Source organism: Arctopsyche grandis, chromosome 10 (assembly GCF_051622035.1).
Source record: "Arctopsyche grandis isolate Sample6627 chromosome 10, ASM5162203v2, whole genome shotgun sequence".
NCBI classification, from domain to species: domain Eukaryota; kingdom Metazoa; phylum Arthropoda; class Insecta; order Trichoptera; family Hydropsychidae; genus Arctopsyche; species Arctopsyche grandis.
The window spans coordinates 16,992,480-17,136,331 of NC_135364.1; the positions used below are offsets into that span (position 1 = coordinate 16,992,480).

The window sequence follows — 143,852 nt, forward strand, 5'->3', positions numbered from 1 at the left end:
TACATTAGTTATATATAAAAATGAATGTGTCTGTGTGTCTTGAATAGGCTGCTAAACCACTGAACCGATTACGATGAAACTTTCAGGATTTGTTGTGTGCATGTCCAGGAAGATTATTGTGCAAAAAAACGGGAATGAGTGTCATTGCAATGCAATAATTTCAAATGTGTTCGTTACCTGCATTTTTCCAACAAATGGGAACGGGAACGAGAACGGGAATGGGAATTGCATGCGTTATTATGGCATTGCAACGCATGCCGGGGTTCAGCTAGTTAGTTATAAAATTGTCTTACGTAAAAAAACGGATTGGGTTTGTAGTTACACCAAGATTCTGAATTTTTTCTTGGCAGATTTGACAATACTAGTTATTTAGACATTGGTCTGATTAGTAAATTTAGGGCAAAAAACCGAGTACTTGGTACACAATCTTAAATCAATTTTATTAACAAATCCTAGGTTTATTTTTACTTGATGATGTTGTAGCGAAGCGTAATAATTAGTTTTTGACTGTGAAGTGTACATCATGAAACTAGACAAGTATTTTTATTTTACTTGAATCTCAAAATTCTATATATGGAATCATATATACCTACATATATACATATAATCATAATTTACTTGACTCAAATGTCTGGTTTTTTTATTTGTAAAATTACTTTCATTGTGCTTTAAAAGAAAAAAAAAAGAGTAAAGGGGTTATTTTGCACATTGCGAACGCGCACAAGACAGTGGTTGCCACAAAAATTGCAAATACAGAATACTTGGCACTCAAGTTCTCGTTAATATAATAGTTCGTAAGGGTTGCTCTCAATGAATGGAATTTTCGGGTGCCAGATGTTCCGTGATCGAGATTTTAGTGACGTGTGCGAGATTGCTTTGTGCGAAACAATCACGGAACCAAAAAAAAAAGATTTTGACACTGAAAAATAATGACAGAATACAAAAAAATAAATTTAAACGGGTTTGCTTACAAATGATTGAAAACCACCCAGCTGCATACTCATTTCGATTGAATTTCATAATGTACGAAAGACGAGATATTCATGGGGTTGCGCAAATGATATTTCGATGTATGTATGTACATTGGTGATTGGAAATTCTTAAAATTGAGTTGGATCTTTCTGGCAAGTTTAAAATGGCAAAAGCCGAGACAAAAGTATGAAATGAGCATGCGCCCGCTTGGTTTGCAATCGTTTGTAGCGCAGGAAATTTAAACATGGTCAATTTATTCGGGTCTACCTCACGGGCCCGAAAGTGAAACGCCCGAAAACGCAAATATCGGAAGGCAAAGATCGAAAATCGAAAGATCTTAAGTCGAAAGATAAAAAAAAGGGTACATGGTAAACGGTACTATGTATATATAATATATATGAGTGGCATGCGGTGAAATTATCTCTCTTTTTGTCATACAGCCTTGTTTAATGTGCGCGCGCAGAATACGGGAGGAAAAGCCTGTTCCTCTTGTTCCTGTTGTATCCTGCTCGCGCAAATTAAGTGAGTATGTACCGTTTACCATGCACCCTTTTTTATCTTTCGACTTAAGATCTTTCGATTTTTGATCTTTGCGTTTTCGGGCGTTTCATTTTCGGGCCCGTGAGCAGAGAAATGTAATATTAATAGAAGTGGCTTTATGTGTTCTTTTGTTGTCAAGTGACATTCTGTCCACGGACAGATCTAAATAATTTTAGCATCAGTCGTATTTGACGTTTGGTGTTCGACGTACATATGTCCGATAAAAACTTCTCTGTTTGTTTATATTACTCGCAAGATGGGCAAGCATCGGCAAAAATTGCACAATACATTCAAAAACACACAATAAACAACATGGGATACATTTTTATAAATAAATTGATCCGATTTATAGAGACGTACCGCATAAAGTTGACAACAATTATTTATTCGTAAGGGCCCCTCTATTCTTATCACATCTCTCTGCCCGTGAGGGAGACCGAATTTATTCATATGTGATTGAAACCGCATTTAGATCGGCTATGATCGAATGAAATTTAATCGCAATTTGAATTGAAACAAATCAAAATCTGCAATTTGCATGAAATAAAATGCACAAATGGATGAGATAATAAAAATAAGGGAAATGTCTAGTAGTAGGATTGAAAATAAAAAAAATAAAATAGCATGCGGAAGACAAGCAATGTGCGTGTGTGGCAGTGGTGTGAGTGAACGTGTAGACGCACGTGGTCGTCCTTTCGTGTGTGGCCGCGGACCGGAAAACACCTGGAAGGAAAGAAGGAAACCGTTTCTTCTCTTCACTCGCCCACTCTTCATTCGTTCAAATGGCTTTCACATTCGAGAACAACCCGAAGGGTCTGGAGAAGCTGAACGGCTTCTTGGCTGACAAAAGTTTCCTTTCTGGGTAACCTACGATTGCGCATTCCCATTCCCCCCCACCCCCACCCCCACACACACTTCTTTTGCAACTGTCATACCCGTTTCATTTTTATTCTATTTTAACCAATAGCCGTATCGGATGATCTCTATTTCATAATTCATTCAAAAGTCGATTTTTCTTTGCCATATCGCGTCCAACGCATCGCCATTTCGTATTTTGCTTGTAATAATAGAATTTGATCACGTCTGTACATGCATTTTCTTCTCGGAGACAGTATGTATAATATATTAAAAAAAAAACAAACACGAGTATATAATACACGCTAGTTTGGAATGAAATTCGCTATTAAAAATTTTAATACACAACTACTTCAATAAAAATTTCACGACTACTCAGCTATCTTGCCAGTTCAATTCAATGTCGTCTATTTCTAGATGTAAACAATATTATATATAAAAAATTGTAAATTATATTAAAGTTTGTTAAATTGGCTAAAAAGTAAATAGATAAAATCTAGTCTTTGATTTTATGTTTTACGTATCATTCTTAGTGAGCAATCCCTGGGAAACTTAGCATTGGTGCTGGAGGCATTAAAAAGTTATTTAAGAGGGCTGTACACCCGAAACCTTAATTTTGTTGCCGTTCCTTTCTTCTATATATATATTGAGTGAATGCGACAATATATATCAATATATATATTGAGTGAATGCGACAATTGCGCTTCGACCAGATAAAACGTATTTTAAATCGACAAAATCGAGGTTTCGTATTCCCCTATTTTCTCCTCCGAAACTGGACCAATTTAAAAAAAAATTTCATCATCGGTATGAGAAAGATATTTTCTGTGCAACTATGCGCGTATTTTTTTTTTAAATCGACCGTTAAATAAGCACGCTGGACTCTTTTCGTGGGTGTAAAAAAGAGGCGATTTTATAGATGTTTGGCGGCACCTAGCTCCTATAAAAAAATAACTAATCAAAAAAATAAAACGATAAATGCATCCCAATGGTGGATATCCATAGCATATTAAAAAATAATTTCTCTAGTGTCATAATTGAGGAAGGGAGAAGTGTAATACGTTTGTATGGACAAAGCGCTAGTGTCCAGCCCTCTTAATAGGCAATAATAATACATATACTAAATTTTTCATTATTAGTTCATAAAAATCAGCTCCCAAAATTAGTTTTCTGTAAGTTGATACCCAGCCAAATCACTCTTAGATTCACAAATTTATCAAACCTCATCAAAACTCTTTGGAAAATATAATTGCAAAATGAATAATGCTTGGTATCAAGTATCATTAAACATTTTTTTGAATTTTCAGTTATCAACCATCGAAAGCAGACACTAGTGTCTATGATAACCTAGGAAATGCTCCAGCCAAGACATTCATCAACATCTTGAGGTGGTACAACAATATCGCTTCTTACTCCCAGGCAGAGCGATCAAGCTTCACCGGACAACCTTGGTCGGTGAAGGGAGAAGCTAAGAAACCTGCCGCAGCTCCCGCTAAGGCAGCAGCACCAGCCGATGACGACGATGTAGACCTATTCGCTTCGGACGAAGATGAGGTTCGTACTGATACGTTTATATTTTTCAAATAAATGTCATTCGTAAAAATAGTTAATGTAATTTATTTTTTTCAATAGAATGCTGATGCGGCGGCAGTTAGGGAACAGAGATTAAAGGAATACGCAGAAAAGAAATCTAAAAAACCCGCCCTCATTGCAAAATCCTCGATCGTCCTAGATGTCAAACCTTGGGACGATGAAACCGACATGAAAGAAATGGAAAAAGTTGTTAGGGCTATTACCATGGACGGTCTCATTTGGGGCGCGTCAAAACTAGTACCAGTTGGATACGGAATCCACAAATTACAAGTTATGTGTGTCGTAGAAGACGACAAAGTATCCATAGATCTTCTCACCGATATTATCCAAGAACACGAAGAATTAGTTCAATCTGTTGATATTGCTGCTTTTAATAAGATTTAAGTTTAATTTATGATTTTTGGTCCACCGTTTTTAAATTCATATACAATTTAATTCATAAATAAATCTTTTATTAAACTTTTTGCGCCATCTCTTTTACATCCCTTGTTCCATATATTATATATGTACATATATATATTTTGAAAACTTAATAAATAATCCATGGTAACCGAATTTTCCAAAACAATTCACAGCAAGCTTGTAAATGCGTCTTATACGCAAGTCCTCAACTTTCGTACAAATGAGGTTTTTACAGAAAAAGGAAATTCAACTGATCTACAAAATATTAATAAGATGCAAATTGTAGAGAAGAAGCTTGTAATGAAACATTATTGTGGCTAACAGTCAAAAAAATCGATGAAACTTTCATGCGACTTGGAAATAGCAGAATTATATAATCCCCAATAAAGAGTATAACTCAAGCGCATGGGGAATTTGATGAGTTTATGAAAATAAATACCTCCAAGCACTGTTTTTCTTTTTGTGCGCATTTTCAGGAACTAATTACATATGTACGAAGGTCCAGGACTCGTTATATATGTATGTACATAAATATATAGATTGATAGGATACATGCGAATTAAAAATAACAACATAATTAACAAAATATTCCTTTTAATGGTACATATCTCCTTTAGTCTTAAGATCATTCTCACTACGCATTTTCTGCCTGCTATATTTCGAGTCTATACAGGTATGTACATAATTATAATTCGAATTAAAGTCTTCATTAAAAAACATAGAAACAGGCAGAAAACCATACAGTGAGATCGGTTACAATCTTAAGGTAACTGTGATTTGTTTTTGTCTCCAGTCACACTCAAGAACATGTTGGGTATGCTATTTCCGTAATATATCTTAGTATTATTTGCCAGATATTCATACTTCTTCAATTCCAAGTATTCCTTTGATAAAAGCAAGGAGTTAGCTTCGGCTTGCTTCGTCACATGGTAGTATGTTGAATCTGCTTTAGACTTCTCCTTGGCTGTATGGATAGAGTCATTAATGGTTTCTGTCTTTTGTTGCGCTTCCTTTTCCATCATTTTTTGATCAAACTGTATTTTGGCAATTTGAGCTACTTTTTCAGCTTCTATTACCGCTTTTCTACGATCAGTTTCGGCTTCTTTTTCTACTACCTAAAATTTGGATAAAAATATATTCCAATTTGCAAAAAATACAATATAACTAATTTATAAATAAAATAAGACTTTTTGATGTTGAATGGCGATGAGCAATTTAGATTTTTCTGCTTCCATGAGTTCATAATTTCTTCGTATAGTTTCAGGTATGATTGGTTTTGTTACGCGTACGGCTTGTATATAAAGTCCTGGTGCCATTTCGACCAAATCTAACTGTAAAGCCTATAAAAAAAATCATTGATTTTATAATTAAAACCCTAGGACATAATTCAAAGGTTGGTTCTCTGCTGGAAACCCCGTGATGATTCTATCAATCATCAACATTGTATATAAACAACAAATGTAGTTAAATTCCATTTCTAGTATTTATAATACACATACTGTCGACAGTTGATAACATGGTATCAAAAAGTAAATAAGATAAATTTGCACTTGCCTTTTTGAGATTATCATCTATCTTATCGAACAGATCAATATAGACTTCGTGTAATGTGTGAGCGCTGCAAAATTGATTTAACTCGTGATGAACTTTATTAAATATTAAAGTTCTATCATAGTCAGCAGTATAATTGCGGACTATATCCAATACTGAAACAGAAAAGTCTTCATAAAAGATGCACGGCATTGACAGAATGCATCAAATGAAAAATTAAATGTACCACTAGCGGAATCTAATTTATTGACTACTTCGATCCTTTCGAAGTATATCATGACACCGCCGCTTGTACCGCACGGCACGTTAATTACTTCATCAGTCTGCAAAGTTACCTAAAACAATAAATACATAGCTGTACGAAGACGAAGGTGTACAATTCCTATAAGTATAATTTATACCCACTTGAATTGATTTGAACGATGTTAAGAATGGTATTTTCATGTGAAATCCAGGCTCGCTTATTATTGGAAGTAACGCACCACCCTACATAATAAAATATATTAAAACATGTGCTATGTAATTAAGTGCATATGTAAGAGATAAAAAATCACCCTAAAGTATACGCCCACGTGCCCTTCTTCTAGTTTGTGTAGGGAAAAATTCAATATAAGACCACTAGCTAAGACGAAGACCGCTAAAACGGCCGATTGATCCACCATAGTTAAATATTTGGTAGTGAGCTAAAATGGTTTAACTTACTCAATACAATTACGTCAAATCTGTTAATATTAATTAAAGTATGATTTAATAAATAAGCATTAACTACCTATGTATAAAAGAGTAATAGTAGTATTATACTTCAGAAGAGTGACCGGCTATTTGTATTTGACATCTATGGCCGTAAGAAACATTTTGACGGCCACACAAAGTGTGCAAAAAATATAAGTTTTGACTAAATTGAATAGATTGTGCAAATGTCACTCTATCAACACTAAGATGAAGCTGAAAAAATCGCTTGACATTTTTTTAAGTATAAAATTACTTAATAGTATCCAATTTACGCCTTCAACAAAGTTTAAACCTTCCTTTTGATTTTGGTCCAGTCGCTACACAAGACGGCCATTCGTGTAGGTGTTGTATGAAGTATATGCGCGTAATGGCGCATGCTACACAATCAATACGGATCGTGATTCTAGTATCGTGGATTTCAAAAAAGTCCAGATGTACTACAGACTATCACGATACTAACCTATCCTTGATCTTCATACGTGTGAGTGTTAATAATATTGATAGTGTAGCATGCCCCAATGGGGGGAAAAAATCACAGAATAAATATAGAACCAAATAAAGATTTGAAGAATTATATTGTAATTTCGTCTTTAAAATACATCTATTCAACTGTTGAAAATATGACAATAAACTTGCATATATACAAATATATAAAACTCACGCAAACAACATATACACACAACTGTTAATAAATTATAGATAAAATTAAGAGTTAAAAAAGCACCAAATCAATGTTTTGGAATCCATTTAGCTTTCTCAATTATCTTTCTTTTAAATTTGTACGATAACAAATACGTTCTTATATTACAAACACAATTGTATTCATTTGCCTACTCTACTTACGATAATAAAATATGATAAAATTCTCTTATTAATAACGTCATCTTAATATAGGTATAATTCGTTGATATATTTTATTTATAATCAAATGCCACCCGAACCTCACGATATTGCTTTTTTAAATGACTATGCCATATTATAATCTTATATACAAATCGAATTGGTTTTTGGTATTTTGTAATTAATATAAATAAATATAATATACTTATTATTTACATGCACAATAACATGCAAGTCATTTTTAAATAAACACATATAAACGTTTTAAAACAAATTCCAATGAACATGCAAACAGTATCATTACTTTTATATAAACAATTAAATATTAAGTCTAATGTAAAATTATATTACATTATTTAAGGCAGAAGATCAATTATAAAGGCGATTCAACGTAAAAGACCAGAAGTTTTTTTTAAATAAAACATATTTTATGAATAAACATCGAAAATCTTATTTAATAACCATTCAAAAAGTTTATTTTCTTTAAAAAGTTAATCTACAAATTCCTAATCACCTGGAAGACAACATATGCATGAACTATAAATGCCAATAATCCATTGATATTACAACATTTTATCGAAAACTTTGACCTTTTATTAACTGCCTGTAAACGAGCTTTTGGTAGTCTTATGAATGACATTTTGTTCCATAGATTAAATATGACAAATCAGAAACAAAAAAGATTTTCGATGTTCACAAATAAAAAGTTTTTTTATTTAAGAAAAACTTCAAGCTCGTTGCCCTTTATAAATATTAATTTCAACATTCGTAATAACTATAAATAAATTATGATGACGATCCTCGTGTATCATCAGGTATAGATGAAGGGGCCACTATAGGTGTAAGACTGATAAGATCTTGCAAACAACGAGCAAATTCTTCAAGGACGTGACGAGTAGCGCCAGCTGAATTTGGACCTTCTATAGATTCAGCATCGGCAGCTTGGGCCATTAAACATACACACACAGCATCTATCACATCATTGGTCATGTAGGTGCTAGGCCGTCTAATGAATTTTAAAAACAATATTAACAATTCTTATATAATTTCTATTTATATTTTGAAATATACAAATTAAAGAATTACTTAGACTGAGGCGTTCCTGAAGCAGTTCTTGAAAAATAGCTATTTCTTTCACTGTCAGAAACATTATCTTTGAGGTCATCTAAGTCATCAACTCCCAGTCGCTTCATTACAACTTCCGACTTTGCTCTTCTTAATGATTTTTTATCGTAACTATCTTCAATATTACGGCATCCAATGCATTTGCAATTAGCTGAACATGCAATTTTCCCCTAAAAAAAGATAATCGGCATTATGAATCTTACCAAAAATAGTAAGATAATTTAAATTAAAATACTTACTTCATAACATTCACAATAATTTTTCAAGCAACCTGAACGTTTACAATTGCAACCTTTATTGTGACGTCTGATAACTTCCAAGCCGTACTTTCTAGCCTTTCCAATTTTTGGTCTGTAATAAAGAATTTTTGAAGATTAAATTGTACTATGGAGGGGAGTAAGTCTAACGCTGGTCGGAGTGCTCCCATTTGTGAAAATTGAGTAATGAACAGTGAGTTCGAAGCTAAGGCTGAAGAGCGTCGCGAAAGGGAGCGAGAGAATGTCTCAAGACAGAAACCTGTAGAGCTATTTTTTAATTTATAAACATTTTTATAAAAATACTCACCTAAAAGCATTAGGATTCCGCTCTAAGCAAGTTCTTATAGCTTTTTGGCGATACTCTTCGTTTTCCAGATTATTGTAGCAATTATTACAATTGCACTGATTACAGAATTCTCCATTTGCAAAACAATCACAGTACAATTTTAAGCATTGAGATTTCGTACAATTACAAGGTTTTCTAGGGCGCATACCAAATTCTAAGGCTACAAATTAAAAAAAAAATGGTTACAAATGATTTTTATAATCAAAGGAAGACAATAAAACTAAAGAAAAAAGTAACGTTGTAAATATTTACCTGGCCATGGTGACATGTACGGTTCTAAATTCTTTAAATCCGATGACTGCCTCATCTCTGACGTGAAAGACAATGATTTAGAATTAATCTGCAAATTATACAAAAATATATACAAGTAAATACACAACCCCGTTTTGATTTGATAAGCACAACACAAATAATTCATAAAATTTATATAATATCAGCAAAAGCAATACACACATCTTCATCCATAATTACATTTTGATCCCCCATTCCTGGAATCATATGTGGTGGTACAAGGACGACATGCTTCATGTCGGAAGCCATCGATAGCCTTGGCGACTTAATTAACTGATGACTTCCATCTAGATAAGATCCTTCGCCAATATCATCACTTTCCACAACCTATGTAAATATATGATAATTTAAGCTTTAATGTTTCAGTAAAAAAATTGGCAAGAAATATAAAAGCGGGAAATACAAATTGTACTCAACTAACATTATGTACATATAAATACATATGTATATGACAAAATTTTTCATAAATATAAAAACTGAAATAATGTAATATGTATGTATAAAATATAGAAAAATTCACATATACCTCTTCTTCGATAATTTCTGTCTTTTGTACTTGCATTTCAATGTTACTTTTCTTCATTTCTAAGTTATCTTCTTTGGTCGGAGTTTTCTGTGTTGCGGGAATAGTCGTTATGGTGAACTAACGAAAACAAATTCATACATGATTAATACCTTTGTCCAGGTAAAAAATGCACATGTTATAGATACAAAATTTTTTCTGACTAGAAATCGTAAGATCATTTCTTTGATGTAGTCATAATTCATGTGGTAGATATATCATTTTCCAAATATTTTTATACATACTATTATATAATAATTGGACCAGATATGTGCGGTGCCAGAACAAGAAAAGTGCACATCACCTTCAATTAAGTAGTGACAAATTGTTCTTTTGCAGATCCATAAAATGACATTTAACAATTTATAAAACAGTCGAGTGTAAAGGAATTCTTCAAGGTAAAACTTTTAATCACAAGAGGTCCATTGAAAATTATAAGTTTTAAACCACTTACCCTTTGGTTATATGTACGTGAAATCTCGCAATTTGAGACATTTATTTTCTATTTACATTTATTATGATACGTACCGATGGAGTTGTTGGTGGACAAATCCTTTGAATCGAAGAAGTCATACTCATCGAAACAGGAATTGATTTATTTATCACAGGTTTAGATATAACTACAAAAATTCGAATAAAAGACATTTTAAGTAATCAAGCATTACAAATAAATCCCATATATTTTCACTAAATACCTTTTTTGATCGTAGATATATTAACAGTACCGGTGGCAGTGGTTTGAGCACTGGACTGAGGCATTTGTACAACATTACCTATAAACATCCGATTAAATTTTATTATCACCGCAAGCTTTGATTAATTTAGGAATAAAGTTGGCAATATTTTTACCATGAATATCAATCATCAGCGTTTTCCCAACGATTGGCGATTTCGTTGAGACGAGTTTAGAGCTAGTTTGTAAAACGCGGGAAGTGGGAGTCGGAGCTATACGAATAGGTGAAGTTCCCAATTTTTGCTGCTGTGTTGCAGATGAAGTAGGCACCAATCGCACGAGTTGCAACTAGAAAGATTGAATGACACAATTAGACATAATTCAATATGAAACAATGTTTTAAGTAAAAGTACAGTACTAACGCCTTTCCCCGGCATGTTCAATTGGTGGATTTGTTGAGAGGTTATCTTTTGACCAGGCGGAAAATTAGCTAGTATTGTGTTAGCTGATCCAGATAAACCTTCCATTTTTAGTACCTGAGATTTTTTTTATTTGATTAGATTTAGTCTGTAGAAGAAATAATTACTAGACACAAAATCTTCTTAGTTTACCTGGCCAGGTTTGCTATTACCCGATGATTTAATGACAAAGTTTTGTGGGAGAGAAGCTACAATTACTTTTCCAGTATTAACTGCACCTGAAACCGCAATTATATGTATGAATATATATTTCCATTAATAAATAAATATTGATAAAACTAATAAAATAATGACTATTACGATCTTCATAATTATATATAGAACTCATTATGGAAATGAAAATAACTAAGTAAGATGGAGTCGAAGAAAAATTGTATTGAAAATAAATGAAAATTAAAAACAAAAGAACCTATTTGTTAAAAACTGATTTTTGTGTTTTATTTTTATATGAATATAAAATGGCTGTAAATTTGAAATTATTGTTATTATTTTGTGTAATTTTGTTTCTTTGTTTCGTTTCAATTTTATACCAATCAATCACTATTGACCCAAATTTAATTCAAGTATAAATGAACACCATATTATTAATTACTATTATACACATACTAGTATTGTGCCCGATGAAATATCATCGCTTGGGTTATGGCATATTAAGGTATTTATTAAAAAAAAACTTAAAGAAATGTGTCTGTCCTGTGTTCGATCTGCATGCGGTCGTATTTTTGTCAAATACCTTTTAAATATATTTAATTGTTTAATATGAAAACAAAACGGTAAAAACCACCTACCTACCTACATATAAACAATATAAAACACCAATAGAAAAATTAATTAATTAATCAAATAAATTGTCAATAGATGGCGCTAAATGCTCAGAGACTTGTCTAGAGGAAACATTGGTGGCAATAAATATTATTGAAGTTTTTTCTTTTTTCTTTCATAAATTTTGTTGGCAGTGTTTTAGCTGTGACATACATATGTATGTTGAATCGAAACGACTATTATGTATATGTAGTACGGCGAGAGTTATCTCACACAAAAACGCAGAATAGCGAAATTATATATATGATATGTATAATTCTAAAAAATATTAATTAAATAATTATTTGTTTCGATAGAATTAAAAATAGAAATAATTGAACTCTCAAAGATCATAATAATAATTATTGTATCATGCCCAATGAGCCACACTAACCACCTTGCAGCGGAGCTGGTAATATTTTAGTGGGAGATTTAATAGTCGGAATGATATGTCGAATTGTTGTCGGTCTCATAGTTGGAGACAGATTGGGATTTTGCTTGACAGGAGATACAACCAACTAAAAATAGTATGTAAATTAGCAATAGATTCAAAGTCATAATAGATACATAACAAAACATAAAACAGATCAATACCGGATTAAGTTTACCACACGGAACTAGGCCCATTTCTTGCGCCTGTTGCAAACTTATATAACGAGGCACCTGTTTTTGCACCGTACCAGTCTTAGATTCACCATCTGAAAATTTACTTTGTAAATGAAACATCGAACAAAATAAATCATATTTATTTCCTGAAATATTCACACCTTGAACTACAGTTAGTTTGGTAAGGGGCGGTATATTTGTTGTCTGTCTTAATTGTAGAACTTGTCCGCCGGACGGGCTTTGAACTGCAACTAATTGACCTATACTAGCCTGATTGCCGGTTCCAGTTTTAATTAGTTTCAACTGATTACTACCACCAGGTAAAACCACCATTTGACGACTAGAAATATCTGTACCACCTAAAAATTTGTATCGAATATTGAAACTCGTAAATTTTACTACATATTTACATAATGTTTAAAGGATTTTACTTACTAATAGTCTTCGGTCGGATGTTAGATAATGTTATTTTTTTAACCAAACTGACGGGTCTCGGAGCTATGGCTACTTGTTTTGTTATTGAGTTTGGATTTGAAACTCGACATGTCTACAAAATATAAGAGAATTTGATTTGAGTTACTTTTTGAAATACATACATATATGTATGTACGAACTTTTCGACAAATCTCTTACTTGAATGGTTCGGTATACTGCCTGTTGAACTGGGTTCATAGATATCTGATTTCCTTCTAATAATTCCGTAGTGCATTCAGGTAAAATTGTTACCAAAGATTCATCAATCTCACCTGAAATGTCTCCTTGTTCGATTTTAATATTGTTAAAAATCTAAAACATAAAAAATTACAATTGTACTATTTCTGAATTACATATATTTTACTAGGCATATCTATAATTGTAAAACATCAATTAAGCATACATTGATGGCATCATTTGCTGTAAAATCAGGTACTGCTGAAGTGCTTTGAGGAGATTCATTTTCTGAAAATGACAACAATCGCAAATTTAAACCAAATATAACTGAACCTGTAAAATAATTTTTGGAAAATATAATTAAAATCATTAATTCATATATTGAAAGTTAACAATTATTAATTCAATATTACTAACTATTAAAAAAAAAAGTGGACTATTTTACATATGTTGAATTATTTCATTCGAATAAATAAATTTTATTTGGAAGACAATTATTAAACATCAAAATGAAAAAAAAAAAAACACAATAAAAAAATAACTTGAATGAATTTCTGTGACATATAAATGAACTATAATAAATGGATTATTCAAAAATGAATTTGTGTGTTCAAGCACCATGTGTTTTATTTATATAGCGCAATACATGTAATCTTAAAGAGAAAAACTATTTTATTCCAAGATTGGTAACATAATATGTAGTGTCGAAATGGCGAAAGGTTGACAACCACTGACATAAACAACGGTTGGCAATCAATGCTATAAACTATAAACGTCACATTGTTAACCAATAGTAAAAATAACAAACGGTAAATAAGCAAAATGGCGCGAAAATGAGTTGTTTGATGAGAAATAGTTGTCTGCATTGCGAGGGAAAGTGCATGACCCAGTGACAATTGGGGTGACGTTTAGTTATTTTGAAAGAGTATCGATAAGTGTGTGACGTGTGGCGACATGCGACGTGTGGGGTCCTCGGGGGCGTCTCACCCGAGGGCGAAGCTGCGCCGGAGGCCTCCATGGGGGCGAATGGGGCTCCAGAGGTGTCCAGGGGGCGCAGGCGTCGGCGACGATCACTGTCTCCGTCCCCCGATTTGAACGTTCAAACGCGGCCGACGGCGCTGCAATCGCACACCACAAACGCGCGCCACCGCCATTCTCCACCACCGCTACTTCACGCTCATCACTTTTTTCCCGACAACACACAACACCTTCATTTTGTTTGTGTCTTTTTTTAACTTGCACTGAACCTACTCTCCAATGATTATGTTATCATTTTGAGATAGCTTCTCTTTCACTTTTTTTTTCATATTTTTAGATGGAAATTGACTGCTAATCCTAATATACTTCATCATGCTTTTACAATTTGAATCAATAATATTCGTATTCGTATACTTTTCACACGTGTCTAAACAAATTTGAGGTACGATATTGCTTCATGTGCATACATCATTTAACGAGAAAGATTAGGACCATAGTGAAGAAGATTCTTTCGATTGGAAGTATCTGTGCCTTTAAAACTGCTTACAGGAGTATGCATCCGTCATTCATAGTCCGAGTATTCACTATTTCAGTCATAAATAAACTGCATATTACAAATTTAAATTCAAATAGTATGTACATATTCAATCAGAAAAGATAATCTTCGTTTCAGAAAAGATAATCTTCGTTTCAGAGAGGATAATCTTCGTTTCAGAAAAGATAATTTTCGTTTTAGAGAAGATAATCTTCGGTGCTAAGATCAGTAATACCAATATCCATCAATTTATCTACCAATCTATAAAGATAATGTATCTTATAATCAGAGATCGGCGGCCGAGGATACCGCCATAAAATAGCAATAGACCTCTCATTACCCTACAAAGCAAGAGAGCAAAAAAAAAGATTTACAAAAGTGAATAATTTTTGTGTATAAAAGTATCCTCGGGCGCTGATCTTTGCTTATAACAACACAATTGCCTGGATTTGTTGCCTTCACAACAGTATTCAAGAGAACCCTGATCCTTTCTCCAATAGTGAATCTACTTTTAGGGTTAAATTGATGAAACAATTTATAATAATAAGAAATAGTTTAACAATGTTTTGATTTTTGATTTCTTTTTTTCTGATGATTTTGTTTCTTTTATTTGTTGTGTAATTGTACATGTACAATACGTACGCATACATACACGTACAGTCTTTTTCAAAATTTAATGAGGTTTGTTAGTAGTATGCGTACGCGCTGCTACAGTACTAAGCGAACGCACACATGTACAGATACTGAGCGTACGTACGCTACAGATGCGTAGGACGACCGAGCGTGCGTACGCGCACGAATACATCCGAAAAACCACATCAAAGCTTGAACAATACTGTACATATGTACATACTATATGTATAATATATTGGAAGACAAGCAATCACGTTTAAATTTTTTTTTGTTTTATTGTTATTTATTATCTTTTTTGTCCTTCTGTCTGTATGGCTACGTTTACACTACCGATATCTACACCCGATATTCTCGAATTTTCCATATCCAGTTCCCATATTGCAACCTGTGGTTGCTATTTAGGAACTGGTTATGGAAAAATTCGCAAATATCGGGTGTAGATATCGGTAGTGTGGACGTAGCCTATGTCAATTAAATAAATAAAAAGTTACAGTGTAGGTAAATTTTAAATAATCTCTCTCTGGTCGAAATAACGAAAGTTCGTTAGTTTAATTTGTATACCTATAATCATAGTTCATTCTTTAATATAATATGTTTTTCTTTTAATGTCTAATCCAACTTCATATTGGTATAAACTGAAATAAATATAGTTTGAATGGTCATCTGAGTTGTATGTGCATATAGACACATATTGGTTATTGTTGAGTAAAAATTATTTATTTATGTAGAAGTTTACTTGGTGAAAAAGAGTAGAGATAGTAAGTACTTCCTATTAATATTTCCAGCTGGGAGGGCTGCTATTTATAAAGTCGCATCTTACCACTCCTCGCTACAGAATATTTTTTTTATTTATATTGTTATTTCTAGGCCGTCGGTTTCTTGAAAGCGAAATTGAATTAAAAAAGTCGTCAAAAACTTCTCCGTCTGCATTCTGTCGAATGAAATGTAAAGTTGCGTGACGTTTTTAGTATATTTGGAAACGGGCGGTGAGATGGAGACGATCGTCGATTGGCAGCACTGAATGTGAGTGAAGTAGAGAAGCAGCGGAGGGCGGTCGTCGTGTTTTGCGTGTTGCGCATTTTGCATCAGGTTTTCGCGAGTCTCGCAGAGATGCCGATCTCATGTGCGGGAATTCGCGCTCACCTCGCCGAACTGGGCGGCGCCTGTGCCTCCCACAAGGAACAAGCAGACAAGTCAGTACTTTCCGTCAGCCTCACTCTCCCCTCGCTTGTCACACACTTGTCAAATCATCTTTAGTTTACACAGTTACTGCTATTGCGATTCCACCGACGATCGCATTTCGCATTTCCGCACAAATCGATCAAATTCTATCTTCTTTTATTCCATACAATTGGCAGTATTATTGAATTGTTTAGAAACAGTCCAACCACAAAAAAAAAATCATACAACGTACATCCTCTTGAGAATAATAACCTAAAAATTCATTTGTATATAATCAAGTATAGAAAAATATTGCATCAAAACTAAATTCAACTTCCTTCTTTTATAAGAAAGATTCATACTTATATGTTTTATATGTTTTTTCAGATATCGAAATATACTCATAGATCTATTAGGAAATCCTTGTGAAGAACTGACCGAAACGCTCAAAATATTCATCGAAGCCAGTGAGTGTAAAGTTGCAATGTGAAAGGTCTCGTCAATTTTTTCTTGCTTTATGGTTGATATTTTAACGTTTCGTTTCAGTTGTAAATGAAAATGTGAGCCTCGTCATATCGAGACAACTCTTGACCGATGTCAGCACTCACCTCACCTTGCTTCCTGATGATGTGTCGCGAGAAGTCTCTCACTATACGCTAGACAAAGTTCAACCGCGCGTCATCTCCTTCGAAGAGCAGGTGGCTAGTATTAGACAGCATCTCGCCGATATATATGAGAGAAATCACAATTGGAAAGAAGCTGCCAACGTTTTAGTCGGCATTCCGCTCGAAACCGGTCAAAAGTAAACACTCGTACGATGCTTCGTTTATCCTTGGCAAATGAGCCCGAGTTGTAATTTTTTATTTTTATTTTCAGGCAATATTCTGTCGATTATAAATTGGAGACGTATCTGAGAATCGCTCGGCTCTATTTGGAAGACGACGATCCGATTCAGGCGGAGGCGTTTGTAAATCGTGCTTCCTTATTACAGTCAGAAACGAATGATGAACAGTTGCAAATATATTATAAAGTTTGTTACGCTCGCGTTTTAGATTACAGAAGGTATTTATTAAAAGGGTGGCTTTGAATTTATAAATGGAATTCAGAAAGCTCTCCTGTTCATGAAATTTTATTTTTGAATTCTAGTCAAATTGATTATCAAAAGTACTCATTTACTTATCATGTTTAATTCATATCACAATAGAACCTTGATTATTTAGATTATATAAAACAAATACAGTACACTCTCGATTATCCGGGCTAATGCTGGGGAGGAAGGGGCAAGGATAATTGAAAAATACGGATAATCTGAATCGTCAAATTTTGATTTGGTTTCGAATATATCATATTTACAACACAAATTTTTGATTCATATTTTTAATACTCATTATTTCTTAATAAAAACGCTCATAGTTAAGCAGATAAGTGGCCGTTAGTACTAGTGTTGTACCGTTTTATGACTAATGTAACCACTGGTATCTTCTCCACTTGTAGTGTCACTCTCATTTTCTTCGTCTTGAGAAATAAAAGTAACGATATCTGCATCATCCATGCGTTTAAAACCTGGATCACTTAAATCATGATTGACTCACTCCTCGATGTTGTCCTTATCCACGTTTTCAAAACATTTTAAATTTTCCAATAATCCACATATTTCAGATATATCATTTGCTTCATTATCTTCAGAATCTACTAAATCTGTTTCCATGTCAGGAAGAATCTTTCTCCATGATCGTGCAAGTGTTACTGGCTTTACTTTTGACCAATAGTGTGTTATTCCGTGTATAGCATCCAATATCGGATTTTTCTCATTGAAGCCAGCGTTTTTGTCGGCAAGCATTTCCAGTACAGGCTTGTTTCATCTGCATTATAGATTTGATCGGGTTGCAAATATTCTCGAAATTCGATGCAGAATTCATCAGCAATTGAAAATAATTAAACATACGTACATATGTTACGAAAAAATCTGCTCTGAATACACGCACTTGTTACTTCTTCGCTGATCAAAAGCGACAGAAAGAATTAACGCAATAGTAAAAGACATTTAAAAAGGGAACGAAAAACATTTTTGTGTGACATCATTTGTTTCAAATAATACACGTGTTTATGGTCGCAATCAATAGGTGCGTCTCATAATCATCAGCACGGGTAATCCGCGAACCGGATAATCGAGAGTAGTTTGATATAATATGTATACGAATTACTTGTTCACCTTGGAGCATAAATTATGAAAAATCACAAAATGAAGAAGTCCAAAATGGGTATATGTTAGTGTAATTGGGGTTCGAAATGGAAATTTTGACGAATGGGAGCCCTCGATAATTTTCTTCATCTGTAAATATGTATTCTTAATATCTTTGCGTGTGATGAGTCAGGGTTTCTCATCATTACTGATTTATTTAAATACGTTTGCTAAATTCTAGTTTTCTCATCAGAGAGATGCAAGATCGAACAATTTTTTTAATTTTTGGTCTCTTAGTAATTTTGTTCAAATAAGAAAGCTGAGGCTTGTTGCAAGTTCATAGAAATGACGATTGTCTGCCTCAAAACTGAAACTTTTTGCTCAAAGCCGACATATTTATACAAGGAATCATAAAACCCTCGAATTGAATAGAATTTGGAATCGATTGATTCAAGTAAAATTAATGCACCTATGTAGCTTGTTAAAAATACAACAATAGTTGAAATGGTTTTCGAGACTAGCTGTCAACAATTCAATATTGCAATATTGGCATGTTATTTTCAGCAATAATTATTGAATTTAAATTTTTTTTTCAAAACTTGCGAAAGGGTACGGAAATTTTGGATTTTTCATGAGTGGGAGCGGCACTCCCTTCCATTTTGAACCGTGAGTGTAATTTTAATTTCACTAATCAGGGCCTGTGGATATATGATTTCTGTAGAAAAATATAGCTATACCTGATGATATGAATTCTTTGAAACATCACTAACATATTGATGTATGTATGTGGTTCATACAAAAAGATCATCTCAGCATATATCTGTTGCGTTATTATATTAAAAGACGATATTTTATTATTTCTCATCTCCCTTTGACTGTGAAGCATCTTTTTTTTCCTATTCAATCCAGATATAAAGGTTTTAACTGCATATTATAAAGGTAGACAAATATCATGAATGGAAGAGCGTTTTGAAGTATCCCAGGAATTTCAATGCCTGTATTACAATCTAAATAATCACATACTAATCAAAAGCGTGCAATTCTTTTTAAGAAAATTCATAGAAGCTGCCCAAAGATATAATGAACTATCCTATCGACCTATTATTCACGAAGATGAGAGAATAACGTGTTTGCGTAACGCACTCATATGTACTGTGCTTGCCTCAGCAGGTAATTTATACATAACTTAAAGTTCAATAAAAATATGATTCGCCACATAACGAATACAATCGTTTCAGGTCAGCAAAGATCACGAATGCTCGCAACACTGTTCAAAGACGAGAGATGTCAACAACTGCCTGCATATTCAATCCTCGAAAAAATGTACCTAGATAGAATTATCAGAAGATCCGAATTACAAGAGTTTGAAGCCCTCATGCAGACGCATCAAAAAGTATGCACAAATAGAATTTAATCTACGACATATTCAACGGAATACGCTGTGAAAGATTATTACTTTTTTAGGCCAGCACTGTAGACGGATCTTCGATTTTGGACCGCGCCGTATTCGAACACAATCTACTATCAGCTAGCAAATTGTATAATAATATTACCTTCGAAGAATTAGGCGCTCTCTTGGAAATTCCACCGTCTAAAGCCGAACGGATAGCCAGCCAAATGATAACTGAAGGTAGAATGAACGGATATATAGATCAAATTGATTCCATTGTTCATTTCGAAAGTAAGTATCAGTGTTGATAATGTTTGTAAGATTAAAGTAGGGAAAGTAATTCAATCTAATGTAATTTTGTAGCGCGTGAAGTGTTGCCGCAGTGGGATCGTCAAATCCAAAGCCTGTGCTATCAAGTCAATAGTATAATCGAAAAAATTGCCGCTAAAGAACCTGATTGGATGGCCGGCGTCATGGAGGAACAAATGATACAATAGGTTTAGAAATATATGAAAGTGCTACAAGTTTACATTTAAGCTGAATATGTTTTCTCAACTTTTTATATATATCATTTTTTCGTCAATAGTAAAAAAAAAACAGCTTGTATACAAATATAAAATTCATTTCTGTAATTTTTTGTTTCACTGATCTTTACTTGGTGTGGGAAGTATGAATATGAAAACTAACGCAGTCATATGTAGTAGAGATAAATTTTATTTAAAAAGTAAATTAATAAAAATAAAATATTTTAAACCATAATCAAAAAACAAAACACCAAAATGAAGAAAAAACACGTAATTTGCAAATACAGCCTTAAAAGAACTTATAAGCTAGATCAGTTGAATCGACCGAGTGCAAACATCACACTCCGACGGTATCTCATTGGTCAATGTTGAAGTTGATATTCGACTCGGTCGGTTCACATCAAGTAGTCTTAGGGAAGAGAATGGCAAGGGATCTTTGGGATTATGGTTTAAAGCAGCGGAACTATAGAACGCGAAGTCGTCGGAGAAAGCAGGTCAAAATTTCAACCCACCTTCAAACGACTAGTGCAAACGCGTGCCAAGAACTAATTATAAAAATAATATCAAAATGAAATTAATGAACCGCTGGTTTAAAGCATCGGTGGCAAATCAATCATGTTTCATAAGCCTATGCGTAGTTTTTTTTCATACATTTATTTCGATTTGAGGACATTGTTACAGTAATAATATTCTATGAATCTCAACAATTCAAAACCTAATATATTTTTTAATTAGCTCAAGAGGTGCCTCCCCCTTTCCGGGTAACAAAGCAATATATATATGCATCAATAAGTCTAGCATACCGAAATCAAATATTATTTGTATTTATTACACCGGTAAGTCGACCTCCAACAGTTTCATATGTGCTAATTTAACAATGACATGACTTAAATGTATAACTAATACAGTATTTGAATTAAAACTGATGTCTCTCATTTAAGCTTCAATTTCGAATCCGACTCCAAGCTTGTGGCTGCCACCATTGAAGTTCTTGCCGTCGATTAAAGCTGACAATGTTAATGTAATACCTGAAACAATCAATGTTAATTTATAATACACGTATAAGTCATCCTGCGGCTAATTAGCGTAATGGGTCTCAAAATACTTTCGTTATCAAACAACTTTATCTCAACAATGTGGTGTATCTATATTTACATGTTTTATTGATGCAATCATAATCGTTCGGTAAACTTGTGTCCGATAGTATGTTGACAGATTACTTCTCATATCTAATGTATATTATATTTGAACTTACCGTCACGCAATTTCTGTTGGTAACCTAAACCGATTTGGCAAGCGTTATTGATCTTGGTGCGAACACTAGCGTCTTCATCCAAAGCGTACTTGCAGCCGACTCCGTAGAGAGTGTTGTTGGATCCGGCGTTCCATTTAAACGAAATACCGTAGTCCAACTTGGGCGATACCTTTTGGAATATTGAGGTGTCGAATACTTGACCGCCATCCCTATTAACAGACTCAAATTAATCAACTGAAAATATTCATAAATATAAACATAATAGTGAAATACTTACACACTAGCGTGAAGTACAAAGTCGCTTCCAGAGAATCCGATAGCCAGATTGTTCTTAGTGACGCTATATTTTTGGGTATCAAAGTGCAATTGGTAACCTGCTAGCCAATTTTGATATTTAAAGACAGCTGCGGCATTGATTAATGGCCTTGGCCTATCGATGTCCATATCGCAATTTAAAGAGCAAACATTGTTGATGAAAGCAGTCTTCAATTTGCTGCTTTTCGATCTGTAATAATAAAAAAATTAATAATAAATACATAAAAATATGTTTAATTTATATTCAGAATTGATCAGACTGTATGTATACCCGGTTTGGGGAGCGTACGAAGCATCAATGGTGAGCTTCAACCCCTTGATGAGTTGGTCCTGTACGGATACGTTGGAAGAGAACACATTGTCAGTGTTGATCTTTTCCGACAGGGTAAGTCCATATTCTTTGATTTTGTGTTTGGTTTCAGTGGTTCCGAAAACCTGTCGATTATAAAATTGAAACGTTAAATAACGATTATATATAAAATTTTAATTAGAAAATATAGTAACAAAATTACCTTTCCAGATTCTTGGTTGAAGTTAACTTCATTTCCAAATTCGACTCCGGATTCAGTCTTGGTCTTGATGTCCAACTTCAGGAAACCGAAATGGTATCCCTTTCCAAAGACGTCGCGGGACTGTTTTCCGAGATCACTGTACGACGGTGGGGCCATTTTTTACTATAAAACAAAAACGATTGTATAACTCTTTCACTTAAAATCAATACTAGTTGAATAATTTTATCGATATTTCTATTCTCGAATATAATTGTACTGTGTATCTGCATTGTGAAATTATTACATAATTTGCATCTATAAATATCGCCAAAACTAGTAAGTAATGAATAGATAGTAATATAATATTTAATTTATTTTAAAATTATCAAGAAAATCAATACAAGAACTTGACTTTGTACTTTCGCTTTAATATGTATTATATAATAGATTCATTTCTATGGAATATCTTTCATATGTGAATTGCACATGTAATTGAGAAAGATATGTGCAAATTGACAAGGCCAATAGTCGAAGTCTGAAGTGGTAACATTTACATACCATATAAGAAGCTTCTATATAATTTGAGATTTTATTTTTACCAAGGCAAATAAATTATAAAGTATATTTATGTACAGGTAAAATTTATATAAAATCATATAAAGTTCTTCGAAGTATATATAATTTTGATACTATAACATGATCAAATTATAGTGTCTATTTGCACCCGTTGCACTCACCTATATAATCGTGACCGAGTCGATAGCCATGCAATATATAGAATGCAACATTGAACTACTTTCTCAACCCCGATTAACATTGAGACTCTAATGCGATACAAACAAGAGAAGCCCTGCCAACTCTACAATGCCAAGTTGATGTTTAGACATCAACACGTGAATCATTGTAATACTAAATCATCGTAGACAAGTCTAACGATAAATCGGAATGCAATCGAAACGCATTAATAATTCGGGACATATATGAGGTTTTCAACCCAATTACATCATCAAAATACAAGCATCAATTTTAAAATATGTACATGTCGAACGAGAGAGCGATCGAGATTGAACAAATAAAAGAACGTTCGTTTTAAATGAAAAATGAAAAATCGGCAGGAAAAATTAATCATGGTCATGTTTAAGGGTGTTAGGAGGCGGGGAGTGCGAGAGCGAGACGGAACACGAGTCTTGGGACAGAGAGGGGGTGGAAGCGGAGGAGTGCGGAGGTGGTGCGACGTTACGTAACGGGCGGGGGTGGCGGGGTAGGGGCGAGGCATACAGCGATCGATTCGGAAACGGGAAAACTACAGGCTGGAAGGATCGACCGGTCCAGGCGAACGCCGGGTGTCGGGTGTCGACTGTCGACTGTCGACTGTCGAGTGTCGAATGTCGGGTCAGCAGACGCCGGTCACGTGGAACGGCGGCTTTTCCACGATCCGAAACTGAGAGCGGGCTGAGCGTCAGCTCACCTCACCTCTTCGGCTCTGACCTGTCAGAAAGTGGGGGGAGGGGGTGGAGTGGGGTGAAGAGCGGGGCGGGGGTCCTACCTGTGAGGGGAGGCGGAGTACGAGCGGGATGAATACGACGAGACGGGGTCGCGAACTGGCGCAGACTGGCCGCACTGGCGCCGAAACCCGCCGCCACGGCGCCACTATCTATGTCACGCGTTCGCTTGTACACTCGCTCTACACCGCACACTCAACACTCGACACTGCATTGCCAACTTGACGATCCTCTAATTGTATTATAGTCGATGACTAAGTTCAAGTTCTACAGCATGCGCCCTTGTCTTCTCGCTTGTTAGAAGTAAGCTAGAGTATAATGCGATTGTGTGGAATCCGCATGAAGCAAACTACTCTCTTATTATCGAAAAAGTGCAAAAAGCATTTCTTCGTTTTCTTTATAAGAAAGAATATGGGTACTACCCATATCTCTATCCTACTCCTTTCGTTTTGGGCATGCTTGGGTATAATTCCCTTGAACTTCGGAGAAACTTCTCGTTAATTATTTTCGTTCTCCAGCTACTGCGTGGTAATACGTCATGCCCGTTGTTGCTGGAACAGTTGGGACTTTATGTCCCTAATAATTATGTGCGTGGTAGACATCATCATTTGGTGGTTGTGCCTCCTGCTCGCACAGTTATTTTTCGAATGGCTCCTATACCAAGAGCTATTCGACTTCTCAATGAAATCGTTGCTGCCGTCCCCGAATGTGATATTTTCCACCTTGGTGAGCGTAGATTATCGGATTTTATTTTAACATATTTATCTGGTAAACTGCGCTAATCATTATTTTCTTAATTTGAATGTGATCTATGAGTGGAATCTTGATCTACTCTCTTCCATTTGGGCCTCGCTATGATTTTATTTTTATTTATATATTGTTTTATTTTATGTTACTTTTTCTTTTTATTTCTCCTTATGTACATTTTTATGTACCATATTTCTTTTGTTTAATATGAAACTAAGAATGTGATTTTTGGATTTCATTTTTGATCTTTACACTTTTGTACATTTATTATTTTTCTTATGTATTATTTTTCTTTTGTTTTCTGTTTTTTTTTTATTTTTATTTTTTCATTTTATCATGTTTTTCTGCTTTTGCATTTTTGCTTTTTATTTTATGTATTTTTTTTTTCTGTTTTTCATAATCAAATGTAGGCAATTGTGATGCATTAGGTTCTTCCTGTAAAGCCACAATGGTCCAAAACTACTATAAATAAATTGTGGCGGCTCGCTTATACGACATGGTCGAGTTTGGTTGCCTTCCTGCGAGTGGGAACCAACTCGGCTGGGTTCGGAGAGCCACTACTCACTCTGTCTTCATCTGTCATATAATAAACACGTGCATTAACATGCCAGTCGTCTCATTCGTTCATCCTCCATAAAATAATAAATTGAAGAATTCCTCTGCTCTCTTTGAATATTGTCGATAGACTATAGCTGATTTTAAATAAGTTTAGGGAATCACTTGGCCCTTACTACGACAGTCGATCGATAAAGAAACCTTTCTGGCATGTTGAATCATCCCTTTCCGAATGCCGAAAACACGTCAACATTATAAATATGAGAATAAGAACACTTTGATATAATATAAATGATTTTAGCTTTGACATATCTAAACTTACAATGTGAATTTCAGACTGAATATATGTATACTCTTTACATTTGAGCGTAGATTTTGCTCGTCGTCCTCGCACTACATAAAAAAGGTTCACACATCAAAAGAGTATTAGGTGCTTGTTTCGTAGTAAGGCTTCTTCATATATCTTCAATGTGAACTAAACTTTGTCTAGATATGATAAACATGGAGCGACGGTTTATCATATATTGAAAATAAGCGCGCACTTGGCGCCCCAAAAATGGGTCTTTTCTACCAAAATTTACAACTTACAAATTATTATCATTGCCCAAAATGCGTTCATAAGTGAAGAATAAATGAAATTAATACCTATTTTACATAGAACTTATATATAAACATTACCTATTTTATTCCAAAAACTGTTAGTGTTTTAAATACATATAATAAATAAAAAAAATATATATGGTTGTGTAAAATCCTAATGAAAAACCATATACTGAAAATCGTGGTAAAAAACGATGGTGGCATTTTTTTTACTGAAGTGGGGGCCTCAAAATTCAAATGCGCCTAGTGCCCCCCATTTACTTAATCCGCCACTGTATAGATGTATGTACACATGTATACATATACATATATAGTATATAATAATTGCTTAAAGTGTGCGCACCACGCGCGCACGCACTGCGTTTGAATGTCGTTAACATGCTTCGTCTCTCTTTCTCCCCTTAGAATCGTATATCGTGGAAAGAGACGCGGCCGACAAAAACAAAAGATTTTTTTTAAAGAAAATTAATTAAATTTTAAATCATTAATAAATTATCAATTCCGTTTTGCGACATTTTACCGAGTGCACAATTATGTGCACACGTCAACTAGTATAAAATATGTAGGTACTACGTGCGTCACTTGCACCCTTCCTCAACCCTGAAGTAAACGTGACGTCATATAGTGACGCACTAAATGCATAATATAAACGAAATAATTGTGATGGGGTAAAAATAAATATTTGTCGACGAAGTAGAGGTTATTTCAACGTTACAGCCTTGAGATTTCGCACTCGGATATTTTTGGCAACTTAGCGAAGTTAACCCGGCCGGTCCCGGCTTTCGAAATAAAACAATACTTCAAAAGCCGAAAAATGTGGCAACGTTCATCCTGTGACGTCAACCAAATCGATATGGGAACGTTTTGAAACGAATCCAAGCGCATATACTACCGATTTGAAATCTTGTACAGGTTCTTCGGATTTCTGAATAAGAAACAAATAATAAGATTTCAAATGAAGTACACTATTATTACAATTAAGCCAATTATGTACATATTACACAATTAAAATAACCAATTACACTATTACGATTACTATTAAACCAGCAGCATAGACTAGTGGTTAGAATATAATGCTTTCGAACAAAATGGTAACGGGTTCAATACCACCGGTTGCTACTGACCAGACCTTGGATAGACTCCAGGTCGATCGTTCCCTACGATGAAACGGTCCCAACAAATTGGCAACCTATACCTATTTCTCGCAATTTTCGAGCTTTCAGCATCTCGAATTTCGCTGATTTTGAATAAAATGCTGAAAATTTTACAATAGATGTCTCTATTGATGTTAATTGATATTTGTATTTGCCATTAATAATATGTACTTACAATACTTCTGTACAATGTTTGACCATAGCTGTCGTGTTTAATATAAAACTACGTACATAGATTAAGAAAAAATATATGGGCGCATATCTGTAAAATAAATAAATAAACATGTTTCAAAAACCTAGAAAGATATTATTATGAATAGGTTACTTATTTTTCAAATGTTCTAGATACTTACATACATAGTAACACTCAAGAACTTGAAAATTCAAATCACGTGAAAAACCATAAAAAATGCTCATTTTAGAAAAATTAACGAAAATAATATATTATCTAGTTTGGAAAAATAATAATACATATTTTTAATTTGGTAATTCTGGTGTAGAAAGGTTAAAATTTTAAGCAAATATTGCAAAATTTGTTGCACAGATAAAATATAAAAACTCATACTCATGTTAAAATATAATATTATGCAATTTAGCTCACTTTCAGTTTATTGTAGGCTGTCAAGGGCTAGATATTTAGCAACAAAGCCAGACATTTTATATATTGAGATACATTATTGTATTAAAAAAAATTATATCCTATCGATTATGATTTTTTTATATTAAAATAGTACTTAGTACATGTATTTTAGTTCATATTTGAATTCCAATGCACTTGTGTTTTTGTTTGTTGGTATTTTTTATAGGTATCATTTGAAATGAAAAAAAAATGTTCGAATCGAAGTTTTCAATGTGTATTTAAATATAAAATTAAATGTAAGGACCAATCACAGTGGGATATTTCCTGAAAAACTCCCGTGAACTTTTTTCCAAGCAAAGCAAACCGACAGTATCAATCGGCTACTTGCTTAATGAATATAGTGGAAATTTTCAAACACACAAGTGTTTAAAATAATTATTAGTATTTAATTTCATTATAATTCCTATCATGGAATCAGATTTGAAGTACAAAATATTAAATGATAAAAAACTCGGAAGATACCTAGTTGCAAATCAACCATTACAGAAAGGGTCTTTAATTTTTAATGATGTTCCATTTGCAATTGGACCAAAACAAGGTAAAACAATATTGAAAATGTTTATATAGAAAAATAATTTAATATTAATAAATTTTTATTGAAATAAGATTCACCACCTGTTTGTTTGGGCTGTCATGGTTTCTGGAAAAAATCTTATTATTGTTCCAAATGTGGATGGCCGTGTTGTAATCAATCCTGTGAAAATAACTCAATACATAGGGAATATGAATGTGATGTGTTTGTAAAATCGCAAGCAAAATTTCAACACGTGTCCGACAGTACAAAACCATGTCTTCAATTTGATTGCATTACACCTTTAAGGTATTTATATATTTTCTGATAAGAAAATTGTACATGTTTGTAATATTCATCCACAAATATATTACTATTTTTTTATTTACTGTAATAAAGGATGTTACTCTCTAAAGAGAAAAATCCAGTTAGATGGGAAAAAGAAGTCGCAGTCATGGAAGACCATGAAACGGAACGTAGACAAAAACCGACATGGGACGTTGACAACGTTAACATTGTCGGTTATTTGAGAGAACCATGTAAACTTCGAGACCGTTTTCCAGAAGAGATCATACAAAAAGTGTGTGGAATACTCGAGGTGAACTAAAGTGTATTTTAAAATTAACCACTATATTTTAAGTCAATTAATATATAAAATTGAATAATTTAGGTTAATTCCGTCGAAATTCCATCATACGGCGGTCCTAACATACGAGGCATTTATCCCAATTTAGCTATTATGTCTCACAGTTGCGTGCCAACGGTAGTACATACCATTATATCAGGTGGCGAAGAAGGAATTCCGCAAAACCTGTATTTTAATTTTAATTCGTAATGTATTAACCGAGTGCTTATTTTTGTGCTATTTTGGAATATCCTCAATGTGTCTTTCCCTGGATTAATCTGGTTCCTCTATATCAGTGCTTCCTAAATTGGGGGCCGTAGGATTTCTCGCGGGGGCCGCGAAAATATTCAGTATAAATTTCAAATATTCATTTATGAATATTTTTCCACTTACATATTTGGGGAATGTATATATTTAAGTCTGTTAAATAATAACACATTATATGAAAACTTTCCAACAAAAGTTTTCTTTGTGGTCAAAAGGTATTAGTCAAGAATGCACGGAGATGTTTTTGTGTTCGAATGATTTTCTCACGAATTATAAAAGATCACTGTCGACTTCAGTGAAAAATGTTCAGATATTATTTTTCAAAAAATATTTCCCAAATTTGAATTAGGATGAAAGGAACAATTGGATAAGAACATCATTTGCAAAGTCCTTAAAATATGATCATATTACGTAGACAGCCCAAGAAGAGTTGATCGATATCAGATCAGATAATTTGCTTGAAGTGGAATTTAATGAAAAAAGTATTTCAGAATTTTGGTTAAGGTGACAGCAAGAATATCCTGCTATTGGAAAAGAAGCCCTGGTAACTCTTATTCCTTTCGCGACTACTTACCTATGCGAAACAGCATTTTCGTCATTACTTATATTAAAAAATAAGCAAAGGTCATGCCTTTCCACGGAGACTTTGGAAGATGCTTTGTGAGTTAGCATTTCTGACATTGAACCCGATATCGATTTGTTATGTAAAAACATGCGACCTCATCTATTGCATTAAATTTTTTCATGTGTGAATAATTTTGTGCTATAAAATTCCTATAATTTTGTGCTGAATATAAATATGTGTATTATAATTGTAATAATTACTGCCAAATAAACCTTTTAACTAGAAAAAAATTTTTTTAGAGGTCGGGAATTAATTCTTTCAGATTTAGGGGGTCGTGACATGAAAGTAATTGGGAAGCACTGCTCTATATGAACTCATCTTTTTTCTTCCTCTAGAATTCCATCCTTTCACAGATTGAGAGCTTATTTGTTTTTTTTTTCAAATCCTTTCCCCCACAGGTATTCGACCCACCAGTATTACTGAGGGACTATTTTTCAGCAATATTTCCAAACATACATATGTATGTACATACATGTCCATTATATTTTATGAATTAGTACTGAGGATATTCCAAGTTTATAATTTATGTGTGTGCTAGTGCCGTAGTTCCAAAATTGAGTAACTCGGCATTTGTAGTTAGAAAAACCTATCATACTTCAGGTATTGTTATAATTCCGCATTATAATAAAATTCACTAGCAAGTGAGTAAAATGTGTGTACGCTACTATTTCTTAGTTTATAACATAGAATATAGTGCATTGTTAATTTTACATATAGAACATCAAATTGTGCAGAAGCAATTTTGCATGTAATCGGTTTCACAGCAGAGAGGGAATCAACAAATTTGACGCTAACCCTAACTGTACGTTCTGTTGTGAAGACAATCTAAGTGCAACGAGTTGTATTTTATGCTATAGTAAGAGTACCGAGTATCTGTTAAACCACATTACAGATGTTTTTTTGGTTTTAGAGCTCAAATTTGGGCAGCACACGATATCAGTAAAGGCGATAAGCTGGAATTATGCTACACGCACGTCCTTTATTGCACACTTCAGAGAAGATATCACTTGAAGCAATCTAAATTCTTCGATTGCGATTGTAAAAGATGCGCTGATCCCACCGAATTGAATACAAACATGAGTTCATTGAAGTGTAATGGCTGTGAGAATGGCATTATTTTACCTGTTGACCCTTTAGGTATGCTTACCTTACATTCAAATTAAAATTAATAATTCTAAAATATTTTATACTAGTGGTTTTACCCGGCTTCGCTCGGTATTTGTAATATAAACCGCTTAGCCCTTTGAATGCTGACCAACGCCGATCAGCGTTTTGCCAACAAGTCCGTGAGCCTGAAATACGTCGATAGGCGTTGTATTTTGAGTATGTAAAAAATAAACAAGAACACTATCCGGCAAGCCTTTCCAGGTAGCATTGAACATGGTTCGTGTAATCCGTGTCAATGTTTATAAAGACTACTTTACACCGAAATTTCTGAATTTGTAACCATAGCAGAATTTCGCGATGGATATCCCTAAATGCTGAGTATTTTAGATTGTGGCTTGGCATTTAGATTGTGAGCATTACATTTTAACAACAATGAAGAAGATCAAACTAGTTTAGGAAAAATACATTTATTAATATACGTCTTTTATTTATTTTATATTTTTGCAAGATATATTAGAGAGTCTAAACACACCTTTACAAAACTCGAAATCCTCGGCAGTAGTTATCTAGGGTTTGTCTGGATTAGCTTCAATTTTTATACCTGCTTTCTATTGGATTTCTAAATAATTCTAGTTGGAAATTTTGGCGAAATTTTCAGCGTGGTGAGATTTCAACAGAAAAGACGTAAGCACTCAAAGAGTTAAACATGGCTAATTTAATAGTAAACATTTTATTAAATTAATTTGAATAGTTTTATTTTATTTAAAATCATTTGAATATTTATTAAATTTAACGTCACGGATTCTACCACCCAAAACTTACATAGTTACATACGAAGTTTCTTTCGAAATTATATATTAGATTACCGGGTTAATTTAGGTAATTCAATTTTAAACAGACGCAGAATCAACTTGGAATTGTTCTAATTGTAAATATTACACTACATCTGATGTCGTTCATCGCGTGGTTAATACTATACAGAAAGAGATTGATAGATTAGAAGAATCAATTTATGGCGAAGTTGATGATAGAGAGGAGGAATTGAAATGGGTATGTTTTATTTAATATATCAAAATATACAAAACGTATTTCTTATAATATTTATTTGTTTAAATAACAGTACCAGAACATTTTACATCCTAAACATTCAATATTGCTGGGTTTGAAATACACTTTATCTCAAGCATACGGACAAGTAAAAGGATACAGAATTGAAGAGCTTACTGTTTCCAAGTTAAAATACAAAATTGACATGTGTAACGAGCTGCTTCAAATTTTGAACATAATTTCGCCAGGACAAACTCGGATGCGAGGTATGATTTATTTATTTAACCACAATCTTAGCTCTTGCCGTTGATGCTAATCGATTACTTTGCACTGCCTCAAATTACTTTTGAATATGCTGATTTTGTTAAATTAAATTTTAATTCCAGGAGTATTGCTATATGAATTATACGGATCATTGTTGAAGTTGGATAAAATGGAGTTGAAACTAGGTAATATAACGATGGATCAGTTTTCTTCAAGGACTGAAGAAGTGTTGAAGATTTTGAAAGAATCCAGTGAAATACTAGTAAGAGAAGACAAAAAAAGTAGCAAAGGTGCTTTAGGATTATTGGCTATAGAAAAATACAATGCTTTATCATTATCATTACAATGATGAAATTTATTAATGTATTAATAATTAATGAATACAGCGAAATGTAAATATTATACATACATATTTATATACAAATATATAAAATCTTATTATAGTTGTTTTATTGCTATTATAAAATCATTAAATTAGAATTTTATATGCTTGATAGATGGGTTTTTATTAGAAACTACTGTTGGTTTTTTAGAAACATCTTCAACATTTCCGGAATCCATCATATCTAATTTCATAGAATTATCTTCTCTCTCTTTCACGATCTGAAATTTTTAAAAGTAAATATTAATAATATATGAAATTAAAAAATATATAATATGTATATGAAATAAAAAAATGGTTATCACCTTAGGGCAGTCTTTCTTCAAATGCGTAACATCTCCACACTCTCGGCAACCTCCCCCTTTGGGATATAGGCCACGTGGATTATCAGGACATTGACGAGAAATGTGGCCCTATTAATTTTCATGAAAAAATTTACATAATTAATTGATTATATAATAATATACGTATGTGTATGTATGTATGTATGCGTAAAAAAAATTACCTGTTCTTTACATATAAAACACTGGGCAAATTTGTAGTCTTGGGTGCGTACAACTTTGCAAGCGAAATGAGTATGTTCAGTTGAGCCACATTTGAAGCATATTCCCGAGGAAGGCATACCGGTGTCATCAGTTTTCTTGTTCAACTCGGGACACTCTGAAAGATTATGTCCACCTTTCCTACAATGAAAGCAAAGTTTCTTCTTCATCCTCGCTAGAGATTTTTCAGCTTTTCTTCTCTCTAGTTTCATGGTACGGTTGACTTCACTTCTAGGAATACCTTTGGAGATCAAATTTTTACGAAGGTCCTGTAATCGCTCAGCATCTTTTGATAGTATTGGAAATCCGTCATAAATGCTCACTACTAATTCTTCACCGTTTATAATCAATACTGATGTTTCCAAGGATGGTTTTCTTCTTTTGAATTCTTCGTTACTAGCCTTTTTTTCACTTTTTGTAAGGGGCTTTGAATTTTTATTTTGATTATCGGAATTCACAGGGTTGATTTCTTTTTTTTTCTTGTTTTTATTTTTCTTGGAATTAACATTCATTTCTTGTGTATCAGGTAATGTTTGTGATGAAGATTGATCTATCTTCTTATTTTTCTTTTTGATTTTTAGATCTGTGTCTGTGTTAGATTCAGATACATTATCTATAACTTCTTGAGATTTTTTGTTCTTCTTTTTAGTTTTAGTTTCTATTGAGACTTTTGCGTCTATTATATCATCATTTGCAGTAAATATTTCTGTTTCACACATCTTTTCAGCTGTTTTCTTTTTCTTCTTTTTATTCTTCTTTTCAGTCAAAATATCAATTGTATCAGCATTTGAGGGTTCAGATACTTTGCGTTTTTTAGATTCTGGCACATTACAATTTTCACTTTCATTGTTTTCAATATCGTTTGTACAAATTTCTTCTTTCTGTTTTCTTTTTTTATTTTTTGTTTTTGTAATGGAATCGGGAATTTTATCTACTTCCATTTCATCAGTTTTAGGAATAGTTTCCGAAACAGTAAATTCGGAAGATTTGTTATTAGATTTAGTTTTCTTCTTATTAGATTCACCAACCTCGTTTAAGTCTGACTTGTCTTTTTTACTTTTTTTCAACATTTTCTCTATTTGAGACGTAAGATTCACAAATTTGTTATCTATTTCTTGATCCTCGTATTCAGCAAGCCAATTGGAAATGTCTTCATCGTTTTCGCTTTCAGTAGAATCAAGTGTTGCATCTTTGTTTTTGTTTTTTTTACTTATGATATTTTTCGTTTTTTCACAATTTTCTTCAACATTAAAAGATCCATTTTTGTCTCCAGTTTTTACTTGTTTGATTTCACCGCTGACTTCTAAAGCCTTTTTCATTTTTTTCAGCTTATTTTTTGAAACACGTTTTGAATCTTCTTCAATCGCAGCTTCCGCATTTTTAACAGCAATTTGCTTAGTTTCACCGGACTTTATATCATCATCAAAAGTACACCAAGATTTTTTGATTTTAGAATCGGATTGTTCTTTCAAAAACTTTTCATAATTTTCTTTTCTTTGGGCTTCACACTAGATAAGTATGTAAAAAAATAAATAAATGAAAATTGACAAAATTATACATAAAATGATATATTTAATAGACTAAAACTACCTTGGCTCGTTCAGCTGCATTTTTGTCTTGATCTTGGCTCTGCTGCAGTTGTGTTCGCATGATAGACCACGGTGTAGCCGCTTCAGGCATTCTTTCATTAGAGGCTTTGGAGCCGTGGGCTCGTGCGAAACGAGTCATTTTGGGCCAAAGATTTTGACACAATTAGAAACTAACAGGTTATGTTGCCACCGCGAACGAGCAGAAGCACACAGCCCACGTGCTGATGACAGTTCTTACAACCGGCCATTATCCCAGCCATAAAAGTAGAAAATTCTACCATTAGTTGGACATCATATTTTAAAATTCATCCTATTTTTTACAAGGCTTTTCTATGTTTGTTTATGTATGTAGGTTGCACTTAAAATATTTTATAGTTTTTTATGTATGCACTTAAAATATTTTCACGAGCTGTCGATAAGAAAATCATGGACGCACATTTATGAAAATAATGTTACATTTTTTTGCAAGGATTATATTAGTTTAATATTTAACTTTAGGGAAAAATTGAATTTATTTTTTTGAGTATTTTAATAAAATTATATACAATAATACTTGGTGATTTGCAAACATTTTAAAGTTTCAACATTCAATTAATTTTTGTTCATCAAAGGAAAAGTTATTCGACAGGAGCATTTGATCTCGGTAAAAAGAAAAAATATTCGACTAATTTGCCAAAATTTTTGTGGGGACATCACTTTCGCTTTGTGACGTATTTGAATATATCAATTTCAATCTCACGACTTACCAGAACAGATACAAAAAAAAAAAAACTAGTATGAATAATCATCTTAGTTTAGTAAGCCCGATTTTGTCGTTTCGGGATTTCGATATTTCGTCCGTCATCCTCTAGACAAATTTGAATCGCAACGTTTTCGAAGAACTTAATATTCCCAATTGCATACATGACACAGTATTCTAAAAAGGTAATTGGATTATTAGTCACATTGTGATCGCAATAGAAGTAGAATGCATAGAATGGTCATTGTTAACAAAAGTATCGGCTAAAAGCGAACCATCGAAGAGAGAGACGGAAAGTCAGAAGAGAGACAAGAGAGAGAGAGAGACGAAGTTTAGCAAACAATGAACAAACTCTGCCGCGCAGAGTTTTTGTAGCAACATTTTTGGAGGCTGAGAGCGATTGGCTACGTCCACACTACCGATATCTACACCCGATATTTTATAATTTTCCATATCCAGTTCCCATATTGCAACATGTAGTTGCTATTTAGAAACTGGTTATGGAAAAAATCGTAAATATCGGTAGTGTGGACGTATCCATTCAATGCATTCTAATTCTATGGTGATCGCCCAAAAGGCAATGTTTGCCATGAAAATCGCGAATACGGAATATTTGGCACTCGAGTTCTCGTTAGTATGATGGAGTTTTCGGAAGCCAGATGTTCCGTTATAGAGATTCTAGTAACTTTTGGGCGAGCGTTTTGTGATCAATAATCAGCGAACCTCTAAAAACGACGAGTGAAACAAATAGTAAAAAAGTAACGTAGGAGACGTTCACGCGGTAGACTCATAGAGGTGACAGATCGTGTGTGGCGGGCAGCATCGTCGCAAAGCATCACTCGTGCGCGTGCGCGTGCTTTCGCGTGAGCGCGGTGCGCAGTGTGTAGTGTGTAGTGTGCGTGACGCGTGTCTGGCAGCGACGTAGGATCCGCGATCTCCGATCTCCGATCTCCGATCTCCGATCTCCGTCTGCGGAGTGTGGCGTATGGCGTATGGCGCATCGAGCGATGCGATGGCTCCGTAGTGAGTGGTAGCGGAAGGTAGCGAAGGGCGATGTCTCTGGCGGCCGAGCTGGCGGGCGGGCTGCGGTCCCGATCGAGCGGGTGCCGAGCCCGAGCCGCGCGCCGCCTCGTGCAGTACGTGCGATCCGAACTCCGCGAGCTGCCGCCCGACCAGGTGGCGCGCTTCCTCGATGACTTCAACCACCACATCCTCGAGATGGTCTCCTCGCCCGACTTCAACGACAAGAAGGCCGGCGCGCTCGCCATCGGTGTGTATTCATTCACAATTCACCATTCACTATCGTACCATACATACCTTCGAGCGTATAGTACGCACATTACGCTTTGATCCTGTCGTGTCGTTCATTCATGCGTTGGGGTGGGTCGTAATGCGCCCGAGCACGCCCATGGCTGTTTGTTTTTACGGGATTTTTCCTTTTCGAATTGTTCGTATTTTGAGCGAGTTGAGTTGAATAGGTTATCAGTATACGTGTTTTTCATGACTTTCATAAACAAATCTGAAGTTATCTGATTTTTTTTTGTAAAGAGGGTTTGGTGATATATATAAAACAAGGTGGCCATTTTTTCAAAAAAAAAAAATTGAATATTTCAATTAAGTAAAATACGTCTATTAATAAATGTATTTTTCCTAAACTAGTTTGATCTTCTTCATGGTTGTTAAAATGTAATGCTCACAATCTAAATGCCAAGCCACAATCTAAAATACTCAGCATTTAGGGATTTCCATCGAGAAATTCTGCCATGGTTATAAATTCAGAAATTTCAGTTTAAAGCAGTCTTTATAAACATTGACACGGATTAAACGACCCAAATTCAATGCATTTTTTTTTAATGCTACCTGGAAAGGCTTAGCGGGTAGTGTTCTTTACTGTTATTTAAACAAATAAATATTATAGGGAATACGTTTTGTATATTTTGATATATTAAATAAAACATACCCATTTCAATTCCTCCTCTCTATCATCAACTTCGCCATAAATTGATTCTTCTAATCTATCAATCTCTTTCTGTATAGTATTAACCACGCGATGAACGACATCAGATGTAGTGTAATATTTACAATTAGAACAATTCCAAGTTGATTCTGCGTCTGTTTAAAATTGAATTACCTAAATTAACCCGGTAATCTAATATATAATTTCGAAAGAAACTTCGTATGTAACTATGTAAGTTTTGGGTGGTAGAATCCGTGACGTTAAATTTAATAAATATTCAAATGATTTTAAATAAAATAAAACTATTCAAATTAATTTAATAAAATGTTTACTATTAGATTAGCCATGTTTAACTCTTTGAGTGCTTACGTCTTTTCTGTTGAAATCTCACCACGCTGAAAATTTCGCCTAAATTTCCAACTAGAATTATTTAGAAATCCAATAGAAAGCAGGTATAAAAATTGAAGCTAATCCAGACAAACCCTAGATAACTACTGCCGAGGATTTCGAGTTTTGTAAAGGTGTGTTTAGACTCCCTAAAATATCTTGCAAAAATATAAAATAAATAAAAGACGTCTATTAATAAATGTATTTTTCCTAAACTAGTTTGATCTTCTTCATTGTTGTTAAAATGTAATGCTCACAATCTAAATGCCAAGCCACAATCTAAAATACTCAGCATTTAGGGATTTCCATCGAGAAATTCTGCCATGGTTATAAATTCAGAAATTTCAGTTTAAAGCAGTCTTTATAAACATTGACACGGATTACACGACCCAAATTCAATGCATTTTTTTTAAATGCTACCTGGAAAGGCTTAGCGGGCAGTGTTCTTGTTTATTTTTTACATATTCAAATTACAACGCCTATCGGCGTATTTCAGGCTCATGGACTTTGGATCGGCGTTGGTCAGCATTCAAAGGGCTAAGCGGTTTATATTACAAATACCGAGCGAAGCCGGGTAAAACCACTAGTATAAAATATTATTGATTGGTCTTAATTTGAATGAAAGGTAAGCATACCTAAAGGGTTAACAGATCCGTGTTGGTCAGCATTCAAAGGGTTAAAATTATATTTAGTGATTAGAAAACGTTGAAAAGTTTATTCAACTATGTTTTATCATATTGTTCATCAAATAAAAAAAGTCGTTCGACAGGAGTATTTTTTTACAAGGTTATTATTAGTTTCACTTCTCTAATCAGCCAGGCAATATTCCTACATTCTTCCGATCGGCTTGAAAACTTTACCATTCTGTGTGGTTTGGTCGATGACCGGAAAAATGCACTCGAGATAGTTGCACTCTCGAGACATCCAAACATTCAAAGATGCTCAAGTAGAACTAACGCAATAGAATTCCACAAAAAAGCGTCAAGGGGTATTTGTATGTTATCCGAGGGTGCTAACCTTTTTTTGCAAAATTCTATTACATAAGTTCTTTTTGAGCGCTTTTGAAAATTAGGACTTCTCGAAACTGCGCCACTATTCCGGGAACCGGTTTGGTCACTTCCTGATAAACAGACAATTTTCCACCATTTTTGTAGGAGACATTATTTTCACCGAAGGCTTTGATATTTCAATCTGTCTATTACATACTATCAATTATAAAATCGTACTGGTTTTATCTCACACCTCACTGAGATATAAAAAAAAAAAAAATACAGTAACAGTACAAATGGCCACCTTAAAATAAAATAATCAATTTTTTACAAGCTTTTATTAGTTTCACTATGTTAGTTATTTAGAGGGTCGAAATTTGTGAGCTAATTTTTGAACCACTTTCACTCTTCCAATCGCTTTGATACTTTACCGACATAGGAGGATTATATTGAATCTCTTTTGACATGTTAGTGGTATCTCATTATCTGTAGTTGTTTTTAAAAAAGTACTACTTCCAGTCGAGAAAATAATATCGTTGTCGGAAATTTATCATACCTTTCCATTTCTATCATCTGGAGTCCGGTGGACGATTCGCCTCCACTCCTCCTGGTCCTGTGTCAAATCGAAAGCAGCAAGTTTAGGTATGATCTTGTCAGTTCTTTGATTTGATCTTATGGGAGACCATCCTCTCGCTCGCCTTCCCCGTAGTGTTCCGGTGGCTATCGGCTTCTCTTGACTCTTCACATTCTTTCAGGAAATATGGCCATAATATGAAAGTATCATTTTTCTACGTGTTTTGGAGTCTCTGAAATCGCCAGCTCTTTGAGAATGGAGATTTTTTGGGTTTTGGGTCTATGGAATGCACAGCATCCGTCTCCAGCACCACATTTCGAAGGCATCTGACATGTCTCTTTCTGTTTTTTAGTGTCAATGTCTCGACTCCATACAATGCAATGCTTAGTGCTTAGGAGAAACATAAAAAATAAAAAAGTGGACATCTATAACGAAGGTGCCACTTCCAGTCAACTAAAAATTTTGGAAAAAATTTCCAACGTAACAAAACGCATTTCATTACCTGATTAAGTTTCAGTGTCATAGGATTAACGGTGTTTGAATTATCTCTGAAGTACACACATACACATACACACACACTCTTGATTTTGATTACAAATCATTCAAAATCTCGATGTTGAACGTTAACGTTTAATTTATATTCAATTAAAAATTAAACTATTTTCACACATATTTCATACATTTAGTAATTATAATTTAGATTCTAGAGGCCAGAAAAATTAATTTCGTCCAAGAGTGACTCATATACGTTGTATCCAAATTAGTTCTATTGCACATATATGATATCAAATGATGACACGTTATTCCCCGGTGACATTTGTAGTTGATCTTCACAAGCTTTCTATGCTTTGTGTGAATCAATGAAATTATAGCGATGTTTGATTTTAAAATGCTGAAATTGCACCAAAAACGTCAACAAATCTTCAAAACAGAAGATAAGAGGCAAAAGATTAAATAATTATTATAGCATATCTCGAGTGTAAATATAAATTAGGTCACATCCTTATTACATATTGATTTCTTAGTATTATGAAACTAAATTGTTAAAAAGAATATCTCGTCACATATATTAACAATTCAAGGTTAACGAGCATTTTGAAACGATAAAATACTAGCAACAGACACATATAATATTAAAGTTTTCTTTTAATTTAAAGAAAAGACAAAATATGATTGAAATATTGAAATGAATATTTCAATTCTTTTAAACAAGGAATGTAAATTTTTCATTTTAAATTTTATTTCAGTGTGCCTTATTAGCGGGGATTGCGATACAACGAAGACAAGAGTATCTCGCTATGCGAACTATCTACGTAACCTTTTCCCATCGTCGGATGTTAGCGTCATGGAATTGGCCGCCAAGACTGTCGGACGGTTGGCCGTAATATCCGGAGCAAAGAGAGCAGAGTATGTCGAATTTGAAGTTCGGCGTGCATTCGAATGGCTCTCCAGTGAGCGCAATGAAGGAAAGCGACATGCAGCTGTGTTAATTCTCAGAGAACTTGCTGTGGCTATGCCTACGTATTTCCATCAGCAGGTATCTGGTTTCTTTGATCAGATATTCATTGCTTTGAAAGATCCAAAACCTTTCATAAGGGAAGCCGGTAGTAAAGCGCTACAGGCTGGATTAGTCGTCACCGCTCAGAGAGAAAGCGCTCGGCAGACTCATAAACCACAGTGGTATAACCAATGCTATAAAGAAGCGAGGCATTGTTTCGACGATCAAAGCATCAAAGAAAAAGGTGTGAATAGAGATGATCGGTTGCATAGTGGACTTCTGATTTGGAATGAACTGTTGAGGTGTTCTCATGCAGCTTGGGAACGTAAATATACTCACCTCATGCAGACTTTGGACACGCAGCAGGAAATCAGTCTCACTGAAGATATTCTTCCAATTATGCCTCGAATCAAAAGTCACTTGAATTCGAGAGGAAGTCACATAGACCACATTAGTACGTCTTCTAGTGTGAATACTCAAACTACGATTATCTACGAGTCTGCTGTGTGCAGGCAACTAATCACAGAAAACTACGATACAATATGTCCAAGTATGGTTTTGATATTATTTTATGCTATATTGGAGTTTACCTTTTTAATGTTTAATATCAATTTATTTCTTTTCAGTTGTATTAAATTGTATGTTTTCTAAGTCGTCACATGTTCAACAAACGTTCATGATAATTCTACCGAGATTGGCAGCTTTCAACAAGGATGAATTCATCAAAAGTTATTTGAAGTTGTCACTGCAGCATTTATTGAGTATTTTAAGAGGACGAGAAAAGGATAGGAATATGGCATTTACAACAGTTGGTTTGATTGCTATAGCCGTTGAGTATGAAATAATGCCATGGCTCGGGCGTATAATGGATGTAATAAAAATGGCTTTACCTTCTAATGATACTCCGAGTAAAAAGAAAAGTGGGATGGATCCTGCTGTATTCATTTGTATTTCTCTATTGGCTAGAGCTTTAAAAGAGACTATTTTTCATGATGTTAAAGATATGTTAGAGCAAATGACGGTAACTGGATTGAGCCCAGCGTTGACAATTTGTTTAAGAGAACTGGCTCAAAATATTGTATTATTAAAAGAAGATATATCGGAGGCGCTGCTGAATATGTTATCAATTGTATTGATGAATAAGCCGCTTTTGCATCCGGGTCTACCCAAGAATATAGAGCAGCAGATGAGCAATTCGTCCAATACGTTCGAAACTCATGATGTAGCCAGTATCGTGTTAGCATTAAGGACGTTGGGTACTTTTGATTTTGAAGGCCATAGTTTGCTGCCATTTGTCAAATATTGCGCTAACAATTTCTTACAGAGCGAACACCAAGAAATAAGGTTGGAGGCTGTCCGCACTTGTAGCCGACTTTTGGCCATTCCAATACAATCGGACTTGACTGAACAATCCAACATGGTCAAGTGTACGGTGGCCAATGTTCTTAGTAAATTGTTAGTCGTCGGAATCACCGATACAGATTGTGATGTACGTTATTGGGTATTGGCATCTCTCGATGAAATATTTGATTCATATTTAGCTCAGATTGAAAATTTAAGTTCACTGTTCATCGCCATGAATGACGAAGTCTTGGAAATACGAGAAATAGCCATCTGTACCATCGGTCGATTGAGTACTGTAAATCCGGCGTATGTAATTCCTAGTCTGCGGAAAACTTTAATACAATTTTTAACCGAATTAGAACACTCGGGTATGAGTCGCAACAAGGAACAATCAGCACGTATGTTGGATCATTTAATTGTGAGCGCACCTCGTTTAATCAGGCCGTATATGGAGCCAATTTTGAATGTTCTCGTACCTAAGTTGAAAGAATCGGATTCAAATCCTGGAGTTATATTGAGTGTACTTCGAGCGATTGGAGATTTAGCTGAAGTCAATGGTGATAGTAACGGATTGAATAAATGGATGCCGGAGCTATTGTCAATTTTGTTAGAACTTTTAGCTGATCCGAGTTCGCCCGTGAAGAGGAATGTTGCCCTTTGGGCTTTTGGACAGTTGATAAGCGCTACGGGACAAGTTGTTACGCCATATTCTCAATTTCCAAATCTAATGGATGTTTTGATTAATTTCCTCAAAACAGAACAGCAAATCGTCATCAGAAGGGAGACTATTAGAGTTCTGGGCCTATTAGGTGCCCTTGATCCGTACAAACACAAAATTAGTCGTGGTCTAATCGATGGACAGGTTGACTCTAATCACTCATCAATGGCTGATAGTAAAGTCGACGAGACTAATTTCAATATGAATACCAGTGAGATGCTAGTCAATATGTCTTCATCTATGTTGGATGAGTACTATCCCGCTATTGCGATCTCAACATTGATGCGGATTATTCGCGATCCAAATCTTTCGCAACATCACACGAGCGTCGTTCAAGCAGTCACATTCATATTCCAATCGCTTGGAATTAAATGTGTCCCGTATATATCGCAAGTAATGCCCAGTTTATTGTATGTTGTACGTATGGCCGATAGTACCATACGAGATTTCCTATTCACACAACTAGCAACCCTTATTGCTATAGTAAAACAACATATACGGAACTATCTAGATAAGATATTTGAACTCATCAAAGAGTTTTGGACACCCAATAGTCCTTTACAAACCACTCTAATACTGCTCGTTGAACACATAGCTGTGGCGTTGGGGGCCGAATTCAAGATTTATCTACCTCAGCTGATACCCCAGATTATGAGAGTCTTATTGCACGATTCTAGCAAAGACCGTGCTGTTACCATAAAGTTATTACTGGCGCTTCAAAAGTTCGGCGATAATCTGGATGACTATTTGCATTTGATATTGCCTGCTATAGTGCGTTTGTTCGACGCTGACGATTGTCCTAACGCTGTTTGTAGAACAGCGATGGAAACGGTGGATCATTTGGCGTATAGTTTGGATTTTACGGATCTCACATCTCGCATTGTCCATCCTATTGTGCGTAGCTTGGAAACATGTCCAGAATTGCGTCCGACTGCCATGAAAACCCTGTGCGCTCTCGTTCTTCAATTGGGAAGAAAGTACAATCATTTCATTCCACTTGTTCAGAAAGTCATCATTAAACATAAAATACCGGCGCAAGATTACAATGTTCTAGTTTCCAAATTACAAACTAATACGACAATGGCTGTCGATGAAGATTTTCCTGTTACACGTCATTATCATAATCGAAATAATAATCAAGAGGTAAAATTAGCATTTTTATAGTTTGACAACAATATTGGTTCATTGTTTTATGATAATTAATTTTATTGCAGATAAGTTTGACATCGAGTGATAATACGACGATAAAAAAGTTGCTAGTTAATCCAGTAAATTTGCGCTTGGCGTGGACTGCTAGTCGACGAGTATCCAAAGAGGACTGGTTGGAGTGGTTAAGGAATTTGAGCATAGGACTATTAAAAGAGTCGCAGAGTCCTGCTTTGAGGTGCATTTATTTTTTTAACTATACATATTTTTAATAATCTTGACAAATTATAAACATTACTGCTTTATGGTGTGTGCAGACCAAATGAGCTATGTGCAGTAACATAGCTCACTGGTTATCGTGTAATGCTTTCAACTCAGTGGTCATGGGTTCATTCCCTGGCCTGGTGTTGTTAGCCAGATCTTCGATATATGTGACTCTAGGTCGCTCGTTTCTTATCAGAGTTTGCCAATTTTTCTGATTTCATTGAAATGGTTCCACCAACTTGACAAAAATCTTTCCTTTTTCTCGCAAATTCTAGTTTTTAGCATCTCGAATTTGAAGATTACCCGTTAGACCTTCCTGGTATATAAATGTATAAAAAAATATAGTTCGTTTAGCATTAAAAATAGATAAGGGATTTGGGTACATAATGTAAAATAAATTTGTCTTTTGCACACACTATCATTATAAAGTGAATTTACTTACCGTTTTAAATCACAATATAATTTTTTTTTTAGGTCATGTTTGGCATTAGCACAGAACTATTCTCAATTGCTTAGGGACTTATTCAATGCAGCATTTGTCTCTTGTTGGACTGAACTTAAGGAAGACATGCAGGCGGAATTAGTTCAAGCTTTAGAGCAAGCTCTAACCGCTCCTGACTTACCAGAAATAACTCAGACCATATTAAATTTAGCTGAGTTCATGGAACATTGCGATCGTGGTCCGTTGCCGATTCAGACTCAACTGCTCGGTGAACGAGCCATGCAGTGTCGAGCATATGCAAAAGCTTTACATTACAAAGAAGAAGAATTTCGACGTGATGTCAACTCGCACGCTGTAGAATCTCTCATACTGATTAATAACAAGTTACAACAGCGTGAAGCTGCGGAAGGACTATTGGAATTTGTAATGGCTCGCAAAGCTGCCGGCCACACTGATTTACAAGTGCAGGTTCGTTGGTATGAGAAGTTACATAGTTGGGAGAAAGCGTTGCATCTTTATGAGGATGAGTTGAAGGAATCAGACGACATCGAAGCTCGTCTTGGCCAAATGCGTTGTTTGGAAGCGTTGGGTGAATGGGGTGAACTGCACAGAGTCGCCGGAGAAAGTTGGGATACTTTCATGATGGAGGATAGAGGACGCGCCGGAAGGTTGGCTGCCGCCGCTGCTTGGGGTCTCGGCGATTGGGATTCCATGCAACATTATGTACAATGCATTCCGAGTGATTCACAAGATGGTGCATTCTATCGAGCAGTACTTGCTGTTCATGCCGGACAATTTTCACAAGCCCAACAATTAGTCGAGCAGACGAGGGATTTATTAGACACCGAATTAACAGCAATGGCAGGTGAATCTTATCAACGTGCTTATAGTGCGATGGTTTGGGTCCAAATGTTAGCAGAATTAGAAGAAGTCATGCAATATAAGCTTGTACCGGAGAGGAGATCGGCCATACGGTCAATGTGGTGGACTCGCTTACAAGGCGGGCAAAAACTAGTAGAAGATTGGCAAAGAATTATTCGTGTGCATCGTCTAGTTATAAATCCTAGAGATGACATGCATACGTGGCTTAAATATGCTTCATTATGTCGCAAGAGTGGCTCTACTAAGCTAGCTCACAAAACTTTGGTGATGCTATTAGGCATCGATCCATCTCAGCATCCCGATGAACCTCTACCATTCCAACATCCACAAGTTACTCTAGCTTATTGTAAACTGCTTTGGGTGGATGGAAAGCGCAACGAGGCGTTGACACAACTTCAAGGATTTGTCGATTCTTATCAGGAGGATTCTGTGGAAGATACTGAAAGGCGTCGTCTCATAGCTAGATGCTATCTCAAACTGGGAGGGTGGCGCGAATCCATGGAAGGTGTGCAAGAAACAAATATACCGATAGTCTTACAATGCTATTCTTCTGCTACTGACTATGCTCCTGATTGGTATAAGGCTTGGCATGCTTGGGCCTATATGAATTTCGAAACTGTCTTACTATACAAATTTAAATATGGCGATGGTGGTTCAAATATTCCAGGATCGACTGGCGAGAGTGCACAATATGTCTCTAAATTTACTGTACCAGCTGTAGAAGGATTTTTCAAATCTATAAACCTCTCCCATGGTAGTTCTTTGCAAGACACGTTGAGGCTGTTAACGCTGTGGTTCGATTATGGCCAATGGCCCGAAGTTCACGAAGCGATAACAGAAGGTATAAGAACTATCGAAATTAACACATGGTTGCAAGTTATTCCCCAGTTAATCGCACGAATTGATACACCTAGAGCGCTTGGCCGCCTCATACACACCCTATTGATCGATATTGGAAAGTCTCATCCCCAGGCTCTCGTGTATCCTTTGAGTGTTGCGTCAAAATCTTCATTTGTCGCACGACGTAATGCCGCCAATCAGATTTTAAAGTCTATGTGTACACATTCGGCAAATTTGGTCAGTCAAGCGATGATGGCATCAGAGGAGTTGATACGAGTGGCTATTCTGTGGCACGAGCAGTGGCATGAAGGCCTGGAGGAAGCGTCTCGGTTATACTTTGGTGAAGAAAACATCAGGGGAATGCTTGAAACGTTGGAACCGTTGCACGCTATGTTGGAACGTGGACCTCAAACTCTCAAAGAAACGTCGTTCAATCAGGCGTATGGTAGAGATTTAATGGAAGCTCAAGATTGGTGTAATCGTTATAAGGTATTGTATTTTTATATTGGGTTTAATTTGTCGATTTTATAAAGTTTACTAACATTTGTATCGATTTCTTCAGGTATCTAGAAAGGTTAGTGATTTGAATCAAGCGTGGGATCTTTACTACCACGTCTTTAGACGTATATCACGTCAATTGCCTCAACTGACTTCGCTCGAACTTCAATATGTTAGCCCTAAATTACTCAATTGTACTAATTTGGAACTTGCAGTTCCTGGAACTTATCGTCCAGGACAAGAAATCGTTAGGATAGGTCATATACAAAGTAGTCTTCAGGTAAATATAATGTGATATACATAATATGAAATAATATATATATATTTATATTGTTTTAATATATAATTGTTTGGTTGTGTTAGGTGATAACTTCTAAACAAAGACCGAGGCGTCTCTGCATACATGGATCGAACGGTAAAGATTATTTGTTCCTTCTGAAAGGACATGAAGATTTGCGACAAGATGAACGTGTGATGCAACTCTTCGGCCTTGCTAACACGCTTTTACAAAACGATCCGGACACATTCCGGAGAAACTTGACTATTCAAAGATATGCAGTTATACCGTTAAGCACAAATTCCGGCTTGATTGGATGGGTACCGCATTGTGATACGCTCCATTCATTAATCAGGGACTACCGAGAGCGGAAGAAGTGTTTGCTGAATATAGAGCATAGGCTCATGTTGAGGATGACGGTGGATTACGACAAATTGATGCTGATGCAGAAGGTAGAAGTATTTGAACATGCTTTAGAACACACAGCAGGTGATGATCTAGCTAGACTTTTATGGTTGAAGAGTCCGTCATCAGAAGTATGGTTTGAGCGCAGGACTAACTACACACGGTCCCTTGCCGTAATGTCAATGGTTGGATACATCCTTGGTCTCGGCGATCGACATCCTTCCAATCTAATGTTGGACAGAATCACAGGAAAGATTCTGCATATAGATTTCGGTGATTGTTTCGAAGTTGCCGTCACCCGTGACAAGTTTCCGGAAAAGATTCCATTTAGACTCACTCGAATGCTGATCAACGCCATGGAAGTGACTGGAATCGAAGGTACTTACAGGCGCACGTGTGAATCTGTCATGGCTGTCTTGCATAGAAACAAAGATAGTTTGATGGCAGTACTCGAAGCTTTCGTCCACGACCCGTTGCTGAATTGGCGTTTGATGGACACCACTCGGCGATCGAGAGATGCTTCGCTTGGAACTGGTAATTCTGTAGGTGAATCTGCTTCACTGTCGATTCCGGCTCCGCTGCCTCGTCGCGCTATTCCCGGTCCCGAAGGCCAACCCGAAGCGCTTAACAAGAAAGCTCTCGCAATCATCAACCGAGTACGAGACAAACTAACCGGCCGTGATTTTAATCCTGAAGAGAATTTAACGGTAGCTAAACAGGTGGAGCTGTTAATACAGCAAGCCACCAGCAATGAGAATTTATGCCAATGCTATATAGGTTGGTGTCCATTTTGGTAAACACTGTTATGTTGTTATGCTGTTTGTTAATCATGTTCCTTTTGTTTATATGTACCTATGTTATTTTGCATCATTGAATATTATGAAAATTTTGTTTTATTATTAATATCATTTGAATATTATGTAAGTTGTATGGTTTAGTTTAACTTTAGTGGTTCCCTATTAAGTCTGAGCGGGGTTGTCCCAATGGAGTAACAGTTTAAATCTAATACCAAGTCAATTCTTTATGAAAACAAGACTCAAACAACAAACGCTGATTAAAATGTGTGTGTGTGATTTTTTTGTATACTCTGATTCTGAAACTAGCATACATCACTTGTACTGTTTTCCATCTAGTAAGGTTTTCTTGTGGAAGATTATTTTCTCTAGAGGTTACTGGAGTAGTATGTGTTTACAATGTATGAGTGATAAATGTACCATGTTTTCTAATTAGGCCTAACTTAGCCAATACTTTTACTCTATTGTGACAGCACCGAACTTACGCTTCATAAGAGGCAATGTTGTTTTTGTTTCTATAAGTCTGCCATATAATTTTTTTGTAACTTGAAAGTTTCTGAACTGATTCTTTTCATTGGGTGTATGCTGTGTTATAATCGACTGAATTACACCATGAATCTAATTTTAGGTATGTACGCAGGTACCACATGTGAATATCCTCACCGTGCCGGTTTTTTTTTACGAATGTGAAGCAAATGTAATGTGACGCCGTCTATTGTTTAGATATATACATTTATAATATTAAATAATTTTAAATTTATTTAATTAATAGATGGTGATATACATACATATTTCATCATTTGGTTTGCAGGCATGCTGAATACTTATACGGGATTAATTCAGATTGGTATCTACATAATTTTGATAAATCTCTAATTAGATTCATTAACTATATAATAAAGTTCTTACCAATATTTTCGTGTGTGTTTAATAGTGTCGAATGGACAATGAATGTATGTATATTTGAATGATGTTTTTTTTATTATTTTATGCATCGTGATTGTTATTTTTTTGAGGATATTGTTTTGAAAGATGGAGTGCCTATTATTAATGCTCTTAGCAGATCTTGTATAAGGCCATCACAATATATCCAATAAGCTTACCAGGCCGAATAGTAGATAACAAGTATAATATATTATAAATCATTATACTCATTCCATCAGCCGATCATATGTTGACTGAAAATGCTTTGAGTCGGCGCAATTATACATACACTGGTCGCTTATTGTCATGCTACATCATGTGTTCTCTTTGAAGTTTTATCTTATAAAAAGTGTTGCTATTATAGATTTTTATTGTTAATATTGAATAATCTGTTAAAATCTTTTAATTGATTTATTAACGCAATGTCTCAAATGCGAATATAGCTCGTTTGTGACAAATTGAATTTTTTCTTAGTAGCAGCGTATGGGTTATATGCTGCGTGTTCTTATTTACCTCGCAAAAAAATTAAAATATCTTTATTCGTACAAATATCGTTTTCACTAAGACAAAAAGTCAAATTGGTGCAAAAGACGTGTAAGAATTGACTATTTTCGCAGACGCATTCATGCAATATAATATATTATTGCTTATTAACAAACTGAATATTTATGAAATGATGCTTTTATGGCCTTTTTATTATTTGTATATAATTTATGTATGTTTTAAAATATATAAGAATTGTATAGACATTGATTTTTTTGCTTTATCTGCATATAAAGTAATGTTTTTTTGTAAATTTTACGTTTGTATAATATATTGTTTACAGATCATTATAACACATTATTTGTCAATCTATTCGTTTTTTTAAAACCTTATCAAATACATTCTCATAACAGACTAATTGATCCCATAATACTTAATCAAATTAAAACATTTGATAACGTTTTATGTATAAATATAATACTCGTCTAAATGTTATATATGCAGAAAATACAATGAGCATTATATGACTATGAAGAAGAATCTTCATCTAAGAGCACTTAGTTTATCTGCATTATTGTGTATTATTCAATAGATACTCGTGCGAAAAAGCCAACGGTAACAGTTCTTCCAATGACACGCACAAAACGTCTGTCGACTCTGGCTTGGTCATGTAAATTTGAAGTTTACTCCCGCCAAATTCGCTCAGCACTTGTCTGCAGACTCCGCATGGTGATGTGAAAGCATCTCCTTGGTATGCTATGACGGCTACTGAGATTATTTTCCGTTGACCTTCGCTGACAGCTTTGCACACCGCAGTGCGTTCGGCACAAACAGACGGAGTGTACACACTACTCTCGACGTTGCAACCTCTATAGACAATATTGTCTGCTGTTCTTATAGCGGCTCCAACTGCAAATTTGGAATAGGGACAGTAGGCGAATTTTCTAGCTTCGACTGCCTCTTTTATCAAAAACTGCTCGTCCGGATCTGCAAATTGAATAATGTGATTCGATAAGAGATAAGTTAGTGCAGTTTTGTGTGCATTACATGTTGATAACATTGTTGTAAAACCACATTAATGTCTAAATCAGTGGTATTCTGCTTCACAAGATTATAAATGCTCTAATAGAAATAATATACATATGTATGCATAATGAAATGTTGGTTATAGCACTTAACAAATACTATGATTACTGTGCCTTTACCAGTAGTGGCTCGTGAGATTATTCAGGCTTTAGTAGCTCGTTAACCCAACCGTTGATCGAATGAAAACAAAAATAGCTTGAATATGTACTATACTGGGAGGTCTGCAGCCCCGCAGCGCATGTGGACGACAAAAATAGCATGCATTTGTACTGTATTGGGAGTCTGCAGCCCTGCAGCCCATATGGACGAGCCGCCACTGGCCTTTACTATTAAAATTTTAATCTGAAAATATTAGAAGTTTGAAATTATATTATATTGAAATAATGGTGACAAGTTGAGGGTAGGTGGCCAATTTGGCGAGGAACCATTTCAACAATGAAATCAGATAAAATTGGCAAACTCATAGGAAACGATTGACCTGGAGTAACGTATCCAAACGTCTGGCCAGCAACACTTTTGGGCCAAGTCTCAAACCTCTCAGTTGTAAGAAATTTTAAGTCACATCAATGATTTTCCCAAAAACACTTGTCGATTATCAGTGGGCACTAACTACATACACTAGAATCAATATTCTCAGTTAAGGAGAATTTTGGAAAATAATTATAAAAAAAAAAAACATTGAGCCGGTATATTTAAATATGGCGGAAGTCCAATTTTCAGTTCCAAAAACACTTTCTGTTTGACTTAATTCACAAATTGTTATCACTTATTTATTATTGTATGTCCAGAACCTCGGAAAAGCTGAAAAAACCTATTACAGGCCACCAGTATTTGAAAATATTGTAAAACGCAAAACATTTTTAATGTTTTGCGAGATATTTCTCGAAATGGCCGATTTATAACTACGTATATAGCGTAATAACATTGAGATATTTATGACTAAAAGACGGATACTACTTAGACCGATCCCAAATAAATAGCACACGATCCAATAATGCTGAAAGTGGGGGCGTCAGGGGGGGGGAGGGCAGTCGCCCCTCCTAGATTTGAATCCACTTGTTTAATATACTATTATGAATTAAAATACTAAACCAACAAACCAAATCTCTTAATAGATTTTTTAAAATTTATTTTAATATTAATTTTATTGATAAAAATATATAATTAAAAGAAATATGTAGTTAAAATTCATATATACTCATTTTTTTGTATAATACACCCCCGCCCCCTAGAAAGTCATTCCTTACAGGTCAAAAATTTTGCCCCCCCCCTGGGAAAAGCTGAAATGATGCCCCTGGCAGAAAGCAGTAAAAAAGGCTCAAAATCAAATTGCCCTAATGACCATCCAATGTCTATTTATGACTATATAATATCACGATTAAAATTACCGAATAACTTTTACGATTATAACCATTACCCCGTTTTTGATTGCAACTTTTGAACGACAATTTAGCTTATCAACGACTAATGCAATGATATTTTAACAATACATTTAAATCACATACATATTAAAGTAAAATAAAAACAATGGAGACAACGAACTTTCACGCGACGGAACCAATGGTGTCACCCCAATTTTGGAAGAACAATTTTTTTTCAATAAAATTATTTTGAAAATATATATATATTTTTTTTTGTCCAAGGCAGTATTACATGAAAGTTCATTGAATTTTCAAGATTTGTATGAATTTTTAGATTAAATAACAAGTTTCCGGAAACAATTAGGGTGACACCACTGGACAGAACAAACTGTTACTTTCATCGATAAATCTTTCGCCATTGCGTCGTCACGCACCATTCAAGGCCGAGTTGAGGAAGTGCATGGGTGCGCAAGAGTGCATCGCCAGAAGGTCAACGAATCGGGAGCAGAAATAGCGAGACACGAACCACCATCATTTGTCCATTATATTTCTATAACGTCGAAAATACTCACTCAGATCTCCGAAGTCGACGACACGTCCCGGACCTTTGTACTCCATGGTTTCGTCTGTTTTCCCTCTTCTCTTCTATGGATTAGCTTCCCTGGAGTCTGTGAGTTCGTCCACCGTCTCGTCCAGCCTACGTTCAATTAACACACTGATTGGCTATCGTAAGGCCTATATACACAGCTCTGTTATCTAATTTACCGTACCGAGGATAGACTGTCTATAACTGCCTACGTATCTACGGTTGTACTAGTACTTTTTCTCCTCTCGGATTTGCGCAATCGATTGCTAGTTGCTCAACGTTGGCTTGGACGACTTTGGTTTTTGCAAACGATCGTGTTTCTGTATGTGTGTGTGTGTAGGTTCAATTTTGTGAAATTTTATGATCCGTTGTTCACTATGTAAATTTGCGCAAGTTATGATCGAGCTATCTTATCGCTGGCTTACGTTTAGTTTCTACGTATGGTTGCGTATACTTCTGCGTCACTTTAGACTTAATTGAAGACAAATTATTATTTTTTTATTTTTCAAATTGTAGATATACGTTAAAACCAGCGAGCCCAAAATTGTAGGTTGCTTAAGTTAAATAATAAATACAAACTGACTTTGACTTGGGTAACGTTCATATATTTGCAAGTTGCTTCACGACAAGTAATTTTAATGTTTTTAATTAATTTTATTATTCTTTAAAGATTTTTTGAATCACTGAACCAAAAATCTTTATTAATATATGTAGATTAAAATTAGTTAATTAATCAAGATTAATGTAAACTAGTGTTGTACTTGATGAAATATGAAAAAAGGGTGTTGGCATATTAAGTTATTAACCCTTTGACTGCTACAACAACGATAAATCGTTGTTTTGAAATCGGCGAAGATTGCTACGACGATCGTTGTTGACGTCATTAATTGTCGTATTTCATTACTTTCTTTGCCAGCGCATCAGTGGCACGAAACATTTTTTTTATATACGTATTTATATTTATTTTTCAATCAAGCTTTATAAATATTTATCAATTTTTTAAAAGCTCTTCAATTTCGGGTTCATCATCAAAGTAAATTTCGGGTTCGTTGTCAAAGTCATATAAGGAGTTATTACTTGGGAATTGATTATTGTCGATAAATTCATTTTCAGAATCAGTAGAGCTGCTGATTTGTCGAGTTCCTCGGCGAGGAGCTATTATTTCGCTTTCGTCACTTTCACTGTCCGATATCATTTTGCAGAGTTAAAATAAATGGCAAAAAACAATAGAAATCCGCTTTCAATTATATAGGTCACGAGACGTCACGAATTCGTGCAATCAATCAAATGCAACTGAAATGCATACAAAATGTTTATGATACATGTTGAAAAATTATTTGATTATTAGAAACTTCGCATCCTTGTGTGTCTCGCTCACACATACACAATTAAAACCAAGAAAGAAAGAGAGAAAGACCGCTACCTGTTTCAAATGTATCGCATGTTTTAACAACGACAAATACGTCGATGTCTAAAAATAGATTTGTGGCGGCTCGCTTATACGACATGGTCGAGTTTGGTTGCCTTCCTGCGAGTGGGAACCAACTCGGCTGGGTTCGGAGAGCTACTACTCACTCTGTCTTCAGCTGTCATATAATAAACACGTGCATTAACATGCCAGTCGTCTCATTCGTTCATCCTCCATAGATTATTGAAAAAAATAATGCGTCGGAAACAATCGTCAAAGCTTATTTAGTGTATATATGTAGGTATCTCTTTCGCACGCACGCATGTAAAAGCAAGACAGAAAGAGAGAGCGCGAGTCCACAACTGCTTCTTAAAAATTTATATAAAGTATTAAAAAAATTACGCGCGTTCGGCGAAGCAAGTATGTAAAAAAATATATTATATTTATTTTTTTATAAAGTAATTACAAATGTTAGCATTTTTCGCTTGGACATTGAAAAACCTCGTAGCAGCCAAAGGATTAAATAAAAATAAATGTGTTCGATCCGTAAGCGGTCGAATTTTTTTTCAAATACCTTTTAAATATATTTAATTTAATATTTATATTTAATTGTTTAATATGAAAACAAAAATGGTAAAAACTACCTACCTACCTACATGTGAACAATATAAAACACCAATAGAAAAGTAATTAATTAAATACATTTTCAATAGATGGCGCTAATTGCTAATTGCGCCGTCTATTTGCCTAGAGGAAACATTGGTAGCAAACAGTATATATAGAAGTTTTTTCTTTTGTTATTATATTCGTATACGTTTTGTTGGCAGTGGTTTAGCTTTGACGTACTTCTGTATGTTGAATCGAAACAACTATTACAGTATGGCGAGCGTTATCTCAGATACACAGACAGACACACAGAACAGCGATATTATATACATGTATGATGTTGAAAAGTAGAAATTGAAAATTTTCCACATTAGGATATCAAACCAAAAAATATAATGATACCCGATAATGCCAACTGATTTCGTGTTGAAAGCACTGAATTCTCTTTACTTGAAATCAATTTTGGTATATACATACATCAGTAGCGTCGTGACACCAAATTGTTCAAATTAAAAATATTCGTTGTATGACGGCCTTCGAAAATATTCATTGTATTGACATATTCGTTGTATGACGGCCTTCGAGCGGCTACACGCCTCATTTCTGTATATATACAGCTTTCTGTTTGTATACAGCTACCGTGAAATCCGTCTGGTGCAGCTATATATATATATATATATATATATATATATATATATATATATATATATATATATATATATATATATATATATATATATATATATATATATATATATATATATATATATATATATATGTACCATCAAATATGAGCCGTAATTGGCTGTTGTTCGAATTCCTGAGAAATCAATGTATGTAGTGTACATATATATATACCTAAAGGTAAGAAGATTAACTGATTCAGTCAGGCGGAGACGCAATCCAGAAACAACGTGAGAACTCAGCTTCTCTTTTGGCGTTTCTCTCTCGTAAGTCATAACAATTAACAAATATTAATAATTAATGAAAAATATTTTTTAAGTGACCACCACCCCTTGTGAGGTCACTAACATACATACATATGTACGTATGCAGTTGCAAAATTAGCAGCTAGTTATTTAAATTATTACTAATTTATTTTTCTACAAATGCAATGATTCAACGATGTGTCGCAAACACTTTCGTGGACTAGACAGAATCAATATCTCATCTGCGTCTGACGTCACAGGCCTCGGATTTGAAAAACATACGAGTTTATATGAGGCGTTTCTATTATACATTGTTATCTTGTCTTTTTAAGAGTAGGACTGAAATACTCTGTATACGCGAGATAGCAGTATTTTCGTATTAACTTACATATTTAATAAAGTGTTATGAAAACACGATGCTATGCAAATTTGAGAAGATGATTTGACCTTTAACGTCCAATTGCTCAACACAATATGGCTCGTTAAATTAAACGTATTGTGCTCGAACATTTTGTTACGATTATTACGCTAAATATGACCGTAAATTAGATTCGTCGAATAGAATGTTATTTGCATCGATGTAAATAGATACATACTCAGAATTGGGATCGTTTCACGTAGAGAGCACGTTCAATGACTTCGTGTTTATGATGAGTGGTGATATTATTGCGAGTGTCTCTATTTAGTTAGATGGTTTTTGAACCGGTTGCATAATTGGCAGACACGCAAGTTCAAGATAACGACGAAAATAAGTAGACTATTTTTGCGTCGAAAATATTGTACACAAAGTGTTATTTTTGTAGGAAAACGCCTTGAAAATGTTCTGCGAAGGAAATTATCTGGTACGCCATTCCGGAACCTTGAGGAATAGTAATCAAATGAATGTTTTAAATCAAATGAACTGCGATTTTCAGTGAATATATGGATAAGCACTGAAAGATAAATGTTGTTTTCGAATAATAAAAAAAATCTAACAGAATACATATATGCGTTTATTATACATATATACATTGGAGTCACAATTCGTTGTGATGGTAGCAAAACTTCTTCAGTGATCATAAATTTGTCGTAAACAAAATGTAAGTTCATATGTACATACATATATTTATAGTTAAGATTTCGCAACGTTACTGTCATGGATATTGTGCAAGCGACGTTTGCATAAATTGAATTGCGAGTATTATTATAATTTTTGTACTTCATTTACGATAGTCGCGGGAGTGTATAAAATAACTTAATTTTTCATATTATTTTAAACTACATAAATATGTAGTGGTTTTACCCGGCTTCGCTCGGTATTTGTAATATAAACCGCTGAAACATGGCTAATTAAATAGTAAACATTTTATTAAATTTATTTGAATAGTTTTATTTTATTTCAATATATTTGAATATTTATTTTTTTTTTATTAAATTTACAAAACTTACATACATACATACAAAGTCTCTTTCGAAATTATATATTAGATTAATAATGACGTAGATGTTCAAATAATTATATTTCAAAAAATAAATATTTTAAGTATAAAGTGTGTATAATATTTTTTGCCTACACAAAATCATACTACACTAGTTGTTTTACCCGGCTTCGCTCAGTATTTGTATTATAAACAGCTTAAACATGGCGAATATTCATTTGTTTTTTTATTGAATTTATTTGAATCGAAAAAAAAATAATATCGAATCGTTGTCATAGAAACATCGATTTGTTTTTCGATTACCAACAAACCTTACATATGCACATACAAAGTTTATTTCGAAATTATATGTATACTAGATACATAATATGTATGTATATATTTCGCTCGTCATTGATGAAAAATGTTTTCATAAATTTTTAAACATGTTCAAAGCGAATTCCGAAATTCGGATAAACAAGCTTACTTTTATTTTTCTGCAAAAAAAATTTCCTCTTGTCAACAATGTATTCATGTGTCTGATAAAGACGCATAAAGATATTGAAAAAATGCTAAAGAGACACTCCTTTTCTGCTCTTTTCACCAGGTCATAGTGTGTTGTAGAATTGCTATCTGGTTGAACTCAAATATAAATTATTATGCTATAATTCGTTGCAAGCGCAAAGCTGTAATCAATAATGGCACCAACACGCTTACAAATTTGCACGATCGAATGCATATCTTCACACCAAACGTTATCTTAGTAGGTACATTTTCAGAATTATTTGAGTCTCTTATTAGACTTGTTTTATATGAAAGACTTTTTGTTGAATAAACAGGGTTCACACCACGCAATAGTATCGTTGTCAACTTTGATCGTATTCGAATAATATATCTAAATATTAAAACAAAAAAGTGTCGATTCAACAAGTATATTTATTCGACTTGGGCTTAGGCCTAGTAGGTACGCACTGGTCGTTTTGAAAACATGCGCTTTACAGGCGTTTGAATGTTTAGAATACATATCTAGAAAATCTAGTAAGTAACTTCTACAATTCTACAAACTGCGTACGATTTCTCCTCGATTAAGCTTTATTTAATCGCTACTTGTGGTCGACAAACAGTAGAGGGCTTGAAATCGTTTTAATATACATATGAGCCTTTATATTTGAAAGTAGCTAAAGTCCAATTTTCGGTTATATTTTGTGAGATATTTCAGTTATATTTAGTGATATTTCTAGAAATGAAGAAATGTGGACTTATGCCATTTTCAATTACAACGGCTCATATATTGTTGAAGATAAGCTAGTAATCAGCAATTTTTCTAATTCGTTGAAGAGCCTATCACTTACAGTTTTATTAAGAATTTACTTTATTGGTCTTCAAGCTATTGAATATATATAGAAGCATCATTTTCTATAGCTGATAGAGTTTTTGTAAAAACTTTATTTTTTGTTGTGTAGTAATGTGTTCGGAATCTAAATCAAAGGCCAAAATCGATTCACAACATTTTTTCTTCTGACTCGGAAGGTTCGCACAGAAAAGCCACTCGCTCGAAAGTATCTGACCTGATTGTGTTTGTGGATAACATTTCAATAATAAGCAAGTTCCCCCACCTATCTATTTATCGTATTCAGTGGTTTCTGGAAATCTGGTGTTAAAAATTAAATTCACATAAAGTAATTTAATTTGTACTTATGTCCGAATTCATAGCAGGTAGAACAGGGCGTAAGCGAAGTACATATATTTTAGGCGTAAGTGAAGTAAACTGAATTAATCCTGCTTCCGTTAAAAAGTCATATATTATCCTAATCATTAGCGAATCCAGAAAATGGTTAAGGGGGGGAGGGGAGGCATGGCACCCATGGCACCCCCGTGACAAATTCAGCAGCATGGCTGGGTGGTTGCGTTGATACTAAGCACCAAGACGCGCCGGATTCGATCCCGTGAGCTGACCTCGATTAAAAATAATTTATTCTGAGTATAATCTTTAATTCTGCTGGTCAGACTTGGATATTTGTGACTCCGGGTCGATCGTTTCCTATCAGAGTTTGCCAATTTATGTGACTTAATTGTTGAAGCGGTTCCTCCATCAAATTTCCAAAAACCATCCTACCTACTACATATGTCACCACATTTGAATATAATTTCAAAAATTTATTTTCTATATACATACATAGATGTCTCGCTATTTTTTTTTATAATATACATAGTATTTGTATTATGCTTATATGTCTGGTAACAGTGACTCGTTAGATTATTATGTAATGCCACTGTGGTTAATATGTGAATAAATAAATCATCGAAAGCAGCCTTTTACATAAAGTGAATTGATTGCTTTGACGGTGAGGTTGCAACGCTGAAACTTTGCACGAAGCTTACCTGAAACGATAGGATTAGGGGCCCCATCGTCGCCCTTCACCTTCCTCTCTCCACCTATATCTCCATTCTGGGTTTGGTGCAAACGATCGACAAGCGCCAGACAGACTGAACCACAGATTAACTGGATGGCTGCTTTAAACGCAATTCTCGACTTCACGAATGATAGATTGCACATCAGATGACGAGTAACCTTTCGATGTGCACAGATACAATTATTAAAATTTAGTTGGATCCATAGATGTATAATACATAGATACGCCCTCACGTTTTATGCCGGTCTCCCTGTTGGCGCATGCAAAATACATGGCGCATGCGCACTTTCTCTCAGTAACTATGTAGTTGGCTTCTAAGTCGGAAGGTCGATATTGCGGAGATCTTGTCGTCACTAACTGAGGGGTGCGGGGGGTTTAACTAGCGGGGAAGTGGTGAAAAAAACGACGACCGCTGCGTCGTAGGGAAAAAAATCTTTTTTTTCCCAACTTCCCCGCTAGTTAAACCTCCCGCCCCCCTCAGTTAGTGACGACAAGATCTCCGACCAAAAGCAGGCGTCAGGGCCCATCAATGTATTATATATGTATCTATGGTTGGATCTTTCTGGAGAGTTTAATAAGGCAAAATTCGGAACTAAAGTATCAGAAGCACATAATGTATACAGGATAGGTATGTCGGGACTTCGGGTAGATTTCGCTTAGTGTAAGTGCGAGTAGTGCGCACACATAAGGTACACGTGTCGTTAATCTGCGGTTCAGTCTGTCTGGCGCTTGTTGATCGTTTACACCGCATCGCTCCATTCCCATTAACATTTCATTTACGAAGCGACAAATAAAAAAACAGTCATGGCCGTATATATTATGCAGTTGGGGGGCGCGTGTTGACTACTATCCCCTCTCCCCGTCCCGTCCTCGGTTGTCGATAGTCAGGTGAGCGGGCGACGGGGTGAAGAGCGCGGAGGGGTTTCTACTTCCAGTCGGGTGCGGGCGGCGCGACCCCACGAACGTCACGAGCGCCCTCTCCGCTCTGCTCCTCTCATCGCTAGATCCCGTTCTACGACTCCACCACTTTTTCTTCTCGCATTGGAGGCCAACACGACGGACCGCCGAAGAGAAGAGACCAACCACCCCGAAACCAACATGAGCGAACTCAGCCAGGAGGAGGTGACACGACACTAACACATACACCCACACTACACCTATTCACATACACGCACACACTCACTCCCCACACTCTCACCCCCCACACCCACACCCACACTCAAACGCGCGCACAGCTGACGAGACTCGACTGGGGCGGAGCCCTCGCCGGGGACACGCCCTTGCAAGGGGCGGAGCTCCCCGTTTGGCGTTTGACAGTCGCTGACAGCTGCGCCACAAAGGAATCGCACATAACCTAAAAATCACAATGGCTCAGCAGTTTTGATCTTGTATAACTTTCACTTACATAATTCCCTTTATGTATTCTCTTTCGCCGAATGCAACAATACAACGAGTGCGAGTCGCAATTAGCGATTCGCAAGTCTCGTGCGAATTTTTCTTCAAATTATGATTTCAATTGTGTAAATATATACGTTGAACGCTCGCCTTTAATAAAACAGGTGTTGTATGCAGTGGTTCAAATTTCTTGCCAATATTGCAATTGATCGATGATGTGTCAAAAGTAAACAATGGCTTTGTCGTCCTGAGAATTTTCACAATGAAATTGTATAAATGGAATCATTTTCATCATCAGACAAAAACTCTTATCGTATGAACTAGTACGGTTGGAATATTCTTGATATTACATTCGTATATGCTTTTGATATATACATATATTGGTTTTGAAATGTTAATTTGACCAAAATCGAAATGATTTCTCATTTCCAATAGAATACTGTATGCTTTTTGAGCTCACGGTGAAGTAATTCTTTCGAGACGATTCTGGATGCTTAATATGAATTTATAATCTGAACGAATATCTAAGAAAAAAATTACACATCGCTGTTGTAATTATTTATTTATTTATTTGGAAAATTTACAGTTTATTAAGTTACATAGATTGATAGTAAAAAAACATAATTATGTTAAGTAAACCATTAATAATTTTCACATATAGGTACATTATAATAGATTAGTGTTTTTTTACTCGGCTTCGCTCAGTATTTGTAATATAAACAGCTAAACATGGCAAAACAATCTAATAGTAAACATTCATTTGTTTTTTTATTAAATTTATTTGTATCGAAGAAAAAAAATTTGACGATATCGATGTCGTTATCATAGAAAATTTGATTTGTTTTTGATTCCCAACAAACCTTACATACAAAATCTTTCGAAATTATATATTAGATTCTATCTAGATATCTCAAAAGTTATATGCAGTCAATTTCAATGAGGAAAATTGCGTATGTGCAGTCAATTTCAATGTGTTCAGTGTTACGGGTCTAGCTAAGCTGTTCTTTATATGGGTGAAAAATTTATATTCAAAATGGCATATCTCTCCAGACAGCTCTCTCTTTGTTTGCTCGCCACGATCTCTGCTTGTACAAAAAAAACGAATTCAACAGTGCATATGTGATGAAGGAATAATCTCGATTGTGCTCATTCAAATCGCCTGAATACGATTTATTTAAAACTAAGTGATTCAGACGTTGAAAAATCAGTTGTGGTAAAGGATTATGAAACAGTGCGAAAAAACAACAATGGTTGATCGTATTGCGTTTCTTTGTCCGGAAAGATTCTTTCATCCCTAACGTGCCTAATTTTAACCCTCCTAAACGCAAGTCATCGTGATAGCCGTTCAAATATACTAGAGGCGCAGTTTGTTGTTTTATAATAATTGCTATTTTGCTTTGTGCTTAAAATAAAAACACGTGTCTAATATCTAAAATCGATCACGATGATTCCATTGTGAATTTATTTTCTTATTTAATTTAACGGGAAGACATTTTGCAGTTACCCACAACAAACACACTACATGGTATAACAGGTTATATGAACGCCATTGGCATGGAATATTTTTCTTTCTTCGATGTAGTGAGAGGTGCTTTGAAATATAATACTCTAAATAGCTTATCTAATAACTTCATCTCAAATATTTTATATACATATGTATATGTATGTAAATACAACAATTTTTTTTATTTTTTTTCGACATTCCAGTTTTTATCCTTCTCTATTTTCTACAAAATTTTTCATGATGATTTTTATAGTTATATCTATATACATGCTATTGTTGATAAATGAATAAGCCAAAATTATACTCTTGTGTTTTAGATCGTTTTTTTCTTCTATAAATATTGAAAGCAAGAATGTTAAGTATATTTTTGTATGTACAGAAAGATATATGTATGTATGCTTGAAAAGTGAGAAGGCATTAAAAGAGGAACACATGGGTTAGAAGCATGATTGTATAGCATGTGAAAGTGACTTTTAGTTAGTATGGATGGTAGGTAAACAAAGGAATTCCTTTAGTTCTATACAGCAAGGACCACTATGTTTATGTATACTCAATCTGGTGTACAATAAATTCCTTTTTATCTGTATGTATTATTAACATTGGATGATTTTAATTTCAGATCCGTCGCCGTAGATTGGCAAAGCTCGCCAAAGGCATCAATAATGCGATATCTCCACCTTCTGCGACTTCGCCCATAACCCCCATGACTGCAATGGCTTCGTCAGAAGCGCCTGCCATGCAAATCATAAACCCGCTGACAAATCGCACCGCTCTCATTCCGTGTCCTGGTCTAGCTGGCCCCAACCCCTCTCAACCTATGGAAAGTAATACTCAGCTCGATCTGCAAAATCAGCACGCAGCGTCGTTCAACGCCACAGGAAAGACCGGCATAAAAACGGACAGTCTCATTGTCACGGACAAATCGAATAGCTCTAATATCATAGATGAAATACCCGATTCGAAGATGTCTGATCTGTCGCAGAGTGAGAGGTGCAATCGGGATGTCAACGTGTTGTCTTGCGATGCATCGCTCGCATGCCAGAATTTGCCGGACCCCATGTCAATGGTTTCCCAGAACGACGATAGTATTAGGAGTGTGGATGTTGACGCTGTTTCAACGAATGATTTCAGACTTCTCAATACGAGTGTGGATATGTCTAGTCCGGTGAAGACTAACGAGACTTTTATGCAACCGTCGGTCGCACACGACGGAAGCAATTCCTCGATAAACGGAAACAAATTCACCAGAGAGAGTTCTATTAGTATGGATATTGATGAGACATTGCAGTCCGAAAGATGTAGTCTTCGAGAAAGCGATTCAGGGACTGAAACAATGGAGGTGAATGCATATTAGTATTAATTTAGTTTAGTTTACATACAAAAAGAATCCGATCCACATGTGTAATACTTACACAAATTGTTATAAATAAGGTTATGGGGGGTATAGAATTTTTTTTAATATTACATATAATGTTGCAGGTTGAAGAAGGAGATAGTAGTAGTGGAGGAGGAAGAGGACCTCGCACGCGTACTATAAGCTCTACTGAAATGTCTGAAGAACAACTGAGAGCCATAGTTGCCCGAGTGCTTCAAGTTTCTTGGACTGAAAGTGGACAAGGTTTGTATATTATAACTGATTGAGAATGATTTTTAACACCACATCTACAGAACTTCCATATGACTTCCATTCATATTTTCTATGTTGATGCCATTGTGCCATTGATGAATATAAAATTTTTATAAGGTAGTTCTCTGAGATCTTCCAACATGATTGTACATGTGTGCAAGTGTTGTCAATATGTAGGGTGACCACATATGTTGGATCATGTCACAAAATATCTTACCGAATCTTGTGATTGCGCTTCTCTTTCTTATCTATATCTAAAATTCATTGTATTGGATTTAAATTGATTAAAATACATATATTTAATTTCTTTTAAATCAACGATTTGTTTTACTATTTTTTCCTTTATTTTATTAAATGGTTTTTTTTTTTTGTTAATTTCAGATGTTTGCTATCTTCCATCGATAGCAGAAACTCTTCACGAGAATCCGTCCGTAAGTTTGGATGAGATTACTTCTCAAATTATTATGGAAGTGTTATCATCCATTGCTGATGGAAGTGAAGTTTGGAAAATGAAACAAGATTCGGATTTTGCTACTGAAAGTAGCACATTATTAGAAGGCATAACAAAAACGAATCCCATGGAAGTAGTTGAACAAATAATGGAAATTAATGTTGGTAATACAGAAACAGAAGGATGTCCAATACCATCGTTGCCAACACCGTCTCAACCTTCTCTTCTCGAACAAGGTGTCACTTGCTTGCTACGATATTATTCAAACGTTGCTGTAGAGGAGAGACTGCAACCGAAGAAAAGCTCCGCGCCTCCATTGAATCAAGTGTTGGCCGATTTACGTTCGATAATAGTTCAGCATTTGGTACTAATATTACAGGGCAGATTACTGTCAAACATTCCTCAATTCATGTCGCCATTAACATCGTACATATTAGCCGGGACCGTTCCGAGAGGACTTCTCTCAGAATTAGCGTCCCAGACATATTTGGATGAGCCTCTTTTCTCAGCAGTATTTACACCAATGCTGCGAGGCATAATGGAAGCCATGCAGAACGCGTCTGTCGCAGATCAAGAACATATCCGGCCATTGGAAGCCTTAAGTGAGCTGTCTGAAGTTAGATGTGGACCCGTTCATTCAGTCAGGCCAGTCGCACGGCTGATTGCAACACTTGCCAATTTCAATCCCGATACTTGCTCTCCAGCACCCGGCAGAGAGATTGCAAAAACAAGTTTCCTTGGACCGTTCTTGTCAGTTTCGCTGTTTGCTGAAGAAAATCCTAAACTAGCATATAAAATGTTTAGTGGGACAAGTGGAGCAACTGCCGACAGATCGTTGGCTTTTGCTTTGCAACAAGATATTGAACATTCTAGAGTAGTACTTCATTCTGTTTGTCACGCTCTTCTTCTAAGTCCAGCTCGTACTCCTCTTTTGAAATATTTTGCCTCACTTTTAAAACATAATGAAAAACGGGCACAACTTCAATCTGAGGAAAAAACTCTCGCCGGTATGAAATTTTGAATGTGATTACTCAAATATTGTTTAAATAATTAAAATGATTAACTTTATGTATCCTTTTAGGTGATGGATTCATGTTGAATGTTTTGTCTGTGTTACAACTATTGTCTGTAAGAATCAAATTGGAAAGAGTTGACCCGCTGTATGCTTTTCATCCTGCCAGTCTCGTTTCAACAGGAAACGATACACGACTATGGTTCACCAATCAAGAGGCTAGTCAGTGGCTCGAAGAACTCAGTGAGTATGACGTTTCATTCGTTAATAGAGTGTGTGTTAACGTTTGTCGGAATTCTGTGTTCCATGCAGTATTAACAAAACTAAGCAAGCGATTGACCGGTGTTAATTTAACTTTTATAGATAACAATAAGGATCATCAATGGAATGAGCCGAAATTCCAAACTCAATGTTGGTTCTTAACATTGCATGCCCACCACGTTGCCTTGTTGCCTGCTTTACAAACGCATCAGAGACGGTTGAGGTGAGGGTTATTATATTTGTGTTCGACAATTGTATGTTTTACCCCGTCTGATGGTTTATGATTGTTTTTCTTCAGGACATTGCGAGATCTCCAGAAACTAGTGGATGAGATGACGGCGATGGAGCCACATTGGAGAAATTTAGATGTTGCTCATCGCAATCGTGAACTGATCAAAAGATGGAAACAGCAAGTGAAAAAACTGACTAGGTATTGATATAAGTCTATAATTCTAAATCTTGATAATCGTTGGTGCTAATCGCTAAGTCTGACTGTCTCAGTTGTATTTGCTCTATTACTTATTCAGCTTTCATCCACCTGAGCAACGTCAGCTGATACTAAATAAATATCATTGCTTTCAATAATAAATCAATGAATTAACTTGAGTTTTATAAATGTATAATATGTTAATTTCAGATCAAAGCATTGTGCCGTCACCGTTCTTCTTGAAGACAATCTCATGCGACGTTCGCTACAATTTTACGGTTCGGTTGCAAGTATGCTGTTAGACTTGCTGGATCCAGATGGGAAACTTCGATCAGGCAACGTACTGCCGAATAAAACCAACCATAACGTATGGAAGGATCCGTTTAGTTCTCTTCCTGAGTGGTACGTGGAGGATATCGCCGAGTTCTTGCTCTTTGCTTTACAGTGAGTGATCCCCATAACATTTTCTGGTTTCATTTTCATATCGATTTTTTAACAAATTTTAATCTGTTCTTAGATATGCATGGAAAGTCGTATTAGAGTTTATGGAAGAGTCGCTTCTCACTTGGCTGTTGGTTGCTGTATGCAATGGACACAGAATCAAAAATCCTTATTTAGTTGCGAAAATTGTTGAGGTATTGTTTGTCTTGGATCCGGCTATGTCTGCTCGTACTGAGAATATGTACACTCGGGTGATGGCTCATCCTGTATCGCAGAGAGTTCTTCCTAGTGCACTTATGAAATTTTATACAGAAATCGAAACCACCGGTCAAAGTACAGAGTTTTACGATAAATTCACTATAAGGTATGATTTCATTTTTTGTTTAAATGTTGTAAATTGTATAGCACGTGTATTTAATTGCATATGTTTTTTCAGATATCACATAAGCATTATATTAAAAGGAATGTGGGCGAGTCCCATACATAAACAGACTGTAGTAGATGAATCTCGTTCGGGCGATCAATTCGTTAGGTTTATTAATATGTTGATGAACGATACCACATTCCTGCTAGACGAATGTTTGCAATATTTAAAGAGGATCCACGATACCCAAGAGGCAGCTGCTGATACAGTGTCGTGGGCGAAATTAGGCGCCGAGCAGCAGCAGGCTCGGATGAGGGCGTTGGTGCAAGACGAGAGACAGTGTCGGTCATATTTGACACTCGCCAGGTATATTATATTAATATAGACAAGAGTGTATGTACATATGTTGGCTTTTTATAATTTTTTTACAAATATTATTTTCATTACCAACAGAGAGACAGTAGATATGTTTGACTATCTTACAGTAGAAATCAAAGAACCATTTTTGAGACCAGAATTGGTTGACCGTCTCAGTTCGATGCTTAATTTTAACCTACAACAGTTGTGTGGACCTAAGTGTAAAAATCTTAAGGTATGTAATTTTCCCATTTTTATTTACATATTCAAATGGTCAGAATTAGTCAAATAATTAATTAATTGTAATTTATCATAGGTTCGACGACCAGATAAATACGGTTGGGACCCTAGACGTCTTTTAAGTCAATTGGTCGATATATACCTTCATCTTGACTGTCAACAGTTTGCAGTTGCTCTCGCTGGAGATGAGGTATTGTTTTCGATAATGTTTAATAAAATATTTGATTGTGCCCTTTTGTTTAATCGTTTTGTTTTCATTTAGCGATCATTCCGTAAAGAATTATTCGAAGATGCCGCTCTGAGAATGGAGAAGTGTTGTATTAAAACAACTCTAGAAATAGAACAGTTTAGAGCATTAGCGGAGAAAGCATACCAAGTGGCAGGTTCGTATATAAATATTTGTCGAACGTCTGATTTGTTTATAACACCGTATATAAATTTTACCTCTGCATTTATAGTTGCCAATCAACAGAGTTGCGATGAGTACGCAGACGCGCCAGAGGAATTCCGCGATCCGCTCATGGACACGTTGATGGTCGATCCGGTCATGTTGCCATCGGGAAAAATCATGGACAAACCAGTCATATTGCGTCATTTACTCAATAGTAATACAGATCCGTTTAGCCGACAGCCTCTTAGAGAAGACCAATTAGTGCCAGGTTTATATTTGTATAATTATGTAGAGTTAATGTTATATTTAGTTTGTTATATTTGTTTTGTTTTATTTTCAGCGACGGAACTGAAAGAACGAATTGCGAATTGGAAGAAACAGAAAAAGGCGTCTACATCCCAATCTTCATAAAAAGACTGTATTATTGATATAATATGTATATCTTTAAATTATTATTTGTATATTTGATAACATTGTATTCAAACTAGAGTTCGACTTAGGCATGTGTAAATATTAATATGCATAAGGTGCTCCAAATGAAATTATATTACTCAAAAATTTTATACAGATGAAAATTGCGTAATATTGTATTACATTCCTTTGCTTTGAATAGTTTTATTATTTTCATTACACATTTACTTACATATAGTACATATATATATATATATATATATATATATATATATATATATATATATATATATATATATATATATATATATATATACATATATATATACATACATGTCATTTTAAGTAAATTGAAAATTTATATTTAATGTGTCAAACTTGTCCAATTTAAATTATATGGAGATTTTTTTTTATTATCTCTAGTCAAGGTAAATTTATGTTTAATGTTTAATGTTTGAAACAGCAAACTGTTCAATTTTGACACGTCCATTCGTTGTGGTGTATATTTAATGAAATTTAATCGAACAAGTTCATATTTCATATCATACCATGTATTTTTATTAATACATCGGTAATACGTTTTGTCCATTGTCCGATAATCAGGTAAAAATATTGCTTTTTGAACGTTTTAACCTTAGATACATTTTGATTCCGTTTGTGACAATATCGAAATGTTCGTTATTTATTAGTTACTAACAGAAAAGATACATTTGCGTCAATATTAAATGACAATTACTTTGATGATATTATTTTGACTTTACTGATTGTTCGTATGTGGTGGTTTTGGTTAATTTTGTATTAAGTATCAGTGCATTCATTGCAAGGGAATGTATTGTGCGTACCGATAGTTAATACTTAGTCTGTGTATGTCAGCGGGTGCACCTGTATCTTAATATAATATTTGCCATTTCTATTCGAAATCAAATGTGCGTGCGCTATTACATATATTACATGTGTGTCTGTGTGTGTGTGTGTGTGTACGTGTGAACGTGCAAGTTCTGCATAATATTTACACATGTATCTTTCTATGGATGAAATTCTACTTTGTACTCTATTTTCGATGTGAAAGAGAGTAAAAAATGATAAATGTAACAATGATGAAAAAAATGATGATTTTTTTTTACTCTAATGCATAATATGAAATCTGATGTGTAAAAATGATTTTAAAAGACACTTGACAACGATTCATCGTAAGTTTTCGTGCATAACTAATCGTTTAAACGCATTGTATTGTGATTTAATATATATATATATATATATATATATATATATATATATATATATATATATATATATATATATATATATATATATATACATATATATACACATATATGATGATGATGATAATAAATTATATGGATACATAAATGAAATGTATATTTAATTTTTCATATTAGTAAAAAGGAAAATAAATAAATGGAGACTATGTTTTGCTTACGTTAATCAGATGATTTTATATTAATTTATAATTCCAGTAAAGTATATTATTAAACCGTAGACTTTTGTTTGAATTTTTTTATTGTCCTAAAAGAAAATACATATATTGTATATGTATAAATAGGCATCCCGACAACTCAGCGCACGTCAATTTAGCGCTGACAACTCAGCGCAAAATCAATTTTTTCAAAAAGTTATAAATGCGTTTTTGGAAATAATTACTCTATTGAAATTGTCGGCCAATTGTCTACATAATAATTTAATTTTTCATTTTTGGTAGGGGTGGGTTCAGAATCTAAATGAAAGGCCAAAGTGGCTTCACAGAATTTATTCGACGATCCCCGTGGGTCACACGGAACCACCGCTCACTCCAGAATACTCTGATCTATCGTGTGTGCCTCCTTATAACGTACAAGTTGCACAGCACAGCTTTTTTGATCAATTAATGTGTATTGTCTAGGCAGTTAAAGGTCTGCAATGGCGAGTCTTGGTCCACCTTAGGCACAAGTTGATGAAGACTCGAAAAATAATAAAACGACTGAGTCTGTACAAGCTCTAAGATTAGGAGTGGGGTAGATGCGTGTATGAGTAAATCTCACGCATACACGTGTTTTTTTTTATTTTCCAACTTAAGATGTTCTTCTGGTACGAGTTCATTTTTCGAGTCTTCATCAACTCGAGAGTTAATGCCATAAGGGCCACCGGGTGAGCCTATTGTTTACCCACGCACTCGCCCAGGTATATGAGAACTCTGGCGTATCCTTTGTTCGGGCACTTACTGATTTCCGTTAGCCTAAAGGTCTGTTCATACTTAACAGCACAGCACGACTCCGTTTCAAATATGTCATTTTACTACATTTCTATTCATATCTACCTACACGTCGCGGTCACGTCACGTTTACAGCAATTTGGCCGAGTGCAAGGCAAAATCGGCTTACTTATACATTAGAGGCCATGACAATACGGCGCAATATTGCTTACGTAGTATTGTCGAGTACTTGCAATATGAATGCATACACGTGCATCCGTAGCTACGCGTCAGAGTACAAGTCAGCAAAAATGTTTCGACGTTTATCGAACGAAAAATTATGTATAATCGCGCTGTTGTTGGAAGAAGAAGCTCAAGAAGGCAATAAAAAAAGCACGGAGGCGTTTTGATGTGCATCCCATGTTAAAAAATAGAAAAATCGAAGGAGAGTTTTGGACACTGTATAAGGAGCTTGTGGATGATGGACAAAATTTTTTTAAATATTTCCGTAAAAAATTTAATTTTTTTTTAAATATTTGCGCCAAAACCATGTCGAAAGATTGAACAGCTGTCAACTGTCACTATCGATAATTGGTCCAAAACAGCAAAGCGGCAGACTCATGGCACGTAAGTCGCGTGTATATTTCCACGATGGCCAAAAAAACGGATACGATACGTTGACGGATGTTGCTGTAAGGTATGAACAGGAAATGTCGGGTACTGCTGTAAACCTGCCGTGGCGTAAACGTGACGGTTGGTATGAATATACCCATACAAAATGTACCAAAGAATACTTTTCGTACGGCCGGATACCTGCTGAAGTCGGTACGTGCTGACTAGGTATGAACAGACCTTAATTCGGGGTCTCGATTGTTCAGCCACGAATGCACTTACACAATGGATACTCTCTCTCATGTTCCCACGTTACAATAGTTAATGTTTATCTCGAAAAATATGTAAGTATGTATTTCACAATGTAAAAAATTTTCGTATATGCATTTGTTTTGTTTGTAATACAAACTTACGACGAAATACACCGAAAAAGTTGGAAGCTGGTGGAACGAGGTAGATGAATGTGCACTCACTATTGAAAGAAGCAATTTTATTTAAAACCAAATAAAGAATAAAAACATTGAGGATATTAAATTTTATTGAGAACGGCGCTTCAATCAATAATGGGGCTAGAACATAATTTTCTATGTAGGTAAATATTGCGATATAAAATTCAGCTGATTATTTGAATTTAATTAACAGCTAATTTCCGACTACGCTACGGTCTAGTAAAATAAAGTGACCAGACGTCCTCCTTTTGGAAACCTTGTCCTCATTTAATCAAATTTGGTAAACGGGAAAAGTAAACGAACCTTTTAAGTCATACCTAAAAGGTTTATACGTAATTACTCATTTAAATAAATTGGAAGATTTGCCACTTGCAATGATATCTGGACAAATGAAAAATCCAGACAAGCAGTTGAAAAATTGGCAACAATGATTATAGTTAAATGTAATATAAACCTAGATTGCATATTGTTCCTGAAGTTGTTGAAGAAAAATGAAGATTTACTCAATACAAAGAAACGATCAATATTGTTGAGTATTATAAATTAACATCATGATAAATATTGTAAAGTAACATAATTAACATTTTAATAAATCAACGATATGATCAAAAAACAATGTTACTAAATAATTTTTTTATATTCATTTTTACCAAAGTGTCCTCCTTTGACATTTTCAAAACCTGGTCACCTTAAGTAAAAGAGAAATGGCCTCGAACTGATTTGTCCTTCGGCATATTTTTACAAGGTTTTACTTAGTTTTTCATCGTAAATTATATGGTGGCAGCAGTGATAATATGTTAAGTTGGCAGTAGTGATAGTGGCGGCAACGCAACTCATCTGTCAATACTCATTGTCATTATTTGACACTTCCAATAAAATACAACTCATTTGTTTAAATTACAATTATTTTAGATTTAAATATATTAATATGAATCACAATGGAAATAAATCATATAGAGGTAAAAAATGGCACCAATATAATCGCGGAAGAAATTCAACAAATAGCCGTGGGATAAATAAAAGACCTAATGTGATAAGAATGTCTACTGTTGATGCTGCTCCAGAAGTTACTGGACCATACAAAGGATGGAAGCTATATCATTCAGAAGGTTTTTCCTTTTAATGACTACTTAAAAACACAAAGATTTATTTACAAATATGAATACACTTATAAAAATTATATCATTCGTAGAGTATAAAGAAGGTTCTGATACTGAACGTAAGGTTAAAGCCGTAGAAGGATATATACAAAAATACAAATCAACGTTTGATCTTACATCGATGTTGAAAAATTATTTGTACATTGATTTAAAACATATAATCAGCGATGAAGAATTCACTACTTCGTGGCCGACGTTCAGCGAAGAAATCACCAACGAGCCACGTTTCACTCTCGATTGTATGGGATTGGCCGTCTATGAGGTAATGCTGTAATTTTATACGTTCATTTAATCTTGTCGTAATTTAAACACTTTTGCAGACGTTCAGCGCTGAGGAAAAAGTTTCAGTGAGACCGATGAATCACGACATAATTTTGCCATTGGCCAATTTGAAAATGAGCTATTACAGTATGACTTTTTTGTTCTGCGTTCAATTTTTCATTCGAATTTTGCAATTTTAAACATTTGAAGTTTTATAGAAAAGCTAGTGACGATCAGGGGAACTGTTATCAGAGTCGGAAGTCCAGGTCTCATATGTAAATCGATGGCGTTTGAATGCTCTTCTTGTCGGGGTACTCAAGCACTGATTCAACCACAAGGAGTATACACTGGTACTATACATAAGTATATCATATTAGATTATTTGTCTGTGCTGTAAATTTATTATAGGAATACAAGAACTTAGTAACATAGTGTTGCTCTGATTTGTTCGAAGTTCATTTCAACATTTTTGAACTATTGCTTAAAGACTTCACAACACATCTGTTGAACCATTATTTAATTTTCTTATAGTACCAGCTTCTTGCCCATCATGTCGTGCTTTTGGCAAATTTGAAGCATTACAATCTTCTCCGTTTACGATCACAGTAGATTTTCAAGTTGCTAAAGTTCAAGAAACCCAAGCACAGGTTATATTAAACGTTTTGCATTTTTTTGTTCAGTAAAGTGTGTATCATTACGCATTATATAAGTGCATGTAATTTAGGGAGTGGCAGGCTCTATTCCGAAGAGTGTTGAAGTTGAATTTGTCAGTGATCTTGTCGGCATAGCTAGTCCAGGAGATTTGATTTCAGTCACTGGAATCGTTCAGGTGAGCTTTGCTATAAGTTTATATATGTTTTAATGAATTTTTTTATATTTAAAATTACATTTGTAGGTGAGAGGTGAACAAAAAGACGACAATAGGAAAGGGGCTCGTTTGATGCAACTTTACATTGAAGCCGTTGCAGTTCATAACCAAAGAACTCTAAATCATCCAACACTTACGTTCACACTAAAAGACTATTATGCAATTCAAGTATAATTTTTACATCTTTTAAAAAATATCATGTTAATAATAATTCAATTTAAAGTATTTTATTACAATAGGAAATTCACAGCTCGGATAATGTATTTCAACTCTTGGTGCAATCTTTATGTCCGTCGATATTTGGTCACGAAATTTTGAAAGCTGGATTCATTCTGGGGCTCATGGGCGGAACGGAAATCGAAAATGGATCAAGATGCAATCCTCATTTATTAGTCGTCGGAGATCCCGGACTTGGAAAATCCCAATTGTTACAAGCAGCCACTCTTGCTGCTCCTAGAGGCGTATACGTATGTGGAAATGCCTGCACTGCAAGCGGTTTAACAGTGTCCTTGACCCGTTCTGAAGGTGCTGGATTTACACTAGAAGCAGGTTCTTTAGTATTGGCTGACCGTGGTATTTGCAGTGTGGATGAATTGGACAAGTTAGGTGGCTCAGGTCAAGGTGCTTTGCTAGAAGCTATGGAACAAGGAACGGTCAGTGTAGCTCGAGGTGGAGTTGTGTGTCGTTTAGCTGCAGCTCCGACTATTCTAGCGGCTGCAAATCCTGCCCAAGGACACTATGATAGGTTGTTTAAATTTATCTATTGCGTTTATAGAAGTAGAATGCATAGAATGGTCATTGTTAACAAAAGTATCGTCTAGAAGCGAGCCGTCGAAGAGAGACGGAAAGTCAGAAGAGAGACAAGAGAAAGAGAGACCGAAGTTTAGCAAACAATGAACAAACTCTGCCGCGCAGAGTTTTTGTAGCAACATTTTTGGAGGCTGAGAGCGATTCTATGCATTCTACTTCTATGATTGCGTTATTTAAGAAGATTTATAATAATACTATTATATTTTAGGTCAAAAACGGTATCTGAAAATCTACGTATGAGTGCAGCATTGCTGTCCAGATTTGATCTTGTTTTTATATTGCTAGATCGTCCTGATGAGGTTCTTATCTAAATAATTCGATATCTAAAGAGTGGCTGTAAAGTTCTTTTGAATTTAAATTAGAAGTTGTTGTTATGCCTCCTTCAATTTTCGTTACAAAATATAAAACTTATCATTTAACAAACATATTATTTTACAGCACATGGATGCTTTGTTGTCCAATCATGTTTTGGGTTTACATATGGGTGAAAAATCAATCAATTTAAATGAATCTCATGTTTACAAGTCACGTCCTATGATAAGAAAGAATAATCGGAATCTTAGGTGAGTTAATTATCAATTGTTCATATTTAAATGGAGAACAGAAAGTGATAAAATTTTATGCAAATATTTAGTGATAGGTTAAAATTACAAGAAGGTCAAGACTTTCATCCATTACCACTAGTACTGCTTAGAAAATACATAGCATACTCTAGAAAATACGTTCATCCTACGTTGAGCGAAGAAGCTTCAAAAGTTCTCAAAGAATTCTTCTTGAGGCTACGCAGTACACAGCAATCTTCGACAAATGGTCCACCAGTCACTACTAGACAGCTTGAAGCTTGCATACGTCTTACACAAGTAAACTCTCATTACTCTATTTATAAATGCTATTATAATATATTATAACGGAATACTTTATAGGCTCGAGCAAGGGTTAATCTCAGAGAAGAAGCTACTTTGGAAGACGCCGAGGACGTCGTTAATATCATGGAACACAGTTTGAAGGATACACTCTTCGATGAACTTGGTAATATACAAATGACAAGATCGGTGCACGGTTCAGGAATGAGCGCTAGAAATCAGGTATTAATAAATTAAAATATGTGGTTGGTTTTATTTTTTTTTTATAAAAGTATCATGGCAATATAGCAGTCAATTATATGAATGAGGATGTAAATTTTTTCATCTTACAATTATTTTAAAGCTTCGGTCACTTATATTTCAATATAAAAAGGCAATTGCGCTGAATTGACATTTCATTTTAAATAACAGTTAGATAAAAATACAACTTGAATATATGTACTTGATTATCAATTCGCCTCCATATATGTATTTTATATTATGTTATATTTTAGGTAAAAAAATTCATTGGAATTCTGACACAACGAGCGTCAAAATCTGGCAAGAGTATTTTCACAAGAGCAGAATTATGCAGTTTGCATAGAGCTCACAATTTAGGCGGAGATTCGGCTACTTTGATCGATGCTCTTCACGTTCATGGATATTTATTGCAGAAAGAGCCTAATATTTTCAAAATTCTTACTGTGTAAATAAATAAATCAATCTCATTTCAACTATAGATTATTTGATTCATGTACACATTCGTATTTGTGACATCAATACATTTTTATCGATCTTGCATTGAATCTGGCACAATATTGAGACACTCGACAAGAGCAGTATAAACAGAAACACATTAGTGCGAAGCTTTCAGCAGATTGATTTAAAAACCTGATCACAAACGCATCTCCTACTTCCATACCTCCAAAAAAGTAAAAATTGGAAAGTGCTGAAACCATCAAGACGGGTGTACATAACGCGGCATAGAATCGTTGCATTGCTAATTTTGTGTGGAAGATTTTCGACGTTAATCTCTTGCATGTTTTAGTCTCAGATATGGTTTTAGCAATGCTTTCTAGAACAATTCCCAAGTAATTGAGCATTGACCATAAAAATATAAAGTATTGCAATCCATGCCAAAGAAAGACAAATATGAAGCATAGCAACGACGCCAGACACTTGACCGCCAATAAAAACACTGAGTCTTTTTTGTTGACATCTTCTTCGTCCAGTTGCGATAGTATAGGTTTGTATATGTATCTAAAATTGTAATGTATAAAATTGGTAAAAGATTAAATCTTAATTGTATGATGGTTTTGTTTATGTTCCATACCTTAAAAGGAATTTATGAAGGCCTACGTCAAAGTATTTCCACATTTGTGAGTATAAATGAACCCTCAAAATGCATCTTGGAGGAGTCTCCGGTGCAATGTCGTCGAAAGCGGTCAATGACCCGGTGAAGCCATATGTTATGAGATATTTAAAATAGAAGTATAGACCCATCCATAAGCCACCGCCATAAAAACACCATCCCGGCATCATTTCAATGATCTGTTGATAATAATTGATACATTCGTGATGTGCTCGTTGATGAATATATGTATGTAGTATACGAGTGGATCCAAATATAGAGTGTTAAAGAGCCAACGGGGTCATTTCTGAAAGCTTTTTTGCTATCAGGGATGAATTGAAGCAATACATTAGAAAGCTCTGCTCAAATGCTGTTGTTTATACAGCTTATTTTCCAGCTCTGAAATGAGCCAGTCAGCTCTAAGTCACCCAAATATAAATTCAAACCTTCAGATCGTATTGTAGAGCGTTGAAATACACAAAGTGTAGGCAGAATTCGATGAACGATAACCATGTTAGATATCTGGATAGATTTGCAATCAAATTAAACAATCGCCTTTTAAATGGAGAGGTTGGAACGTTGAATGATTTCTGAAAATCTTTATATAATATCAGAGGTCCCAAAAACAGCAACGGCAAATACAAACTATAACTTAGCATGTGAATGATCCGATACTTATGAATCGATATTCTGAATCGAACAGATCGATAATTTTGGTCGTTTTTAGTGTCGGCTATGCTCTCCAGACTGACGCTGATACATCGCAGTTGAATCCAAGACAATGCCACCAACACCATATAAAATTTTTCGTTATTGAATTTAGTCAACATTAAAAAATGATAACTATTCATGTCGTACAAGTTCTTCATTATGTTTATCATCAGCAAGCATACAAAGCTGCATATCCATATGCTTCCGATGGTGCCTCTGCAGATTAGCACACACCAATAGATCACTGGTTGCGATAGCATGATCAATAGTGTCACAGAGCCAAAGTTGTATGCGATGAATATGGAAGATATTGTACAATACCACAAGTGTAAATATGAGCATTTATTCTGCCTCAAAAGTTCGGCAACACTTCCATGTATGAAAAGCCACGGTAGTAAACTAATTGCGAAACTTTTCCAATAGTTCCATTCGTAGTCGGATGTATCTTTGAGTCTGCCGAGGCTGTACCAGCCAGGGGAAACATTTTCTGATAAAATCTCTGTATCGATATCTGCAATTATAACAAATTAAATATTGCATTATAATAACGATTTTAAAACAATTTGATATTTAAAAATTAAAGAATAGCAATATTTAGTGTTATTTTTAGGTTAAGTATACATATCATGAATGAAAACAAATCAATATATTGTTGATTTACTTTTACTAAACTCGTATAGACTATACAGACTGATAAACACGGTCAACATCCATACAAAAAAGCATATGATTATTTCTATGTTTGCACGAACTCGTTTAAAGTTCATTTTATAAATATAAACAAATAAGTGTTGCCATGACAGTTCAACTGACAGTGGTCGTCGTTGATATACTTATGAACCATAATCTTAAAAAATATTGGAAATCAATAAAAAAGGGTTCTTGTATGGATCAGTCTTACAAACCTTTTAATACGAGGGCCAAATAGAAAAATAATCAATATTTAGAGAGTCGAGCAGGATCAGATTCTATATATTTTCAAACATTCTAAAAAATTATTGGATTTGAGTTTAATATTTATGGTTTTTATAAAGATTTTTCCATTTCAAATTTGGTTGCAGATCAGACAAAAAGCAGTATGTTCATACGTACGTATGTATTTACAGGTAAAAGGATTATTTCGCACATTGCGATCGCGCACACGACAATCGTTGCCACGAAAATCGCGAATACGGAATATCTGGCACCCGAGTTCTCGTTAGTATTGTTGCGTAGGGGTGGGTGGAGGATCGAAGTAAAAGGGCAAAGTCGTGTCACAGCATTTATTGGTGATTAAGGAGATACACACACTGGCAGTGCTCATTCCAGAATGTCTTGATATCGCCTAAGTACCGCCTTATAGGGGGCAGGTCTCTCAGGACATCTTCGACGTCTGATTTGTTTACCTATTGTTATGGTCACGTACTCGAATATGTATTCTCACGACATTTGGTCCCACGGTACCAAGGTATCGGTCACTTCTGAGAAGGGACCAATAACAGCCATTGTTTAGCCTACATGCACTTAGAGTCTAGATATAATCCTTGAAACCAATTATAACGGTCACACAGTCTCTGGGATGCTACTCGGCGGCTCTTTTTAGTATACGTAACAGTATGATAGTTCGCGTGATTAACTCTCGATGAATGGAATTTTCGGGTGCCAGATGTTTCGTAATCGAGATTTTAGTGATGTGTGTGGAATCGCTTTGTGCATAATAATCATCGAACCGAATGAAATCGATTGCATAATATTACTTTTAATAGAACATTTTAGAAATAATGTTTAAGTACTTATATAAAAAAAACATATTCGGGGTATTATAATCCTAATATGTATTTGAAGTGTTTTACTCGTTAGCTTGTTTATAATATTAACTGAGATAATTTGGAATCAATTGGGAATGAAATTTCTATGGACATATGTATGTATGTGCTATTTTTGGCGATTATATTTGTATTTTTTCCAGTACATATTTCAAAATTTGATTAATGTTTTGATTACAAAAAAATTACGATTGTTGTAATAAAATTGATGAAAATTTTTATTTAACGTCGTCTTGATACGATGCATTTTTTTATTAATCGTGTTCATTGAGAGAAAGTAAAATATTTATTTTTATAAAGTTTCGCAGCAAAATGTAAATACATACTCGACTTGTTGAAAATTTTGGCTTGACTTTCAACTTCAATAATGATAATTTGTATTTTAATACATTTTTCTAGATTTGTTTTATCATCTATTATTTTTGAAAATAAGGAAAAAAACTTCGACTAATATAAATACAAAAAAAAACATGAACAAAATTGTAACACAAGTTGATTAATGCATTATCAGTGAAACTGAATATATACGCTTTTCGTTAGCACTTTTGACGAATACAATTCTTGGAAGTGGGGATTGAATCAAATCGCGAAACTGAGTAGTTGCTGTAGTGTTGTCGAGCAGCAGTCGTTTGCAAAGCAGTCGTTGTTTAATTTGCAAATTTAAAGATGAAAACTGCACTAGTGATATTTTCACTATTCGTATTTGTCAACGTGGCATGCGGTAAGTTCAAAATTATTTTAATCATAAATATTAATTGTTGATCCTCAAAGTAAACGGTCATTAAAATGCTAAATTAATTGATACTGTACTACCCAAAAAAGCATTTAAATAATATAACTACACAATAATTTATATTTTCGTAAAATATTAATATGTACTGTGCTATTCACTATACAGATCAATATAAAAATTAAAACAATATGTGATAAACACTCTAGTTTACTGGTCAAGTGAAAGGTCACATGTTTTATCAAAAAGAAAAAAAAAACAACGAGAGGCAAATGTGATACTATTTACGAAACATTATATTTGGGTCATTAATCTTTTTTTGCAATAACCTCTGTGTTGTTTTTGTAATATTGCAGGAATCGATCGTCGATTGCAAACTGCAAACATAGACTTCATCAACGTAGAATCCAATAATAGAAAAGTAATACCACAAGCTCCACCTAATCAAAAGAAAGGCGTTGCTACATTGATTCCAACTACTTCAAAACCAGCTCAACAACCAGTTCCCGAATTGCCAAAACCACAACCTCCGAAACCAGCTGTCGTTGCTGCTCCGACGACTACAGTCAAACCCATCACAACACCTGCTTCTAAAGTGAAACAATTAGCGAAGAATTATGACGACCGTGTGTCTGAAATCGGAAAACAGGTGGAATCTGAAAAGGGGAAATTCAATTTGACCGGAAGCGATTTTCCCGCTTTACCTAAAACCAGTGGAACCGCTCCTCAAGGCGCACATGGAACTAGAAGTTGGGCTTCAGTTGTTGCTAGCGAAAAGCCGAAATACGCAGGAATTAAAGTTTAAAATAGATTGTACTCATAATAATGACAACAACTATTGTATGGAATTATTAAATTATTAAAATACGTATATGTATGTAGATTTTTAAAATGTAATTTTATTATATATCCATTAATATATGCGACAATATCATCTATTGATATGTTTATATATGTATGTATGGTATATTGTTTTTTACTATTGATTAAATATATTGAAAACTAAACGAATTTAAATTAACTCTGGCTTTCTTCGATGAATATGAAAATATATTTCCAATGTTTGCTTTAAAGGATAAGTACATATGTACTATTTAAAATAGAACACTCTTTATGAAACCAGTCAACGATTGTCAATATATTGTAAGTTGATGCACACTTAAAAGTCCACCTTGACCTTTCTAAAACATGAAAATGAAATAGAAAAATAATAACAAAAACAGCGATTCTTAGGTATGGTGTGAGTTAACCTTGTCTTCGTAAGCAAGTAATGACATTGTAACAATTTACGTGTTAAAAATAAATTGAAGCCATTAAGTAATTGATTTGTCAATAAGCTAAACATCACGTAGGTTTACGTTTATAGGTCTGTTCATACCTATCCAGCACGACCCGTATCCTGCAGGTGTCATGCAAGTGCGGATAGTATTCTTTGGTACATTATATATGGACGCGCATGAATGCGTAAATGCGCATGCGCGAATGAAGTATGAACACGTCCATATAATGTACCAAAGAATACTATCCGCACTTGCATGACACCTGCAGGATACGGGTCGTGCTGGATAGGTATGAACAGACCTTGTAAGGTAGAGTTTATCTCATGTAAAATCTCATAAAGTAGGTAATGTGATTTTAGGTTTATATTTTTATTACGATAAATTTATCAAATACATATATACATATAGTTTTGGATTCAGGAGTTTGAGTACGATGCCCCTCTCATGAGTTAACACTGTATTGTCAATTCGTATTGGGAATGTCGTATCCAAGATCAGTCGACCGGTTGCACAGTAGTTGAGTGATTGTCTTGGTTTGAGCACGTCTGACGTTTTGCTCATCGTAATTTGTAATATCAATATTTCATCGTTAATATGGCGAAAGCAGTATTTTATCTACTGCTTGCTTTGCCGCTTTTCAATGCCGTTTACGGTGAGTCATATTGAAATTTATTACGATCTAGCTTTTGATCGGTTGCTTATGACGTTTAACCCGTTTACAACCGTATGCATATAATTTAGATGTGGATATGTACAATTTGTTGATTATGTTGCTTACTTTCTCCCAGCAATTATGCAAATTTTCACACTTTCTAGTTTTTGATATCCTGATATAGATTTGAGCGGTCTCCGTGACGAGCCAGAATGTTAAATTACAAAAAACGCAAATATCGGAAGGCAAAGATCGAAAATCGAAAGATCTTACATACTCACGTACATGCTCACTTAATTTGCGCGAGTAGGATACAACAGGAACAAGAGGAACAGGCTTTTCCTCCCGTATTAATGTGCGCGCGCAGAATACGGGAGGAAAAGCCTTCCGATATTTGTGTTTTCTGTAATTTAACATTCTGGATCGTCACGTAGACCCAGATTTGAGATAACTTTGACGCTCGTAATGCTGCAGTTTTTTAGAATTATTTGATCTCACTGCATGATAATGTGTCATTTGAGTATGTTCAAGGTTTTAAAAATATATTGTAAAATTCCAATATGTTACAATTATGTACTAATAAGGAATTAACTATTTATATTATATAGCCAGCAGCATAGCTCGGTCGTTAAGCTTCTGCTTAGCGTTGAAAGGCGCCGGGTTCGATCCCTGGGTCCGGGCCTCGAATGAAAATGAATTTTTCAGAGTATGCTGTTGGTCAGACCTGGATTTGTGACTCCAAGTTGATCTTTTTCTGATTTCATTGTTGAAACGGTTCCCGGAAAAAAATTGGCTAAAAATCATTCCTACCTACTATGTCACCACTATTTGAAGTATGATTGATGTACAATAAAATTTATGTACAATTCATAGATGTCTTGTTAATTTGAGAGTTTTTCAGTGTCTCGTAATTCAACGACTTGTAATAAAAATGCTGCATTTGTAATTGTAATTTGTAATTGGCCTGGAAGGCGCATTGGGATTTACCCGTAAGACCTTCCTGGTAAATATAATATGTAAAAATAAATAAATAAATATTGTATTATAAACCGATCTGATGAATTAATCTAGCATTACACAATATGGGCAAATAAAGCATCCTTGACATTAACTTAATCACGTGTAACAAATTTAGATAACTGCTCAAGGCAAATAAGGCGAAGGGAACTTGACCCCTTGGTTCTTAATTATTTTGTTATCGTTTAAATTTGATTCCAAATATAATATTACGCTGTGTGTACATACTCGTATGTACATATGTCTCGTGATACAATGTCTTAAAAAATGAGAGGTCAAATCTGGGTCAAATTTTATCGCTTACTTCAGCATTCGTACTAAAAACACGTTCAATATTGTGCTATATTTCAGGATTTGATAAGCGGTTGCAGGATTTAAATTTAGACTTCCTAAATTACGAAGGACAGAACAGGAAACAACTTCCAACTCAACCTCAACCCCTTCCACAGAAAAATGAATTTGGCGTTGTGACTTCGTCTACCACTTCTAAATCTGGAATTCAAAACCAACCTGGAGAACCACCAAGACCTAACCAACCCGGAACTCCTCCACAAGTACCTCCAAAACCGAACGTAGCTCCAATAAATATTCCTGCTCCTAACCCAGGACCAGGATCAGCATCGGGAACAACCACAAATGTTAGGCAATTGATTAAAAATTACAATGATAAAATCGTCACGAGTACAACTGAAAGACCGAAAGTAACTCACGCTGACAGATTTCCAACTCCACCCAAATCTGGTCCTCAACCAAACCCTCCGAGTAGCACTGGACCAAGCTGGGCATCTATCGCAGCTGGCAAAGGTCCTTCGGGTGCCTCACAACCCAACATTCCAACTACTGGAAACGTTGGAGTTCCATCATCGCCCACTCAATTAAAGCCCCAACCCCAAATCCCAGCGGTTGCTCCAAAACCGCAGCCGAATCCCACGAGTAATGCTGGATCTAGTTGGGCGTCTGTTGCTTCTGGTAAAGGACCATCTGGTGGTTCAAGACCATCATCACCTACACAACTGAATCCACAACCTCAATTCCCAGCAGTTGCACCATCATCACACCCAAATCCTTCACGTAACTCGGGATCTAGCTGGGCGTCTGTCGCATCTGGGAAAGGTCCTACTGGTGGTTCAAAACCCTCGTCACCCACCCAACTAAAGCCACAACCTCAGTTCCCAACTGCTGCAAAGACAACCCCAAAGCCAGGCGATGCAAAAACTACAGCAGCTCCAGAAATAGCATCTGATAAAGAGTTGTCTGATATGAGTGAAGCTTTACTAAATAAAGATGTGAACAATCCAGCGAAATTCGTAACATTGAATTCTCAACAGAAAACGACGTCATTTTCCAAAGATGATTTAGCTCCAGAACCGTAAGTATTGCATATGTATGTATGTACTTTTCAACATATTAGAAAAGTTTTATAAAATATTTTTCAAATTAAGAACCAGTATTGACTGAAAAATCATTTTGATTGGATAAAAAAATGGTGGAAGTAGTTTCAAAATATTTTTAGAGCTATCGGTAGAAATTTTCAAGCAATTTACTTGTAGATTTATATTCATAATTACATATATACATTTCAGTTTGTTCACAATTGATTCTGCTGTTTGGAATATTCCAACAATTTCAGCAATGCGAACATTGCTTGATAATTATGAACAGGATACGACAGTAAATGAACATGTTACTGCTATGGTATAGCTTTTATATACTTAAAAATTAATCTTGTCAAATTAATGTAAGTCTTGTGATTGACAGTAAGTTTTCTTTTAGGAGAAAAATGAAGAAAATGTATTTTTGGATGCAGTTATGGCCACTTCAGTTATGCGACATTTGATGACATTTTTGAAAGAGAAAGGTATATGTATAATTAAAATGCTTCAAAAATTACAAATTAAGTATTATATAAAATAAATGTATACATACGTATGTTTGCATATTTTCAAAGGTATTGTCACACCAGATCCAAAGCAACAAAGGGACCTTTTGAAACAGACTTGGTTTAATATGTATTCAAGAGGAGGTGGAAAAATAGGCAGTTCTGGATTCGAACATATATTTTTGTCTGAAATAAAGAATAACGAAATATCAGGTAATTTACATTTTATTTTTAAGTACAGCAATTTTTTTAAATTTATTATATAATGCTTGGATACAATTTTAGGTCTTCATAATTGGCTATATTTTCACACGTTAGAAAATGCCCGGCAAGTCAATTATTTAGGTTACTTAAAAAAAGTTGATATAAGCAACGTGAGATACTCAAATTATTTTTGTAACAATATTATAACAAGGTTTACCGTTTTGATTATATGAATTTTTATATTTTCAGAAAGGAAATATTTTGAAATTACATTTCAACTTGAAAGGAATCGATAAACCTGTCGACTCAATGTTTGTTGGAACATCACCGGAGTTAGAAATGGCATTGTATTCTCTATGTTTCTATACTCGCCCTGATAAGTCTTGTCCTTTGACTTTATCTGGCCAAAAATTCAATTTGAGAACTCACACTTTCCGATACAGAAGCAAGAATATGATCGGAAGTGCATTCCCTGAGATTTGAGAATAATGAAACTCAATAATGGCTTTGTAATATGTATATACATAAATATATATGTGGTTTTCTTCACGAACCATAATAAATAGGATAATTTGAAATTATTATTTAGTCACATTAATTACAATTCATCATGTTGCTGTACAATATGGTTGGTAAATATAATATACATACATATGTGATATCTTCAATACTATGTTTACATTGGAATAACGGAATGAATTAAAGTGAACTATGTATATTAGAAGTGCTAAAATTTAATATATATTTATTAACAAGACTAATATAAGAAGTGTAATTTTATGATTTATAATATATTAACATATGAGCTGTTATAATTGAAATTGGCATAAGTCCACTTTTCTTATTTTTATAATTATCTCGCAAAACTTTAAATATAATGTTTTGCGTTGAACGGAAAATTGGACTTTCGCCACTTTCAAATATAACGGCTCATATGTATATGTAGAAAATAATATATTATTTCTTGAAAATTAATTAACTAATTAGATTGATTTATTTTAAGAAGGTATTTAAATCTGAAATACAATGGGATTTGACTTTGCTAACAATTTTATTTTTCATTTTTAATGAATTTCATTTAAATCTGGACTAAAAATAAATTATTATTTTGCTAGATTGCAATATTTTATTACAGAACATACATAATTACATACATCTGCAACATTTAGGAATAAATTAATGAATAATTCTAAACAAGCACGAATATTTGTTAATTATAAAATTTTTCAACAGACTTATGATTAATTTAAACAAACAAAATATTAATAATAAAATCATAATTTTTCTATACTTCCAAAGGACAAAAGTGAAATTTATACTAGGTGCTTAATTGGAATCGAGTTCTCGTTAGTACAATATTTCGCGTTGATGAATTTCAATTGATGGAGTTTTTGGGTGCCAGATGTTCCGCGATCGAGATTTTTGTGACTTGCGTGAGATCGCTTTTTGCGGAATAATCACCGAACCGTCCCAATAGGTCTATAGCATGCTGTCACACTCAGTGGTGTCACCCCAATTTTGGAACAACGGGTTTCCTATTTTTTTGAAAATATATGTGTGTACTATATACATTTTTTTTCGTCCAAGGCACTATTACATGAAAGTTGGTTATTACTCTTCGTCCAAGTCATTATTACAAGGAAACCCATGGAAACCATTAGGGTGACACCACTGGTCACACTGCATTCAATAATAAAAATATATGTATAGGATATGAGCGCATCCATCCGATTTGTCCACGTGTTATGTAGAATGCGTAAAAAAGTGACACATTTAAATACTGCAAAAAAATGACGATGTACGTGACAAGCGGCTCGTAGTAAAAATATGTAGCGTCAGTTGGTAGCAATGAAAAGCGATGCATTTACATTATTGTGCAATTGGAGCGACGCGGATGTCAGTTGCGCCGCGACCGCGGTGAAGTTAGTTGCTGCGTGTCGTTCGCTAATCGACGGTCGCGATGTGGGAACGATGTGTGGGAGCCGTTCGCGCCCTTCACAACAATGCTGTCACCAGAGATCTCCTGCATTCCGCCTACTCCAGGACCAAACTCAAATGCCGCTGTAAGCTCCTTTTGTCTTCCCTCTCCCCTCTCCTCTCTCCCGTCTCCCGTCTCCCGTCTCCCGTCTCGCTCCCCCAACCCCCGACACGTTCGCACTCGCACGTAACCGCTGAGTGAATCGTCTCGAAGTCGCCTATTTATAGCCGGTCGTCTCCAATGCGGGGGTGACTTCCGGTTGCTATGCACCAACCCTTATATAACGTCATACGATCGCGAAAGTTCTCACGTATTTATAACATCTCTCGTATATGACGTTTCCAGATGCTGTCACTCGATATCGTGGTGGCGATTTCAAATTTAAAATTGCTGAATGCCGATTGGCCAGCTGTGTGAAAACTCGTCGCCGATTGGTCCAAAATAATTCTTATATTTCACTTGTGAAATTTTTAATGATATGAAGTTACGTCTTTACGAATGTGAATCGTAAATGGAATTTCTCGATGTGTTTTTAATTTTCAGTCAGCTGTATAAATATTTGGATTTTATTCGAGAATTTTCTAGAAAATTTGCGCAATAGCATGTTTTCACTTATCGACGCCCAATGTTGAAATATTATACATTCTATCTTTTATGCCTAACCTGCATCAAATTTTACAAAAGCATTTTTAACTATCCAGGGTTTAGAAAAATATATATTTAAAAAAAAAAAAAAAATAATTTAATTATAATATGTGAGAAAACTTTAATAAAATTTATCAGAAATTGAAATATAAACATTCTCGGCAAAGAAAATTTTGATACTGAAGGTTATCCTCTTTTTTATGGACAAAAAATTGAAATTGTCAAATTTTTATATGTAAATTTTATTGCATAAACAATATCTTTCTATTAACATATTAATTCATAAACAAAATACATATTTTCTTTCCTATATATGTATTTCATAGAAGGTCACGCACATGTGACTTTCCATATGGTAATTATTTAAGTACGAATATTTCATCATTCTGATCAACAACATGTTTAACAATTTGCAGCTAAAAAGTTACCGCAAGATGTAAATCCTCAAGGTGTATTCGCCTGTAACGAGTTGGATCTGGAAGAAGTCAACGTATATGGATTCGACTACGATTACACGTTAGCAGACTATAAGGAATCCTTAGATTATTTATTATATAATTTAGGTAGAGATACACTCGTCCAGAAGTATAAGGTAATTTTAAAGCATTCGATATATTTCATCATAAGCATAAATATTCTTAGTAAATATTTAATTTAATCTGCAGTATCCTCCGGAAATATTGAAATTGGAATACAAACCGGGATTCGCCGTACGAGGACTCCACTACGACATCGAAAAAGGAATACTGCTGAAATTGGATTCATTCCTTCAGATACAATTCGGATCGGTGTATAGAGGTCTAACGCCTTTGTGTGCAGAAGAAGTTTTAAGTTTATATAAGAATCGAATAATTCCCATAGCTTACGTCGAAGGTCACACAAAAAATGAAAGGGTATTTTTGGTGTAGTGTGTAGATTTTTTTATAAAGTAACGTTTTGCAACTATTATTGAGAATAATACGATGCCTATTCAAACAGGATGCACATTCAAAGATGGTGCATTTGGCAGATTTGTTCTCGGTGCCGGAGGTGTGTTTGCTGTGTGACATTGCGGAACTATTTATCCGCAATCACATTGATTACCATCCGGAGATTTTGTTCCGAGACGTTAAAGTGAGTAATGAACGAGTGTATGCTCACGAGAGCAATCGTTAAATTGTGTCGCATGTTTATACTGGAGGCACCATGTGCAATTTATAGTAACAAATAAAACAATTCGCACTTGACCCAATTGAATCAAACGACACGTTACTTGACGATTTATGCGATAACAATAATTAATAAACTTTTTTATCTGAAGTTTTTTAATATGACCCACTAAAGGTTCAACTTTGAATAAATCTGACTGTGTTTTATTTTCCAGAACTCTGTTAAAAGTTGTCATCCGATAATGCATAGTATTGTGTCAGAAAATGTACGCGAGTACATCCACCCTAATCCCGAGCTGAGGAAGTATTTCGACCGACTAATCAATGCTGATAAAAAACTCTTCCTCGTCACTAACAGTCCCTATCATTTTGTGTAAGTTTAAAAGGTTTTAATGCTGTCACACTTTTATATGGTTGGATTTAGGCTTTGTGTTCGTACAGCTTTAAAAGATTAGATACAATGTAATTCAAACGAATACAACCAAAGTAGCAGTGAGCAAACAATGAAGTGTATGATTTATGTACATACATACATAGATGATGTCATGTAATTTATAACACATGTTCCAAAATCTTGAGCCAATTGAACTGATAAGATATTAGACCTTTTGTAAATAATGTAATATATTACAGTGGTAAAAAAATCAAAAACTACTGTAGTTTTATGTACTGATTTCGTTTTAGTAACGCTGGGATGGAATTGTTGGTTGGTACCGATTGGCGGGAATTTTTCGACGTTGTAATAGTGTCGGCGCGGAAGCCTCGGTTCTTTACGGATCATTCTAGGCCCATCAGAGTGTTCGATCACACGTCTGGAACTCATGTTTGGGACAAAGTGACCAAATTGGAGAAGGGCATGATTTATTATGAGGTTGAATTTTATTCATAATACTCAATTTAATCACGATTTATGTTGTCAATTTTTATATGCATTCAAATTTTCAGGGGACTGTTCGACAACTGCAAGAACTGACCGGTTGGCAAGGGGAACACGTCTTATATTTTGGCGATCATCCATACAGCGATTTAGCTGATGTGACTTTGGAACATGGTTGGAGGACTGGTGCTATCATTAATGAATTAGGAGTAAGCTATTTTTTTTTTTTAACCCTTTGAATGGTGACTTCTTTTCGGTTGAAAGCCCTCCACGTTGAAAATTTCGCCAACGTTTCCAAATAGCATTATCTAGAAATCCAATAGAAAGTAGGTATAAAAATTGTAGCTAATCCAAACAAACCCTAAATCACTACCCAAGATAAATACCACTGAAGATTTCGAGTTTTGTAAAGGTGTGTTTAGACTCTAATATATCTTGCTAAAATATAAAATAAACAAAAGAAGTCTGTTAATGAATGTATTTTTCCAAAACTAGTTCCATCTTCTCCATTGTTGTTAAAATGTAATGCTCACAATCTAAATGCCAAGTCACAATCTCAAATACTCGGCAGTTAGGGATTTCTATCGAGAAATTGTGCTATGGTTATAAATTCAGAGATACCGATGTAAACTAGTCTTTATAAACGTTGACAAATGAATGACACAGATTACACGACCCATGTTCAATGCATTTTTTTCAATGCTACCTGGAAAGGCTTAGCGGGTGGTATTCTTGTCTGCTTTGTACATACTCAAAATACAACGCCTATCGGCGGTTTTCAGGCTCATGGACTTGTTGGCAAAACGCCAACATTCAATGTGTTAATTTATTTAAAATTTGTTTTTCTTTTGCCTTATATTTGATTTAAATATATTTATTTGATAGTGGTAATACATGTAAAGAAGAAAAAAAATTATGTTTAAATTTTTTACAGCATGAGATAAATACTTTGAATAATCCAACCTTTAAAGAAAATGCAAATTGGCTACAAATGTTGACTCAGCTCATTGAAGACCATCAAGATTATACTGGAGAAGGAGTTCGTGAAATATTGCAGTCTTGGATGAATGAGCGGGATCTATTACGGTTCTTATATTGGAAGTGTTTGTTGTGTTTTGTTTTAGTTTCGTTTCTTAATTGATCTTTTTGTCGTTTTAGGAATGAAATAAAAACGGTTTTCAATTCGCAATTTGGCAGCGTCTTCCGAACGTATCACAATCCGACATACTTCTCGAGGAGGCTGTTCCGTTTCGCCGATATTTACACATCGTGTATAACAAATTTGAATCGATATTCATTGACGCACACGTTTTACCCGAGGCGCGGTGTTATGCCCCACGAATATTGCTCATATTTTATGTAATTTTACAAGACTGTTTCCTTTATATTATTATTATTATAGATGCATGTAATAAATGTAATAATGCTAGTCAAAGGTTACATTGAAATATTAATCGAGGATATTTTTTAACGATTATATTTCGATAGAAACTTGCCTTGTTATAATTGTGATAAGCTTGTTTACATTGGAATATTTATGGGGGGATGTTTTTATGTTGATTCAAATTATTTTTACTAACCTCTTATTGTTGGCATTTGCAATATCTGAATTTTGAATCTCATTCTTCTTGATCGATTCGGAATGGGACTGTTTTTTTTCATTCAACTTACATACGTTTATTGTGTTTCAAGCTTATTACGACTGATTATATTATATTAAATTTGTCACATACGTTCAGTATATTTTGAGTATTATTCGAAATACTATATATTTTTTAAATATAAACTTGTTTTGCAAGATCATTGATTCATTTTATAATTGAACGTTGAATTGTGTTCATTTTTTTAATTGTTAAATTAAGGGAAAAAGTAGATTGTTTAGTAGTGATTTGATAAAATGATGTAATATACATACAACTTGTGTATTTCTTTGATAAAGATAGTGAATCCTACGTTTTTATCCGGCGTTTGATTTAAATGACTATTTTATGGACATTAAGTAATTTATGAATAGCAACAACCATCGATTTGATGAGAAGGAATATTTGATTTTTGTTATGAAATAAAATCTTTAATGTAGCGGCTTATTGTGTATATGGAGATTTTTCTCTTTTTAGATGTGCTGCAATAAACACAGATTAGATGTCATATAATGTTGTAATGTTTATGAAAATGAATAATCTTTGCATCATTTTTTTAAATAATTAGAAAATTATATTTTAATTTCATATGAATACTCTTTACATATGTAATATTTATGGAATTGTATCATTTTATATATATGTATATATATTACAACAACAAAAAAGAAAGACTCAAAATTTGTTCTTCCATTAGGGTTACGTATAGAATTGGCAGATTTTTTTTATATTTTACATACATTATGTATTTGACCGTATTGGTATTTTTAAAACTTAAGTACAACTTTTTATATAGTAGAAATATTATAAGATCTGTTGAGTCAATTATTGTAAGATCATTAAACATCAATTATGAATCATTTGCGGTAAATTGATTTTTTCTACTCATTTCGTATCATCTTTCAGTTTTTAATTATTATTTTTTTATTTATATTTAAATTTCAGTACACATTATATAAAAAATCAATTTAATCAATTATGTATTTCAATTGAATTGATACTGTTTATTTGTTTCTTTTTTTGAAATTACATATGTATATGTATTACCTACATGTTATCTATTAACTGTTTCGACATTAATTTCAAGTGTTTATTTAGCATTATTATATGGTTTTATATAGAACATACATGGTATAGTGAAAGTCCTCAGTGCTGAAACTTAGAATTTCAGTAAGCTGAAACGCAGGACTTGCATTTTCTTTTATGTAATTCTTTGTTACATATATTTTTTTAATGATGGAAACTCAAATAATAAGAAAGTTTTAGGACTTTCATTGTATCAGCATTGATAAAATTCACTGTATGCATGCATTTAATTTTACAGATACCGTAATGACATTTTCTCGTGTTATGTAATAAAAATGTTGATGATTAAAACTAATTGAGAATTATTTATTTATTGAAAAGTTGGACTTTTGTGGGAGATCACAATATTGTGTCATCATTTAAGGACAGATATTTATTGGGGCAATTTCAAAATACAACTCGCCATTCCAAGCAAGAGAGAGAACCAAAAAAAGGTTTTTCTACGAAGTTCGCAATAATAAAACCATCATGCTCTAATGAGTAGTCACCGGACCCAGAAGGTGCCGCGTATTGTTCAAAGGTTGTAAATGCATTGTTAAAGGTTTGCCGAACCTTTTCTACAAAGGATTTACAACAATGGAACAATGGATAGCACTGTGACTATCCTACCTCTACTAATGAGGCTTCGTCCTTTAGTTATCATGGTTAGGAAAGAAATTATAATATAAAAGCAGAAAAAAAAACAAGTAAATGCAGCAATTTAAATAATATTTTAATTTAATTGTAAATTGTAAAATTTGTTCCCAATTACTATTACATTAATATTTACTTTATCTATGTACATATGTACATACGTAGTAACAACATGTAGATGAAGTTTTATGATCATGCGAAAATTTGAACTCGAGATTTTGATTGATTCGAACTCAGAATCGATCACTGATCACGTTTTCATGATCTAGAAGTAATGTGTGTGTGTCTGTGTATTTTCGGGATTTTTTGAACACCGTTAAGTCCTATCGAACTGAAACTTAGTATCGGTTACTGAAATTCTTATCGATACAACGTAATTTTTTTTCAAATTTTTGAGTTAACCGGAAATAGTACCTCCCCTTATAGGTATCCTCTTTTTTTAAGTTTTTAAATTCAATTATCTCCCAAACCACTATCCGAATCACTGAAATTTTTTTAAATGTAATAGAAATTATAAATTTTATACCCTAATGTTTTTACTTGAACCGGAAGTAGTACTTTTACTCTAGAGAATTGAGGTTTTTTATGTTTTTCTCAAACTTTTTGGTTTATTAAACTAAAATTTCACTTTTTTTTTATTGATGAGTCGATTTGTGCAAATTTAAACCGTTTGTCTTTTTGGCGTTATGCAAAGTTTGTTGCAGCTATTTTTTAATGCGGCTAGAAATAAATTATAACATAAAATCAGAAAAATACAAGTAAACGCAGCAATGTAAATAAATAATAAAATGAAATATATATTTATATAAAAAAATATTAATCGGCGGGATGGGGAGTAACATAGTTTGCACTTATTATTAGCATCAATGGATTGCAGATGGTGGATAGACAGATGCAGATTGACCACATAGCCCCCCCTCCTTTTAAAAAGCAATCAAAGAAAGCGATAAATAATTCATGATGTTTGTAATAAGAAAAGAAAGGTCTAAGATTGAATCTTGTTTGCACCACTGAGTAAAAATATTATGAATTAATCTTCTAATACTTCTCCTTACATTAATTTTCACCCTTTAAACCTATGCATATATGTATGTACACGGCATTAACTTGCGACTCGATACAGGTTTTTTTTGGATGTCTTGAGAGTAGCTTTCCTGAGTGCATTTATCCGATCACCGATTGTATTAATGCTAACTATCAAGAGGTTGCCGGGTTTGTTTCCGTGGATTGACCTCGATTGGGCATAGATCAATGGATAGTGTGTAATGATTTGAACTGAGTGGTCACAGGTTCAATCCCTGGCCCAGTGCTGCTGGCCAGACCTTGGATATGTGACTCCAGATCGATCGCTTCCTATCAGAGTTTGCCAATTTATCTGATTTCATTGAAACGGCTCGAACAAATTGGAAACCTATTTCTCGCAAATTTCCAGTTTGCTGTTTTATAAAATGCTACAAAATTTTTCGTCATATTTATCCAAAGATGTCTCTATGATTCTCTGTAAATTGTTTATCAATGTTTATAATTGACCAGAAAGGCGCATTGGTGTTTACCTGTTAAAATTAAAATAATTAATTTTGAGTATTATCTGTAGTGCATAGTAATACATACATAGTAATACATACGGTAAACGGACTACTAGTCATATGTGAACCAGTCACAGGACAACCGGTCGCTCTAGATCGGTCACACGTGATCACCCGTCACCTAAAATCGGTCACGAGAAAACTGATTGACCGATTTTAGGGTGTGACCAGTTTTCTCGTGACCAGTTTTAGGGTGTGACCAGTTTTAGTGTGACGGTTGATCACGTGTGACCGATCTAGAGCGGCCGGTTGTCCTGTGACTGGTTCACATTTGATTAGTAATCACTAGAGGTAGGATAGTCACAGTGCTATCCATTGTTCGGCAGACCTTTAACAATGCATTTACAACCTTTGAACAATACACGGCCCCCTCAGGCTCCGGTGACTACTAATCACCGAACCAACACATACACAGGTACCTACGCCTAATTTTTACTAACCTCTTCTAACTTTCACTTACGATCACTATTAAGGCAAAATTTTGCTTCTTATTATTAAAAGTTTTTACTGGCAACTCTGAAGCTCAGGGTCATACACCAATGTGCCTATAAACACGGCAAACAAAAGCAGTTAATTGCAGTAGTTTATATGCGATCGGCCTATTCTAATTAAGACATGCTCCAAAAATGAAAAAAAAAAACAGCAACAAAAGGTCGTAAAGTATACAAGCTGTCCAAACATAATTCGTCGTTTGCTCGGTGTAAACTCTCGTTGCTGAGAACAATGGCGTGTGACTTCCTGGAAAGAGCGCGTCGAGGACGAGAACTTTCACTTGCGTCAGCGGTCACAAACGAAACAATATCGACCATGGCCACTGCCCCCGGATCCTGACCCTCGCCCTCCTCCTCATTCCCCCTGCCTTCCCTTTGCTGCCCACGCTCGTCCGCACTTTCGGTTTTAGCGGCCGCTTCACTTTCCCGGATCGTGGTCGTGATATTGTCGCATTTCTCGATTTTAATAGGTAGTTATTAGTCACCACGAACGATTCCATTGCACTTTATTGCCAATTTACAGTCTATGTGGATCGGCCATTTTGGTTTATTGCAGTTGGAAGCACGATAGATTGCGCATATTACAAATAGCACTACACATAAAGGACAATAGATGAGCAGTTTCACTATTGTATACCTATAATACATATAGTGAAAGCATTTCTGATACACTTGAACTATACTTTTAAGTCACTTCTTTCTGATTAATACCAATTTAGTTTGTTTCGATATTGGAATAAGCGTCTTCATATACATAAATATTTTTTCCCGTATGTACTTAAATCTATAAAATGTCCATCACTTTGTCAAAAAACTAAATCTTTGTAAATATTCTAATATGTGTATATAGGTAAGCCTTGTGGTGAAACAACATAATTTAGTTTGCTTCCATTTACCGATATATGTACATACATATGTAGGTACGTAAAATAAGCATAAAAAATACTTCTTAAAAGATGCGAGAATGGCTCTAGTGTAAATTTCTTATCAATTTTCTATACGTACATAGATTCAGCAACAGATCAATAGCTTCAATAGAACCATAGTTATATGTATATGTTTAAAACAAATACCTACTCTAGGTAAACATTTTCCTTTCCCGAGCATGTTGAATGTTAAGTTTGCCAATGACTGAAATATTTAGCTGTGGAAAAACATGTCCATAGCGATTTGTATACCGTATCTGCCAACAGATGAGGATTTTTCTCACAGTGAAATTGCGCAATTGTTCCGATGATCCTATTTGTAATTGTCTATTAATACTTGTAATATTCCAAAATAAATGACTGAAAGCATTTATAAGCAGAATATGTAGAATACTACGAAAAATTTTGTAGTCAGAGAACGTAAAAAATACTTGATTTAAAAGGTTTATTTGACACTGGTGCTGGCGATTTTAAAGATCTAATGCAAAATCTATATCTACATAGATACTTATATATGCTGAGAATCTGTGTGTATTTAATCTGGTGTATTATAAATTTCAGTGGTGTACCGTGTACGTACCATATTAAAAAAGGAATTTATGTTATACGTTGCTATTGATTAGTGTTGAAAGAATGCATGTGTTTCTATTGTATCATCTAACTTAATCTAAACGTCCCATTATAATACTGTAGTATATATCGATCAAGTATTTACTATTGTATCTCATCCAGTAGCATGTTGAGTATTATTTTACAGTGAATTCTCTAATCTCACCTAACCCCTAATCTAACCTAATTTCTTTTAGTTATCAATTCCGAAATTAAAACACTTTCCAAAGCAAAACACTGGTATAATAATAGTAATGAAATACATATTCAGATATCTGGATACACGTAGGTACATGACACAGACAATCTGAATGAGTATGGGCAGCCTCTTCGCTAAAGATTGGACTTTCTCCTGTGCAAACTTGCGCTGATTTACGCGTCGACACTTGCAATTTATTTATGTACATACATTCTCGAGAATGTCCAACGATGGCGACGCGTTAATTGACCGGAAATCGAGTGCGGAATGTAAATAAAAGAAACGTGCGACCTTGAAGCAGATAATTTGATCGCATTATTCCATCTAGCGGTCTGCCAACAGTAAAAATTGAACAGCGGGTTTTGCGCTTCTCCGCGCATTCAAGTCACTATGCATATGTGGCTACATCACTAATGCACAGACACACACGTAGGACGTAAAAAAATAATTATACTAATTGTAATTTTACAATTTTTTCCCCAATTACTATTACATTAATAATTTTTATTGTCGAGTCGATTTGTGCAAATTTAAACCGTTTGTCGTTTTCGCATTATGCAAAGTTTGTTGCAGTTATTTTTAGTGCGGTTGTGTCGTGAAACTTTAATGAAGATAACCGACAACCGCAACATATAATGAATAGATAATGTCTTCGTTCGTTCTATTGTACCAATTTTACGAGTAAACTCGACACAAACGGCGGCTTATGAATCAATGTGGAACGGACGTATTTTTTTTAATTTCATTTTACTTCATTTTCGTCGTCGAATATAGGTCGCTTGTGATTAGTGTAATGTAACGTCCCTTCAAAAATAACGACATCATGTACGTACCTATATATATATGTACCTATACGTACACACCTTTGTAAATTTCAATGAAAAAATTAGATTTAAGCAAAAATATGTGGTTTCGGAGGAGAATTTTGATGGTCATTGTGTACCTCCATATACAATGTAGCACAACTTATACGAATTGAGGATTATGGATATTATCAAATTTTGGTTTCAGGCTCTTTTGAACAAATTGCTGGAGAGGTTGTTGCGGAAATATCTATAATGCGGGGGGAATAAATTTGGAACAGATATAAAAGGAATCTAATGACATGTTTGTATTACAACATTAATTCTATAAAGTAGAATTCTTACTGTTTAGTGAAGATTTCAACTTAAAAATTCACCAAGGTCATGAATAGAACGATTATTTATACATAGAAGAAGAAAGAATGTTATTTTAATCGATTGCGCCATGATTGGACTTTTTTAAAAATCCATTTCTATAGTAATATGTGGGTATAAAAGGAAAGTCAGGCAAGTATGCTTAAAAAAAAAATAGATAATTGTGTTTATTTTTTATCGGGAAATCTGTTTTTTGAAGTTTTTCAAACAAATATTTACCTAAGTAGTATTCAAGATCAAAATTTTAAGAACCCACAATTTCTCAAAAAAATATCTACGTTACACAAAGGTGTGAAAATTTAAATGAATGGACACCATTTCAACTAAGTATTACTACGTATAGAAATAAACAACATGTATCATTAACTTTTTTTCTCAACGTAATCATTGCAATATATGTCATTGTATATAATTTTAACATATTTTCTAAAACATTCCATTACAAAAATTGGAATTGAAAACTGACTCGACCGAAACGAAAGTGATAGTTGAAAAAAAGTGACTAATATAAAATTAAAATTATGATTCATTGTAATTTCCTATGGCTAAGTACATATACGACACAACATTACGAGTGTTAGGAAGGATATGACCCAGATGAGAAAGTTTCACTTTATTGTATGCCGAACCGTGTGGGATGAAGTAATGATAAATTCCTACGTGTATGACAATGTCAACCTTTTGCAGGAGCCCACACTGTTTCCACAAAACGCATCTCATAGGTATTTAGTCCTTCCTACTTTCATCCGTCGATTGTTCTCTAGAATCATCTCAAACTCACATTAAAATCGTTGACGATGATCGATGATATATGTATGTGCTTTCAACATTTGGGAACATCCATTGGTTGAAATTAAATGCGCAATGAAATGACAACAACGTTTCTCGTCATGAGTCATTCGCTCATTGTGTTTTCGCATTTTGGTGTGTTTGCTCGCGCTCGCTTTTCTATTTTAAAAAGCAACGATGGCCGATATTATAGCGTATGAATTATTTATACGATAACAGTAAAACGAACGAACGTTTGTTTCCTCACTCCGCCGAAAAAAATGGACTAAGTCTGACACTTTTGTACACGTTTGAAAGTAAGCTGTGAGAAGATGCAGTTGAAAGTGCACCACGCCAATATTTTACATAGATCGTTTTGAATGGACGTCTCAATTGAATGCAAATTTTAACTGGATTATTTTGATTCAATTTTTAGTAAAACTATTAAAATTATATGAAATAGCTCAAACTATAATATGTTGGATAAATTTGGTATAGATTTGGCTTAATTTATTTGGTAAATTTATATGGAATTTCATTACACAAAAAGAATTTTGGAACAGTATATTGGAATCGTATATTTATTTTACTGTCTATAATTGTAAATGTATCAAAATGCGATATTTTTCACATACTTCTTATCTTTCTGGTATTTTTATAGCATCTCGACCCTATAGCATCTTTCTAACTCTCGAAAAAGCCAGTAAGCTTTGACATATCATAGATAGGTGTCGATCTCGATCTTCCGGTCTATCTGGGGTGGTTGGGTTGTTGTCCAGCAGCTGTCCGTTTGCGGAAAGAACGGCTCGAGCCCCAGATAGTTGAGCAGTGAAATGTATCCGTTACAAGAGTTGCTACATAGAAAGGAGGCGAGGCTCTCTCTCTCTCCAACAACCAACCAGTTGGTGAAAACAGCCAACGCGCTCTATATCACACACATACACACACACAAACACACATATACACACACCTAATGACGCCACGCCAATTAACACCTTAATTGCCGATGCTTCGATGCAGATGGACCGCTCAGCTTCTTCTCCAATGCCTATAGTACTATCTATGATTCGTCTTCACTTGGGCACGCGTCACTTACACTTCACCTTTGCAATGATGATGCCCAATACAATTTGGGGTGTACATATGTATTTGAATTAGATGAAATAAAATTTTATTAATGTAGATCCAAAATTGACTTTCATTGATATTCGTTAAGTAATGTCACCAACTCATTGAATTGATATCGGCTTAAATATTATATCTATATGAATACGTATATACGTGCGTATGTGTCAGTACTTGGTGAGTTTCTAAGGGTTTTAAGCTAATGATGATGATAATGATGTTTTAACGCAAAGATTTTCTTTCGGTTAGAAGTGACGTTTTAGTATAAGAAGTGTGATTAATTTGTGAATGTAACTTTTATAAGAAAACGGTAGATATACTAATCTGATACTTTAATTATAAGTATCGAGTGGATATCTGGATATGTATAAGTATAGCTTAGTATGACATCAGATATGTATATGCCTATTTATAGAAATAAACAGCAGTAGCTATGCTAATTTAAAAATACAAGAAATGCTTATGTTAAAATAAGAGATAATTTAGTCATGGAAGATGTTGAACAAGAACGAGTCAAAATCAAATATATTTTCCAATATAGTAATAGAAGATAAGCAGATTACATTTGATGCAATAGATATCTTAGAAAATTGAGTGTTAATTGAATCGAAAGACTCAAATATACAAGAAATACAATAGCCATTCACCTAATCAAACACTAAATCGAGTCACCATGATTAACATCCCTCATTAAGACGAACCAAGTAAAGAATGTAACAGTTGCACAATATCAACAAAGAATCGTGTATTATCAATTTTCACATTCACGTCATTTCGTTCACACACACACGATCTGACGAAGGAAGTTTCTATTTTGTGAAAACACTGACTAATCTCAATATTTAATTTATTACCGCTTTTTTGCATTGGATCATTGTTATTCTGAAATATACCTACGCATATTACAATTACATACATACATATGTATGCACGATGAAAAGGCTTTTTTGCAGAGCGGTGAAATTGAAAAGAGTTTCAACCGATGACTTTTGTGCAAATTATTTGACTCACTGATGCAAGACCATTGAAACTTTACATATGCATATATGCTTTGGTAGGGCTTCCAAGCCGGCTTAAACCGAAACCGAAAAGCCGACTTTTTGACCATTTTTCAAAAAACCGAAAACCGGCGTTTTTGGCTCGATCAACCGACTTTTTAAGGTTTTCTTTAATTACTGTTTTTTCCCACAAAACTAACAATTATGAATTTAAAATTTCTATGAAAGATCAAAATAAATGTGTATATCTAAAGTCTCTTAGGTAATAGGCGTATATTTCTTTGAACAACAAAAAAAAAGTTACAGCACTTAGCGGTTTCTTTGAGATTTAGCAATGGACGAGGACCAGGTCATAAACCAATAAAATATTATTGAAAGTAGTTTCAATGACGTACACAAGTTAAAGGTATAAAAGTATAGAAAATATTATCGTAAACCTTTTACCTGATAACAGAAAAAAGTAGTCTTAAACTCAAATGCTTTATGGCAAAATGTATGGGAATTTCTGGAATATAATTGATTTTTCTTCGAAGGAATTGGACGCCCTTTAAATTTTGAGGCCATATACCTACTTTTTATTTGTCTACTTTTTGTGATATGCCGTTTCTAATGAATTTATTTCCGTAATTTGCAACGGTTTGACAAGCTTTTGGATTTTTAAGCTAAAACGAATGAGTAAAAATAGCTTTGAAAGATGGAAATATTTCAATGTTGAGCGCACCTCAAAGCGAATCTCAACAGTGTTCTTATTAATATCTATTCACGATTCTACAATTATAGTTTTTCTGCGAGGAAACACATTATTTTTTTAATAATATATTCTTAATAGAAGCCTATTTAAATCATTTAATTATTTGTCCGTATTTAGGATCTGCCATTTTAAGGCTGTGATATATGTATAATACAAATTGTATTATTTGTAATAATAATATATGTATAATAATGATCTTATACAAGTTCATAATGTTTATAACTCAATTTAATTTATAAAAAACTATTTTTTGCATAATATAATATGTATTTACATTTTTTTTCGATATAAAAATTTTAAACTTGAAAAAAATCTTAATTTGCCAAATCAAATTTTAGCAGTTCTATAATCTCCAAATATTCTAGCCCTAAGATTTTAATAAGTTTGTAATATATGTATATCTACATATATTAAAAGCGTGATTGTTCATCGTATTTATGTAGATGATTTACTTTATAGCTTAAATATGTTAATATATCAACCACACATTTTTTGCACGAACTTTCAAAAAAGCTAATTAATTTCGGTTCCATTATATATTTTATATGCTTTTTGTTTTCTTTATTAAATTTAAATTTCTCCATGATGTCATTACGGGTGTTGCCCCTGAGCGACATATATGGTTCATATATACATTTCGTTCATATATAAATTTTGAAATCATATTCAAATAGTGGTAACATTGTGGGTATACTCGATGTACATATGTATGTATATGTATGTAAAAACTCTATATGTATATCGATATACAAACTCTGACAGAAAACGATCGAGTTGGGGTCACAAATATCTAAATCTGACCAGAAGCACTACAGATTATATGCATTTAGAATAAATTGTTTTCAATTGGAGTCAGCTCGCGGGATAGAGCCCTGTGACCTCTTGATGCTTAGGATTAATTCAACCACCGAGCTATGCTGCTGGCTAAATGTATTATGTAAAATTGATAAAAATATGAAAATAATTTGAATAAATAGATATTTTTTAAGAAAAATCCTAATTTTCCAACATATGTATATATGTACTTACCGCATTATTTTAGGGTACCAAATATCAGCCCAGCAAATTTGAAAAAAAAATACTGACTCTAACAACCTAATCTTAAATGAATAGGGCCAACCCTACCTTAACCTAACTTAACGTAACCTTTAAATAAATAAGTGTTAGCTGCTAAGATATTACGATTACCCAGTGAAAATGTAACTGGTTATGATTAGTCACCGGAGCCTGAGGGGGCCGTGTATTGTTCAAAGGTTGTAAATACATTGTTAAAGGTTTGCCGAACAATGGATAGCACTGTGACTATCCTACCTCTAGTTATAATAATAATAATAATAATAATAGCTTTTATTCCAGACGATGAGGAGAATAGTGCAATCCCCAACGCCCATATAAATAATATATAGATAATAAAAAAAAAAGTATTGAAAAATAGTAAACAAAAAATAAATAAATAAATACATAAGTAAATATATAAATATTACTGATAATAAATAATAATAATAATAAATAATAATAATAATAATTATAATAAATAAATAATAATAAATAAGTCTAATAATAATAAATAATAATAATTTTATGATTTCACTGAAACGTCAAATTTTATTTTTGTTACTGGCAACCCGTTTGACGTTTGATTTATCGGGCGAACGCCGATTATGTCGTGCGAGCTGTTTTAGAGATATTAATTTGACATTAAATTTCGTATTGACATTTGTCGTGTAATTTATTTTACAGCCGTGCCAAAAATATTATCCCATTATTTTATCAATTGCGAACTAAATAGTGTAAATGATTCAAAAGTAGTGTCTATATAATTGATTTTTTTGTAATAAATCAAATTTGTATGGAATTCAATCCGATTTCTAATTTGTGGGTATCCTTGATCGTCAGAAAAATGATGCGGATTTGGATGCTCGACCTCAACTTTCACATTTCGCACACGCTCTTCGTCCTCCAAACGCAAATCGACAATGTTAAAAAAGAGAATAATGCGTGAACAAAAAAAAAATCATCAGAAGCCGGATCATCCATACCCCAGATCGAGTTCTTCAAAGAGAGAAGCCACGAAAATGTGCGAGTGGGACTTCAACGCTCGATTCTTCCTGTTCAACATTGCGCAACATTCAAAATTTCAACGCAATACTAAAGGACGTATACACTGTGTTTATTTTTAATGTGTATGCAAGTGCGGGGGCGTTACGTTAGTCACTTTCTTTCGAGGACGCACTACATCCGCCTCGGTTCCGCTGTACATATTATTACAATAACACGGCGATCGTCAACCTTTTCTCGGTTCGGTGAGCTCGGGTTCGTCGAGCTGAAAGATAAAAATTTAGAAATCTACGAGAAATCCAACGAGAATAGTATCGATGTGTGTGGTGCAGCGCAGCGAACAGTTGTTGTTTTTTGAAACATATGGACACCGAGGAAAATTGGTACGACGATGACAGCTGCGTGTGTTGAGTCGGCCATTCAGTAAAATGATTCGTTTTGCTGCTTTCATTGTAGTGGATCTCAAATCTAATATAAAAAAGCTAATTTTGATAATTAAAAATGTGTTGAGTATGATTGGTATAAATTTAAGCAGTTTTTTTTTATATTGAAGCATTAATACATATGAAAGATTACTACTGTATAATTTTTAGCATTTCAGATATAAAGGTGATGTACTACTGTCTGTTTTCCATTTTACAATACATATGCTAGTTAGTCTCAAGGCTCCAATTGTAGACTATGAACGTTGTACTGAGTTAAACTGCATTCATAATTAATACGACTTATGACATCTATATACAGTTTATAATAGCATTGTGATATTTTATAAGCGTATAACTATATATACATACAAACTTATGTATATTATAACACAATGTTGTTTTCGTTTATAATTTGTACGAATTTTCTATTTTTTTTTATTATTAATTTTAAGCAATGTGTAGTGAATCATCTTGTATTATATTATACCAGCTAAAAGGATACATACTTCAAAAAAGAAAGCTTTATACAGATATGATGTTAAATAAAGCAATGCTAATTTGAATATTTTCCTTATATTAATGCAGACGAATAATACATACCTAAAGTTCACACTATATAAAACTTTTAAGGCTTCCACGACACGACACTGTTATTGATACATATATGCTTGTAAGACTCCTTAAAATAAAATTCGTATATAAAAATTGGCAAAATTGTACATTAAAATGTACAAAACGAAGGTTTTCCACGGTCTAAAGTTGGCGCGCCACTGTCGAAAGGCACGTAGAGCTGGTTCCCGCTACGCGCCTTGCGATAAATAAAACATAGCGGCCCATTTCAGAGCTGGTAACGAAATCGAGAGTCAATTAAGCGTATCGTTAAATAATGACAATAAAAAAGCATACGGTTGAGTGTATGCTTGTACATATGTTGTGTTTGCCCAGCGTTGAGCCATTTGCATATCAAGAGGATGTGCGCTTTGCAACTTTCACAACGACTGATTCATTCACTCGTCGCGGGTTACAACTGCGATTACACAATGTTTTGATTCTATTAATAGGGAGCCGGATCTTGGACCACCTCAAAAATATTCAACAGTATACGCAACTTTCAACACGTTCCAATAATTTTTATCGTAATGATATTATGTGGTAAATCTGTGGACTTTGAAATGATACGCTGTGAGCTATGAAATTTATCGTGGTTGAATGTAGAAATATTGGAAATTAAATTTAGGTTCGGATTGTGATTATTAAGCTTCGAGTTTTCTTCTAAGTATACTAAACGGACATGTGAATGAAATCGTGCAAAATTTATACATTATTTAATATTATGTTATTTTACTTCTAATTTGCTATTAAAAGAATAGTGAAATAAAGTCATATATGTAAATATTCTAATATGATACAAACATTTATATATTTTTTACTCATTATGTTTTAGTATTCGAGAATGCCGCTACATGTATGTACATATTTACGTATATGTATATGTATATACATAAAATTATGTTTCCGCTTAACTGATTGTGCATTTAAAAAACTATTTACAACTTTGTATTGCACCAACGACTTTCAAACTTATTCATTTTCTTATAAGAAATGTGTTGAATTTGAGTGAATGTGTTTAAGTTTGGTGTTCTATAAAGCAATATTGTAATAAAATATTAAAACCAAAAGTTAAATACATTATTTTTGAACACAACCATAAATCTATATTTACATCGAAAGTCGAAACGTATATCGAAAGGTAGAAAGACTGCGAAATATTCAAGAAATTTTTGATTCGTCATGGAAAATATCTTCTATTTATTGAGAATTATAAATTTTGATAAAATTATATTTGATACATTTACGTATGTAATTATTGAAACGATGTACAAACATATTGTAGGTACTTATTTTTAATAGTTTTATGTGACTTTCTTTATGTTTAAGAAAATAATGAACTAAATATATCACTAAAATTAGATGTTGGTTAATAAGTGAATCGATACATAGTCTATTGATTAAAATTCATGATAAAATTTTAAAACATCATTATATTCTTGGCAACACAGTCTAGCTATTACGATCGCCATTTAACATCGGATTGTCCAAATAAATAAATAAATAGTAATATTAAATAATCGGCGATAGTCACCGCTCTCGCTTAGAGAGGCGAACCAACTCGCCACAACATAATGAATGAAAATGCACATTCTAGTGGAAATTCCGTGTTCCGTGAGATATTGCTCAAGATTACGTCGCATTGTCCAAATTGTGGCCTCCACTTCACATCCTATTCGTGAAGCCGAGAAAAGAAAGTTGAGCCTCGCCATGGTCGAGTTGCGAGAAAGGGGGAACCCCACCGGAAGTTGCGGGAGAGGGGAAGAGATGAAAGGGGAAAGGTCGAAGGAGAGGGAAACCAACCGCCGCTTGGGTGACACCTGCCGTTTGACGTCATTGTGAAGATTGCGTAAAAATTGGGTCATCGGATGACTATTTCGTCCGGGAACCATAATTTGAAATTATTCGATCGTTGTGTGTGTGCTATAGTATCAGGTGTTTTGTGTCGTGTATGCGTTAATCAGGGGTCAGTAATCTTTTTGGTTCTTGAGTTGGTGCTTGGAATGTCGCGGTTCGAGTATGTAGAAGTTGTAGTAGGTTGTAGTGTGGAGTGTTTTGTATGAAAATGCTTATTGTAATTGCGAGTGATAATTGATGGTTGTTTTCACACGTGATTGCTTTTTTGTTGTAATGTTGTATGGGATTGCCATTTGTACAATTTGGTACGAATGAATTATTGTGTTAATATTGATATTTATACCTAGTATTGAAAATATACAGTTTATTTTAGTTATTGGAACACAAAATTATTCCAAATATATTCAAACCAAAAAGAGAGAGATTATATGTATGTACAAAGTATAATAATTCCATTGCATTAAATATAACTTTCTATGCATACCACATATAATTTGAAAAATCAGTTCCTTGTTTGATATTTGTGTATGGTGGCGTTCGAATTCCATTGACATGTTCTTTCTTCACGTACATATAATATATAAATAGAAAATTGACAGCGATGAGTATTGACTTCTATACCGATGAATTTACAAAAAAAAAATGGGATTGAAAAAAATTTATGTATGTACATATCTATAGGTGATATGTGAATCTTCTAAATTTTTGAAATTGTGATATATGTTCATATGTACATATGTATTATTTGGTAAGGTTAAGTTCAGTGGTGTGCCGTCATTGGACTAGAGGGCTAGGTTAGTCCCCTAAATTTTAAAAATATCAACAATTCAAATCTCCATTCAATTCTCCATATTTATATTGTTCATTCGGATTAATGAAATTCGGAAACCGGATTGTTATTGTATGGTCCGCCGTGTCGTTCACTTATACGGTCTCGCCGTCTCAATTCTGTTCCCTTCGCGGTACTGGCGAATTTTTATATGCGGGTGTACACATATAAAAATTTGTGTAGACAAAACACTTTTTAATTTACTCGTCTCTTCAAGTATTTATGGAATTTTCACCGAGAATATTCTGATTTGTGTCTATCAAACATCATTCTGAACTAATTTTTTTTTTAAATAACACATATTTACACAGAAATTATTGAGTACAAATATAGCAAGGGATTCGGCTCACAAAACGATTCCCTCAGCGTGCGCGGAAACAAATAACGAGGCCTTGGAATGTTGCATTCTCGATCGGTTTTTCGACAAATCATTCAGAAGATCAAGTTTTGAAGAGAAATATAAATAAATATATAAATACATATGTACATATGTATGTAATTTTTATAAGCATCTAAATAATTTTTGAATAAATCGATGTATATATAATACGAATTATCCGGCTCCGGCGTACGAATTATCGTGCACCAGACATGTTTGTAGCTGTACATAAAACACGTCCGACCGTGCGCATGATTCATGCCCTTCATTTCTTTTCATTTCAAACTGATTTTGAAAAGGGGTCAATTTGAAATGAAAAAGGTTTAATTTGAAATGAAAAAGGGTCAATTATAAATGAAAAAGGGTCAATTCGGAATGAAAAACCTGTATCAAGTATGAAAAAGTATTGGCATTGTGTTTGTCACCAACGGCCGAATTACCGGATGGCTTAGCCTTTTATTTTGATTTTTAAATGCTTTTTATTATTATTAAATTATGTTCACAATGCATCTTATATCTATTGTAATAGCTACTGATCTACTGATCATTTTGTATTTTTACAATTTTTTTTTTTGTTAGTAATTAAAGTATTGTATTATTCTAATGTTAATGTACAGTATAATAGGAAAATAAAAAGCGTATTTACAATGCTTAACCTTTAATAAATATGTTGAAATGGATAATATTTCCGGTAATTGGACTATTCGTCACATTGGGGTGGTCACAAAGACAATTTTTGCCATGAAAATCGCGAATACACAATATTTAGCACTCAAGTTCTCGTTACTATGATAGTGTTGCGTAGGGGTGGGTGGAGGATCCAAGTAAAAGGCCAACAGTCGTTTCACAGCATTTATTGATGATTCAGGAGATATACGCATTGCCAGTGCTCCGTCCAGAATGACATGATATCGCCTACGTACCGCCTTATAAAAGGTAGATCTCTCAGGACGCCTAATCTGTTTACCTGTTGTATAGTCACGTATTCGGATATGTATTTCCACGACATTGGGTCTCCCCATACCGATTCTGAGAAATAACTAATAACGGTCATTGTTTAGCCTAAATGCACTTAGAGTCCAGATATAATCCTTGGAAGTAAGTGCATGCACTTAGTTAACCGATAACAGATTGGTCTAAGTGCAATTCGCTCAATCCGCGGCGTACGTAACAATAGTTATCGTTAGTATGATGGACTTTTCGGCTGCCAGATGTTCCGTTATAGAGATTTTAGTGATTTTGTGATGAGTAATTTGTGACCAGTAATCACCGAACCAATATTTCCAGTATATGGAAATGAAGTTTTATGTATATAGATGTATAGAAGATTCTTAAATAATATGTATTTAAAAAATACACACACACACACACACACTTCTTATAACGAAATATTGATTTGCAGTTTTCCTATAACGTGCAGTCAATAGTTCCCCATTTCATGAGTATTTTTGGATATTACACCTGAAGCATTCGACTCCAGATATCGTCAACCATACAACTGACACTTCACACATCTCTCAACACCTACAGTTACCGACACCTGTCCAGCGTCGTCGGAGAAAGGGGCGTCTCTCGGTTTGGAGAGAGTGGCGTATAAAGGCTGTACGGCCAAGCCGGCGCCCCAGTGACTTTCTCACCGGTACGCGAACCACGTCACTGTACCACTGTTGAACGCGACAGTGACATACAACCACTTGGATTAAGTTAACTAATTAACCACAACAACCCCCAACAAACCCACCACCAATCCAGAGGAAGTGCAAACGTGACGACAGTGCGTTCAGTTTGTCGCCGAGAGTGAATCCACGACAATCTGACAGAGAGACATCCGATACGAAGTAAACACCCATGTATACATATTTACATATTAATAATGTCTAGTATGTGGCAGTGCGATTATAACCCCCCCCCCTCTTATTTTTTTTGGTATAATTTAAAAATTCTGATGCTTACCGTTAGCTTCGAGCGGATTTAACGTAATTAGCTTAAAATAAAAGGTGATATTGTGCAGATGGCACTTCTCGGATGGTGCTCGATGTATGTAGGCCGTGGCTCTTCTATCTAACCCAGCAGTATCAGCGGTCTGCTTTCGATATATGCACTCGCATCGGTGTCCGCGCTTCTCAAACTGTGCAAAAATTGGGCTTTATGGTGTGCGTAGTGTGGAAGAATTTCGGCAAGGATATGGGTCGTTTGGAGATTATTAGTTTGTGTGATGAAAAGTGATGCAATTTCAGAATCAAAGAAATGTCAAAAATTTCGCTTAGTTTTAGCTGTTTTTTCATTCTAATACAAAATTGTATCATTTCTTGTATGAAATTAACACGATTTCATGTACTGAATTATTTCCGGTTTGAAATTTCCTATATAATGTATTCAAAATAAATTGCTTTCAATTAGCCGTTTCCATACTAATGTTATCATAAATTTAGCCTCGAATATTTTCATAGCAAATTTTAGTATAATTATTGAAAAATATTAGTATAATGTGTGTCATGCAAGAGTAACAATGCAAGAGTTAAATTTGATGGTAAATTTTCAGATTAAATAAATAAATGCAAGTAGATACATATCGATGGCTTGGCGCATAGATATTGTACCGATATATCCATTTTTGAATTTTAAGTTTGTAAGGTAATTTTTGCATAGCACATAACTTCGTTGGAGGGGGGGGGGGGTGTGGTGGCCTCATGTTGAGGGCTTTAAGGTTCGAATTCTTTGACCTTGAAAGCTGGTTTTAATACCACATAAATTACCTTGAAAGGCAAAACCTGAATTATTTCAGCATCTAAAAACTTAAAATTCGATACAAATTCAAGAATGGACATACATAATATGTGTATCAAGCCATCGATATATGTATACTACATATGTTAACAAAAATCAAAATATAATTCAAATTAAAAAACATGCCAAAGATATTGATAAAAGGTTTCGATTTCGTTTTCTATTTTTAATTACATACATGTTGTTGATTATTTAACGAAATAGGACATACAAATAAAACAATAGCATGGTCTAAATACTTATAATATTTCCTTCATATAATCAAATTAAATTAAAGTTCAGTAACAATCTCGAACAAGCACGTACAAAAGTAAGTCAAGTGAATCATTTGCCACTCACGATGCATTTGAATAACCCAAATCGGCAAATTCGCACATTATCGAAGTGGACTTTGAAGGGTTAGCACATCGATAAATCCCTGCGCAATTACAGTTGAAGTTTGATCGATGTATAGGCATATGAAAGTGACAACTTTTTACGTGCGTGACATACAGATGGATACCGGTGCCGTCTACGTGGATTTGCATAGATTTCCGTGCAATTTTCTCGCGAACCGGTGCCGACCGCAAAAATTTGAATAATATTGTTTTGTTGGCAAATTGGCAAAACTCGGATGACCCGAAAATTTTGACGGTGCGATAACCGTTACTTTTTACCACCCGCACTTTCGTACGAGTGAAATGTTAAGTTTCTTCGGCCGCGAGTTAATTGACATAGATATTGGTATGTCAATCTGGCGCGTATTCGTTCTCTTATTTTTTTTTTGTTTTTGTTTAAGTATATATTTTTATATGGCACTCAACGTCGTGTGTCCCAGATTTTTCTCGGATTTTTTCCGTCGCATGACAAATCGAAGGATCAACGGCCACTTTCACATGTCGTTGTTATTAATTTTTTCAACAACGAGAAGATTTGTCGAGGTGCTAACCAAATGTGACTGTCGTTTCAATATTTAGCGATTTATCTTAACTAAATTTTGACGTACTAATTTCAGGAATATAAATAAGGATATATATGAATTATACTTAAATATAATATTATGTATGTAAATTGCTAATAGATGAAGATAAAATATACCTTCTGTATTTGATATAAATGTCAATATGCATATTTAGAAAAAAATAAATGCTTTACGAGTATTTATTTAAACCCAAGAATCGTTTTAAAATTCAAATGATTTATTTTTGGGGATATATTCGAATAATTCAACTACATATTTTGGTTGAACACAAATATTACCAATCCAATTTTAAGATTTATATAAAATACTTGATAAAGATGCATTACATGTGCTCTAAATACGTTTAAAAAATTATATGTATGCATACAGTTCTACTTTTAATAGTCGTAAAAGGAAATTTGTTAATTGATGTAATTTTTGTTTTATGTTCACGCTTGAGGTGTTTGTATGGATTGGATTATCTTTTGAATTATTAATTGTGTGTATTTTTATTTTATTTCAAATCAATTGGATCTCCATCTGTTTTTCTGTTAATATTTACATTTTGTCGTATTTTAGTCTAAATTGTTTAAAGTTCAAGGGATTATTGTGTCTCTTATATGACGATAATGATGATATGTTGATCATAGAGTTTGAAAACTTGGCCAAAAGGCAATAATAAACTTGAATGGAAATCGAGAGAAAATTTTTCGTATAGGAATCGAAATCTCGTTTTAATCACTACGAACGTCAATGCTGTTTTTTTCTGCCCCTCGCTGCTTGTCTGTGTCGTTAACTCGTTTCATACATATTTTATTTTACTTTCTCTGATATGAATGATTTTTGGACCAATTATTATTATTTCTTAATTGAAATTGGATTACGGCGCGGATGTGTTTCAAATTTTAACTGTTTTGACCCCGAACAGTTAAAATGATTAGTTATGTATGTATAATATTTAAATGCACATATGTACTACGCAAAATTGGAAAAAAAGTTAAATTTTTGAAAAGAAATATTTACATGTTTAGTTAGCTAATATATTAGTTCTAATATCATTCATATGTTGAAATAAAAAATAAAAAAAAAATCCTACTTGAAAATGTGTTTGAATAATTTCGCAATTTGAAACACTTCCGTTTATCTCATGACTGCACCGTCGGATTCTTCTAATTCCAATGGAATCCCAAGGGTCACCAGTGCAGTCATTCGGTTCCAAGGTCGCCGTCGAGGCACGCGGACCGGTTTTGAGCGTCCCTGCCTCCGAATCGGAAGACGGATGGCGTCAGATGTGTAACAGAGTACGGCGGCTTTTTGGCGCCCACTTTCTCGGACCGGAACTTTCTCCGTTTCCACAATTAATTTCGGCCGCAGGGCAATTAAAAATATGTCCATTAACGGTTGTGCCTCGCATGTGCATATGTATGTGTGTATTTATTCCGAAACTGTTCCGCAGAAGCGCGTTCGTATCGATTGTGCCAGAAACTGGAACGAAAATTCAATTTCGTTGCGGATATCCATCTAATACATACATACATACTCGCTCGTTTATTCGGCTTTCTATCGTTTTTAGAATGGTATTATATTGTGGATAGTAGCGTTAAAGAGCCGCCGATCGGATTCGGTTTATGCATTTGCTAATCGAGATCAAATGGTTTAGTGTGCATACTTAAGAAAGATCGTGATAGATTTATCTTCGTTTGAACAGAGTATGAAATAATCTTTTGGAGACTAATTAATATGTCAGCTTGGCTCACCGGGATCAAAACAATTAATTATGTCTTTTGTTGCCTAGCTATAACTGATATATGCACCTGTAATTTTTCAATGACAACTTGCTTATCGACAAAAATAAGTGAAAACAAAGAGTATTGTGTATACATACAATAACAACTTAATACTCATTTTTTATTTTTTGCACTTGATATATGACCTTCACTATCAAACTAATAATGATGTAACCTTTTATTCTGGGAATATATTATACAACATTTTTTTGTGACTGTTCTGAAGTAGTACAAGGATAATGTGATAATATCAATTATATTACATTTCTACATATCAGCCGTTATATTTGAAAGTGGCGGAAGTCCAATTTCTTTTATCCAATTTCGGAAGTTCTTCCAAAAACACTATTCCTATTTGACTTAATTCACTAATTGTTATCACTTCATTTAATTCGATATGTCCAGAATCTCGGAAAAGCAGAATAAACGTATTACAGGCCACCAGTATTTTTAAATATTGTTAAACGCAAAACATTATATTTAATGTTTTGCGAAATATTTCTCGAAATGAAGAAAAGTGGACTTATGACATTTTCAAATATAACGGCTCATATATTATTTTATTTAATATCATGTTGGTAGTAATTGGTATATCATTATTATTTATTTTATACTAGTTGTTTTACACGGCTTCGCCCAGTATTTGTAATATAAACAGCTTAAATATGGCGAATCTAATAGTAAATATTCATTTGCTTTTTTATTAAATTTATTTGAATCGAAAAAAAAATCGAATCGTCGTCATGGAAACTTTCCCAACAGTTCCCAACCAAAATACAAACTTACAAAGTTAAATATTAGATTAAAAATATTAAATCCACACTAAACTACGTATTACATATATAATATTTGCATTAAAGTAAAAAAAATGTCGTTTACTGAACTTATTTTTGTTCAATTAGACAATTACAATCAACATTTTTATATCAATGTGTTAAGGAATACTATATGGGTTGTTAAAATGAGAAAAGTGGTAGATTTTTCTAAAATGTTGATCATTTTTATATCTGTTTATACAAGACTTAATTCGCCAAGATATGCATATATGACAAGATATATAATATTTGAATATGAGACGTTGCGTTGGTATAAAACCAGAACACCCATTATAACAATTGGTTAGAAACATTTGTATATCAATGTATTCCTCGTTTATAATGGTTTTTTTTTTTAATTGACTAAATCTGAAACGGGAAAGTTTTATATACAATTTCCGGTCTAATCTACTTGTATGTACATATGTACATTGTATGTTCGATCTATATGACGAGTGAGTTTCATCTCATGCATATTGTCCATATATGTGACATGTGGGGAGAATTCAAAACGAAACTTTGCGTTTCTAGACTGGTTGTAGTATATCGGATAAGTGTGTGTGTGTGTTTTTGCCTGTCGTCACGTGTGGATTTCACCGTGGCGGATGCGGAAGTGGCTCATGCGCACGCGCACCTTGTTAATCTCCACAAGAGCCATTTCTCTCGCTGAGAAATCGCCCGTCTGATTTATTAGTGCGAGCAGCTTTGATTTCTTCATAAATAAACATTTGAACGATCCCGCTAATTGTCAATCTGTTTATTATATATATTATGTGTATTCATAATTAGAACGGCCCATCTCCAAGCGTGCACTTTTCCGTCGGGTGTTTGGAGGAAAAATCGTATGCATCGGAACGAACGTTCCGGAAAATATAATTTTCATTTGACTAATAAATATTTCTAGATCTGAAATCAGAATTCAAATGCTTGGCCTTTCAGTTTCTCAATGATTTTAAATGTAAAATTATAAACATAGAAAGTAATTAGCATGCAAAAAAAGTCCTTGATTAAATTATATTGAACGAATGGAGAAAGTAAAATATTAAAAAGGCCATTATTTTTATTGACGTCATAATTTAATTTTTAGAAGTAGATTAATGAAATTCCACATTGATAATTAAATATTGAAAAAGCGAATTTGAATCGAATGTATTCAAGTAAAAAAATCCTTTTTTTTATATTCAATACATGATTAGAGAAAGTAAATAAATTTATATTTAAATAAATATCATATTATTAAATATGTATTTTAAATGGAAAATTAATTTATTATAATGCAATATTTAAACGATACATTCTGATTTAAATTGTAATTAAAACATGAAATGATAAATATAATATAAACGACAAAATGGGATAAAAAAGATACATTTCGTATTATTCGATTTTTATATTTAAATACGTAAATTTAGAAAACCAGAATAATAAATTGATTTGCCGTTTTTTTGATTTTTTTAAAGGTGGAATAATTCAAATCATTTCATGACGTAAATTACACACCGCGTTACATAGTCCTAACTGGAATGATTAACACCCATTAAACTCACTCTCACGTAGAGGAATACCAGATACCTATCTAATTTAATATAACATCAACCATCGGATGACTCACCTGAGAGATGATTGCTCGTAATTGTTCTGCAGATTAGATATAACAGTTATGGAATATAGCGGACATATTAATCGCTTGTACTCTACTATCGATCAAATAGCACGTGGATTAAATATTTTACATATGCAATTTATCACATCACAACCTTCACGTGCGTATGATAATATTGCACAACGATCGATAACGATAATACCGAATGCGTTATTTATAATGCAAGGCGTGTGTGGGTGTGACATGAATCCGTGTAACATTCATCGGATGACGATGAGGAATTGTCGAGTTACAATTTTTATTGTTGTCGGAGTTCTTGCATCGGTGAATGCATGCGATGACCGTGTTAGCGCGCTCTTATGCATATTTATCGGATGTGTAGAAGTGCGTAAACACTATGGATGATTCTCCGAGTCTACAGAGTGTTTGAGAAGTCTCAAATTTCATTTCAGAATATTAATATATATATTTTTTCTATATATGTAAGTTAGTTGTGTAAATAAATACATATCAGTGGCGTGCGGTAAAATTATCTCTCTTTTTATTGTACAGCCTTACTTAATGTGCGCGAGCAGGATACAAGAGGAACACGCTGTTCCTCTTTGCGTGCACATTAAGTAAGGCTGTACGACAAAAAGAGAAAGAATTTCACCGCACGCCATTGATACATACATATATTGCAGTGTGATCAATTTATGATGTTACCTAAAATCTAAAACGGAATTTTACTATATGAGCCGTTATATTTGAAAGTGGCAGAAGCTCAATTTTCAGTTCCAAAAACAGTATTTCAGTTTGACTTAATTCACAAATTATCATCACTTCTTTTTAACTCGATGTGTCCAAAATCTGGGAAAAGCAGAATAAACTTATTACAGGCCACCAATATTTTTGAATATTGTTAAACGCAAAACATTATATATATGTATGTAGGTATTAATGTGAGATATTTCTTGAAACGAAGAAAAGTTGACTTAATTATTCGAATTTTGGTTTGGTATAAATTTGATGTCATTTGAATTATTGATCCACTTGTATTGTAACTCTAATGAACGAAATTAACAAGTACTTTTTTAAAGCAATAATGGAACTATTGAATATTTACCTTTTATAATGTATGTAAATTGAAAAGTTGAATGGAATTATATTAGCTATTGAAAAGTTTTTGAAATGCACTTTAAGTGGATCAAACATGGTGTAAGTACATATAATAAATTCACTTAAATCTCGTATAATTCACACTTAATCAAATTACACCATTAATTTTATGAAATTCTTTATAATATGATATAAAACAGTTGTAGATTTAATTTTATAGCTGGTTAACTTTACGTGGGAGTAATTTAGTATCGATTTCGAGTTGTCTTATCAGGGTTGAGTTTCCAAAATGTGCAATTTTGATCCGAAGTGGATTTGGTTAACTTTACGTGGGAGTAATTTAGTATCGATTTCGAGTTGTCTTATCAGGGTTGAGTTTCCAAAATGTGCAATTTTGATCCGAAGTGGATTTTTTTTTATTAAATATAATAAATGATATTGCATGTGGTGAATGGCGAGTGCATTATGAGATTTGTGGATGATGATGGTTGTGTGTGAGCAGTGTGTTCTCGAGCACCGTGTGCGATAACACAAGGCAATGTTGGTCACGGAGGTGGTTGGAAAGCGAGTCAGTGTGTCAAGTTAGTAGCTCAGGTGTTACCGGCCGTTCGCTCATCTCGCACTAATGCAGGGCTGCCACAGCTCTTATATTATTTATTTAGAAAATTTCAGAACGAAATTCGTCCATATATTCTTCGAACGTCATAACTTGGCTCGTAGTCTAAATCCCGGTCAGAATCGGACAATGTATTTGACTGTCTGAAGTATGTCTATAGCAAGTGTTAAAAGACAGTTCCATATAAAATTAGTACTAAGCACCAAAATCATAATTCATTTCCACTTTTGGTATTTTTCGCTTCCGAATCACGAAACTTTTGGAAATAGAACTACTTCAATATATGGCAAGTAGTAAAAATATTTTGTTGAATTCGGAATAGCTTATGCGTTTAAAAAATCATCTGAAAGATTTAAGTTAATATTTGAAATGACGTTAAGTGTTTCCGATATTAAATTGATAGGTTAAATAATTTACATATATTGCGTATTTCGATGTGTTAAACGTACGAGTTATAAAGTGAAATTGCAGCTTTATTGTTAAGCGCTGTTTATTGTCAGAGATAAGCGCATATCAAGGTGTGACAACCATAAATCTAATTTTTATGGCCAGATTAACGTCTTTAATTTATTTATTATTCTAAATATTTTAATCTAGAATATGATTGATCTGATAAGCTACCCATCACTATAGTTATTTACAATGCCTTATTTCATAAATTCAGAGAAAAAGATGCAGAATTCCAAATAAATCCTAATGTAGATGTAGAAGAGTCTTGGAAAATTGAAAAATCTCATAATTCGGTATGCCAGAAAACATCAAACACCGCAAAATGAACATCGTAAGTCTTTTATCTCTGATTCAACTTGGGTTAAGATAAAAGAACGTAAAAGACTTAAACAAACTGGCATAACATCGACAGAATATCTTGAAAGGTATGCAATATTACATAAAGATATTCAAAGGAGTTGTAGGCGGGATAAAGCTAAATATATAAATGACATATGTGAGGAGATAGAAAAACACGCATTAAAGAATCAGGCAAGGGATATTTTTCACAAAGTAAAAATCGTCACTCAAAAATTTTCACCCAAAACTTGGACAATAGATGATCAATTTGGAAACACGCTTACAGATATTGATGTGATACTCAACCGATGGAAAGAATACTGTTCGGAATTGTACAGTGGTAGTTCGTCGACCTCAATTGTTTCCCTAATTGATGATGTCAGGGAGCCTGACATCTTGACATCTGAAGTTGTAAATGCCATAAAGAAACTGAAATGTAAAAAGTCTCCTGGCAGCGATGGTATACAAGCTGAACTTCTGAAAGAGCTTGGTGAAACTGCGATAAAGGCGCTATGTAATATGTGCAACAAGATCTGGGTAAACGGAGTATGGCCGAAAGATTGGGTCAATTCAATATTCATTCCCTTACACAAGAAAGGATCTACAAAAAAATGCGAGAATTACAGGACCTTAGCCTTAATATCGCACTCTAGTAAAGTATTGCTGTATATAATTAAAGATCGTTTGAGCAGTTACCTTGGATGGCAAATACCGAACGAACAAGCAGGGTTTGTAAAAGGCAAAGGGACGAGGGAACAAATACTGAATATACGTCAACTCATTGAAAAATGTCGGGAGTTTCAAACTCCAGCCGTTCTTTGTTTTATAGACTATAAAAAAGCTTTTGACTTTGTGAACTGGGACTATCTGTGGAAAGTTCTACTGGACATGGGAGTCCCCATGCATCTTGTAAAAATAATACATAACTTGTATAATGATAACAATGCAGTAGTTCGAATCAATTCGCTAAATTCGACAAATTTTCGAGTACAACGTGGAGTAAGGCAAGGGTGTATATTATCTCCAGACCTATTTAATATATATGGAGAGTATATAATGCGTAGAGCACTGGATGGTTGGAAGGGTGGAGTTTCCATTGGTGGAAAAAAACTATCCAATCTTCGGTATGCGGATGACACAACGCTCATAGCTAATAATCATGAAGAAATGGCCGAACTGATCCGTCGTGTTGAGACAGAGAGTAATGTGCTTGGCCTCCAGATAAACCGCCCCAAAACAAAAATTATGATAATTGACCGTCACCAACAGCTGCAAAACAACAACTCAGCTTTACACGGTATAGATGTGGTTGATAATTTTGTCTATCTGGGGTCACTCATATCTAACAACGGCGGCAGCGAATTGGAAATACGGCGCCGGATTACATTAGCAAAATCGGCAATGTCACAACTAACGAAGATTTGGAAGAATAGAGCCATTACAACTGCTGTCAAAATCCGTCTCGTGAAGAGTCTCGTTTTTTCTGTCTGCCTTTATGGTGTCGAGACGTGGACCATGAAGGCGGCGGATAGACGGAGAATCGATGCCTTCGAGATGTGGTCCTGGAGACGGCTACTGCGCGTGCCTTGGACCGACAAACGCACGAATGTGTCTATTCTTGAATAATTGAAAATCAAGGATAGATTGTCAACAATATGCCTGAAACGTATATTGCAGTTCTTCGGCCACATTGCACGAAGAGGTGAGGAGAGCCTGGAGCGGTTGGTTGTGGTTGGTAGCGTCGAAGGCAGAAGAGCCAGAGGCAGATCCCCCGCACGCTGGACTGACCAAGTATCTGCAGCGACGGGCGCTTCCACGGTAGCAAGTCTTCGCCTGGCCGAATTTAGAACTGAATGGAGGCAGCTGGTTGACCGCACATCATAGTCACGATCCTCAGTGATGAGGGAACCGACAGCAATATTTCATAAATTATAATTATTGGTTTTACAATTGCAAATATATCAATCGATTTTAATCAGTCAAAAATACTGTGACTCATAAATATCAAGAAATTAGTAAAAACGTAAAAAACTTAACAAATCAATTCTGTTCAAATTTACAGTATAGGTACATATGGTACGTGTTTTTCATTTAATTAATTGTCAATTGAAATCATATAGAAAAATTTAAATAATTGATAAAAGTTCAATAAACGTTGATTTTTAATAATAAAAGATAGTTAATAAAATAATCATTTCAAAATTTTACGGTAAGAATACATTGAAAAGTGCGACACAGGACGGGCACGTAGACTCCAGTGATAAGAGGCGTATTTTCACACCGCAGGGGTTGCCCATACTGAAGTCACACGTGCATATTTAATTAATATGATCTCATTATCAAAGCTTGGCGTTCGATAGATGCTTTTCACACAAAAAATGGTTCACTATTGTCAATTTATGAGAAAAACCATGTCTTTTTGCTCTCTTGCTTGGAACACTAATGAAGCGGTCTATTTTTATTTGAAAAGCATCCACCCAACGTCTATCTTTACTCATCATTTCGACAAGTTTCTTCTATATTTCTTCAAATATGGGAATTATCGCTATCAATCACAGTCTATGTATGTTATACAAGGTTAAAATATCAATGAAAACAATACAAAGGGTTGAGGAATGTGGCAGCATAGTTTTTTGCACGTGTAACTATCTAAAAAAAATGCCACGTACCTCTCTGTGTGTTTTTACCATAAGATAATATACACAAATGGAAACAACTGCTGTGTGTAGAATAATTCATTATATTGGAATCGGTATTATTCCGGTATTCGTTATAGTAGAATGGGTGACCGTCACCTCACCGAATGTTAAAAAATCTAAAATGTTAGTTTACCATGCATACATATGAAAAACGGTTAGTATATATATCAGTGGCGTGCGGTAAAACTCTATCTCCCCTCCGTCGTACATCCTCACTTAATTTGCGCGAGCAGAATACAACAGGAACAAGAGGAACAGGCTTTTCTTTTCATCCTGCACGCGAACATTAAACAAGGCTGTATGACAAAAAAAGATATAATTTCACCGCATGCCACTGATATATATTATATATACATACATAGTACCGTTTACCATGCACCGTTTTTTTTTGATCTTTCGACTTAAGATCTTTCGATTTTCAATCTTTGCTTTTTCGATCTTTGATCTGTCGGTGCCGCGAGGTAGACCCGAAAAAATACACAAATGGAAACAACTGCCGAGTGTAGAATAATTCATTATATTGGAATCGATATTATTCCGGTATTCGTTATAGTAGAATATGTATGTAAACTTACACGATAAAAGCATTTCAATTTAATCAATATTACGACGATTCTATTTTCAAAATATTTTCTTTACATCTACATATGTATGTACATATTAAATTTATACTACATACCGCATCATTACATACAATGCATTGCACCAGCAACGAACACATACATACATACTTGCATAGAAACGTTATGCGAAAACCGTTAATCACACCAGATGGACAAAAAATAGTACAAAAAAATTACATATGTATAAATATGTATATACAAAGTGACAACCCTGTCATGGCTGGCGTGTGGCGCGCGTGCGGGAACCGCATGGCAATGCACCGTGAAGTGCACGGAACATTACGGAACCGCTCCATCTGCAGGAAGTCGGAGGCTGGACACTCTCGTGCCGCAATCTGCATTCTCAGCATTCGCAATTTTAATCGCGCTGTCGTTAGATCATTTCAATATCGATATGCATTATTACAACGCATTAAATGCGTTATAAAACTTTCCCGAGCAGTGAAAATGCATGCTCGGTAATTGATAGCATCGATCAAAGTTTCCAGCCGGATATGCTCGAATCGCATACCTGCGTAGTATTTCCGGTTATTCCACGTATAGCATTTCGTTGTCGATGATTGTGGGAATGTTTCACTTTTTTGTCTTTTAATGGTTTTTGTATACGCGATGAAAAACGATTGACTCTTTTGGAAATGGTCTTGAAAGTTAGAGATGAGTCATTAAATTTCGTTGATTTTATGTAGTTTTAGAAATCACATGCATGTAGAACTATTTAGATTTATTTTAAACAAGCTGAACCCAGCATGCGTTGCAACGCCACAATAAGTATGCAATTCCCGTTCCCGTTCCCGTTCCCATTTGCGAAAACATTTGAAATTATAGCGTTGCAATGACACCCATTCCCGTTTTTCCCGTTTCCGTTCCCGTTTTTTTTTCACAGTAATCTTCCCGGACAACAAATCCTGAAAGTTTCATCGTAATCGGTTCAGTGGTTTAGGAGCCTACTCGAGACACACACACAGACATTCATTTTTATATATATATATATATATATATATATATATATATATATATATATATATATATATATATATATATATATATATATATATATATATATATATATATATATATATATATATATATATATATATATATAGATGATGTTGGATCGAAAGTGTATAGTTAAATGAATAAAATAGATTTATATAATAAACAGTACATGTTTATAAAAAATGAATTGTCGTTACGATTGATGGCTTTAATTATTTAATTGAATCTTTTATATAATATTATGCTAACGACTTACCTAATGTGCAAGTTTCGTTGAACTTTTTGTTGTTTTATTTCATATTGTTAAATTTTTACCTAACTTTATAATAACATTATTAAATATTTTTTTGCGAGAACATCAGTAACGGCAAGTCACTTTTGTAGTAATAAAATAAATTTAGAATTTTTAATAAAGTTTGATTTTTAATATATGTAATCGAACCAAAGAACGTGAATTTATGTTCTAACTTCTTTTAATTCAATCTGATCCAATCAAAAACATTCTTGACTATGTTTTCATAGATCAGTGTTAGCGTGTAATGCTTTCAACTGAGGGTTCATGGGTTCAATCCATGGTGTAGTGTTTCTGGCCAAACTTTAGGTATATGTGACTCCAGGTCAATCCTTTCCTATCAGAGTTTGCCAATTTGTTTAACTTCATTGTTGAAATGGTTCCAAACAAATTGGCAACTTATCCTCATTTTTCGCTATTATTTGAATATAATTTCAAATTTATTTCTCGCAAATTCTTTACATATAGAATTTTTGATATTAAAAATAAGCTAACCTACATACATAGTATATCGAATTTGTTGATAATACCAGTTTGTCCAATAGATAACACTATTGTATTGTATTAATAACTATATTATAATATTTAGTTCTAAAGTACCAAGTTAGGCTGCCCCAAGGCGATACCTATGGTCAATTTTGTAATTGACCATAGGTGTCACCTTGGGGCAACCTGTCATGGTACTCATGGTAGAAATGTATGTAATATTAATTTTTCTTAGAAAGTCGAGAAACTTATTCATTTATCTGACCAAAAACAATTAGAAACTCCAGATTTAAAAAAAAAATGCTTGCAATTGAAATATTGTACACACATCTATGTTTCGACGACAGTTATATTGTGGAATCATTCTAACTACATATACAATTGACAAACATTTTAATTACAACAACGACAAAAAAAAAACAATCACACGATACGCTTAAGCGTTTTGTTGTTTTGAATGACACATATTTCTTTTATGAAATATCAGATCATATGTATGTATATTGAAACATTCTAAAACCGCACGTACACTTTCTAACGCTTAATAGAGTGGTCAAATCATGTATTGTAAAAATTCTAACTTCAACTCGTGAACGTACTTATTATAATTTGGAATACCTAAAACCAACCTAATTCACAAAACAACGACGGCAGCGGACACAAATCGAGCTTTCCAATCATTTAACGTGTAAATATATGTGAGTTAGTTATTTATTAGACATAAATATAGCTTTCTTTCTCGAAAAGATCGCACTCGCGTATTTCTCGCGGATCGTTCCACTTTCACCGCTCAAAATGGTATTAAATATATAGGCGGTTATACGTACGAGTTAAACGCGGTTAAATTTGACCGTGGGTTTTTTTTCTCGGCGATCTTATTATTGTAATCGATTAATTTCAACGACAGTGAAAACAATCGAAGGTGGCTTCGATGGCTGTTTATTATTCATAAGGGTGTCCGGTGAAAGAATGAGTAACGAGTGACCAAATGGTACTTTGTGTATATGCATTTAGTATGTCACGCAACTCTCACTTATGGGATAACTGCTGTCCATAATATAAATAACAGTCATCGAGATTGTGTCCTTTGAATACTGATATCCGACATGACCAAATGACGTTACAGTAGTGGATTGACTCTTTATAAACTGGTGTATAATTAAAATAAAAATTAATGATTGTCATAAAATAATATTGATTCACATTCAAGAAGTTACATATAGTTATTTTATTATATATGATGTTAAAATTTTACTAATTTATCTTGAATGGTGTTATATGTACATACATATGCATGTACTTACATACATCGATACTGATACTTTAAATTTTGTAATATTTATTTACATACGTATGTAAATGAGCATTCTGTAGTATTAAGATTCGCATGAAAATATAAGGATACGCAATTTTCAATTAAATTCATATACATAAGTTTGGTTTAATTTTATAATTTTTTAATGTAAAATGGAGCAGTAAAAGATCGAAACTGTCTAAAATGATTCGATTTATTATTTTTTTTTAATATAAAATCCTTTTTTAAAATTGACGAAATCGAATCTATTAGTTTTTTCGAATAATTGGTTTATTTATTTCATTAAATAAGTTTGTGGTTTGCTTTCAAATTGAGTTAAATTATAAACATATTGTATTTGATCTCTATAATATGACTACTTTCATTTATTTCAATGGTTTATATTTTGCCAATAATAATAGGCAAGATATTGTCAACAATATAATAGGTACATGTTTTCATCGCGAAAAAGATTTAAATCTAAAAATATTGAAAATAAAACCAGCATTTATCATTATCCTAATTGAATCAAACTAAAGATTATATATATAAGACTTTGAATGTATTTGATTTACACTATACAAATGATACAAAAGATAAATTCAAACGGAGTCTATAATGAATACGTCTACCGTTGTGTGAATATAATATTTTAATTTTTCCATTCATCATCGCGGATTATCCGCATCGCCGGTTTTTTTTTCAGCAAATTTCTAGTTTGACCCGGATAATCGAGAGTGTCCTGCATTTTCCGAGTGGCATCTTTACGCTTTTTGCCTTTCAAAAGATGCTGCATTTTGCATCTGGTTGGCTTCTTCCGGTCGAATGTGCTCTCCACTGTTTGTATATTCGTACACACTGTGCAGATACGTATCTGCGCAGAGTATCTGTTTTCTCGAGAAATTCGTTTTTCTAGGTCGTGAAAGGCCGTCGCAGAACGACAATCGGAATATAACGAGCCATCTTTATTGTTTAGCTCGGTACGTATACATACATCTATACCGAGCTAACAATACCCGCTGGAAAATGTGTTAATAGCAAATTTCGGACTCACGGTAATATATTTTACGTAAACGTAACGAAAACAAAACAAGAACTCGTATGTTTTAATTAGTACGAAGTGCGATTGTGTTAATTAATTAAACGCCAGAACGAAATCTATTGTACATGGATGATGTATGATTTTATTCTTCGTAGTAAGGTTAGTAGATTTATAGCTCGGTAGCTTAATGGAACTATTATCCGCATAATGATAAATCGTTTTAAAGACTTGTTTTCACTTGCTGAATTCATTTAAGATGCATGTTTCAGATTTTTAATACTTGAATGGATCTTTTAGAACAGATTTTGTATTACAAATGATAAAAGTTGATAAAAGCTTTTTATCATCACAAATTAAGATTTGTTGAAGTCATTTTAATACATCATTCTAATAATTTGAAATTAGAAAATATGTATAATGTTTTTCAATACACTCTTTGAGCACAAGAAATAAAAAATAAGTTGAGATTTATTTATGCGAAATTTTGCAATTAAAATATGTATGTACATACGTAAGTGCAATTGAATGAAAATTAGCAAAGCAATACAGTTTTTATGACATATAATAAAATTTACAGATCTTTTTTTATCTCTGTGAAAGTTTAATAGTTTTGCAAGTAAAAGTTGTAATATTTCATACATGTTTAACGAGAGAGAAAAACGATAAAACTTTTGCATCAAATCAACGTCTAAAAGCTTTCATTTCAGTACATAGACATACCTTAGTTTGATTTTATCTAAAGCACTATTAGCCATAAATATATTATATATACAGAAACATACCTACGTTCAGTGAATAAAACATGATACAGATCAGATCAGTCAAAATGTCACGATTGAATTTTTAATGCGGTTGCATTACTTTGCGCACTAATCGTATATGGATGAAGTAAAATCTCTCTGAATATATTATATGCATGTGTGCGTCTATTTTTTTTTTTATATTTGAGAGCGTTAGTAAACATGTTTGTGAACTCGTACTCATCGATAATGATAGTAAATCAGGTTTGAGTATAAAAAAATACGAGTTATCCGAAACGCGGTCACTATAATCAAAGTGAAATTTATTTCACTAGTGCACAAAAGCTAGTACGTCTACGTTTTAGATTTTGAATTTATATATACGTCTAATTTAATTTATTGCCCCCGCACAATTCTTATCTTAATTAATTGATAGTGTTTGCACTGAGCATTGGGACGTAAAATATAGTCTCGGGTGAGATGTTAGCAATCAACGTTCATTAATATAACGCGTCAATGTAACCTATGACACTTGACCGATATGCCAATTTTTTTATTGACATTCATTTACCAGTTTTGGATAGAAATAAAGGTCAGGGCATGGTGTATACTGTACATTAACATTCACAACCGTTTCCGGTTTGTCACAATGGGCTTAATCACTGAAATTGCAGTGATTGATCGAGGGATTTATTGTGACGTGATGTTTTAATGTCTCTGATTTGTCCAAATATACATATATTTTAATTTGGTGATATATGGAGTGGTGAATAATGGTTGATTAGCACGGCCCATTAAAGCCGAGACAAATTGTGCGCGGCTCTTGTTCGTGTGAAAGAAAGTCGCTGGTCGGGTTTATATCACGGTCAAAAAATGGTATCAAGGCCACCGACAAGTTGAAATCTCTTGAAATATTACCAAGATGGCTATCCGGACGATCGGTTGGATAATAAACAAGACCGGAAGAGAGAGGGAGAAAGAAAGACGCATAAAAAACGTAAACAAGTAGTGGGCGTTTGGCGCATTATTGCACGTGGAAAATCGGTTTTGTGTCAGAGATTTACTTAAAAAAATATAATTTAGTGTTTTATATACATAAATGAATTAAGTTGTAGTTTAAATTTTAGTGATATATTTTTAAATTTTATTAATTAGCTAAAAATATTTTTTTTGAAAATGAACATTGTTTTGTTCGTAACACATTGTTAGATTGAAGTGTTTTTGATTGTGTATTTTCGATACATAATTGCTATGTAATATTATTTTTTGAGAAATATAATATATTAATATATATGCTCATTCAGTTGTATTATTTTTTATGTCAATTTTAAGTTTATTCTTACAATTTTATGCAATGCAATAAAAAATCAAATATGTACATTGATGGACATTTTTTTCAAAACAGATTACATACATTACACCGTGTTCAAAATTTATATAAGACAATCTGTTGTTTATTATTGCGATTATATCGAAGTAAAAGTGTATATTTTAAATACATATAAATATATCAAATAAAATTTTGCGAAAGTGCTAAATATTTGAAGCTGATGAATATCGAAAATGAAATCGGTTCACTTTCACGCATTGCCATAAGTAAAAATTTCGGAATCATTAATCGTGGCTTATTGCGACGCTTTTCCATGCGATTTTCCCTAGTCACATATTGCTCAAAAAATAAACGGAAAAAGTACGATACCATGACTGCGTTTTTCCGTTTCGCAAACGCGTTACGGGATTTGCTTTTTCCCTGCCATTTTCTGGAAAAATAGCTTTGAATCACAAAAGACACTATTGTCGTATTGTTCGACCACATTGTTCGTCCGGTAGAGAGATAGATATCTACTCATCTGACGTTTCGAAGCGTAAACTCTGAGTTTCTAAATAATGTCGTAATAATCACGCGATTCTTCTTCTTTTATTTCATTTAAGTTATGACACGCCAACGTTTTGCGTTCACGTCGAATTCCATAATAATGACGACAAATACATATAATAATAATAATGTCGTGTCGACATTTATTGTTTATGTCGTGCTACAGAATTACACCTGAAGCTTCCTGATTTAATTATAGTGAGCGATAAAACGAGAACATTTTGTGTTGCTTCTTTTTTTTTAGAAACTCAATAACGGATGTTACTCTGTTAGCGAAAGTGACGACTTAATCGCAGACCGTTTGAACGACTGAACACAAAGGTTATTCATCTCGATTGCTGATTTTATCAATTCGGCTATGGCGCACAGCTGTTGTAAGCTCGATTTAATCTTTTACAACACTAATCGAACGTTTTAACTTTTTTTATTGAAACTTTTCGAATGTTTATTGGTCGGAATCGATGTCGAACATCGATTTTACATATCGAAGCTGAACCTATTATATTTAAGCTGTTCGATGATATTTATGGTCATTATGTTTCTTTGAAATAATCCATTGGTATCTAATATGATCTACTATATTATTGTATATTGCGTTCATTCTCTAATTGACTTCAAATATTTAAATTAATTGGTTATCATTTGAAAAACATTCATGTCATGCATTAGTATTTTTATTTTCAATTGAAACACACAGTAAAGGAAAAGTTTCATTGTTATTTGGATTATAATACAAGTGCATACAAAAATTATGGGTAATATACCTACTTTCTATATAAACGATCTACATACACATACATAGGTATGATATGTATGAATGTTTCATATTATATACATTTCAAATTACAGTCTGAACCTTTAAATATTAATCAGATATTTCCTTTTACATATAAAAACTTACATATGCGTGAACTATTGCATTCAAAATGGGTTCAATTGATAAATCTAAAAACAAATTAAATAATCTTTCTGCAATTATTTACCAAAACAGATGTTTGTAATGCACTGGGGTACATTTTAAATTTATATTTATTATCTTTCCATTACAAATTGTTCAATATAAAGTCCTTATATGTATGTGCATTGGTACATCTTTAAATAGTTTTAAAACACATTAAGCACCCATGTGTAATAATAAATAATCAATCATTCTTAATAACTAACTGAACAAACTACGCATTAAGTGACGGTTCTACTTAACGAGACATACAAAACTGACCATTTTAGCTCGCAGACCGTTAACCAGACCCATTCCGGACCAAGTTAACACTTCATTCAATTAGAACTAACATCCAATATACAATGGAAAGGACATGGCGAAAGAGAAAACATTCGCGATAATGAATTCCAACTAATTGGTCGAGTTTGTTGACTCGTTACCTCACATGATAAATAAGTACCCTCATATGCAGTACCATTGCCTTCTCCAATTTTACTTTCTATATTGTTATCACCGTTTTGTCACAGACTTATTATTATTATTGAGGAATAACGCGCTCGTTCGACCGGAAAATGGGTCCATCGAGGGTCAAGGTTGTCCAGTGAAAGTCCCCTAAGACAGCACTCTCGCTGCAATTGATCTACAAATTGGTGGAAAACCATATTCTTTCGAAACTGATCACAACTGGTGTGTGCTTTCACTTGATTTTGTAGTAACGAACAAGGAACTGCCATTGAAATTTGCAAATTCGTCAATTACCGATTGTTGCCGACATGTGAATTCTTAACTTCTGTAGTTTCTAAAGATTACAATTACATATAATCGGATCCGTCTAATGAAACATCACCTTGATTGATATATTTTCTTATATTGATTTCTTAATATATGTATGTATACATCTGTGTGTGTGTGATCTGCTATTGGCGGCTGTCGAGCAGGTTCCACAGTAGCACCAGCTTCTGCAATCGATAATGCATTCCTCTTCGAGAAATTGCTTTCACGTTTTTTTCTTCTACACGACCTTATTAACTTAATTTCATATATCGCATGTTACACTTTTTTACTTCCGCGCGTTATAAGTACGCGATTAAATAAATTATTATCAGAATACATTGTATTGAGATTTATAGTTTTGATCCATTTATGCATATATATAACGTCACTGATTTTGTGCGGTATAATTGTTAAATTTTACCGTGTATTTTTAAACGGATAGTCTACGGCTAAGAGTTATTCGAGTTAGTTATCTAAAAAATGTTTTACCGTTTAATTATTTGACGATTCCACGTATTTAAATTATGTCGTTTTATCTACATGTCATACGTTTAAGCGTGTTGCGTAAATAATTATGCACGTTATGTGTTTGCGATAGTATAAGGAAAAATAATCGAGACTTGATGTTTATTTGCGTAGCGTTGTAACGTATCCTCAATCGAAAAGTACAATATAAAAGTTTAATGAAAACCAAATGGAAAATAATTCACAAAAAGGGTTTGGCATCAGAAATCAACACATATGATTTTTTACTTTTCACGGTGAAATTGGTTCAATTTTACAATAAAATTTTTTATTTCATTACTTGCATTGCCGACTTCAGAGTGATTAGAAAATTGCTTATAAAATTACCCGTGGTTTACTTTTATTTTGAACTGTTTCTACCTCTATCCAGTGTAAGATCTGGTGAATGATTTAACGCAGAATCAGTTCACTTTTACAATTAGTATGTAATTATTATAAATGCGAAAAAAAACCGTACGCAAAAAGTGCAAACATGTGGGTTTCGCGTTTGATCACTCGTTCAGCTCTGCACCTACATACGTATGTGCAGAGCTGAATGTATGTATGTGCGAAAACTTTCATCGAGAATTTCGGACACAAGCACGATCTAAAAGGAAATTTTCCAAACTTTTCCATCCACAATCGATTGAAAAAGGGAAATTACAGACAAAGGAGCTCTCGAAGAACGGGAGCACTGCAGTTTGGGATGCGCACACAATGTGTCGTTTATGTCTCGTCGTCAGATATATAATATCCCACGCGCGTGACACTTCCCATTCAAAACCCATTGTATCAGAGAGTGCGAACAATGGTACTTGGACAAACTCAAAACCGGGACGAAGGCAGCCGAAACCGAGAAAGTTTACTTTTCACGTCCGATTTCGCACACAATCGGCTCAATCCGATAGGGCTGGACCGGATTTATAATATCTACCTTCACTTCGAGCCGATCAAATTTCCCTACAGACAGGTAATTATTTATTTCGGCGGGATGTCTAACGGATGGTGCATTCGCGCTAATCACCGGGTTTTCATCGCAGTCTTCAATTAAATCGGTAATAAATATCCACTTTAATGTCGTATATCTACTTAAATTTGAGCTGATCTCACATATTCCATGTTTTGATCACATTCTCACATACATATGTACGAGCATTTATTATACAAATACCTTTATACTTTCATATAAAATTGATGCACTGTCGATAAAATTTGACCCGAATTTCAAATCACTCCTTCGTATATGATTATTCGTTGTGAAAGGTCTGTTTTGTGATATTGAAATGTTCAAGTCATCCATGAACTTAAATTTTTTATACCTTTCGAATGTCTTCCAGCAGCGGCAGCTCCTAATGGTTAGTAGTTCATTTACATTAACTAAAGATAGTGCTCGTTATTATATTTGATAGGCTCGTCAAACTGTTCTTATATTTTTTTTAAATATGACTATTCATTCTTTAAAATGTTCTTATGAATTCCGTTGTTGAATAGATAAAATCAAAACATTTATGCTTTTTGGTTTGAATTTTTTAGACAAACATTCGATGTTTCAATTATTAACATCGTCATTGAATTTATAAAACTATTTGTTTATTAATTTATTACGTAACATTACCACAGTTCATAAATGAACTTTCTATATGAGTTAAATCGAAGGTTTATTGGGATGTAATTATATAGAATAAAATATAATGAAATAGATATTTTATTATAATGGTGATAAAATTAGTTATAAAATGAAATTGCTCATTCTGTATATAGTAGATTAAATAGATTATTTTAAATCAATTTTTGCTATGATAATCTTATAAATGGTTTCATAGCAATTAAAAATTGATACTAATAACAACTCTTATGATCTTTCTGATGCGTTTGTTTTTATTCAAACAAACCAATATGTCAATATTTATTTATGTATGTATTGAATAATTTTGTTGATCTTGAAAATACATTCATTGTTTTCACCTGGTATTACGATCTTTTGAGCTCGACCAATATAAGTATTGACATATCTATATTATAGCCAACAATAATTCGACAGGAAGTACATAATTGTTCCGAATGTCATAAATATAAATTTCATTTTAAATATGTATAAATTTTCTACAGTGCATTTGCGTATGCCATTGTGTGAATTTCATTAAGGTGAAATGTACTCGAGATGAAGCGAATTATAAGCGACGACTAAAAAAAAAATGGATTATTTCACTTTGTCGGTGTCCGTTTCCGATAAAGAGAAATGCAGCAAACCAGCGGCGTGCAAGTTAAATCGGCCCTAGGCGGTTCTGGTCGGCAAGCGCCGGTCTAGAAAAGCAAATTTTACTGTCGCTCAAGATGTCGTCCCCATACGAGAACATTGCCTTAAGCGGTCTCCTGGTCTCCATATATACATATAAATAATCAAGTCTTTGAAAATCGTCAATAAAAGTTCATTTTCGAATGAATGACTGACGGGCCCGTCACCTTAATCGCACATTTTTCTCATTTAACATACTTACATTATTGTTTAAAATCGTCCATTCCCTTCAATTTTTAACACCACAGTAGCCTTATTATATTATATATATATATATATATATATATATATATATATATATATATATATATATATATATATATATATATATATATATATATATATATATATATAAATACATAGATATATTTATATTTGGTCTAATAAGTATCGGAAATTGTTTTCAAATGTTTAATCTAACGATTTACATTATGGATCGAATTTTTCAGCAATATGTATTATATTATCATGTGAAGATATAATTTGGTTATTTTAATTGTAATTGGATTTAAGAAGTTCATCCAAGAGATTACTCCTATAATTCGCCACCATTGAATTCAAATGTATTATATGTATAGTATATTATATACATTCATATGTACATATACCTACGTATAAATTTGTCAGCTATGGAATACTGCTGTATGCATCTTAATTTTGTTAGCCTTTTTAGGGACCATTCGTCAAATCAACAAACTACACCTATTCAAATTAAATAAGTTTACTTACAGATGTATGATATATTAAAATAATATCATCTCATTTCAAATAAAGGCTTTGTAAAAGCTTTTAATAGAAAGAAAAATTAACGCACATAAACTAGATCAAAAAATGTCTTATCATTAAAAAAATTATCATAAAATACTTCGTTCTAAATTTTGATGTCAGTCGGTATGGTAATAAACTCACGACATTAATTATATTTCATTGTTGATCAGAACCACAAACTTTCAGTGTGTCGATCTGATTTTCCATTAGTTCGTACCTATTAAATTATCGAAAAGCTTCAGAGTTTTCTACAGCATCCATACGAGAGGTTTGTCGGTTAATTGTGTGCAATCTGAAGCAGCAGCCCCGGCGACAAAGCCGGCGACAAGTTAATGCCTTAATAGGAGTAGTGTCGCTAAAGTATATCGATATATGTATTATAAATATATACGTATACGCAAGGTGCAGCCAGTCTGGTACTTTGCGTCCATGCTGTAGAGAGCACTAATGCTTGTTCTACTTTCTAAACACGATCACACACCGGAGGAACTAGATTAGTACTGCCAAGGCGGTCCATGGCACTTGACTACCCATAAAACCTTGTGTCTTCTTGACCCACCTTCGTCAGATTGCGAAACTCATTCATAAACGCTCCCAAGATCCAAACCCAGAAAAATCGAATCAGATCGATTGAGATCGGTTTAACGGACGCTCCGTTTGCATTTTGTGAGGTAATTGCATTCAATGTGGATCAATTAAGATAACTCGAATTTGTGATGATGATGATGATGATGGCGAAATATTTATTATAATAGAGAAAAAGAAAGATATACATTCGCCATATGCTCTTCGATGTAAATGTGCATAAATTTCAGCGATGCGTATTTCAGTTTTTAGAGCAGTGTGCCAGAGCAGTCAGTGGTATGGCACACTAATTGTTGATTCTATTAACTGTTATTGCTTTAAATCTTTCCGAACGATTACTATTTTTCAGATTTTAATTGTGTAGCCGCTCTGGTGTAATTTATGTATTCTACATTCAAATTGGAAGCTGTTGAAATTGAATAGTAATTTTAATATCAAAAGGTTCACTTTACCTACATAAAAACAACACAGAAATTTATACGTGTAACTGTATCGAAAATTGCATTGTTTCATATTAATGGATTGAATATTAGACATTTATATTTCATTTGAATATATGAACATTGATAATACTTACATAAAATAACCATCACTATCATTCTAATTAATGTTGTTGATCAATGATCATTCGTTTACTTTTTAAAGTTAATTTAGCGAATAGGAACTATTATATTGTCATTGTTCTAAAAACAGATTATTACTTCATATTCAGATTTATATAAATATTTAAAAACATCAGCATCAAAAACTACAGATAAAAAGTATAATTTTTAGATATTCGTTAAAAAAGGAAATCTGATGGAAACCTTTTGGTGATACAAAGTCTGAACAAATTTGGATTATAATTGACAAATTGGAACTAAAAGAAAATGAAGGAAAATTTGCATTTAAGATGTAAATTAATAGATCTAAAATTTTATGCTTCATTATTTCTATTGAAATAAAAATATGAAAATTTATAGAGATAACTATATTCACATATCAAATTCATAAGATGCATGTAATTGTTATACATAATGTTATAATTTTTTTATGACAAATTCAATTAATTATTATTTTAACAATATTTTTAATGAATGTATAATTTTGGAGTGTTCTTAACAGTTAGATTTAATTTGTGTTTATATAATGGATTTGATACAAAAATTACATTTTGGGATAATTGGGTTATGCTGTGTAATAAATAAGAAGAGGCTAGTAAAAAGACAATTTATTATCTTTGGTTGATTACCGTTGGAAACAAAACAAACATAATATTAGACAATGTCATACCACGTATTCCCAAAACGATTATAGTACATACTCCGAAAGCTATAAAATTATTCAAAATTAAAAAAAAAATAATATGTACAATCATGGAAGTAGCACAATGTCCAAAGCTCATTTTCATACTTTAAAAAATTCCATCAACACTGAAAAGTTTTGTCAGTCGCTTTACAATGCAGCTATTTATATTTCTATAGTTGAAAATTGCACCGAAAACGAAAAAGTGAAAGAGAATGAGACGAAATTGCCTCCGTTTTCATGTAAATGACCCGACACAAATTCGGCTCGCGTTTCCTGTGTTCGATGATTGCTGGGTTGCACCTCGTAAAATAGAAAGTGGGTACCATTTTATATCCACCCGCCCACCCACCCGCACATTCACTAATTGTATAATTTCTACAGATGACAATAACACTGCTTGACAACATCTATTTAACAACAATACGGGCGTGCATTTGTTGACTTCTCCACAAATGTTTTACTTTACGTACTTTCTGCTTTACAGGAGAGATTATACAATTACTACAATTATCGGCACGACGTTTACGGTTCATGTAAATGTGTTTTAGACATCATATTAATTGACGTAATGGTATCGTTATTATTTCTTACATTTATTGGCGTAATGGTATTGTTATAGTTACCCAATGCCAACCATGTTTATGTACATATGTAAATAGACTAGTGAGGTGCATAGTACGTAATGGATAAAATTCAGTAAAAACTGTATTCGGTATTGAATTAGACGATCTAAATTTCTCACGTTTTTAAACTGTCATTATTAATTGGTGATCATTATGGCATTAATCCATGAATACCATAATGATCATTTATTTATTATGTATTAGCATAATATGATCTTTTTAACATATGTATGTACCTAACATACACAAATTTTCCACGCTCTAAGATTTTCTTTTTTTTAACTATACGAACGTATTTATGTAAATAAAAATATGAAAATATCACATATGAAAAAAATTCGATCACAGACTGCTAATGCGCTATAATATTATATGAAATTTGTATCTATAGATTATAATTTAATAGATTTTTGACATCAGTTAGGAAAAAAACGTATTTAAGAAAAAAATTATATATATACATACAGACATACATATGTATGTATGTATCTGAATATAATTCATACATATAATTAGGTATGTAAATGATTTATGCAGTACTTAATAAATATGTTTTTAGAATTAAACATTCGTCTACTTTCTAAACATTGATTATAATAATTATATCTCAGTGTATAACTGAACGATTTAAAATTACATCATCTAAAATACATGATGTGATTTCATAAAATGTATGTATACATACATGTAAAGTTTTTCTAATTGAAAATATTTGTAAAGAAAAATAAATTTATACATTTTTACTTTCACTTGACATAGTAAATGTGAAAAATGAAGCATAAAGAGCGTTGTAAACCACAGATCTAACCGGAAAAGCTCCGATTTGTCATCGAAAATCACCTATATTCTGACGAGCTGCGGGCATTAGAATATGGATTTTGAGACGGTGATGTGTCCAGAGGCGCCTCTGGAGAAACTCCAGGTGGAAAATCATCTGGTGGGAGGTGGGTGGGTGAGGGGGAATCCCCCACTTCCGTTGTGTCAGTGACCCACTGACACACACTGACTCACATTGACTCGCACTCGCGCATTGACGCGCAGGCGCGCGAACGCCTGCACATCTCGACTCCGGATCGAATACTTTTAGTGAAATTTTAACATCAATCTACGATTATTTTTTTCAACTTAAGTGTCTATAAAATACAAGTGCATCTTTGAGAATCAAATATAAAAAAGTTCGGGATTTTTGTAATGAAATCGCTAGTTTCTTCGTAAGTTTGGTGCTTGTTTTAACACCGTGCGGGTAGTCTGATTCGAATCGTGTTTTCGATATGTTGATATTAAGTAGTATATGTGTGAATTTTAAACGTTTTAATTCTTAAGGTGTTTATTCAAACTATTTGAAATAATTTTGTAGTGGTAAACGTAGGTAAATTAAAGTTATATTAAAATTTAAAGATTAGCGGTTTGTTTTCACTCATCCCGTAGCGCAATTAAATACGAAACGGTTTCCGTTACGGAAGCGTTATTTGCACTTATTTTTATACTGAAACGATTAACTTCAATCCATAATTTATGGATGAATGTATTTTGTTCAAGAGAGTGCACACCATATTTAGTGTTTGTTTGATACTGTACAAACTTTCATACAAATGTATTCAATATTAGACGATAGTTATTACTGACTTTTAACTTCTCAACTTTTACGAACACTTCAGAAGCCAATTTTTGAAGCTGTGATAAAAATTTGTCACAAAACTATGATTATATTATATTTCAAATAGACTGTTCCACATGAGTAATTATAAAATACGTACATTTATTTGAGACATAAATATTCAAACCATACTTACATATATTCAAATATCACGTATGAAATATTCCAAATGATCAATTTACATATAGCAATTTTTTTATTACATAAATGAAATAAAAATGCAAACGCATTTTTTCAAGGTCATATGTTGGTAAAAATTGACACAACAATTAAACAACTAGAGCTGAACTGCGATTGTGATCTGCATATTATTAATTTATTAACACCAACGAAAGTTTAAGACTATTTCTATTCATAGTCAACATTTTATTTTTTCCCCATTTACTTAAATATATTTTTATTTAATTGAAATTTTTTTCTATTTATTTACAGAAAATTCGACAAAATTGAAAATCGAACAGTTTCACAATGAGGAAGACGAGGTACTTGATTGCGGCCATCGCTGTATTTTGGTTACAGGTAAATATTATTTCCCTTAAAGTTGATAAGAAAATTATTTATTAAAATATGCGGAAAAAATTAAATCGACCTTCGCTGTCTACTGTCTTCTTTTGTCTGCAACAGTGCAGACTAAATTATTAAGTAAAAGTTAAACTTTGTCGAGCGTTTAACGCTCTAGCGGTTTCTGGGTCACCCGTCGCAAGATTGTCTTATCTATAAAGCGTTCGCGTTCATTCAAGTTTTATCAAGTAAAAAAAAAAACACTTTAAACTGCATGCTTTCACTACATAGCTGCCATTCCGCATTATTTAAATTACAATTGGACTTTCACAGGAGGCGAGATGCGACGCACCACTTGTGGATTCGGCGGCACTACCATTGGAGCACAGAGGCGGAGGATATGGTCCTCCAGGACCTCCAAGGAGCGATGATCCTTGGCCCTTGGCCTCGCCGGATAGTCCTCAAATCAAGCACCTACAAGTCCAATGCGAAAAGACTCACATGAGAGTCAACATAGAATTCGATCGGCCCTTCTATGGAATGATCTTCTCCAAAGGATTCTACAGCGATCCTCATTGCGTACATTTAAAACCGGGAACGGGACATTTGAGTGCCACCTTTGAGATATTCCTCAACAGTTGTGGCATGTCCAGTTCGGCGAATCATAACGTAGCTGCTTATGGAAGTCCAACACCTAGCGGAAGCTATGTGGAGAACACTATCATAATCCAGTACGATCCTTACGTGCAGGAAGTTTGGGATCAGGCAAGGAAACTCAGATGCACCTGGTACGATTTCTACGAAAAGGCTGTAACATTCAGACCGTTTCAAGTTGATATGTTGCATGCCGTTACGGCGAACTTTCTTGGAGACAACTTGCAATGCTGGATGCAGATCCAAGTCGGAAAAGGACCTTGGGCATCAGAAGTGTCAGGCATTGTAAAAATAGGACAAACGATGACGATGGTTTTGGCTATCAAAGACGACGAGAACAAATTTGACATGTTAGTCAGAAACTGTGTAGCTCATGACGGAAAGCGAGCCCCAATTCAACTGGTGGATCAATACGGCTGTGTAGTACGTCCGAAGATCATGAGTCGCTTCCAGAAGATTAAGAACTTCGGTCCTTCAGCTTCGGTAGTATCATTTGCATATTTCCAAGCCTTCAAATTCCCGGATTCGATGAACGTACACTTCCAATGTGTTATCCAAGTATGCAGATACAACTGCCCCGAACCCAAATGCTCTGGACTTGGACATGGATTATCTTCGGAATATGGAGTACCACTTTTAGGAGGAAACAGCTTGGGAGGAGGTGAATATGGAACTCCTCATGGCGAATATAATTTACCACCTGGTCTTCCGCACTCCGAGTATGGCGTCCCTCCAGCTTTCCCAGATCCTCGCCATCCTGCTGATGCTACCGGAGCCTTTTCAGAAAATAGAGAAGATGTAGTACCACCACCCCAAGCTCAAGTATCATCTTCGACTTCAAATGGTTCTGGATCTTCGTCTCCATCACCTCAACTATCTCAAAATAATAATGAGGTACACCTACCACCTCCACCTCCACCTGGTACTCGCGAAGCTTACAATACAGTCATTAGGGCGGGAAGTATTGACCAATCAGAAGGTAATCTGGTTACATTAGGAGGACGACCGAGATCAGTAGATGATCTTCCAGAACAATTGCAAGGCGCAAGAAGACGCCGAGGAACCGACGATAACATGCATATAATTGTCAGTAGAGTATACAAAAGAGAAGCCCAAGAAATGACCGATGTCAACACAAGTAGAATAATTCAAGTTGTAGCACCTGGAGATGTCAACTTTGCATTGAACAGTGCTCAGAACAATGAGACTGTTATTGTACAATCTCTGGGAGACTCAGATTCAGAAACCATTTGTATGTCAGTACCAAGTTTCGTAGGTGGTTTGGTCATGTTATTGTTGGTGCTAATTGTCGCATCTTTGGTAGCTGCTTTCCTCTTCGTGAGGGTGAGGGCTGTTGATAGGAAAACAGCAACGACTACGTTCGTCGGAGGCGATTATGATAATCCAGGGTTCGTGAAGATCGCCAATTGAGATGCCATCAGTATAGTGGGATGACCGTCAGTGTCAGAGACTGTGTAAAAATTAAATTATAGGAAAGAAACTTAAGACTTTGTACGCATCCAAAGATCACGAGGTGTTAGCCCGCTGATGATGTGCAGCGGACCCGTGCTACCTCCTCCTGTTAAAAATCCCCTTCCTTTTGTCCCATCCCTTATTCCATTCCCCAACCATATTCCGAGACTAATATTAAATTTTATAAACGTTCACTTCTATACACAATCCTTTTCGACAGCCAATGAAGCTTTAAACTACTAACAAAAAACTATTTATTCTTAGTATATAAATATTGTGTAATATTTATTATGATAATTATGAATTACATGCAGCAAAATGCGAACGACTCAGTAAAATGTCGACGACAATCTTAAACTAGATAGGAAAAACAAATTGTAAATCGTTAATATTAAATAATATATTTTTTCCGATTGATTTGGTTTTATTATTTTTCAGGTGTCATTTCATATTATGTTTTTTTAGAGGGTGAATTGCAATAACGTCAAAAAAATAAAATGAATATTAAATCTAGTCATTAGGTATGTATATTTTTATTTCATCGTAAAGTGAATATTGTACCTAATTGAAATATAAATATTATATGAAATGAAAGCTAAAAAAATGATTTTTGTTCTACTGTTACTTTTACGATTTGTAAACACATTTTTAAGTTAAATTTAATTTTGATTTTATTTATCATAAAATTAATTGTACATCGCTAGCATAAAATATGTATACTAATAATAATAAATATATTTTATAATATCATGCTTTGTATATCAATCTATTATATTATCTATACATTAAGTACAATATATAATACATACATATGTATATGTACATAAGTCAACGTTGGAAATAAATAATACAAATTTCTTAGTGACATCTATGCAATGCACTTTGCATTAAATTATTATACTAAAAATAAAGACTTCATAGTTTATTTTTGTAAAATTAAAAGTAATGATAATAATAAATTGAATAAAATTATAAAAATATTAATCACTATACACATATTTATGATAAAGCAGCATAAAATTATTGAAATTAGTTTTAGAAGTTTGACAACAGGTGTCTATTGTCAAAATTATAATAAAAGAAAATTTTCATTTTCATTAAATTATTTATTCTAATTCTATGAATTATGTTTCATGTCCGTATGAATGAAATCGATTTCAATGTTTTTAATTGTCCAATTATTCGATCTTTAGTTTATTTGTTGAATTTATTAGAAAAGGCTTAAAAACATAAATAATGAATAAATATAATATGTATATTTATATACGAAAATGCATTGAAAGCGATCTTACTGTCTTACAACAAGATTTTGTAAGATTATTTACAGACTTTTCCTGAATTGTAAGGGGTGAGTATGCGCGCGCTTCAATTGGAGTCAGTTTGACGCCATCCCTGGGCGTCGACGGGTGTGAGTCGGCTTCAATAGGTCTTGCTTCCCTTAGCCAAACTTACCCCCGTAATTATACCATCGAAATAATAAAAACGGCAACTTTTAAACTAGTGATATCCAGATATTAAATTATAAAAAAAAACAAGTGATATTAATTTCAATAATAAACAAAAACTTTTTAATATAAATGCCTTTCATATTCAACACTTATAATTTGAAATTAAATTCAGACGAAACCTATACGTTCTTAAACGAAACAAATAGTTAAAACATTTTAGTTTGATTTTATGTTGAAAACAATGTTAGACTCTAGTACAGCGAGTCAATAAAAATAAACGAACTACCCCGCGTTATACACTAGATTGAAGTTTCAAATCGTTAACTCGGAAACTATGTAGTAGCCGCTAACTAAATGGTTCCAATAACTCGGTTATTGCATACTACAATATATGCAATCTATTGAAACGATAGCAAACGTTGTAAATGTATAATGAAAGCAATGATTCTGCGAATTTTCATCATCTTCATGATATTAGTGGAGTTCGCTCTAACCCACCTGAACGTGTTCATCAGTCAGAGAGAAGTTATGAAACTTTTAGGTGAGTTTTTGTATAGATCGAACTTAAAGGAAATGTTATTGGATAGAGAACCGTGTCTAGAAGGCAATTAAGGGGTTAACTAGTCGAAATTGCGCAATTTGAATTGTAAATTTGCCTCAGGTCTGAACGCTGAATTGTACTACGTGAGGGATGGGGTGATCAACACGTACGCTATGAACTTCATAGTTCCGGTACCGGCTGGAATTTCCGACTTGGAGTTCTCTTGGCAAAGTCTCACCAATCAACCGGTAAGTTTAATAAAAAAAATAGAAGCATTTTTCGGCTGAAAAAGCTTTTAAAAATGACAAATTTATCTTAATAGATATGTCAGATTGGATGTTGTGAATTTTTTATTACGATTATTGATTTGTACTAAAGACTGTTTAATAGCGTATAATTGAAAAAACATTTTATTTTTATGGCGAAGCTTATTTCGGTCACGTTTTAATGAAACAAATTATTTGAAATGTTTTTTCCATTTCAATGATTAAAATATTACCCCTATCTATTACGAAATGAAAGGGGGAAGGATTTTGAAATTCATAATAATATTTACAAAATAATAATAACAAATCAAATAATATACGTAATGTGAAAAATATTGTAAATTTTGTACTATTTTATTCACTGAAATAAATTTAATGAATTTGAATTGTTAAGAAAAATATGTGTAATACAAACTGTAAAAATTTATTTTTATTCGCAATGATAAAATATTATCAGAATTATTGTATTGAAGTTTGAATTTCAAATAATTTGTTAAAAATATTGCTAATCTTTTTACGAGTTGAAAATTTTATTTATTATTTTTCAATATCTTACCTGAATCAGATTGAAAAACAAAATCAGTAGTAGTAATATAATACATATTTATGAAACAAAATGGTTATTAAAACTTATAATTTTCTGTAAAGCTCATGAATATAAATCCGTGTATTTTTGAATAATATTCGACATTCTAATCACAAAAATATTCAA

The 143,852-nt window shown here is 33.9% G+C and overlaps 16 protein-coding genes across 22 annotated transcripts; 10 read left to right on the top strand and 6 right to left on the bottom strand.

Annotated features, from left to right (window-relative positions):
• The first annotated feature begins 2,135 nt into the window (after positions 1–2,135).
• eEF1beta (elongation factor 1-beta) lies at positions 2,136–4,685 on the top strand. Its single transcript, XM_077439916.1, has 3 exons — positions 2,136–2,374; positions 3,675–3,921; positions 4,000–4,685. The coding sequence occupies exons 1-3, from the start codon at positions 2,295–2,297 to the stop codon at positions 4,342–4,344; spliced, it is 672 nt and encodes a 223-aa protein (XP_077296042.1). The 5' UTR covers positions 2,136–2,294; the 3' UTR covers positions 4,345–4,685.
• Positions 4,313–6,849, bottom strand: LOC143918169 (erlin-2-like). 2 transcript variants are annotated; one of them, XM_077439914.1, is made up of 7 exons: positions 6,683–6,849; positions 6,468–6,596; positions 6,319–6,399; positions 6,140–6,248; positions 5,917–6,068; positions 5,550–5,702; positions 4,313–5,477 (listed from the first exon to the last, which is right to left on the bottom strand). In XM_077439914.1, the coding sequence occupies exons 2-7, from the start codon at positions 6,573–6,575 to the stop codon at positions 5,124–5,126; spliced, it is 957 nt and encodes a 318-aa protein (XP_077296040.1). In that variant the 5' UTR covers positions 6,576–6,596; positions 6,683–6,849; the 3' UTR covers positions 4,313–5,123. The 2 variants fall into 2 exon arrangements, with proteins under 2 accessions (XP_077296040.1, XP_077296041.1); XM_077439915.1 differs by having other exon boundaries at positions 4,393–5,477; positions 6,468–6,610; positions 6,683–6,777.
• A 356-nt stretch (positions 6,850–7,205) lies between these two features.
• Positions 7,206–14,455, bottom strand: LOC143917567 (uncharacterized). 2 transcript variants are annotated; one of them, XM_077439106.1, is made up of 19 exons: positions 14,264–14,438; positions 13,503–13,564; positions 13,259–13,411; positions 13,061–13,172; positions 12,787–12,984; positions 12,614–12,717; positions 12,414–12,537; positions 11,351–11,436; positions 11,162–11,275; positions 10,916–11,087; positions 10,762–10,839; positions 10,595–10,686; positions 10,031–10,147; positions 9,667–9,831; positions 9,466–9,553; positions 9,175–9,373; positions 8,850–8,961; positions 8,572–8,780; positions 7,206–8,491 (listed from the first exon to the last, which is right to left on the bottom strand). In XM_077439106.1, exons 1-19 carry the CDS (start codon positions 14,292–14,294, stop codon positions 8,272–8,274), a joined length of 2,436 nt encoding a protein of 811 aa, XP_077295232.1. In that variant the 5' UTR covers positions 14,295–14,438; the 3' UTR covers positions 7,206–8,271. The 2 variants fall into 2 exon arrangements, with proteins under 2 accessions (XP_077295232.1, XP_077295233.1); XM_077439107.1 differs by having other exon boundaries at positions 7,212–8,491; positions 9,685–9,831; positions 14,264–14,455.
• Positions 14,456–16,388: 1,933 nt separating this feature from the next.
• On the top strand, positions 16,389–20,785 carry CSN4 (COP9 signalosome subunit 4). Its single transcript, XM_077439786.1, has 8 exons — positions 16,389–16,615; positions 16,971–17,050; positions 17,130–17,385; positions 17,460–17,645; positions 19,817–19,935; positions 20,004–20,158; positions 20,230–20,446; positions 20,519–20,785. Exons 1-8 carry the CDS (start codon positions 16,533–16,535, stop codon positions 20,650–20,652), a joined length of 1,230 nt encoding a protein of 409 aa, XP_077295912.1. The 5' UTR covers positions 16,389–16,532; the 3' UTR covers positions 20,653–20,785.
• Positions 20,567–24,457, bottom strand: LOC143918089 (voltage-dependent anion-selective channel-like). Of its 2 annotated transcripts, none has more exons than XM_077439787.1 (6): positions 24,287–24,457; positions 22,762–22,923; positions 22,521–22,684; positions 22,212–22,439; positions 21,935–22,143; positions 20,567–21,707 (listed from the first exon to the last, which is right to left on the bottom strand). In XM_077439787.1, exons 2-6 carry the CDS (start codon positions 22,915–22,917, stop codon positions 21,616–21,618), a joined length of 849 nt encoding a protein of 282 aa, XP_077295913.1. In that variant the 5' UTR covers positions 22,918–22,923; positions 24,287–24,457; the 3' UTR covers positions 20,567–21,615. The 2 variants fall into 2 exon arrangements, with proteins under 2 accessions (XP_077295913.1, XP_077295914.1); XM_077439788.1 differs by lacking the exon at positions 24,287–24,457 and adding an exon at positions 24,019–24,240 and having other exon boundaries at positions 20,848–21,707.
• A 3,789-nt stretch (positions 24,458–28,246) lies between these two features.
• On the top strand, positions 28,247–32,733 carry SmydA-3 (SET and MYND domain containing, arthropod-specific, member 3). Its single transcript, XM_077439289.1, has 9 exons — positions 28,247–28,476; positions 28,545–28,758; positions 28,849–29,047; positions 29,120–29,262; positions 30,734–30,835; positions 30,877–31,103; positions 31,972–32,123; positions 32,194–32,386; positions 32,507–32,733. The coding sequence occupies exons 1-9, from the start codon at positions 28,347–28,349 to the stop codon at positions 32,731–32,733; spliced, it is 1,587 nt and encodes a 528-aa protein (XP_077295415.1). The 5' UTR covers positions 28,247–28,346.
• Positions 32,716–37,065, bottom strand: LOC143918092 (uncharacterized). The gene is made up of 5 exons (XM_077439791.1): positions 36,954–37,065; positions 34,899–35,813; positions 33,272–34,816; positions 33,072–33,179; positions 32,716–32,987 (listed from the first exon to the last, which is right to left on the bottom strand). The coding sequence occupies exons 2-5, from the start codon at positions 35,034–35,036 to the stop codon at positions 32,859–32,861; spliced, it is 1,920 nt and encodes a 639-aa protein (XP_077295917.1). The 5' UTR covers positions 35,037–35,813; positions 36,954–37,065; the 3' UTR covers positions 32,716–32,858.
• On the top strand, positions 36,474–50,417 carry mTor (serine/threonine-protein kinase Tor). The gene is made up of 7 exons (XM_077439789.1): positions 36,474–36,906; positions 40,791–41,591; positions 41,668–44,246; positions 44,318–44,487; positions 44,988–47,166; positions 47,240–47,455; positions 47,539–50,417. The coding sequence occupies exons 1-7, from the start codon at positions 36,690–36,692 to the stop codon at positions 48,652–48,654; spliced, it is 7,278 nt and encodes a 2,425-aa protein (XP_077295915.1). The 5' UTR covers positions 36,474–36,689; the 3' UTR covers positions 48,655–50,417.
• Positions 49,649–56,708, bottom strand: LOC143918093 (cytidine deaminase-like). 4 transcript variants are annotated; one of them, XM_077439796.1, is made up of 5 exons: positions 56,631–56,690; positions 55,739–55,765; positions 53,276–53,324; positions 53,078–53,202; positions 49,649–51,045 (listed from the first exon to the last, which is right to left on the bottom strand). In XM_077439796.1, exons 4-5 carry the CDS (start codon positions 53,121–53,123, stop codon positions 50,630–50,632), a joined length of 462 nt encoding a protein of 153 aa, XP_077295922.1. In that variant the 5' UTR covers positions 53,124–53,202; positions 53,276–53,324; positions 55,739–55,765; positions 56,631–56,690; the 3' UTR covers positions 49,649–50,629. The 4 variants fall into 4 exon arrangements, with proteins under 4 accessions (XP_077295922.1, XP_077295921.1, XP_077295920.1 ...); XM_077439795.1 differs by lacking the exons at positions 53,276–53,324; positions 55,739–55,765 and having other exon boundaries at positions 56,631–56,708; XM_077439794.1 differs by lacking the exons at positions 53,078–53,202; positions 53,276–53,324; positions 55,739–55,765 and adding an exon at positions 51,353–51,486 and having other exon boundaries at positions 49,972–51,045.
• Positions 56,709–60,668: 3,960 nt separating this feature from the next.
• Ube4B (Ubiquitination factor E4B) lies at positions 60,669–68,924 on the top strand. Its single transcript, XM_077439790.1, has 15 exons — positions 60,669–60,967; positions 63,364–64,083; positions 64,224–64,362; positions 64,753–65,829; positions 65,904–66,077; positions 66,198–66,318; positions 66,394–66,525; positions 66,733–66,966; positions 67,040–67,327; positions 67,400–67,693; positions 67,781–67,919; positions 68,001–68,114; positions 68,187–68,307; positions 68,383–68,583; positions 68,656–68,924. The coding sequence occupies exons 1-15, from the start codon at positions 60,944–60,946 to the stop codon at positions 68,724–68,726; spliced, it is 3,849 nt and encodes a 1,282-aa protein (XP_077295916.1). The 5' UTR covers positions 60,669–60,943; the 3' UTR covers positions 68,727–68,924.
• Positions 68,925–72,760: 3,836 nt separating this feature from the next.
• LOC143918468 (DNA helicase MCM8-like) lies at positions 72,761–76,649 on the top strand. The gene is made up of 13 exons (XM_077440429.1): positions 72,761–73,084; positions 73,168–73,397; positions 73,456–73,543; positions 73,615–73,746; positions 73,928–74,043; positions 74,121–74,225; positions 74,292–74,432; positions 74,504–75,009; positions 75,283–75,373; positions 75,513–75,637; positions 75,709–75,934; positions 75,998–76,159; positions 76,432–76,649. The coding sequence occupies exons 1-13, from the start codon at positions 72,904–72,906 to the stop codon at positions 76,624–76,626; spliced, it is 2,298 nt and encodes a 765-aa protein (XP_077296555.1). The 5' UTR covers positions 72,761–72,903; the 3' UTR covers positions 76,627–76,649.
• rasp (protein-cysteine N-palmitoyltransferase Rasp) lies at positions 76,169–78,806 on the bottom strand. Its single transcript, XM_077440431.1, has 4 exons — positions 78,640–78,806; positions 77,714–78,489; positions 77,250–77,467; positions 76,169–77,176 (listed from the first exon to the last, which is right to left on the bottom strand). Exons 1-4 carry the CDS (start codon positions 78,743–78,745, stop codon positions 76,693–76,695), a joined length of 1,584 nt encoding a protein of 527 aa, XP_077296557.1. The 5' UTR covers positions 78,746–78,806; the 3' UTR covers positions 76,169–76,692.
• Positions 78,807–80,265: 1,459 nt separating this feature from the next.
• LOC143918470 (uncharacterized) lies at positions 80,266–81,746 on the top strand. Its single transcript, XM_077440432.1, has 2 exons — positions 80,266–80,504; positions 80,870–81,746. The coding sequence occupies exons 1-2, from the start codon at positions 80,450–80,452 to the stop codon at positions 81,316–81,318; spliced, it is 504 nt and encodes a 167-aa protein (XP_077296558.1). The 5' UTR covers positions 80,266–80,449; the 3' UTR covers positions 81,319–81,746.
• A 473-nt stretch (positions 81,747–82,219) lies between these two features.
• LOC143918471 (uncharacterized) lies at positions 82,220–86,660 on the top strand. The gene is made up of 7 exons (XM_077440433.1): positions 82,220–82,445; positions 83,814–84,831; positions 85,046–85,157; positions 85,236–85,320; positions 85,411–85,554; positions 85,627–85,715; positions 85,795–86,660. Exons 1-7 carry the CDS (start codon positions 82,388–82,390, stop codon positions 86,026–86,028), a joined length of 1,740 nt encoding a protein of 579 aa, XP_077296559.1. The 5' UTR covers positions 82,220–82,387; the 3' UTR covers positions 86,029–86,660.
• Positions 86,661–87,444: 784 nt separating this feature from the next.
• Positions 87,445–93,223, top strand: Nt5c (5' nucleotidase C). Its single transcript, XM_077440434.1, has 9 exons — positions 87,445–87,608; positions 88,585–88,760; positions 88,834–89,061; positions 89,147–89,281; positions 89,532–89,689; positions 90,001–90,187; positions 90,262–90,402; positions 91,128–91,279; positions 91,352–93,223. Exons 1-9 carry the CDS (start codon positions 87,506–87,508, stop codon positions 91,554–91,556), a joined length of 1,485 nt encoding a protein of 494 aa, XP_077296560.1. The 5' UTR covers positions 87,445–87,505; the 3' UTR covers positions 91,557–93,223.
• A 45,874-nt stretch (positions 93,224–139,097) lies between these two features.
• Positions 139,098–141,128, top strand: LOC143917711 (uncharacterized). Its single transcript, XM_077439292.1, has 2 exons — positions 139,098–140,821; positions 140,939–141,128. The coding sequence occupies exons 1-2, from the start codon at positions 139,260–139,262 to the stop codon at positions 141,126–141,128; spliced, it is 1,752 nt and encodes a 583-aa protein (XP_077295418.1). The 5' UTR covers positions 139,098–139,259.
• Positions 141,129–143,852: the final 2,724 nt, after the last annotated feature.

Coding starts and splice junctions, on each gene's coding strand:
- LOC143918471 (XM_077440433.1), top strand. CDS start 82,388: ATGGCGAAAGCAGTATTTTATCTACTGCTTGCTTTGCCGCTTTTCAAT. Junction 85,321..85,410: donor GACATTTTTGAAAGAGAAAG/GTATATGTATAA, acceptor ATATTTTCAAAG/GTATTGTCACACCAGATCCA. Junction 85,716..85,794: donor AAAAAGTTGATATAAGCAAC/GTGAGATACTCA, acceptor TTATATTTTCAG/AAAGGAAATATTTTGAAATT.
- LOC143917711 (XM_077439292.1), top strand. CDS start 139,260: ATGAGAGTCAACATAGAATTCGATCGGCCCTTCTATGGAATGATCTTC. Junction 140,822..140,938: donor GGCGATTATGATAATCCAGG/GTTCGTGAAGAT, acceptor ACGCATCCAAAG/ATCACGAGGTGTTAGCCCGC.
- LOC143918468 (XM_077440429.1), top strand. CDS start 72,904: ATGAATCACAATGGAAATAAATCATATAGAGGTAAAAAATGGCACCAA. Junction 74,044..74,120: donor TTCAAGAAACCCAAGCACAG/GTTATATTAAAC, acceptor CATGTAATTTAG/GGAGTGGCAGGCTCTATTCC. Junction 75,010..75,282: donor GCCCAAGGACACTATGATAG/GTTGTTTAAATT, acceptor ATTATATTTTAG/GTCAAAAACGGTATCTGAAA.
- Ube4B (XM_077439790.1), top strand. CDS start 60,944: ATGAGCGAACTCAGCCAGGAGGAG. Junction 64,363..64,752: donor TTGGACTGAAAGTGGACAAG/GTTTGTATATTA, acceptor TGTTAATTTCAG/ATGTTTGCTATCTTCCATCG. Junction 68,308..68,382: donor GAAAGCATACCAAGTGGCAG/GTTCGTATATAA, acceptor CTGCATTTATAG/TTGCCAATCAACAGAGTTGC.
- LOC143918092 (XM_077439791.1), bottom strand. CDS start 35,036: ATGACTCGTTTCGCACGAGCCCACGGCTCCAAAGCCTCTAATGAAAGA. Junction 33,180..33,271: donor GTTTTATATGTAAAGAACAG/GTAATTTTTTTT, acceptor GAAAATTAATAG/GGCCACATTTCTCGTCAATG. Junction 32,988..33,071: donor TGAAGAAAGACTGCCCTAAG/GTGATAACCATT, acceptor TAAAAATTTCAG/ATCGTGAAAGAGAGAGAAGA.
- Nt5c (XM_077440434.1), top strand. CDS start 87,506: ATGTGGGAACGATGTGTGGGAGCCGTTCGCGCCCTTCACAACAATGCT. Junction 89,062..89,146: donor GTCACACAAAAAATGAAAGG/GTATTTTTGGTG, acceptor CTATTCAAACAG/GATGCACATTCAAAGATGGT. Junction 89,282..89,531: donor TTTTGTTCCGAGACGTTAAA/GTGAGTAATGAA, acceptor TTTATTTTCCAG/AACTCTGTTAAAAGTTGTCA.
- LOC143918089 (XM_077439787.1), bottom strand. CDS start 22,917: ATGGCCCCACCGTCGTACAGTGATCTCGGAAAACAGTCCCGCGACGTC. Junction 22,685..22,761: donor TCAACCAAGAATCTGGAAAG/GTAATTTTGTTA, acceptor TATAATCGACAG/GTTTTCGGAACCACTGAAAC. Junction 22,440..22,520: donor TCGTACGCTCCCCAAACCGG/GTATACATACAG, acceptor TTATTATTACAG/ATCGAAAAGCAGCAAATTGA.
- LOC143918169 (XM_077439914.1), bottom strand. CDS start 6,575: ATGGTGGATCAATCGGCCGTTTTAGCGGTCTTCGTCTTAGCTAGTGGT. Junction 6,069..6,139: donor TAAATTAGATTCCGCTAGTG/GTACATTTAATT, acceptor TTTCTGTTTCAG/TATTGGATATAGTCCGCAAT. Junction 5,478..5,549: donor TCGCCATTCAACATCAAAAA/GTCTTATTTTAT, acceptor TCCAAATTTTAG/GTAGTAGAAAAAGAAGCCGA.
- mTor (XM_077439789.1), top strand. CDS start 36,690: ATGTCTCTGGCGGCCGAGCTGGCGGGCGGGCTGCGGTCCCGATCGAGC. Junction 36,907..40,790: donor GGCCGGCGCGCTCGCCATCG/GTGTGTATTCAT, acceptor ATTTTATTTCAG/TGTGCCTTATTAGCGGGGAT. Junction 47,167..47,239: donor ATTGGTGTAATCGTTATAAG/GTATTGTATTTT, acceptor CGATTTCTTCAG/GTATCTAGAAAGGTTAGTGA.
- rasp (XM_077440431.1), bottom strand. CDS start 78,745: ATGAACTTTAAACGAGTTCGTGCAAACATAGAAATAATCATATGCTTT. Junction 77,468..77,713: donor CTCTACAATACGATCTGAAG/GTTTGAATTTAT, acceptor TATTATCAACAG/ATCATTGAAATGATGCCGGG. Junction 77,177..77,249: donor CTTCATAAATTCCTTTTAAG/GTATGGAACATA, acceptor TTACAATTTTAG/ATACATATACAAACCTATAC.
- eEF1beta (XM_077439916.1), top strand. CDS start 2,295: ATGGCTTTCACATTCGAGAACAACCCGAAGGGTCTGGAGAAGCTGAAC. Junction 2,375..3,674: donor GACAAAAGTTTCCTTTCTGG/GTAACCTACGAT, acceptor TTGAATTTTCAG/TTATCAACCATCGAAAGCAG. Junction 3,922..3,999: donor TCGCTTCGGACGAAGATGAG/GTTCGTACTGAT, acceptor TTTTTTCAATAG/AATGCTGATGCGGCGGCAGT.
- LOC143918093 (XM_077439792.1), bottom strand. CDS start 51,445: ATGGGCTGCAGGGCTGCAGACTCCCAATACAGTACAAATGCATGCTAT. Junction 51,046..51,357: donor GCGGGGCTGCAGACCTCCCA/GTATAGTACATA, acceptor TTCAATTTGCAG/ATCCGGACGAGCAGTTTTTG.
- CSN4 (XM_077439786.1), top strand. CDS start 16,533: ATGCCGATCTCATGTGCGGGAATTCGCGCTCACCTCGCCGAACTGGGC. Junction 17,386..17,459: donor CCGCTCGAAACCGGTCAAAA/GTAAACACTCGT, acceptor TTTTATTTTCAG/GCAATATTCTGTCGATTATA. Junction 19,936..20,003: donor TACTGTGCTTGCCTCAGCAG/GTAATTTATACA, acceptor CAATCGTTTCAG/GTCAGCAAAGATCACGAATG.
- LOC143918470 (XM_077440432.1), top strand. CDS start 80,450: ATGAAAACTGCACTAGTGATATTTTCACTATTCGTATTTGTCAACGTG. Junction 80,505..80,869: donor ATTTGTCAACGTGGCATGCG/GTAAGTTCAAAA, acceptor GTAATATTGCAG/GAATCGATCGTCGATTGCAA.
- SmydA-3 (XM_077439289.1), top strand. CDS start 28,347: ATGGAATCAGATTTGAAGTACAAAATATTAAATGATAAAAAACTCGGA. Junction 28,477..28,544: donor TGCAATTGGACCAAAACAAG/GTAAAACAATAT, acceptor TATTGAAATAAG/ATTCACCACCTGTTTGTTTG. Junction 29,048..29,119: donor AAGTGTGTGGAATACTCGAG/GTGAACTAAAGT, acceptor TGAATAATTTAG/GTTAATTCCGTCGAAATTCC.
- LOC143917567 (XM_077439106.1), bottom strand. CDS start 14,294: ATGGAGGCCTCCGGCGCAGCTTCGCCCTCGG. Junction 11,276..11,350: donor GTAATAGCAAACCTGGCCAG/GTAAACTAAGAA, acceptor AAAAAATCTCAG/GTACTAAAAATGGAAGGTTT. Junction 9,374..9,465: donor GTACATGTCACCATGGCCAG/GTAAATATTTAC, acceptor TTTAATTTGTAG/CCTTAGAATTTGGTATGCGC.